General features: G+C 38.3%; 1 long non-coding RNA gene across 1 annotated transcript; it reads right to left on the minus strand.

Annotated features, from left to right (window-relative positions):
* Nucleotides 1-24,974: 24,974 nt before the first annotated feature.
* LOC110219339 (uncharacterized) lies at nt 24,975-83,941 on the minus strand. The gene is made up of 4 exons (XR_002327589.2): nt 83,525-83,941; nt 40,080-40,231; nt 36,751-36,964; nt 24,975-35,262 (listed from the first exon to the last, which is right to left on the minus strand). It is a non-coding gene; the product is annotated as an uncharacterized LOC110219339 (long non-coding RNA).
* Nucleotides 83,942-144,179: the final 60,238 nt, after the last annotated feature.

The raw sequence follows: 144,179 nt of genomic DNA on the forward strand, positions 1-144,179 counted from the left end.
CATCTGCAAATTGGGAGAAACAATGTTTGTCATCAATATCTACCTCATAGGATTATTATGGAGGTCATAATGAATATAAAGTACTGGGAAAACCCTAAAGTATTATTCTAATGTCAGCAATTTCTTCCTAAGTAGGGAAAAATAAAGAGAAAAGCCTGAAAGATTCACCTATTGTATAATCAGACCCCAGAGAGAGCTGCTTTGCTATTGTCTGAACCCCTTGACTCATTACAAAAATGAAGCATGTAGAAAATCACAAATACCAGCTCAGGAAACCCACCTGAGGGTGATGTGACTGGCACTTTTAACTTTATAAGGTCAAGACCTTAAGTTCACATCTCCCTTAGTTGCCATACCATCAGGATATGGTGGGCTAAGAACATTCACTACCTGCAAAGAATAGAAGGAAATACACTTCCAGTACCAAGCAACCAGCACTATTTGCATTTATGCAGGACATGGAGACACAATGAGGTGAACTAGAAACTCTGCCTGGTGACTTTTCTGATGATACGTTCCATGTACTTTGAGGGAAGTCCTTCAGAGGAGCATTATCTATGGTTATGAAACTGGGTTGCCAGCAATCAATTGCTAGAAGCAACAGACTCCAAATTGCTTCCAACATAGATGTGTTTAAGGTAACAGTCATATCTGTATCTTCTGGTTGCCAGGTTTTGGTTTTTTTCCCCCAGCTGCAAACACATGGCTTCTATTAGAACTCACAGATATTGACACACTGGAGGCTCCCCCAAACAGTCATGCTCCCTGAGGAGTGAAAATTTTGCATGCCCAATAAGGAAAAGATGGGGATCTGTGGGCATGAATGGGGTCTATGCCAGGAGAGGGAGGGGCACAGGAGGTGGTAAATTTAGGTAGGAAGGTAAATCTGGCTCTGGTTTTAATGATCACCCTATCCACACCTGAAAATAAACTAACCACACCTGGTAAAATTCCTAAATGCTTCTGGAACCTTCTTCTGATGTCAGTGTGAATATGTATCTCCCATTAATCAGAGTAAGTGTCATGTGGGTGTGTACTGAGCAGAGACCAGGGAATATTTAATAATTCTCACTGTGCACACACACAGTCTAGGCTGAATATTTTAGTCCTAGGCATAACCCAAGCTAAATGCTCTGTTACTTTTATTCCTGTTTGGTTGCCTTCTTAGAAATAGTGCTGAATTCTAATTTGTATAATGTTAAAGGATGCATAATGGTAACATCTCTCCTGGAACCTTTATCACTTGGTTCTCATCTTCAAACACAATCCACTGTTCACACCTCCTGAAAAACAGAGATGTTCCAGGCTTCTTTTATGTCTCATAATAACAAGTGTGCTTTGGTAAAGTTGGGGTGGGAGGTGGGGGGGGGATATTTTGACTTGATATGTTATGGGGATAACTCTTACCTTCAAATTTTGCTTCCAAAGGGAACTAGCATGGGGACCAGGTGCTGGTATCTGTGTGGTATCGGGATATAGCATTCTCTACTCCAACCTATGCCTACTTCTAATAATTTGGGCTTCCAGTGCCTCAACCTCTTCAATCCTCATGCATTTTTTCTCTAGTCTATCTCAACCATTAATAGGACTGGTCAAATCTTGTACTCTCCCCACAATCCCCAAAGGAATTTGCCCCAATTACCAGAATTCCTAGTTATGGCTCAGGAGAAAGGCAAAAAATAGTATTTGGAGATCAGAAATGAAGGAGAAAAATATAACAGAGATGTAAATGTAACAACTGTTGGAAAAGATTGGACTGAGGGTAGCCCACATATGTCATCATAGGATAATGACATCTTAAAGATGGAAGGCACCTAAGTTAAGACCCAAGTTGTCGTCCTGACTCTGTCAGGGACCAGAATTTAGAGAAGTGAGTAAGCCGCTTTCCTTCTTTGGCCTTCAGTTTCTTGTCAGAAAATTCAAGAATGGAAGTAATTTAATCTATTAATCATTAATATGTATTACTGTGTGCAGTTATGAAATTTGAAGAGAACATAAGGATGTGAGATGTCTGGGGAAAGTGGTAGAGAAGGGAAACAGGTTGGTGGATCTCTTGTGATGAACTGATGAGTGAAAATCATGCAATCTGTGCAAGCTCAGATGGGTTGTGATATATGTCACTGTAGGAGATACTTACATTGTTGAGATCATAAATCCACTGGCACATCACAGAATCACAAAATGGTAGAATTTGAGTTGAAAGGGACCCTAGCATACATGTGGTCTAACTCACACATTTAAGAAATTCTCATTCTAACTTGTCCTACAAATAGTGATCCACCCTCTGCTTGAAGACCTTCAACAATGGGGGTATGCAAAGTTCTACCTAGGGAGTGTCCTGCACCTAGCTCTAACTGGCTTTTGAGGTCTGGTTGTTTAATTTTCAGTGTCTCAGAAATCAGCAGTCATGGAACATACCTTTTCTCATTTGAGCCTCACAACATTCCTGGTTCTAGGCTATGTTCTGCTAAATAATTTCTGAGGCTCCTCTGGCATTAGGACTAGCATCTTTAAGTCAATTAACAAGAGAAAGTAACTGTTTAATTTGGTCCTTGTAGACTATACCATTGGGAAGCATCTGAAGATAACAGCCTCCCATCCCTACAACACTATCCCCTAAGTTATGACATGGAATCCCAGACTCCCATCACTTTTAGTGTCCTGTGCTTCATACTATCACCTGTGGTGCTCCAATAATATACTTGGCAATTTTTTTAAAATTTATTGTAGGACTGTCTACAGTTCTAGAATGGAATCACCAAAGCCATACCTAAGAATACTAGGAAAATTAATTTGTGTGTGTATATGTGTGTGTATTTCTACCTTCAGAGTCTATTCTCTACCTCTTTGAGAGATGAACGAATGAATAAAAAAGCATTTAAGGGCAAATTATATGCAAAGCACTATGCTAAGCATTGTAAACACAAATAGAAAAGCATTACAGTTCTAATAGGGAGAGATAACAGAAGGAAAGGCCTAGTCCTCCTTAGCTACAAAGTAGATATACGATAATGTATCTTCTTTAATGTCATTTCTGTAGATAATAATCATATCTCTTGAACCATTTGATGATGTGAAAAAATTAGTGTCAAAAACTTTCTTTTATGGCTACTGGGAGACTGGAGGTGGAGTGGATACTGCTTTGGTCTTTACCTGTCCATGGTAGCAGCTGTTGGTAGTGGTAGCTGGGATAAAAAGCAGGATACATCTCAGGGGTTGCTCTTCCTGAATGATGGGTACAGGGCCTAGTCAAGAAGCAAGACAGATTGTCTTCAAAGTTCTTGGGTACAGGGTGCTGGATTATCTCTACACAAGTCTCAAAGAAAGTGGTACTTAAGGTGGTTTGACCCAACTGGCATACTTCCTATCTCTCCCTCAGTAAGCCCTCCTTGTTGCTTCAGCTATGCTGGTTAACCTGCCCCATTGGTGGCAGGTGGTTGGCAAACAGCTTTAGTTTTATAACAGGAATGATGAGATCCTTCTTTAAAGGAGTTGCTTACCTAGATGATGGCAGGTATGTGGAGGGGGAGGGACCATGGTTGGAGCCTACTGGAAGTAAAGCTTGTAGTATGGTAGAGTATTGAATGAGGACACTAGGAGAGAGAGTCTAAAGTAAGGCATAGGCATTGAAGAGAAGGTGAAAGAGAACATAGCCTCTGCCACCAGAAACTTCAGTCCCTTGACATCTTCCAAAACTGTTTCCCCCCACCCCACCCCACCATTTGCAGGAACTTTGTCCAGTTGTCTGATGGATGACTCAAAAGTGTACAGCCTCTATCCCACAGCATAGGAGAAGAGCACCATCCCTCCTTCCCCCAGCATTGTGGTGGATTAGCTATCCCTTTGCCTCCAGTCATAGTTCTGGCAATTATTCACAAGAAAGATGTTCATGTACCCTAAATCTCAGAAGCATGCTTGGAGTATAATTGTTATTGTGGGGGTAATTGGTAAAACGTGACTTGCTGTCACTTACAAATTGAAAAAGCTTTTAAGGAGACTAGCAAAGATGGCAGAGTAGGAAGAAGCAGAACAGATCTACTCTTCTCCATAACTACTCCAACAAAGATCTAGAAAAAAAAAATCATACTAAGTAGTGATCAGGAAATCCAAAAGTAAACCACAGTTAGTCACTTTTCCAGCCAAGATTAGGAAAAGGAAACAGACAAGAGTCTATAGGCACTGGGGAAGAGAATCTAGCCAGGAAGGTCCCACATAGAGCTTTTAAGAGTGAAGAAGGCTGGGGCAGCTAGGTGGTGCAGTGGATAGAGCACTGGCCCTGGAGTCAGGAGGACCTGAGTTCAAATCCAGCCTCAGACACATAACACTCACTAGCTATGTGACTCTGGGCAAGTCACTTAACCCCAACTACCTCCCCAAAAGGAAAAAAAAAAGAATGAAGAAGGCTGAACTGGGTGCCTGTAGCCATGTTTTGGGGCAAGGAGTGGTCATGGATCAAGTTCATACTTCACATCAGTCTGTGTATTGAGCAAAGAGCAGGAACAAAAATGAGCACTAGCTGTCTAGCACCGACTCAGGAGTGAGGTCCTGGATTCAACCCACAGACCTATGCTCGTGCTTGCAGCTGAGTGATGAGGGCCAGCAGATCAGACCAAGGAGGATCCTGTAGGTCTTTTGCTCTGCATCTGCAGGGTAATATTAAAACAAAAGATATTTCCCATCCTTAAAATAGAGATTACTTCATTTGTTGCTATGTTCTTCATCTTTTACTCTATCCCTACCTTTACTGTCTCCCAGAGAACCAACCACTCTTCATAAGGATGTTTTTGTAAGTCTATTTATTTACACTCCTTATTAAAGTTATTAAAGCTTAACATTGCACTAAGACTTTTGGGCCACCTTGTATGACCGAACTTTTTCAAGAGTGACTTAGAAGAATCTAATTGATAAAAGGATCTTACCCCTTTTAAAAGGGAAATTCCTAATCAATACATTTTTAATTGAATTGAGATGCCTCAAAGGACCTGTGCTGCAATGTCATAGTAAACCCTCTTAAATTATGTCCTCTGGGTACAATTAGTCTGATATTTTCCAGCAATAACTTAAAGGAATTTCATCAGGAACCCATGATCACATTAATAAGATGAGCTGTGAACCAAACTAGGAGTTACTTGTTGAAACACACAAACCTCAAGGAGACATGAGTTTTCTGGATCTGGTTGTAGAAGAGTACCAGCTGGGTCTTTCTTTAGGCAGAATATGGTTACCCTTAGTCATTTTTCTATAGCTATGGCTTACTCTTTTCAAAAAAAATAAAGGAAAAAATCCCTAGGTGCTACATGATTAAAGTTTTAGATCTGGACATTTTAAAATTGGAAACATATTTGAAATAAATGATGTTGGCCGAAAGCCATCCTCTTTTGTGGGTATGTTTTTGGTAAGCTCTCTTTGTTGGGTTGTTTTATTGTGTGTGTGTGTGTGTGTGTGTGTGTGTGTGTGTGTGTGTGTGTGAGAGAGAGAGAGAGAGAGAGAGAGAGAGAGAGAGAGAGAGAAGAGAAGAGAGTAGGAGGGGTATAGAGGAGAAAAAAGAAAGGGGGAGTTCTAAGAACTATTATTTTAAAAGATTCTCTTGACTGAAATTGAGAGTGAGAGCTATAGAAGCCTCTTCTGATCTCCAGATAATCAAATACATTTCACTTCTGTGATTCTCTACTATATCTCCTACATATACTTTGGCTTAAGTCCATAGGATAAACTCACTTCTGATTTCTTAATGATCAGTTCTCTGTTTATCTGTGCCCAGGCTGAGAACAATCTGTGCCTTTACAGCCACTCTGACAAATGCAAGACTCCAAATTAATTATCAGCAAGCCTGAGACAGCAACTTCAATTCCCAACTTGTCTTGACAAGTTCCTAACTCTCTGTTCTTGGTGGTGAAACAAAGGTCCTACTCCAGGCTTGACACCCACTAATAAAGTGCTAATTTCATGATGGCTCATCACCATAATGTATTGCAAGAGGAGAGGATGGATAATAGTTTCAAATGCAACCAGCACTGAGTCAGAAAAATATCTAAAAATTCAGTTTAGAATTAATTTCTATTTATTTTCCTCACATTTTTACCTTCAAGTGTTAGCTGACTGCTAATTCTACAATGCTAAAATCTCAGATTTAGAAGGTACCTCAAAGGTCATCTAGTCCCAACTACCCCCAACTGAGAGTTCTCTCTATGACATACTGGACAAGTATCCATTAAAGCTTCCTTTGAAGAACTCTAGTAAGGGGAAACATACTATCTCTCAAGGCAGTTCATTACCCAATGCTTCTAAAGTTTGTGCTGACATATACTAAAATGTGCCTTTAGGTAACTCCTATCCAATGATACTGCTTTGTGGGATCAAATACATCCCTGATCTACATGACAGTCCTTCAAATATTTGAAAATAGTAGTCATGTCCCTTCTAAGACTTCTTTTCACATTAATCATCCTTAGTTCTTTCATCATATCCTAATTTGAAATTATCTTGTGTCTCTTCATCATCATGATCGGTCTCCTCTAAATAGCCTATTGATGTCATTCCTAAAATGTGGTGTGTGTCATAGAACACATACCCTGGATGTATTCTGACCAGGGGAAAGTATAGCAGGAACAATCCCTTCCCTCGATCTAAATACTATGCTTCTCTGGATACAGCACATGATTGATTGCATTGTTATCAAGTTTTGTTTGGGGGTTTGGGGTGGGGAGTGAGAAGGGTCCATATCACATTGTTTACTCATTTTGAGCTTGCAGCTGTAATATTCTTAGGTCTTTTTTCAGATGAGCTGCTGTCTAGACAAACCTTTCTCATTTTAAAAGTGGGAAGTTGATTTTTTGTACCTAAGTGTAAAATTTAACATTCCTCCCATTACATTTCATCTTATTGAATTCAATCTAGTATTCAAGCCTGCTGAGAAGATGACTCTGCCATCCAAAGAACTGGTCATCTCTATAAATTTTGTATCAATGACGACGTTGATGAAGATATCAACCATACCTTTATCTAAGACCTTAATAAAAATATTAAACAGTGTAAAGTTAGAACAAATTACTAGGATACTTCATCAGAGATCTGGCTCTAAGTTGACATCCAAGTTGGATTCATTGATAAGGTTAATCTTTAGGTAACGTTATTTCCTAGGATTATAGTTCTCAAGTTAGATGGAGACTCAAAGGCCATCTAGTCCAACCCATCCATTTTAGAGAGGAGTAAACAGGTCTACGAAGGTTAATTGCCTTGTCCAATGTCACAAAAGTAGTAAATATCAGAAGAGAAATTTGATTACTGGTACTTAAACTGTACAGTCAGTGTGCTCTCTACAGCATTGTCTCCTGAATATTAATTCAAATCTTTAATATTTTTAAAAAGCAGCTCCATGGAGAAAAGGCACCTGGGGGGGGTAAATATGGCAAAGGTGTCCATTTTCTTATCATTTGATTTGAATATGATTAACATGAGAACTTTGAAGGCAATAGTCAGGAAACCATGATTCCTGTAACATTTTCGTGATTCTGGCAAAAACACATATTGCCCAGTTCCAGAATAGTTAGGTGACAAGTGTATTTTGCTTAATTACCATGAAGTAGAGGTGAATCATCTCACCAAATAGACCCGTAGAGCTGAGAACTCAGGAAATCTTGGAAGAGCTCAGAGCTAATCACAAGAGAGACTTCTGGTTAGTTTTGGGAAGAGACTTCAAATCTTATTTGCCACCTGGTTCTGGGAAGATCTGATTATAAGAAGATAGGCTTTTGCATCTGTTCCTTGGAAGAGCTAAACTCAGCAGACTAGAGAAGTGGTTCCACCCAGAGAGAAAACCAAGCAGTCCAGAAGAGTGGAGCAGCTAAGAGAGAAGCATCTTTGAAAATTAGTGTATTGTTTTGTCAACTGTTCCTTAAGAAGACAGAGCTCATGGAGGCCCCAAATGCAGAGTTGTGAAGTGCCCCCAGGCACATGTATTACCTAACCAGGTGCCTCTCTGCTATGGTTCTGTAAGTTTGTGCCCACCTTCTCCTCTTCCCTTATGGAAAATATTATGTTATTCTTCTTCTTTTACCTTCTGTTTAGTAAACCATCTCTGACTAAAAGCTCCTGGTTTTCACCTGCCTAATTTATTAAATGGGAAGCATACTAGTAGGGGCTATTGAGCTATAGCATACATTGTAGGATTGTATTGTCCCCATCAGGGCTATCCCCTGGAAACATGAAAGACTGAATTATTGCTTGGGGAACATTCCCTCTGGGATCTGCCAACATGCTAGTACAGGTTTGGATGAGTGAGGCAACCTAGTGAGACAAGAGAGTATCAGTGACACTCCCAGTGCTGCAGATCAATAAATATATACAAAACCAATACAAGGTTGTGAAAGATAAGGTAGTTGGTGGGGGACGGGGGTAGTGAGGGCAGTAGCACTTGTGCAGGTCAAGAAAGATTGTGTGTAAAAGTTAGAACTTGAGCTACATCTTAAAGGAAGACAGGTGCAACTAAAAAGGGTTAGCATTGAAGACATAGAGGATAACCAGGGTGATGGTGGGAGATAGTTTACCATGTGTGATGAAGAGAAAGAAAATCAGTTAAATCTGGTTGGTGGTATGCAAGAAGGGGAGTAGTGTGTGAGTACATTGGAAAGAAAGATTGGGTCCAGATTGTTAAGTGCTTTTAAAAATCAAACAGAGGCATTTGTATCTTATCTTAGCAGCAGCAGGAAGCCACTGGAGTTAATTCAAATGGTCCAGTCAGGCAATTAGCATTTATTAAGTGCATTGCCGAGGACCATGCTAATAACCAGGAATACAAAGAGAGGTAAGCAAACAAATAAAAACAGTCCCTACAATCAAGGTGCTCCCCTCAAATGAGGAGACAACATGCTACCAACTATGGTAGCATACAAGATCCATAGAGGATAAATTGGGGCTAATGCCCTAGAGAAGGAAAGTCTTCTTGTAAAAGGTGAGGTTTTAGGTGGGACTTGAAAGAAGCCAGGAGGTACAGGTGAGGAGAGAGAGCATGCAATACACGGGGCAGTCAGTGAAAATTTTCAGAGTTGGGAGATGGGGTGTCTTGTTCTAGGAACCAAAAAGAGACCAGCATCACTGGATCACAGAGCGAGTGGTAGGGAGGAGAATGTGAGAAGACTGGAAAGTACACCCCATGTCCACTGTCCCGTTTGTTCCTCATATCATCCCCATTTTACAGATGAGGAAAGTGAGACTCAGATTTCTGGTCATGTAGTTAGTAGATTTCTAAGGATAAATATGAACCCTGGTGTTTTTTACTTTTTTTCTAACTCAAGCCTTTATCCACTATGCCATGTTACATCTCTCATGCTTAATAAATATTTGATGAATATGGATTTGAATCAAATCACAAAATCTCAAAATTATGGGGGAACTGAGAGCTCATCTAGTTCAATCTCCATATCGATGCATGAAGTCACTCTACAGTAGCTTCAGCAAGATACTGTTGACATATATCCAGCCATTGCTTGGATATTTCCAGTAATGGAGAACTCACTACCTTAAGTAATTCATTTTATTCTGAAGCAGTTCAAATTCTTTTATTTTTTTTTTGAGGCAATTGGGGTTAAGTGACTTGCCTAGGGTCACACACAGCTAGTGTTAAGTGTCTGAGGCCAGATTTGAACTCAGGTCTTCCTGACTTCAGAGCTGGTGCTCAATCCACTGCACCACCTAGCTACCCCAGCAATTCAAATTCTTTAAAAGTTTATTCATTACATTGAACAGAAATCTGTAATCATTGAACTACCACTGGATATTTTTTCAATACCACTTTCCCTGACAGAAAAATATAAAAGGCAAAGAAACAGTTGTTCAACTAGTCCTCTAGTTTCTTCCTGAGTTTAGTTAATTATATGGTGATTTTAAAGGGATTCTTCTTCATTATCAAGTTAATTACTTAATGTGTATGTGTGTGTGTGTGTGTGGCTCTTTGAACATAAACTGCAACATATAACTACTAAGTCTAATTATTTACCAATGAACTGATGATTACTTAGTGTTTCCTAAACAGCCCTTAAAGAAGCTTGCTGCTTCTGCTGCTGTGTTATAGAACTAACTGCCATTCCTTCAGCTAGAAATGGAAAGATAGGCATGGATTTTGTACTGAGCCTCTTAAAGTGGATGTGATGCTACTGTTTTTAGACTCAGATACTTTCTCTCTGAAATATCACCTTGAACTTCATGTGTCAAGCATCCAAATAGCAAAATAACACTGAAGAGATGGGGACAAGAGAAATCCCTACACAATTATATATCAACCTCAAAGAAAGGTCTGCTGCAAGATAGCAAGGATCTTTTGGGGAAGATACTAACTACCATTCCCTAGTAGGAAAAAGAAGAAGAAGGAATTGATGTCCACTGTGTTCCCTGGAGAGGAGAGCAGGTGTTCTGATTGCCCAGTCAAAACAAAACAAAAACTTAAGAATGGTGTGTAAGAGGGAAGAAAGAGGACAGGGAGTAAATTTGCCCATGAACCATTATTTTATTTTCCCCATTTTTATGCAAAAATTCATAGATTCTGAATTTTTATTAGAATGAATTAAATGCATGTAATAAATTTTCTTCTATTAAGCCATGGCTTTTCTTTCCCTAGAATAATTTCTAAAAACAATGTAATATGGAAGTTTTATGCAAAACTAATATCTAGAATCAAATTATTATGTTTTCTAAGAACAGATGGTATTCAGATAATGCTGAAATGCAAGACAAGTCAAGGGAATACATTCTGAGGGGAGACACTGCCACGTTCACAGAAAAGGAAGGCTCTATACCTTCTTTGCTTGTGGGATGCCTTACTGACTCTTGGTCTAAAAACTGGTGGATTTGCTTTTGGCTTCTTGACTAGGTCTTAAAGGATTGGGAGCAGAGTGACTCCATTTATTTCTATAGCAATAAGATAGGCATAGTTTATTGCCTGGATGGCTTAAAAGATCCAATAAAGTGGAATAAGAGCAAGTCTAAGGTTTAGAAGCTGGAAAGATGTTGGAACCTGATGCCTCCCAGGCCCTGTTGCCATGAGAGGCACAAAGGGAAGTATAAAAGTTTGCTTCCTTATTGAGTTGATAAAATAATCATAAATTGGAATATTAAACTCAATTTCAGAGGCATTAGCATATTTTGATAACCTGTGGAAATTATAATTGGATTTCTACTAATTCAGTGTTCTGGCAAAATTACCTGGTCATATTTTGCAAGGAGGTGACGCCTGCTGGGCTGCAAAATCATTTAGTTCTAATTCTGAAGAGACACTCTGACTACATGTGTGCCTTTTGGAACATAGTATTTCTCTGCCATCTAGCCACAATTCTATCTTTTCCCCTGTTAGCGAAATGGTGAGACCAATTTCTACCATATGGAAGCATTTCCACAGTGTAAGTGATTCTGGGAGCAGGGAATGGGTAGGGAGGGAACTGGTTTACAAACATAGCCACTTGCAATTTGCCTTTCAAGATAACCACTAGGATGACCAAATAAATCCTGAAGGGTAAGACATGTCCTACTAACATTTTACAATCTTTCCTGGCTGAAAACATGGAGGATTATGAAGAAAGGAACACAAATATGTGTTTCTGGCATTCACCTTCCTAAATCACTCTTTCTTCTGGATCTGCTGGGTCTAGAAGCTCAGCATTATTAAAATGGTGCTTTAAAATGGAGCACTAAAGGGCAGCTAGGTGGCGCAGTGGATAGAGCACTGGAGTCAGGAGGATCCCAAGTTCAAATCTGGCCTCAGACCAAACATTTGACACTTACTAGCTGTGTGACCCTGGGCAAGTCACTTAACCCCAATTGCCTAAAAAAAAAAAAAGAATCATAAAAAAATGGAACACTAAGCAGTGTCACATAGCTGTTCTGCCACAGAGTTATGATCTAAGTCAATTCTTCTGACTCCAAGTTATTTTTTATTATGTTACAGTGCCTTTCATATTCCCCCATAGAATATAAGCTTTATGAGGGCAGAGACCATAACTTAACCTAAATTTTGTATCTCTCTGAATACCAAGAACAGTGCTCCAAATGTAGTCCACATCTAATTCCTTAGTGAATTGAATTTTAATTAAGTTTTAAGATCATCATAGAAGTTATAAAACAGCAATACCTGATAAGGATTTTTTTTTACCCTAAATCCTATCCCACTAAAATGAAGGAAGGAGTAGTGACAGTGCAGAAGATGACCTGACCATGAATGCAGGCATTCCAGGAAAGGGAATGGTCCAGCCCTCTCATCCAAAGTGACTAAAAGGAAAACAGATCCTGAGAGGTGGGTACTACTATGTCAGGATATTGGAGATGACAGTTGTGTCATGGCAGGGTGAGCTGTATGAGACAACAGAATCGTAGTTGTTATAGGGAACAGCAAACCCCCACAGAGAGGAAGCATGCCACACTTATGGATGTTGGGCCCCTGGGGCAAAGCCCCATGCTAAAGAGTTCTGGCTGGCCAATATTCTTTTGGCAAGCCTCTCTGAGTGTCAAAGTATGCACAGGTAATAGTAGCCGTGAAGAACATACTCTTGCCATATTGAAGATAGACAAACATCTGCGATAAGGGATTTGAAACTATCCACATTGTAACTTGTTCTTTACAGAAGCACACTGAAATGGGGAGTGAACAGAGAGTGCCAAGTGTATCAGCTGCAAAGCATGAAAAGTTTGACTGAAAATAGGAGACGATTAAGTATTTGTTTTGCTGCCTGGGAGAGGAAGATCTAGCATGGATTGCAACAGGATGTACCTCCCAGGGCCTAAACTTGCTCTTTCATGACATCATGGAACTGGACAGTTTCCAAAAGAGCCGAAGAAGAGGGGAAAAAGTTATAGAACGTGTCAGAGCTGCTCATGATACAGCTGCTGTTTTCTAGAAGTAAGGTGAAAATAAGAAGCATAAAATATAGAAATGAAACAGTAGTAACATTCAATGTGACAGAATTTGGATGTCCATTCTGCTTTTATAAAAGGACAAAACTCAAGAAAGAGGGATAGATGGGCATCTCAAAGTACTCAGAAAATAAGAAACATTACACCTGATGAGGATTGGTTTTCTAGCACTCAGTTTTTTCCTCTGTACAATGAGGGAGTGAGGTTTGTGGTTTCTAAGTTACCACCTAATTCTAATCTTATGATCCTGTAATATCTTTTGGCTTCAACTATACAATTCCCTGATCATTATAAAGCCAATTTATTAAGTAATCATTGCATAGGAATCACACAATGTTCTTTCCAGGTATTCCTTATGAAATAGTTTAGATAAGAATCAACTCTTGAGAATTTTCATAAATTTTCAAGCTGAAAGAAATAAGTTAAAGTGAAAAAAATATCAAGAAAGGGGAAATTTCTCATTGCCAGACGTATATGGGCTATTATAAATGTCTTGGTTCTCTAACAAATTTAATTCAAGAAACTTTGAGGGTAGAGAAAAGATGATGAAGTAGAAACAGGAACTCACCTGAACTCTAACAAATTACCCTGCAAACAACTTTAAAATGACACCTTAACCTAAATTCTAGAGTGGCAAAAGCAACAAAAGGTTGGAGAGAAACAATTTTCCAGCCCAAGACAACTTAGAAGGTCAGCAGGAAAGGTTTGTCACACAGGGATGGTGGGTGGACACAGAACACAACAGTCAGGCTATAGCAACACTAGCAGCAGGTCTTGGAGGATGCTGGAACAGCAGTAATAACAGTTGCAGGAGCTCTCAGCAAACAGATAAGGGAGTCAGACAACTAGTCAGAAAGATATTACAGAGGACCTTTGACTAGCACTGGGTTCAGGACCCTGTTGCATTGCCCAGACCCAGGTCCAGGTCTCAGCTCAAGGGTGAAGAGGAGTAAGGGTCCTGATCACAATTCCAGGGTGAAGAGGAGTACCAGTACTTGCAGCTGCACAGAAACAAGGTCCTTTCCTGGGTAAAAACCACTGCAAAGTCCAGGAGAGTAGTGATCACACCTCTTCTTAGATCGTACCACCTTGGAAACACTGAAAATTTACAGAACCACAGATCTACCTCTGAAAACATCAGCAAAAGAAAAAAAAAAGCCAAAGCTTTCAACACTTTGCCCTCCACCAGGGGAGCAGAGTCTAACTTTAACATAAAGTTTAAAGTCAAGAAATAATCTGGAAAATGAGCAAACAACAAAAAAGAATCCAATTATAAAAAGTTAATATGATGACAAGGACAATCAAGACACAAACTCAGAAAGCAATAATAGCAAAACACCTCCAAGCAAAACCTCAAAGGAAGAAAAAAAATGTGACGAGCACAAGACCAATAAGAATTGCTAGACGGGTTCAAAAAGGATTTTCAAAACTGAATAAGAGAGGTAGAGGAAAAATTGGGAAAAGAAACAAGAGTGATGCAAGAAAATTATGAAAAGAGAATAAACAAATTGGTAAGAGAGACACAAAAATATTGGGGAAAAAATAGCACCTTATAAAACAGAATTGACTAAATGTCAAAATAGGCAGAAAAATCCATTGAAGACAAGAACCCTTACAGACAGAATTGACAAATGGAAGAAGAAGTATAAAAATTCACTGAAGGAAAAAAAAAACCTCCTTAAAAAGTAGAATTGGCCAGATAGAAAAAAAAAGGTACAAAAGCTAATTAAAACAATAATTCCTTAAAAATTAGAATTGGGACAGGCAGCTAGATGGCTCAGTGGATAGAGCTCCAGTCTTGGAGTCATGAGGACCTGAGTTCAAATCTGACCTCAGACACTTGACACTTACTAGCTGTGTGACCCTCTGCAAGTCACTTAGCCCCAATTGCCTCACCAAAAAAACAAAAAACAAATTAGAATTGGGCAAATGGAATCTAATGACTCTGTGAGACATCAGGAAATGATAAAACAAAGTCAAAAGAATAAAAAAAATGTGAACAATCCCATTGGAAAAAGAACAATTGACCTGAAAAATAGATTAAGAAGAGAAAATGTAAGAATTATTGATCTACCTGAAAGCCATGAAAAAAAATGAAATTAGATGTAATATTTCAATAAATTATTAAGGAATATTGCCCTAATATCCTGGAATCAAGGTTAAAATAGAGATTGAAAGAATCCACTAATTACTTCTTGAAAGAGTTCCCAAAATGAAAATTTCCAGGAATATTATAGCCAAATTCCAGATTTCCGAGATCAAGAAGAAAATATTGCAAGAAGCCAGAAAGAAACAGTTCAAATATAGTGGAGCCACAGTCAGGATCACACAAAATTTAGCACCTTCCACACTAAAGGACTGGAGAGCTTGGAATATGATACACAAAGGAGCTCAGATTACAACCAAGAATAGAATACTCAGCAAAATTGAGTATAATCCTTCAAGGGAAAGATGACTATTTAATGAAATAAAGGACTTTCAAGCATTCTTAATAAAAGGAGCAGAGCTGATCTTCGACTTTCAAATACAAAACTTAAGTATAAAAAGGTAAACAGGAAAGAGAAATCATAAGGGACTCAGTAAAGTTAAACTGTTTACATTCCTATATGTGAAAATGATGCTTTTAACTCCAAAGACCTTTATCATTAATTAGAAGTTTGTATAGACAGAAGGCATAGGTGTGAGTTGACTATGATGGGATGATTTTTTTTTAAATTAAGGAGAGAGAAAGAAGGATGCACTGGGGGTGGGGGGAAAGGAAAGGAGAGGGAGAATTGGAGGCATGCAAGGAAGAGCTTTCAGAGTGGAATGGAAAATGAAGGGATGTGGCAGGCAACACTAAAACTTTAATCTTCTCAGAATTATGTGGAAGGTTGGATAACATACATATTCAGTTGGGTATAGAATTATCTCACTCAACAGAGAAGTGGAAGGGGAAGAGGATAAAAGGGAGAGAGACCGAGAGAAGGAAGAAAGGAGTAAGTGAGGCAGTAGTCAGGAACAAAACAAAACAGACTTTTGAGGTGAGGTAGGAGAGGAGAGAGAGAGAGAGAGAGAAAGAGTGTGAGTGAGAGAGAGAGAGAGAGAGAAAGAGTGTGAGTGAGAGAGAGAGAGAGAGAGAGGATAAATGGTAAAAATAGGATGGAGGGAAATACATAGCTAGTAATCATAACTGTGAATGTGAATGAGATGAATTTTCCTCATGAAACAGAAGTGGGTAGCAGAACGAATTAGAAACCAGAATCCAACAGTATGTTGTTTATAAGAAACACACTTAAAACAGAGAGACAGAGTCAGAGTTAAAACAAAGTGCTAGAGAGGAATCTATGCTACTTCAGTCGAAGTTAAAAAAAAAAAGAGTAGCAATCATGATTTCAGACAAACCAAAAACAAAAATAGACCTGATTAAAAGAGATAAGGAGAAAAACTGCATTTCACTAAAAGGTACCATAAACAATGAAGTAATATCAATATTAAAAATGTTGTTGTTTGTTCTTCATTCTCAGTGAAGACCAATGACACCATAGAATTATGTCTTAACTTGTGTGTGAATTGTATTTAAGTGAGGTAGAGTTGCCTTACTCTCTTCCTGAGTCATTAAAGTCGAGTGGCAATACAAAAGCTAGGATAACTCACAATGGCCCAGGATGCAGTGGATGACCTTGGCATCTACAATGTCTGACCAAGCTCTAAGTACTCCACAGCACCCACTTCAGCCACTTTCATAGACACTGGAAGAAATTGTTCTCATTCATCCATTCCACCGGGGGAAGTCTTCACATGCTAGGAGCAGACATCCCTCTAACTCATCAATAGGTGTGAGACCTATTGGTTACCCTCAATCTGGTTTAGCTCATCTGCCAAGATGGTTTTACTAGGGTGAGGTTGCTACACATGCTACAGCGTCTTAGAGTCACAGGTGAGATTTGGGTAAAAGGTAGACACCAAAGATGGATGAGCAGCCCTGAAAAGGGTTTAGTAAGCACTCATACCAAAGGTACTAGTTCTCCCTGAACATGCCATATACTCCACTAAAGATATATGCACCCAGTGGCATAACATCTAAATTCTTAAAGAAAAAGTTAAATGAATTACAGTAGGAAATAGTAAAACTATACTACTGGGGGGACTCCAGCATTCCCCTTTCAGAACCAGATAAATCTAACAATAAAATAAATAAGAAAGAAAGCAATGAATAGAATTTTTGAAAAGTTAGATGTGACAAACCTCTGTAGAACACTGAATGGGAATAGAAAGGAGAATACCTTTTTCTCAGCTATACATGGCACCTTTACAAAAATTGACCATGTATTAGAGCATAAAAATCTCACAAACAAATGCAGAAAAGAAGAGATATTAAATGTATCTTTTTCAGACCATTATGTAAAAAAAAAATTACATTCCATAAAGGTCCATGAGAACATAGATTAAAAATTAATTGGAAACTAAATAATCTAATCCTAAAGAATGAGTGGGTCAAAGGAGAAATCATAGAAACTATCTATAATTTAACTAAAGAAAATGACAACAATGAGACAATTACCAAAATTTACAGGATGCAGCTAAAGCAGTGCTTAGGGGAAATTTTATATCTCTAAATGCTTACGTCAATAAAATAGAAAAAGAACAGATCAATGAATTGGACATGCAACTAAAAAAAAAACTTAAAAAAATAACAAATTAAAAATTCCCAATTAAACACCAAATTGGAAATCCTAAACCCAAAGAAGAAATTAATAAAATTGAAAATAAGAAAGCCATTTAACTAATAAATAAAATTTGGAGCTGGTATTATGGGGGGAAAAACCAATAAAATAGATAAATTATTGGTTAATTTGATTTAAAAAGAAAAAAAGAAAGGAGATTACCAGTATCAAAAATAAAAACAGTGAATGCACCACCAATGAAAATGAAATTAAAGCAATTAGTAGGAGCTATTTTGCTCAATTATAAGCCAAGGATGAATGTTTACAAAAAATATAAGCTGTCCAGATCAACAGAAGAGGAAATAATACTTAAATCACCCTATCTTTGAAAAAGAAATTGAACAAGCCATAAATGAGCTCCCATTTTACAGATGAGGACACTGAAGCAGACAGAGATTAACAGATTTTCCCAGGGTCACATAACTAGTAAGTGTCTGGGCCAAACTTGAATTCAGGTCTTCCTGAACCCAAACTCAGTGATCTATCCATTACCATTAGATTTGTCAAATGTAAAAAGTGGCTTATTCACACTCAAGAGTTCAATAAGTAACTTATGGACCTGTAGGGTCAAGAAGACCTGAGTTCAATACAGAGTGAAGTGGACAGAACCAAGAGAACATTGTATATAGTAATAGTAATATTGTAGGATGAACAATTTTGAATGATTTAGCTATTCTCAGCAATGCAATGATACAAGACAACTCCAAAGGACTCATGAAGAAAAATGTTATATGCTTCCAGAGAAAGAACTGATGGACTTTGAATACATACTGAAGCATACTTTTTTAATTTTTTCCTTCTTTCTTTCTTTCTTTTTGAGTTTTCTTCCACAAAATGGCTAATATGGAAATGTATTTTACATAATTCCACATGTATAATCTATGTTAGATTGCTTACCCTCTCAGTGAAGGAGGAAGGAAGAGAATTCGGAACATAATTTTTTAAATGTCAAAATTTTTTTTCATGTAATTAGGGGAAAATAAAATATTTTAAAAAGAAGACTTCATTTCAAACGTTACCTCAAAAATTTACTAGCTGTTTACCCTGGGAAAATCTTATGTGCTTTATCTTTCTCATCTGTAAACTGGGGATAATAATAGCACCTACTTCCCACTGTTGTTAAAGTTAAATGAGTAGGTAAATACTTAAAGCATTTACAAACTCTGAAGATGTATACAAAATGCTAGCCTTTATTATCATGAAATAACTAAGATTCCAGAATAGAATCAAAAGAAGAGTGAAACAAACAGCCAAGTCATCCAGATTCACTTGTGGGAATGAAGAAGTTTAAGACAGCAATTCCAAATCAGGTCATCATTACCAGACACTGCAGGAAGGTTATCTTAAAGGGATAACTTTAAAAACAGCCCAATTTAGTGTTTCATATTGACTTCCCCTTCCCCCAGACCAGTGGATGCAATCACAGAAATAAGGGGGCATCTAGATACCAGAAGTAATAAGGTAACAAGGTGTTCACGTGTTTTTCTGTTTTGTTTTGTTTTGTTTTGTTTTTTAATATTTGGCTAGGCAATGGGGTTAAGTGACTTGCCCAGAGTCACACAGCTAATAAGTGTTATGTGTCTGAGGCCAGATTTGTACTCAGGTCCTCCTGAATCCAGGGACGGTGCTTTATCCAATGCACCACCTAGCTGCCCCAAGGTGTTCATGTGTTAAACAAAGTTTAAAACAAGCAAAAAAAAAAAACCCAAAACATATGTGGACTTTAATGTCCCTTTACAAAGTGTGAAGAAAAAAAATTTAATGGAATCAGAAAGGCAGTTTGCCATTGGTGCTCTGATTCATGCCCCGGTGGCATTTAAAAAGCTAAGTTTGCCAGCCCTGGAAACAATCAACTGAGACTAGGCAAAAAACAGCAGGATGATCCCAGTTCCTCTATCAGAGGGGCAGAATTTCTCTCTCCTCCTTCACCATTCTCTTATCAGCTATAGAATCCTCTAGTGCAGTTTTTCTTCCAGCAGGGAGGAGAAAGACAGACACAGCGACAGAGGACGAGATACACAGGAGCAGAGACACAGACACAGACAGAGATGAAGAGAAAGAGATGGAGCCAAAGAGACGGAGAGAGAGATACAGAGTTATAAGGATGAGCAGGCTATAGGATCAAACATGAGTGATTTGCCCCACAGAGATGCTATTCCAGTGGAAAACTGTATGAGGATATCAAGATAAAAAAGGTCATCAGAGTACTGCAGTGACAGATGATGGGCTCATTGAGTCATTGATTCATAGCTGGAAGAGACCTTAAAGACCATTTAGTCCAACAACTTCATTTTACAGAGGTTCAATGACTTGTACAAGGACACAAGATGTGAGTTGCCTTGGCCACCTGTATTTCCTATGTTTGTGCCCCACCATCAGTGTACAATAAGTTTGTGAACACTCTTCCCACCAATGCTGTGAGTTTTTGTAGGAGAATACGTGCCATGCTTACATGGAGAATATTTTGTAGATGATGTACTTACTATGTCATCTTAGTGTAACAGAGATTTGAGAACTGACTGACATTCTGGGATTTGTTGTTCAGATATATAAACAGTCCCTCACAAATCTGGAATTAATTTGGATTATTGTGATCTGTAAACAAGAAGACGGTTTTGAGTCACCCCTGAAATTTTGAAGAGATGCACACAGCCTGAAATAGAGGAGATGAAAATAAAATTTAAAAAAATAAAGGAACAGGGAGATAATGGCACCCAAGCTTCCACCTGGAACTTAATGACTGAATCAGAAAAGCATTGACCACTAGTTGACAGAAGAAACCCCAAATGAGAAAATGAAAAAAGAGCAGAGATGCAGCAGAAAGAGGAGAGTTCAAGGTGGGTCACTGGACCTCCACAGGCATCTCAAAACAGAGGAAATCAGGCTTTTGTACTCACCTCTTCAAGGACTAAGGGGAGTTCCAAAAAAGATCTGCTCTCTACATAACTCCACCCACCCTATACCTATCCATTAACAACCACCATAATATACTCTGCGTGCTTATTTTACCTAAATGTTTCCCATATCCTCTTCTTGCTTCAACTCTTGAGGCCAGAAGTTAGTGGGAGATCCAAACTCAAAAATGTAAATTATGGCAGAACGTCATCTCTGTCTGAATGTTAAGAATTTTCCCAATGGGGAGCCCTGAGTTATCATGAATATGCTAATCACTTTTTTCATCTGATATTAACTCCATAAAACTGAAGAGGAGGGAACTGAATGGACTTGAGAGACAACATATTGCCCCTATGCTGAAAGGAAAGCTAATCATTCTAAGAGGGTGTGACTAGTCAATTCTCTAAAGAAAATAGAGTTAAGGGAAGGGAAAGAAGGAAAAGAATAGTGACCAAAGTAAGATCACATTCTCAACCATCAACACAAAACCCCTACCTTGGGAGAAAAGAAGAAAGGCTGAGAAAGATGACCCTTTGCCCTAGCCAGCATGGAGGAAGGGTCAGAATGTCAGCTAGCTAACTCTGCACTTTACATGACACCCAAAAGTATCACATTTTAAATGACTTTTCTTTGAAGTAATTGAGTCTACTGAGCAGCTATTAAAGATAAGCACATAATTGGGATATAGTGAATTGTAATTTTAGGAATGTAGTGCCAAAGAGTACCTTGAAAGTAATAGCTACTTTCTGAGGGATCCACTTAGTAAGTAAAAAATGTAAATGGGAAGGGAGTGAAGCTCCCAGGGAATCTACTATCATAGAATATGCAAGAAAAGACAAAGTTGAAACAGTTATAACCAACAGTATCATACTGCCCTCAGTCACCTGTTTACTCCCTCACCTCCAGGTCATTAAACAAAATATTGCCAGCCAGTGCAGGGCAATCATAAAAAAAAAAAAAAATCATTTCATCCCTAAACTTAGATTAGGTGAAATTGAGGAGTGGACAATGTTGAGATCAATATCTGGAGTACACTCTGATAAACAAAGAAGTTAAAAGGAAAAACTAATTTCGGGGGGGAAAGGTAATAAGTTCAGTGAGAGACATATTAGGTTTGAAATGTTGCTTTGGTTAGAGTTATCCTGTAGGTAGCTGAGATATGGGACAGTAGCTCTGAAAAGATGTGATAGCTGGAAATAAAGATCTGGCACTTTGTATAGAGCCAATGATTGAAACCATATTATTGCCAAAGAGAGAATGTAGAGCTAGTAGAAGACTGAGGACAGGACACTGAGCTGGAAAAAGAATGAGGAGTCTACGAGACAGAGAGGGAAAATAGATATGAATTGAACTAGGTGTCCTAGACCCAAAGGCAGAAATAGAAGTGTTGACAGCAGTGTTACTACATTTGACCAAATTGCAAAACAGGCTAAACTCTTGGGAATGGATAATAGAAAGGAACTTTCAGATAATGCTGAATACAGACTGTCTCAGATGTTTGACTGGATTTCTGCCGAGCACATTGTCCCGAAACATCATGTCCAAAGTCCTGGACTCTGAGTTCCTTCCTTCGGACTGCTCTGTCTTGTACACCGTGTATATGAAAGAAATCAGGCCATTTGAAAATGCTTACATCGAATCAGAAATAAATTAACACATAGAAGGGTCTCTGCCTGAGCAAAATGTCAGTTTTTAGAAGGATGTGAAGAGGATTTTAAGAAGCAAGTGTATGAAAACTCTATAGATGACACTGGCTAGTAAAAATCCCTTGGAGAAAGTCATATGCAATGATTTGGGTGTTTGGGGAGGTTTTCTTTCCATGTTTGTGGCCTTTTTCTCAGCTTTTATGAATGCAAATGTTTTCTGCTTGACACAGTAGAGCAGAATAAAAACAACATAAGTAGTTTTCTCTTACTAGACTGTGGATAATTCCTGGGTCTAGAGTCAGGAAGACATAAATTCAGAACCATCCTCAGACCCCAGGCAAGTCATCTCTGTCAGCCTCAGTTTCCTCAACTTTAAAAGAGGGATAATAGTATCTACCTAATCAAGTAGGTATGAGAAATATTTCTTAAGCTTTTAGCACAATGTCTGACACAAAGTAGGCAATAAATACGTCTTTTCCTCCCTTCCCTTTTTCAAAGTTTTGTCTGTCTCATAAAGCGGTAAAATTTAAAGAAAAATGCTGTATCACTTAGCTTAGGAACATCTTGTGCCTTTATTTGTAAGAAAAATGAAAAAATTTAAAAATAAAATTCGGTTAGTATATATCTAATTGTTGTCTGAGCAAATTATATTTTATTATACTAAATTTTGTGACATCAGAAGCAATATTTGCATCATTTTATGTGTGGTCCTTAAACACATATGTGTGTGCGTGCGTGTGCGTGTGTGTACATATATATACGCGTATATATATGTGTATATATATATATATATATATATATATATATATATATACACACACACACAACATAAATGTACCGTGTGTGCTTATATGTAAACTAAATGTTTTTTATTAAGTGAACCTTACAGGTACTTAAATAATAAGTATCAAAGATATTTCAACTTTCCCCCAAGATTTGTCATTTAAAATTGTTTACGAAAAAACTGTTTTTTTTCTCCAATGGTTTCAAAATTTCCAGAAATTTTCCATCTCTAAAAGGAAGTGCCTCACCAGTACAAAAAGAAAGTAAAGGTGAGGGTTGTTTACTCTGGACAGCATCACCTTTGAAGATAAATACTCCACGTTCTTTCTTTTCAAAGAAACTGAGACTAAAACTATGCAGCCAGTCTCTAGTGGATCTGATAAGTTACAGTTCCTGTTTACAGTGGAAAGAGTTCTGGATTTGGAGGCTGTGGGTTCAAATCCCATTTTTAGCACTTTTTATTTATGTGACTTATATTTATTTATTATATTTTATATTTATTATATAATGAATATTATATTTATTTATATGACATTTATATTATATGACTTTAGACAATTCAGCTCATCTCTCTGAGACTCATTTTTCCCACTTATTGGGTTAAATGATCTTGAAGGTTACTTTTAGAGCTAAATCACTTGACCTCTGTCAGCCTCAGTTTCCTCACCTGTAAAATTAGGATAATAATAGCACCTACCTCACAAGGTTGTTGTGAGGAACAAATGACATAATGTTCAGCAAGTATTTTACAAATAAATGAAGTGCCTATTACATAGTAGGTGCTTAATAAATGATTATCCCCTTCTCCTCCCTTTCAAAACTATTAGCTATAAGCTGAAGGCAATGCCCTGATATAACCACTACAGTTAGAATAACATGGAACCAAAATTTGGAAAGTATCTATGGTCAGACATTTAGTATCACTTGAGATTGTTTTAAGCAGTCTTTGTTCTGAGAATAATAATAGCAAGCATTATTTTTAATTAATAATTTAATAATTTTATGTAACATATAATTAATTTAATTATCAACATTAATCATAATGCTAATGATTAACATTATAAATAATAATTAGCATTGAAAAAGCACCTTTCTAAAGTTTTCCAAAACTTTCTAAATGTTTTCATATTTTGTCCTCACAACATCCCTATGAGACAGGTACTATTTTACCCATTTATAGATGAGGAAACTGAGGCTCACAGAAGTTAAATGACCTTACTATGGTGACACATTTATTAAATGTCTGAAGCAAGATTTGACTCCAAGTGCACTCTGCCATCTAACTGCTAAGAAGCCTGACTTTGATGATGTGTGACCAAGTTTTTTGGAAACTTTGTTTCCCTGCATTGATACACCTCTCATATCTTACTTTATTACCAAAAAAGAGTTCAGCCATTGTTTGTCGGAAGAACTCTGCTTATTGAACATGCCATCTCTTCCCATCAAAATTCTTAGCTAGGCATTCACAAGATTTTCTACACTGTGACTTCAAGTGATTTTTTGGGGCTTATCTCATACTTTTACCTTCTTCTATGTCCATCACATACCTTGGCTGGAGCAACTTACTTTTTGTTTATTGAAAAAAATCCCAAATCTCCTCTATTGTCTTTCTTTACTTTTACATTACTTTTACATTCTCTATAACTAGACTCACACCCTAGCAGTTGAAAATCTTCTCATCCTTCAAGATGCTGCTTAATTACCTTCTTAATGAAGCCATCTCTTATTCCTTGAGCCAGAAGTGCGAATGCTCATAACACATAGTTTGTATACTTTCACATACACTGGTATGGAGATTTCCTGACATAGAAACTATCTCCACAAATGTAGTTGGCAATTTTGTTTTAGTGAGCTGCTAAGGTATGGTCAGTGACATGCCCATGACCGTGTAGCTCATTTGTATCCCAAGCATCACTTAAATCTAAATCTCCTTGACTCTAAGGCCAGTTCTCAGTCCACTCTACCATGCTACTGCCTCTGTGGTATGGCGTTGGAAGGAAGGGTCCCAATGGCCTTGCTACATGAAATCAATGTGACTCAACAAATACTCATTTCATAAAATATTTATTAAGCACTGACTCGATGCAGAGACCTGTGTAAAGAAAGTACTAGAGGAGATATAAAGTTTTGATAGGGCATTCGGAGCTTATTTTTTATGAATCTTGCATTTTCAGGGGTAAATAAGACATTTGCAGACATCTATAGCACAGATGATACACATGAGGTACAAGACAAGAACATTAGACAAGAGCCAAGCAATTTTACGTGAGATTTGAGGGGGGTAGATTTTTCCTGTTGGGGAATCAGGGAAGGCTTTCTAGGAGAGGTGACATTTGAATCCCACTTCACAGGATAATAAGCATTTGCCATACTAAGAACATTCTCAGCAGTCTGATCTCATAAGTTACATATGCGTTCTTGTAGACTTACATCAAATGCCATTAATGCTAAACATGCAACATTGGCTTCTATTTCCTTTATGAATTGTGAATTTAAATAAAAGAGGTCACATTTTAGATGTAACATTTTAAGAAGCAAGAAGGAGATCTGGTGAATTATAGCTTTGACCAGGGCAGGTATGTATAGAGACTTACCATAAGTAGCATTTAAAATGTTAAAATTCGGGGTCCTGTGCTAGGAAAGGTGGGCAGAGAGGAGAGCATCGATCAAAAAAGGGAGGTAGGAATAACCATAATTATCCCCCTAGTAAATATAGAAAGATAAATACTCCTAAAGGTTATCTTTTAACAAACCAGTATACTCTCAATCTCACTGAGAAGGAATAACAAAAAGGAAAGAGAGAGAAAAAAAAAGAAAAATTTGAGTTCTTTTTTGGGGAAAGGACAGGATAGAAGGGAAGAAGGGAAGAAATGAGGAAAGAAAAGAAGGAAGGAAGGAAGAAAGAAAAAAGGAAGGATAAAAGAAGAGGAGAAGAAAGGAAAGGGAAAAGGAAAGGAAAAAGGAAAAGAAAGACAAGACAAGACCTAAAAGAGCCTAATTATGTGCAAAATTGCAGCAGTAAACTAATCAATAAGCATTTACTAAATGTTTATATATGCCATATATTGTTCAAAGGGCTGTGTCAGTGAGGCATATTTAAGGGAAACAGAAAGTTAAAATATTGGGTATGAAATGTTAGGGCTTAGAAGAACTACAAAGATCATCTAACTCATTATCTTTATTTTACATAGAAGGGAGACACAACTCAGTGAGTCACCTAAAGTCTCATGGCTAGTTACAGTAAGGATGAAAAACTCCAGATCTGGGATCCTTTCTATGATGCTGCACCCTTTCTTTACATTGTTCTGCCTTCCAGGACTGATATGTTTAACATTGGCCACAAGATCATCTTGACCTATGAAGATCAAAGATGAGTTAATTTTTCTGGGAAAGTAACCTACTCATCTGTACACAGGGAATAATCAAAGTCAAAATGTCAAAAAGCTTTTAGCAAATTATTATTTCCCCTTCCCTAAATAGTGCTCTATATGGACCAAGCCTATGATATATAGTATGAGAAATGAGAAATCCCTTGTCTTCGTTTTATTGAGCTTCTTCTTGACAGTTCCACTACTAATTTTCTATGTGACCTTTGGAACCTCTCTGCACCTTTTTTGTCACTTGCAAAATATAAATCAAAGTGCCTACTTTGTCTATTTTGTTGTGAGGTTGTTGTGAGGATGAAAACAAGCTATATATGTTGAATCAATTTGGCAAGAGTTGGGTATAACAAGTTACCAACCAAACTCCGGAGATAGTTTAGAAGTCCTTAGATAATACTAAAATAATTAAAAACCAAAAATATTTGGGCCAATGGTCAGGAACCATGGTTTTGATCACTATACTTCCTTTTCAGGAAAAAAAAAAACTAACAAATTTTGCTTGGGTTATGGGAGTTAGGAATGGATTTTAAAATATTGAGGGAAATGCCAAAACCTATGGCAACCTAAGTTTTTATTGATTTACTAATTTGTTTTTATTTATGTATTTGTTATTTACATGTTCAATTCAAATAATCATTTAAAAATAGAGATAACAGAATATATTACATAGTCTTGATCTAAGGGAAAAAATAGTATTGCCTAGAAGTGAAAATCTGAGCTTGTTTTTTTTTCCTAAAGAACAGTAAGATCAGTTCTTTCAACAGTCAAGAGTCCTAAGTAAAATTGGGTTTGCCTTCAGATTTTATGAAAGAAGCAAGCCTGAACCAATACTCTATCAGTGGGTGATGGGATTGATGTGAGAGAGGATAAGGCAGAATATTGATCATGTATACAGGTCTCTCAGGTCACTCAAAATCGAAACTCTGCCTACAGAGATTATTTATGAGTACTTTAGTGAAATTTGAAATTTAATTTTTTTCTTCAACATCCTTTTTTTTTTAAAGTTTCAAAGCTTTACCAAAAGGCTCTTAGCATTTCTTGGACACTAAATCTCTGTTACAAGACAAATCTAACTGTAAATGAATCACAAACATACAGTTTAAGTTTCCTTTTAAACAAATTAGTTTTAAAAATTAACTGAAAAAGTGCTCAGAGTTACAACATGCTTTGGGTTTTCTCAAACCCAAATGCTTGAGAAAAGAGTGGAAGCCATTTGACAGGTTATTCTTTCCATATAAACTGGAACCACAGTAACAATCAAGAGAATAGCATTTCAGAATGATTACTGGCCTTTGCAGCTTGCTGTTTGCATCATTTGACTTAAATTCTTACGTCTCAACATTAGCAAAAGTGCAAGTTGAAGATCCAGAGATGTCCCTACTTGTATATGCTAAGTGATGAGACTAAGCACCTTAAAACCAAAACAAAATCTTTAGGGCAAGGAAAAACAAATAACAGAAGACTTAAATAAATGATAAATCTATATTTTTAGGCAGGAAGCTGACCTTGAAAACAGAGCCCAAATCATTGCTGCCTGTAATGGTAGTTCTGCATTCTCTATTTCTCAAACTTCAAAATGCTTCCCATCAAGAAGGGACTCTTTCTTGGAAATAAATGGCCAACTCAGAATGAAGTTACCATGACCTAGGATGCTAATGCAATGGCATGCTGGTAAATGTTTAACAATCAGCTCTCAAAAATAAAAATTCCCACAGCACACATTTAAGTTCAATCTGTACCATTTGTCTCTTGGTCCTCATTTTCTTAAATCCAGACAATCGACAAAATAATGAATCAAGCCCTGATTTGTAGCCTTTGCTAATTTCCAAAGGGGGAAATATTTATACTGAAAATTTAACAATCAAATCTTGAAAGCTGGCTCCAGCACAACATTAGTTGGTGTGAAGAACTGCATTAAAATATGGCAGTTTGGGAGATTGAAAGGAAGAAATAGTTTGCCATGCCTATCTGTCTGCATCAGCCCACAATTTCTTCCTTAAGCACCACAAGAGATGTAAACCACCCCCATAGATACGCTTCAATCTTATATCACCATTGTCATAACTCTGAAGAACAGCACCCCCAGACTTACTCAGCCAGGTTAGTCATTCCCACTTTCCCTCTCACCTTTAGTATGATTCAAGTCTTACTCAGGGATGTGCTGATTTAAGTGACAGAGAGGACACTTACAGGAGCAGGAGCCATTGAAAGTCCTGTATTCAGAACCTGGATCTATGATTAATCCAATTATACTAAGCAGACATTTATTACATGCCTGCTATGTGATTTTGGCTGGGAGTGTGCAAAAACAAAAGGAAAAATACTCCTTGCCTTCAGGGAGCTAACTATTCTACTTAGGCAATCAATAATAATTTATTGAGCATCTGCTATGTGCCAGATTCTATGCTGGGCCCTGGGGATACAAAGGTAAAAGATGTCTTTTGTTCTAAGGGAGCTCACAATCAACTGGATGGCCTAACATTTCTAAAATTGTTAGGAGAAGAATATGCTGAGAAAATGGAATTCAGCATTGTGATCCAATACAAATCAAAACAAGGTATACCCAACATATTTAATAGTAAGCATAATTGTTACAGCACTGTATTGACATTGGGCATTTAAAAAAAGATAAGCAATCCATTCATTGTAATTAGTAGTACTTCCCCATAAACAGAACAAGAGTTTCATGGTCTACTGAAGTGAGAGGCTAAGACAATTGAGGCCTCTCTGAAAAGTGCTAACTCTATACTCCAGGGAGACCCAATCAATCAATCAATCAACCATTTACTAAACACCTACTATGTGAGGCACTATACTAAGTGCTTGAGATACAAAAAGAAGCCAAAAACCAAAAACACACGCAAAAATCCCAGTCCCTGCCCTCAAGGAGCTTGCAGTCTAATAGGAGAGACAACATGCAAACAAATATATATACAACAAGCTATTTTCAGGACAAATAGGAAATAATTAACAGAGGAAAGGCACTGGAATTAAGAGGTGTTAAGGAAGGCTTCCTGTAGAAGGTGGGATTTTAATTGGGACTTAATGGAAGCCAGGGAGGTCAGTAGCCATCAGAATGGAGGAGGGAGAGTGTTTCTGGCATGGGGGACAGCCAGAGAGAATGCTTGGAACCCGAAAAATGGGGCGAATTGTGTTTCTCCAACAGAAGCAGGTGGCAGAGAGCTTGCTCTGGGGAGAATAAAGGAGAGTTTGGGGCTATCAACTTCCTTCCTTGCCAGAGGAACAAGCTGGGAGGAGTTTAGCACTGCTTTAGTACTTTCAAATCAATTTCCTGTCTGGAACCTGAAGCCCAGATTGCACCTTAAAATCTTTAGCCTGTGATGATGGGGTGGTGGGGTGGGGAGGAGTGGGAAAATTTCTCCCTTTAAGTCATGTTGTCCCTATGTTCCAAACAGCCATTCTGTTCTGGTTTTTACAACCTGCTATTGCATATACCTATCAGTTAGGGTCCCAGAATACCTAAGCCAAGATATTCAGTATTCACAAAGTGTAGGGAAGCTTAATCACTTGGGTCCTGCCAAGTTACAGATCCAGGAGTCTTTGACAAATCCTTAGAACCATTTTTTTACTCTACCTAATTTCCTCTCTTCTTATCTCAGTTGGAAGAAAGAATTAAGGTCCACAAATGATCCTTTCTTATCCTCCCTTACTTAAACCTCGCCTTACCTTACCTTCAACCTCAACCTTACTTAAAGATGAAGTACAGCAATAAATGTTAGGAAAAGTTCATTTGTCCCAAAATATCTTTCCCATATTGGTTGATCCTTCACCAATTAGACATTTATTTGTTTGAACAAGCAAATACCTCTAATCATCTATACCTTATTAATATTGAGACACTGAAGGTTTTAATTAGAGAGGAAGAAGGACTAAGGGGTTATTTGGGAGTTTGGCACATTTTGGGTGAGGGCAGATTGTGATAGAATGCCAAAGGGTGGGATCTGGACAGTTCCTATGACTACTCAACAATGCCTAAAGACAGAGTTAAAATAAGCTTAGAAATGGACACCTATCAGCTAGTCAACCTCACTGACCTATAAGCTCTCTTGACCATGACTTGATTCAATTAAACAATCAGTCAGTCAAAAAGCATTTATTAGGTACCTACTATGTTTTAGGCAGTGTGTTAGGCACTGGTGGGTATAAATTTAAAAAAAAATGATCCCTACTCTCAATGAGCTAATATTCTATTCAGGGAAGGCAACATTTGCATATGTGAGCATATAAAGAATAAAAATAAACAGAATTAGTACAAAATGACTACATTTTGATTTCCAAATAATGTGAGACCTGGTGTTTGTTTATTGGCTTTAATGTTGAATTAACCTTCATACTGCTCTCACTCTCATCTTCAAGATCTTAGACCAATGGACTTTTCCAAAAACTTCCTTGCCAAGCAGGACTGCCTTGGATTGGGATGTAGTGGAAAAATACTAGTAATAGAGTTAGAGGAACACTCAAGCCTCCTCATCCTTGGTGTCTTTATCTGAGTGGGGTGAACTAGCTGATCTATAAGGTCCCCCCAAAGTGCTCGCTAAACATATGTTCCTCTGACTATCGAATTGGAGAAACATTGCAATCAAGATAGCGCTATACTCCTTAGGGGTAGAGTAAAGAAAGCACGGAAGAGGAGACAGGGTCACAAAGGAAGACAGGAGGGAGGCTTTTTAACTTTGCCCCACCTAAAGTAGCATAATTAGAAAGAAGAGGAATGTATAAACCACAGTGATCTAGCTCCATGATAATATATGTAGTTGGGGAGGGAGGGCACTAACTGCTGGAACAAACAGGAAAGACTTCATGAAGAAGAAAATGCTTGAAGTGAATCTTAAAGGAAGAGACTCTATGAGGTGGAGGTAAGGAGGGAGGGAATGCATTCCACTGCAAAGATGTGGAGATAGTAGATCGGGTATCATGTAAAGAACAGAGAGAAGGCCATTGTGGCTGAATCCAAAAGTGCAAGAGGGGAAGTAATATACAATGAGCTTGAAAGGATAAGATGGGGCTAGGCTATGTAAGGCTTTAAATGCTAACCAGGAGAGTTTTTTTTTACCCTAGAGGTCACTGGAGTAGGTTGAATGGGGGAATCACATGGGGAGATCTATACCTTTGTCAGCAGTGTGTCAGATGGACTGGAATGGAGAGAGATTTGAGATAGAAGACTAACGAGGAGGTTACTACAATAGCCTAGGGGAGAGGTGATGACCCTCTCAGATTTGTGGGCAGAAAGGAGTTGTATACAAGAGATGTTGTGAAGCTCATTTTTAAAGAGTTATCCACATTTCGTATTTAATTTCCAATTTGTCTTTTGGGCTCTGGGTTTTGTTTTCGGTTTTTGTTTTCTGTTTGTTTTTTGTTTTTTGTTTTTTGTTTTTGCTTTGGATTTGACTGAGGATGGGACTGAAAATCCTGATGCACAGACATAAAGTGTTGTAAATGGAATTAAACCTTTGTGAGCACATTTAATAAGAATAGGATATATTTCTCCAAAGATACAACAAAAATTTGTAACTTCATTGATTTGAAATAAATCTGGAATTACATCTTTCACTGAATTATTGTTACTCTTTTTTCTAGTTTTATATGAAGTGTTTTGTATCTAAATCTCATTCACTTTTTTTGATCAGTAGGAATTATTCCTTCAGCTACCTCCTTTGTTTTTTTAGGATCCCTTTCCCACTCTGCCACTGTCTCCTCACCATTATTTCTCCAATCCATACATTTTTTCAGTTAATACTCTTATGATATTTTAAAAATACATTATGATTATTTATCAAATATTCCCCATACCCTTTTGACAAGTTTCTTATATCCCCTGAGAATAATATATACTGAAGGTTAGGTATTTGTGAAGATGATAGATATGCTGAACTTGGTGTGACAAAGACCTGGATTTGAATCCTGCCTCAAAATTATTAGCTGTGACACCATGGGCATGTCACTGAATTTCTCTGAACAATTTCCTCATCTGCAAAATGGGAGTAGAGTAATAATGCCTGTAGCACTTACCTTCCAGGGTCATTGAGGTTCCAATAAAATAGCGCCTATAAATTACTCTGCTCAACTTTTATTATTATGTACACCTCATCTTTACACTATTCAGAGGAATTCTAAGCCCCCTCCTTGATCCAGTCTGTCTTCTTACATTTTCTACCCACTTTGGACTCCAGGAATTCTACCTTATTATCAACTCATGATAAATATACTTAGGAAAAGAATGCTGATATATGTGACGCATTCTGACGCCAAAAAGATGTGTTTTGTGGATTGTGGGCTGATTCAGCCCTTCACTGATCAAGAGAAGATTGAACGTCCACTTGAATCACAGGTCATCTATGAGAAAGTGAGTCTGATTTAAAAGTTCTGCTGATGCTCTGCTGGTTTCTTTAATGGTATGTTCTGTCCCTCTACATCCTTCCCCTGTCTCCACTACCAGACGGTGAGGTGAATTGCTGCAAAGCTGATTCTATTTTTTCTTTGAAATGCAACTTGTGTCCACAGTAGGCTACTAAAGAAAACAAGCCCATTGGATTCTGATTTCCCCCTTGCTTATGGCTGTTAATCAGCAACACAAGGCAGCCACCTAATCTCGTGCAGGTCTGAGTTCTGCATGGTAGGGGTGAATGGCAGGGGTTCTTTATTCTTTCTGTTTGATACATCCTTCCTTCCACTTCTCAAAATCCACCACTGGGAGAAGGAAAGGGCGGGCAGGAGGGAGAGGGGGAGACTTGCAGAAAAGTCTTTTCCGTTCTAACCTTTCATAGGCTGTGCGGTCATGACCCTGGAGACATCAACTTGCAGCCTCATGATGGGATTGGTTATTCTCCCAGAATCCTCATGGGCAACAGCCCTTTCCTTTCCTCAGGTCCTCTCTCCTCCTGTCTCCTGTGGCTTCACAGCAGAGTTCAGTATCTCAGGAAGAGAAACATAAGGTTCACAAACTGTTGAGATTTCAGCCCTTCTCTGCATGTTCCCCATTCTCCTCAGCCAAATAACCAAAAAGGGGTTTTTTAATTTTGTTTCTGGTATCATTTTTTAGGCCAAAAATACAAGAATGGCTTTTGTCAGTCAACAAGTCATTACTACGTGCCAGGCATTTTGTGCTATGCTCTGGGAATACAAAGAAAGGCTGAAAAACAGTCTTTGCCCTGAACAATTATACATTCTCATGGCAGAATCAACACATAATAATTATATTCAAGTAAGAAATATACACAATAAATGGAAGGTAATCTGAAAGAGGAAGGCATTCTAAGAAAGGCCACCTATAGAAGATGAGACTTGAGCTGCTTTTTTTAAAAGAAAATATTATTATTTTTAACATTCTTTTCTCTGAGTTCCAAATTCTCTCCCTCCCTTCTGCCCTTCCCCCACACACTGAAAAGGCAAGCAATAAATCAATTATACATGTGAAATCATGTAAAACATGTCCATATTAGCCATATTACAAAAAAGCAAGAAAAATAAAATGAGAAAATTATACTTCAATTTGCACTCAGAGTTCATCAATTCCCACCATGAATCCTTTGCAATTGTCTTGGATCATTATATTGATCAGAGTAACTAAGTCTTTATCTCGAAGTGCCACAAAATGTATCCTATTTTTTCTTTGAAATGCAACTTGTATCCACAGTGTACTAAAGAAAACAAGCCCACTGGATTCTGATCTCTTGATCATTAATTACAATATTACTGATGCTGTGTACAATGACCTGGTTCTGCTCACTTGACTTTGCATCAGTTCATATATATCCTTCTAGGTTTGTTTTGTTTTTCCTGCAACCATCCACCTCATCATTTCTTATAGCACAATAATATTCCATCACAATCAATTACCACAACTTGTTCAGCCATTCCCCAATTGATAAGGAACCTCTCCAATTTCCATTTCTTTGTCACCACAAAAAGAGCTACTTTAAATAGTTTTGGACATATAGGTCCTTCTCCTTTTTCTTTGATCTCTTTGGTATACAGACCTAATAGGGATATTGCTGGGTCAAAGGTATGCAGTTTTTTAGCCCTTTAGGCATAGTTCCGAATTGTTCTCCAGAATGATTGCACCAGTTCACAACTCCATCAACAATTCATTAGTGTACCTATTTTCCCTCATCCCCTCTAGCATTTGTCATTTCTGATAGGTGTGAGGTGGTACCTCAGAACTGTTTTAATTTGCATTTCTCTAATCAATAGTGATTTAGAACATTTTTCATATGACTATAGATAGCTTTGATTTCTTCCTCTAACTACTGCTTGTTTGCATCTTTTGACCATCTATTAATTGAGGAATGCCTCCTATTTTTATAAATTTGATCCAGTTCCCTATATATTTGAGGAATACGGCCTTTATCAGAGAAACTTGCTGAAAAACTCTTTGATATTACTTCATTGTCTATGGTATCTTTTATCAAAATGTAGTTTCCCTAATTATTTCTTTTAATTAGGTCTATTTTTGATTTTACTTTGCAAGATCATGATTGTTGGGGCAGCTAGGTGGCACAATGGATACAGCACCCGCCCTGGAGCCAGGAGTACCTGAGTTCAAATCCGGCCTCAGACACATAACACTTACTAGCTGTGTAACCCTGGGCAAGTCACTTAACCCCATTGCCTAACCTCCCCCCCAAAAAAAAGTTTAAAAAAAAGATCATGATTGTCTTTTTTACTTCTACTGAAGCATAATAGATTCTACTCCAGCTCCTATGCGTGTATCTTTCTGTTTCAAGTGTGTTTCTTGCAAACAACATATTGTTGGACTCGTTTCTAATCCATTCAATCCAATCCATGAGAGACTTGAGCCGACTTGATGATGAAGATGATGGGATGATAACGATAACTTCATAGTTGACAAAAACTTTGCATTTGTTATCCCATTGTGTACTTATTCCTTTTTCTCTTAATCATGATTCAATATTCCTGTAGTTCACAGGATCTCTGTGGGGAAAATAACTTTTTTTATTTAAATGTGGGTTCCTTTTTTATCCCTCTGGGACTATATCTTAACCTTGTTGCTTCTACTCTTTTGGTAGAGCCCCTAACCCTCTCCACTCCCCATCCCCCCACTTACGTGCTAATGTCTAGCATCATATACCCACCTATCCATCCCACCCCCCCACCCCCCTATATACACACAGAACTACTCTTTAAAAATACTTCCTCTACCAGCAGCAAGAAATTCAGTTAGTTTTTTGCCGTCTGGACCTTTATAGACCTAGACAGGTAGGTAAATAATCTATTTCTTTAACTAGCACACATATCTCTCCTTGACAAGTAGCTATTTGATAAGACCCCAATCAATCAATCAGAGAGTCAGAGCTTGAAGTAACCTTAGAAGTCATCAAGTCCAACTCCTTTATTTTACAAATGAGGAAACTAAGGCCCAGAGAAGTTATGACTTGCCTAGGATCATATAGCTAGTTAGTACCTCAGTCAACAAGTATTTATTAAGTATGTCTACTATATCCCACTAAGTACTGGAGATTTAAAGACAAAATGGAAATATTCCCTGCCCTCATAGAACCTCTATTCTAATGTCACAATCACTGGGGTCCCTCTCTTTCCTTTTTTTCCATTTATTGGGTAGATTTTCATGACCAATGAAGAGTAGGTGTGCACAAGTTCCAATTCGCATCATATGTTTGGATGGACAGCCTGTTAGATGACTTGGTGTTGGTCTGAAGTCATGTCCAAGTTTACTACTTAGCTTCACTGTTCTACATCCATAGATTGAGCCTTTTATACAGGCCAGTCATCTCAGATGTTTCACTAGTCATGGGTGATAATGTAGAATACAAATGTAACCCATCCCCAACATTGGGACAAGCACATGTAGAATGAGAAAACCTTTAATGTTGTGCCCATGAGCAGGTCCTTTGGGGCTTTAGCTAGGTACTGTATGCAGGGTGTGGGATACTTAGACCACAAATACTACTACTGTTGGCTCTTTGCCCATTGGGTATTTATTGGGAGGTATGATTTTAATGTTCCTATCAAGAGAAATTTTCTCACTTCAATCTTTCTTTGCCCCCACCCAGGAGGAGCTGGGAAATCTTTCCTTCTTTGGCTCTGACCTCCACACTCATATCCCTAAATGTGGACATATTTGCATGGAAAGAAATCATAGCTGATGGTCACATGGTCTGAAAATAAAATAGCTTAAAGAAGTAAATAAGCATTAAAAGGATGCTTGAAAGGACAGAGTGGGAAGTTAGACAGGTGAGGGAATTAGAGGCTGTGGTTTTGAATCCTGGTTCTGCTGTTTACCATCTGTGTGACCTCAGCAAGTCTCTTAATTTCTTTGTACCTTAGTTCCTTATCACCAAAATGAGAGGGCTTAACTAAATGTCCTCTGTGCTCCCTTCTAACTCAAACTCGTGATTCTGTGGTGATCCTAGGGACTGTAGCATGGATTCCAGGCCATACCTGTTGGCTCTGTATTAGCTCTTCTCCTCTCTGGAGAGGAGGCTCCTCTCTGGCTCTTTACTCTGGTCCATCCATCTGTACCATCCTCTTTTCCACAAGCCATGCCCCATCCTCTTTTCCTGCAGAAAACCAAGACCTGGAGGGCAGACCTTCCTTCTCCAGCTTGGCCATGTTTCTCCTAGTATTACCAAAACAGTGAAGGTACAGGATTACACTAGAGGGAAAGAATCAGAATACACATTTTATATACCAATAGTCCATGATCAATTCTCATTATAATAAGAAGAAACAAACTGACTGAATTATCATAGTTATCATGTGCATCAAAACCCAGGGCCCAATTTAAGCCAGTTCTAACAGAAGGCTTAGTCTATTAGCATGCCACTTGTGTCATCATAAGTGGAAAATGTGACCCTTCCTTTTCTAACCCTAGTCCGTCTTTGAGTGACAAACGATTGTGGACATCAGACATTCTAAGCAGTGAGCAAGGATGGATGAATGATTTAAGGTCATTTTTTGGGAAGAATTTATTTATATTTTGTACAAATATATAAAATGTATTATATAAGATATACATTATTTATATACAATTTATTTATTAATTATTTATATATTGTTTATTTATGTATAATTAATATTTATATATTATGTATATATTATATAATATATTTTATATATTTGTGTGTATATATATTTACAAACACACACATACATACACACATACACACATATTTATTTCCCTGAAGGGAACTAGAATGGGTATGGCTTTCTGTGGAAAACAGGAAGGATAGGTAAGTAGATAGATAAATAGATAGATATCTCAGAGGATATACACATACATGTATAAATATTTGTGTACATATACATGTATATACATATATATGCAGTGCATGTACTTATACTCATATAGCTTACAAATGTATGTATATGTGTGCATTTATATTTGCATGTGTATATGTTTATACATTTATAAGTGTGTATATATTTACACAAATATATACCTCATCCTTAGGCTTAACATAGACAAGCCCTTCAGGCAAATGCAAGCTTGGGCAGGATCAGACTCAAGTAGAGAGTTTGCAATCCATGGGAAATATTCTTGAAGTATTTCTGCTGTACACACACACACACACACACACACACACACACACCCACTGTTATTGCTTGTGTTCTCCATCCAATACCCTTTCCAGAATCTTAAGCTAAAGTGAGACATGAGAAAACAGCATTTCTGCAGATTGCTAAAGAACAGATGAATCACAGATTGCCAAAGAGCAAAACTCCTCGGGGAGAGACAGACAGGAAACCATATGGTCCATGTAGGTCCAACCATTGCTAATGCTTCAGCCACTTCCTACTCTTAGGTCTAGATGGAGGCAAGAGTCCTTGGAATATCTGTGTTCCACCACCACCATCAACAAGCCCAAGGGTATGCTGGAGCCAGCTCTAACTGGCTAGGAGAGCTGGTTGTTAAATTTTCAGTGTGAGTCTCAGAAATTAGCAAATGCTACAAATCAGGGCTTGATTTATTATTTTGTTTATTGTCTATGTAAGAAAATGATGGGTAAAGAATTAATAATTCAGATTAAACTGTTTTTGGAGGTAATTGGGGTTAAGTGACTTGCCCAGGATCACAGAGCTAGTAAGTATCTAAGGCTGGATTTGAACTCAGATCTTCCTGATTCCAGGGCCAGGGCTCTATCCACTGTACTACCTAGCTGCCCTGATTCAGGTTAAACTAAAAAGTGTGTCCTGTGTACATTTCATTTTTGGTAAACTAGTTGTTAAACATTTACCTGCACACCACTGACCAATCCCACTTCCAGCCTGACACTAAAGCCATCATCTGTTATCTGAAGAGCATCATGGTAATGCAATGGTGCTAGGAAGACCTGAGTTCAAGTCTTGCCTCAGACACACTTATTAGTTATGTGACACTTGGAAGTCACTTAACCACTCACTTTTCTCATCTGTAAAATGGGGTAGTAGTGCCACTTACCTCCTTGAGCTGTTGTAGGAACTAAATAAGTTAGTATTTTTAAAGTACTTTGCAAATCTAGAAGCCACACTTCTAGCCTAGCCATGGCCCAGCAAAGGAACCCAACTTTATGGGAAAATGACGGGGAGATTAGTGGTGCAGTTACTGCAGCCACAGCTACTGAAGACCCGGAAAAGAAGGATCTTGCAATGAAAGTCCACGTCTCTAGCACTGTAGAAAGGCTCAACATTAGGAACAAATGTATTTTATCAATGGGAATGGTATGAAAGCAGAGGCACCACCATCTGCTTAGCTGCTGCAACCTAAGGATCTTTCCATCAACTTGCTATTGAAATCTCTTCTCTGTGTTGTGTTCTCCAATTAGAATAGAAGCTCCTTGAGAGAAGGGAATATCTTACTTTTCTATTTGTTTCTCCAACATTTCACACAATTCTTTGCACATGGTGAGTATTTAATAGATGCCTTTTCCATTCACTCATCAAATCATATTACAATGAATGCCACAAATATGTTGGTCAGCTAATAAGTGTTTAGTATCATCATCTTCATCATCATCACCATCATTATCACTGTTGTTGTTGTTATTGTTGTTATTATTAGCATTATTATCAAGCATGTCCAAATTCTTTGGTTGTACTGAAATATCTCCACAGCAAAAATCATAATATGAGATAAATTAATTCAGTTGAACACATTATTATTTGACCATTGCCTGGGGCTTGGTAATTATTTTGGTTATCCAGAAAGAATTATTCCTATACGGAAATCATGGCATTTGGTACACCAATGTTACCAAACTGGACCAAATATCTCTATCAATGTGAGCATTATTAAAGATATAGGCCTATAAGGCATTTTAGTAAAAGTGTCACCCTGTTCTATGTAAAACCATTCTATCTGGTTAGCGGTTAATTTACTGTTCTCAACTGAAAATGTCTTTAAAATAGATATGGTAGAAAATTCTCAGTCCTTGTCATGATCCCTCACAAATAAACTGAAAATCGTTAGGAATCAAAGGCTGGTTGGGCTGAATCAAAGCCAGTGGCTTCAAATAATGAGGCTCTGCTACTTTGTTTTATACTAGAAAAATGGTAGAGGTGAAAAAGTCTGCATCCCATGTCCTCTGGCCCACGTATAAATATGGTACCTGGACTTCTCCCAAATGAACAAACTCCTTGCTGATAATTCTCAAACAAGAAAAGATCAACAGATCTAAGCACGTGTACTTAGGCAAAGAGGAGGGGAAGGATGCAGACCTCTGTGTGTATGCATGTATGCACATGCAACATGCACAAGTAAACTAGAAAGAAAAGACCTATATCATACATACCCTTTTGTGCAGAATTACAGAAGCAGTAGTACACATTTTTATGTTAAGTATGTGTGTGCACGAAAGGGACAACTCTGGATTCAATGCATACTGATGAGCAATGTGGAAATTCAGTCTTCATTTTTCTTCAAGAACTGCAATTCACTCATTACCTATTAAAAAATAGAAGAGTCCCTGTTGAAGATTTTTTAAAAAGATTCATCTTGTATATTTTTCCTATACGAACCCTGGATTTTTCATGTGCATAGTTTTAGACATGTTGACACCATTACAACATAGACCCCTTGAAGGCAGAGCCTGTTTTCGCCTCCTTTTGAAGCCCCAATGCTTAGCATAGGAGCTGGCACGTAGTAAGTGCTTAATAGAGGCTTGTCAGCTGACTGACACACCTGAGGTAAGCACAACTTGCATTCTTCTGATGGCAACATTTCCTTTTGACTTCATGGATTTTACATACATCATTCTTACTTCTCCCACGCATGGGTTTTTCAGTCTGGCCAACTGATCAGATCCACAAGGAGGCAAATGGTGATTGGGAGATAGAATTCACCCAGGCACTTAGCTATTTCAGGCCTTTTCCATGTGCCCTCACTGCCCTCCCCCATTGGCCTCCCCTTTTCAGAGTGCCTTTCACCTACTCTGTAGTTGTTTACATACTCTCTCTCCTATTAGATTGTAAATTTCTTGAGGGCAGGAACTAGTTTTTGCCTTTCTTTGTATCCTTGGTCTTAGCACAGTGCTTGGCCCTTAATAAATGTTTTTTGCTTTGTTTTGTTTTTTCACTTTTTTCCTCCTCCATTTTATGGCATTCAGATAGCTTGAGGACTATAGTTTGTAACATTCACCAAGGAGGAAACAGAAAGTGGTGGGATCCTTGAAATTCAGTGCCTGATTTTAGGATCCACTAAGTCTCAATGTTACTGGAAGAGAAGCTGCTATTTATTTTATGTAAATGTCTCCCCTGGAACAGCAGGTGTCCCACAATGAACAAGCCCTCTATGGAAGTTAATGTTCCCATTTGATTTCTCTGTTAAAAAAGAACTATGGAATCACCTCTTTTGATGACTAGAATTGAAGGTGAAAAGAAAAGAAAACGTCAATAGACAAAGAGAGGACACAGGTTCTCTCCCCTTCCTCTATCCACCTTCTCTCCCCCCCAACCTAATAAAGATGATTAAATTACAAGTCTTTTCTTCCTGGTGAAATCACTGCACATTATTCAAATATTGGAACTCAGGAAATAAGGCAGGACAACATCCCTCATGAAACCTTAGAAGGCAAAGCAGGGGTCCAAGGCTGGAGGCCTGCCTGGCTAGGCTGCTCTAATTAAGAAATAACCCTGCTGAGCAGAATTTAATCTAAATAAAATAGAAAAGGAACTTGGTGGAAACCACTGCCGCCCCAACCCCACCCCCTTCCCTCCTCACCCTCTTACCCCTCACCCCCTCACTCCCTCACACACTTATCTCTGCCTCTGGTCAACTCAGTCTTGGCTGAGTTCTCAACAGGTGCATCTCAACCAAAGCTAGGACAAAATCTTTCTGCCTCTAGACAAGGTTTTAATATGATGTCCCTGCATCTTTTATTTAATTCAAGTGAACAGACATTTATTAAGTTTATGCTACGCGTAAGGTACTGTGATACTGTGTAGTACTGTTCTCCAGAGGCTTTGAGGGTTAACTTTAGCATAGGTTTTCTTTCTTTTTACACTATGAATTTAGCAAAAATCTCAGAGCATAATCATTTCAGTATGCAATGAACAGAGAGTATTGAAAATGAAACTGTGAACTTTTATTACATACTTTGTTCTTTTAAAGTATACATTAAATTTAGCACACTAATACTCAAACTGCCCTGCTTTTCTGTATCCCCTTCTGAACTTTTTTTGTTCATTTCTGAGTATTGTTAATATGCTTTTTCGTTCCTCTCATCATTTTCCCCTTTTTTAATGTTATGGATATAACAAACATTAACAGCCATTACATTCTCATATGCATAGACCGCTGGGTGATATAATGGATTGAGGGATGAACATGGGGTCAGAAAGACTTGGACCCAGGCCTTCTTGCCACTCAGAGCCAGTCCTCTATCTCCTAACTCCACACTGACTCAGCTTTGAATTGTGTCAGAGATAAGCAGATGGTACAATGGATGGAAAACTGGAGCTGAAGTTAGAAAGAACTAAGTTCAAATCCAACATCAGATGCTTAATCCTAGTTACTTGTGGAGCTTGTTATTTATAAATGTTAAGTTTAACCACCATGTGTCTTGGAGTTTGCAGTATTGTTGTGTTGTTGTTGTTGTTTTTCCTTTTTGGAGGCAATCTATGAATTCTTTCATTTGATATTTCATTTTCTGTTTTCAGAAGTTCTGGGCAGTTTTCTTGTAGCATTTCTTTTCTCTTTTTTTGGCTAGGCAGTGGGGTTAAGTGATTTGCCCAGGGTCACACAGCTAGTAAGTGTCAAGTGTCTGAGGCTGCATTTGAACTCAGGTCCTCCTGACTCCAGGACCCAGACATTATCCACCGCACCACCTAGATACCCCATTCTTGTAGTATTTCTTGCATTGTGGTGTTCAAGTTTTTTGACTTGTCATGTTCTTCTGAGAGATGTATAATCCTTAGGTTGTCTCTATACATTCTGTCTTTGAGATCAGTATGTTTTGCTTTTATAATGAGCACATTTTCTTCTAATGTTATCATTTTTCATTTCTCTTCTTCTAGACCAAGAGTGTGGAATCTGTGTCCCTCTAGGTCTTCAAGTACAGCTCTTTGACTTTGTTTTATGAAGTTTGAATTCAGTCAAAGGGCTGTACTTGAGGACTTAGAGGGCCACATGTGGCCTTGAGGCCACAGGTTCCCCATCCCTGTTCTAGACTGTCCTTTACTTCAGTATATTTGCATTCCTAATTAATTGTTCTCTCTTTTGTTTCTTTGGTGAGGCATGCCATTGCAGGTTACAATTTTTCTACTCTACTAATTATTTTTTTTTGTGTAGGCCATAAATTCTTCTCTCACAATTCCCATTTCTCTTTTAAACCACTCTGGAACATCACGTTGTGGTTCCATGTTCTCCTCAATTTCCACAGGATCCTCTGTCTTATCAAATATTGGATCATTTCCCCTTGTTTTGCAGCGTTTATTCATAGATGCCTGAACTCATTTACTAGATCTAGAGGCAATATCTCCTTATACTATGTGCTTAAGGTCTTTGAGTTTTCTTCTTCCTGAGATTTTTGGTAATTTCAGTCTTTTTTTTCCCCTTATTTTCTCCTATTGCTCACTTCCTGACTCCCTCCTCTCTGGTGGTGGTTTCCCTGGGAATTGGATTCCAAAGCTTATCAGCCTCTTCCCATGCTGGGCAGCTCACAGTTCACCAGCCTAGGTCTCTGTTCCAAATAACTTTTGGAGGGGACAAAACAAGATCCAGATGGGTGATGGATTTTCCTTTAGGTTTAGTGGAGTATCACACAGCCCCTGTCCCACCATAATGTCATCTACTGTTCCCTCTGTTCCTCAGCTGTCTGGTCCAGCAGTCCAGAAAACTACCACACTGGTACTACTGCAGCTAGGGTTGATCTGTACTTTGAAGCTTGGCTCCAGGGCTAGGTAGAGGTGGGAGAGGGTGTTAGCATATGAAGTTGAGCTTCATTTCAAGCCCAGACATGTGTGCTGCCTCATTCCCTCTGTTCTTCCACTCTCCTGAAGAAATATTTTGCAGCCTGGAGTGCTGCTACAACACTGGCCACCAAGACCCCAGCAAAATTCTGCAGTTTGGAGCACAGGTCTCCAACGCATTGGAAAGAGAGAGAGGTGACTGGTACATGTGGGTGTGCTTTGTTGACCCACGGGGTGGTGTGTTGGGTTGATAAATTGGGTTCTTATGCTGACTAGCGCAGCCTCTCTACTGGTGATAGTGTGAGCAAGGGCAAGGGAAGAAGTGCTAAGTAAATACAAGGTAGGGTCAGTTCATGTTTATTTGTTTGTTTTAGTTTTCTTTTAGATTCCATGTATCCTAGACCATGGAGACAGCTGAAGTTGCTTTTTTTTTTTTCATTTTCACATTAGTCATGTTGTGGGGAAGAATTGGAACCAATAGGAGGAACCACAAGAAAGAGAAAACAAAACAAAACGTAAGGAAAAAAATGGCAAAAAGTATGTTTCGATCTGCATTCAAACTCCATAGTTATTTCTTTGGATGTGGACAGCATTTTCCATCATGAGACTTTTGGAGATATCTTAGATCTTTGCATTGCTGAGAAGGGCTAAGGCTATCAATATTAGTCATTGTACAACATGGCTGTTACTGTGTACAATGTTCTCCTGGCTCTGCTCACTTCACTTACCATCAGTCCATACAAGTCTTTCCAGGTTTTTCTGAAGTCCGCTTGCTCATCATTTCTTATAGCACAGTAGTATTCCATTACATTCATATACCACAACTTGTTCAGCCATTCCCCAATTGATGGGCATCCCCTCAATTTCCAATTTTTGGCCACCACAAAAAGAGTTGCTATAAATATTTTTGTAATGTGGGTCCTTTTACCATTTTTATGATCTCTTTGGGATACAGCCCTAGAAGTGCTATTGCTGGCTCAAAGAATATGCACATTTTTATAGCCCTTTGGGCATAGCTCCAAATTGACCTCCAAAATGGTTGGATCATTTCACAACTCCACTAACAATGCATTAGTGTTCCAATTTCCCACATCTTCTCAAACATTTGTCATTTACTTGTTTTGTCATGTTGGCCAATCTGATAGATGTGATGTGGTACCTCAAAATTGTTTTGATTTGCATTACTCTAATCAATAGTGATTTAGAGCATTTTTTCATGTAACTGTAGATGGCTTGAAGTTGCTTTAACTTATGCACATAATTTCTGTGTTGGAGAGGTTTTAGAGGTCATGAGAGTCAGAGAAAATGTCTAGTCCTTCATTTTATTGGTTCAGTCCCAGATACTTAACAGCTATGTGACCATGGGCAACTTACTAAACCCTCTCAGCCTCAGTTTTCTTATCTTTAAAATGGAGATAATAATGTCACATCACAGGGGTCATTGTGAGGATCTTATGAAATAACATACATAAAGTGCTTTATAAACTTTAAAGTACTATGTAATGCTAGCTCTTATTCTACAGAAAAAAAGAGGATTGTATATTAAACTCTTAATCTCTATTATATGAAGCTTATTTTTAAAATTATATGTTAAATTTTAGAAGATAGTACCAGCACTGTTCTGGGTCAAGGGGTGTGTATAGTTTCATAACTATTTGGAAATAGTTTCAAATTGTTTTCCCAAATGGTTGGACTAAATCACAGCTCCACCAGTCTTCCCACAAACCCTCCAAAATGTCCTACTTTTGCTATTTTTTTCCAATCTGATGAGTATAAGGCAGAACCTCAGAACTGTTTTAATTTGTATTTCTCTTATTAGTGGCAAACTTTTTTGTGTAGTTGTTATGGCTTTAGTTTCTTCTTTTGAAAACTGATTATTCCTATCCCATGATAATTTACCTACTGGATAATGGGTGTCATTCTTATGTTTTGTTTTTGTTGTTGTTGGTTAGTCATTCAATCATGTCCGACTCTTCATGACCCCATGGACCATAGCACACACAACCCTTCTATCCTCCACTGTCTCCCAAAGTCTATCCAAGTTTATGGTCTTTGTTTTCATGACACTGGTCTATCCATCTCACTTTCGTGCCACTCCTTTTTCCTTTTACCTTCAATCTTTCCTAACATCAGGATCTCTTCTAATGAGTCCCATCTTTTCATGATGTGGCCAAAATAATTGAACTGCAGCTTCAGTATTTGACCTTTTAGTGAATAACCTGAATTAATTTCTTTAAGTATTCACTTATTTGACCTCCTTGCTGTCCAAGGGACTCTCAGAAGTCTTCTCCAGAACAATTTGAAAGCATCAGTTCTGTGGCCCTCGGCTTTCCTTATAGTTCAACTCTCACAGCCATATACTGCTACTGGAAAATAAGTCATAGCTTTGACTATATCAACCTTTGTCAGAAAGGTGAGGTCTCTGCTTTTTCAGTATGTTATCCAGATTTGTCATAGCTTTCCTTCCAAGGAGCAAGCATCTTTTAATTTCATGTCTGTAGTCACCATCTGCAGTAATCTTTAAGTCCAAGAATATAAAATCTGATACTACTTCCATTTCTTTTCCTTCTATTTGGTAGAAAGTGATGGGACTAGTAGCAAAGATCTTAGTCTTCTAGATGTTAAGCTTCAAGCCAGCTTTTACATTCTCCTCTTTCACCCTCATCAAGAGGTTTCTTAATTCCTCTTTGCTTTCTGCCATCAGAATGATATCATCTGCTTATCTGAGATTGTTGACATTTTTCTCAGCAGCCTTAATTCTGGCTTTTGATTCAGCCAGCCTGGCATTTCACGTGATGTACTTTGCATATAATATGCTTATATTCAGCATATGTTCTTATATATTACTATCAATTTCCAAAATATTTTGTATATCAGATTTTTATAAAATAAATCTGCTATAAAGATTTGTTACAGTTAATGGCTTCCTTTATCATTTAAACTGCAGTAAAGTTCTTTGTTTGAAATCTTTTCAATCTTATATAATCAAAATTACCCATTTTTCTTTTGTCATCATCTGTGTCCCTTATTTAGTCAAGAACTCATACTATATCCATAATGGTGAAATGCATCTCCTCTGTTGCTCTAATTTGTTTATTATTGACCTTTTACATCTAGGTCATGTACGCATTTGATAATTATTTTGATATAGTGTGAGATGTTGGTCTGTATGTAATTTCTGGCAAATTGCTTTCCAGTTTTCTCAGCAATTTTATTTAGAAATAAGGCCAGTAAGTAGGATCATTGGCTTTATCAAACACTATGTTATTCTGCTCAATTGCTTCCAGGTCTTACTTACCCAATCTGATTTACATTTCTATTTTTTAACAACCATTAAGTAGTTTTCATTATTTCTGCTTTGTAGAGCAGTTTGAGATCTGTTATTTTTGGTCCTCTTCCTCACCACTTTTTTTTTCATTATTTCCCTTCAGATTTTCAACATTTTGTACTTCCATATGGGTTTTATTATTAATTTTCTAGTTTCATAAAGTGACTTTTTGGTAGTTTGTTTGGTAGATCACTAAATCTGTAAGTTAATTTGAGCAATGCTATTTTTTTTATATTAACGAGGCCCAACTATGAGTAATTAATATCTCTTGAATTACTGACATATACTTTATATTTTTATAAACACTGTTTTGTAGTTGTATTCATATAATTCCTGTGCATGTCTTAGAAGATGAATTCCCATATATTTGATATATCCTATAGTTACAAATCCTGTACTTACATTTCTCTTTGTATCTTTTTCCAGAATTTTATTAATGAAATTGAAAAAGGCCAAAGATTCTGTGGGATTATTAAATATCTTGCTATTATGCTTGTTATTGCTACAATGAATTTTTAGTTGACTCTTTTAATAAACCATTACATCACTGGCAAAAAGTGCTAATGTTGATTTTTCTTTGCCTATGTTTATTCCCTCAATTTCTTTATTTCATCTTAGTATAATAAATGGCATTTCTAGAATCATATTAAATAATAATAGTGATAACCATCTTTACCTTTGTCCCTATTAGAAAGATCTCTAGTGTTTCACCTAAGACAATTCTAGATGTTCACTTTAGACAGATATTGCTTAACATATTAAGGAAAAGATGATTAATTAAACCAACCCAAACTTTGTTAGAGCAGCTAATCTTTTAAATATGTTGCTGCAGCCCCACTGCTGAAGCTTTATTTGATATTTTATTTCAAAACTAATTAGAAATATTTGTCTATAGTTTTCTTTCTCTGCTTATCTCTTTCTGGCTTAAATATGAGGGCCATGTTTGTTCCATAATAGCATCCCTCTCCCACCCCCATTTTTACACACAGTTATGCAATATTGGAATTAGTCTTTAAATATTTAATGGAATTCATTTGAAAATTCATCTGGTCATGTACTTTTTTATCCTTTGAAAGTTTATTTATGATTTGCTTGATTTATTTTTCTGAGATTATGTTACTTAGATTACCTATTTCTTGTCCTGTTTCTCTGAGTACACTATATTTTTATAAATATTATTTCAATTACTTTCATTTATCCAGTTGGTTGGTATATAATTGGGCAAAATGTTCCTAATATTTCCTCTTCATCTGCTATGAATTCTGTTTTATTTTGGTTGTTTGGTCTTTCCTTTTTATAATCAAATTGTCTTTGACTATTTTATTTATTTAAAAACACCTCCATTTTTCATTTTTCAATTCCATAGCTTTATTTGTTTACAATATTGTTTTTCTCTCTTTTGTTTATTGTGTGTGTGTGTGTGTGTGTGTGTGTGTGTGTTTTGTTGAGGATTTATTTATTCCTTTTCCAGTTTTTTTCATTCCCAATTTATTGATCTGTTCTGTCTTTTACATGTTGATAAATAAGTTTGGAGATGTAAATAAAATGTCAGTTTTGGTTGAATCAAAAAGTTTCAGTATATTGTGATTATTTTCTTAGATTAAATTTTCTCTTGTTTCTATAAATTCTTTATTTCTATGAGTTCATATTCTTTAGGATTACATTATTTAATCTTCATTTAAGTTTGAATCCTTCAAATCACCCTTATTGATTTTCATTTTATTGCATTATGTATGTCCAATAATAAGATAAGTTTAATATACTTGCATTTCTGCATTTGTTAATGAGCATTTTTGTATCCTCCACATAGTCAATTTTAATAAAAATGTGGCGCAAAAATGAGGAATTCAGTAATTCCCAATTAAGTAATTCACAAAAATTTAATTTTTATTTTTAGTTGAATTGTCTAGGTCTGATATAGGAATATTAAGGTACCTGAATTATAATTTAGCTTTTTTTTTCTGCCTCTAATTTGATTAGTTTTCCCTTTAATATTTAGATTCCATATGATTTGGTGCATATATATCAAGTTTTGGTATTATTTAATTCCCCTGTTTGTCTATTTTCACTCTTCCCTTGTATGAGATTGTGATTTTCATCATTTTTTTAAAAAAATTGCCTGAAACATAATAAATTCTGCTCCAGATACTCATTTTAACTGCATGTTAATAATTCTATTCCTTATAAGCAATATATTGTTGCATTCTGCTTTCTAATCCATTTTGTTGTTCTCCTCAGTTATAACTGAGTTTATCCCATTCCAATTCATAGTTATGATTGTTAATTGTGCTTTGATTTCCATCATAGCCTCTCTTTTTCCTCTCTTTTCTCCACATCACACTGTTCACAAGGAACAAGGTCAAAAAAGAAAACGAACATGAGTAGTCAGTCAACAAGCATTTATTAAGTTCACTATGAATCCAGCACAATGCTAAGCATTGTGAATACACATACAAATAAAAATAAATACAATCCCTGCCTCAAGGAATTTATGCTCTAATGGGGGAAGATAATACATTAAAAAGGAAATGAAAAGTGGGTGTGGGGTGAGGGAGGGAGAAGGTACCAATGCAGGGGCATGATAGTGATGTGCAAAGGGTCAGGAACGGGGTGGCCAGAAAAAGGACAGGTGAAGGATGGGTGACCTGAGCTATCTGGAGGATCTGAAAAGAACTCACCATTGTGAGGAAAGAGTCTCAAGGGCAGAGGAATCTGGTTAGGGTGAGTAGGCTACAAAAGAAGAGGGACTTTCCAGGGCGAGAAAACAAGTGAGGCATGATGGTGAGGTTTAAAGAGTGAGGAGGGCATCTCAGAAAAAAGTGAAGGACTGATATTAATAGCTCAAGACCGAAGTAATCGTTTTCCCTTCCTTTGCCCCTCCTCTCTTTGCCTAGCTCAGAATCCTAACCTGAAGGTTCTAAACTTTAAAAAAATGAGTATGTTTCATCAAATATTTTAGAGATGAACCTCTCCAAATTTGATTGCATTGGTCTTTAATATCAGATATACAGTAGGTCCATTGCCTATATGTTGAAAAGTTTTCCAACTTTTACTTCTGGCTTTCAAAAAGGATTTATGTGTGACTTAAAGGCAGTGAGGGTTAGTGGACAGAAAGTTGGCCTAAGATCCAGGAAGACATGGATTGAAGACCTGGCTTTGAAACTAACTGACTGTGTGACCCTGGATAAGTCATATTAACCACTTAGTGGTCTAGTGACCTCACAATATAATTTTCAGTGAAGGTGTATTGGCATAGGGAACTTCTCCATCTAATAGTTTCCTGGAACAATAATAGGTATAGTTTCTATGCATGTTAAGTCATTTCATTCATGTCTGACTCTTATGACCCCATTTGGGATTTTCTTGGTAAAGATACTGGAGAGGTTTGACATTTCCTTCTCCAGTTCATTTTACAGATGAGGAAACTGAGGCAAACAAGTTAAATGACTTGCCCAAGGTCATATAGCTAGTGTCTGAGGCCAGATTTGAACTCAGGTCTTTCTGACACCAGGCCTGGTGCTCTATCCACTGTACCACCCAGCCACTCCTATGCATGGCTTATTATTTAAAATAATAATAACAATAATAATAATAATAATAATAATAATAATAATGTGAATGTGTTGTTATCTATTTGTGAAATACTTTGAAGCTGAATAGTTACCATTACAGAGATAGCCTGTGTTTTCATCTGACCTACTTTAGTAGAATATCACCATAATTCAGGACCTCATCACCTCTTAACTAAATTACTGTGATAGCCTCCTAACTGTTCTTTCTACCTCAAGTTTTCCCCCACTCCAATCCATTACCTCATTGACAAAGCCACCACCTTAGTTCAGTCTCTCAATGCAATAGTCTCCCAACCTCAAATCCCTTTTCACACTAATTCATCTTCCATAAAGCTACCAAAGTGGTTTTCCTAAATTGAAGGTCTGACCATGTCAATCTCCTACTCAATTAACTCCAGTGTTTCTTTACCCCCTTTGGTATCAAACATAAACTCCTCTGTTTGACTTCCAAAGCTCTTCACAATTCGACCTCAATGACCTTCCCAACTTATTATATAGCAGTCCCCTTCATGCACTATATAGCTCCACCAACCTGGCCTTTTTATTGTTCCTCATACATGACATTCCACCTCCTATCTCTGTCTTTTCATAGGGAGTCTCTATGCTTGATCTTCCCTCCATTGTCACCTCTTCACCTTACTATCTGTAGTTTCCTTCAAGGCACAGTTTTGGGCACACACTATCACCTTTAAACATGAGGCCTTTCCTGATTCCCCCAACTTCGAGTACTTTCCTCTCCCTAAAAAAAAAATCATGTGCAGGCGTTTCTTATCTATATTGTACATACCTGTATGTGGGTAGTTAAGTGGAACAGTAAATATAGTGCCAGGCCTAAAGTCAGGAAGACTCATCTTCCTGAATTCAAATCTGGCCTCAGACACTTACTAGCTATGTGACTCTGGGCAAGTCACTCAACCCTATTTGCCTCAGTTTCCTCATATGTAAAGCAAACTGGAGAAGAAAATGGCAAACCACTCCAGTATCTCTGCCAAGAAAACACTAAATGGGGCCACAAAGAGTTGAACACAACTGGAAGGACTGAACAACAACAAAATTACACAGAGTAGGAGACTAGAAGACCAGCCACCTCACTTTCTTGGGCCCTCATGATAGCTGGGCCTGGGACTACTATTTCTTTGCCTCAGCAATGAGTCCATTGTCAAGAAATGTGACCATCCTAATGACAAAATTCTGGATGTATTGCTGGGGAGAACATATTGGGAGCAAAATCTTTGTAAGCCTTCATTCTTGGGAAATCATTGATTTTATTTTTGTAAGCTACCTTGTAGACTCTAGTTTTCTGCCCTGGAGTTTAAGCAGCAGTTTATTCTGGTGGCAATGGATATAACCCTCAGGAGAGCAAACAAGAGTTGGGTCAGGCAGGGCTCTGGAAAGCAGCTGAGAAGCATTTGCCGAGGCCTTAGCCACAAGAGGACAGGAGATGAGAGGACAGGATGAAGAGTGAGAACAGAAGTGCTGGCTAAAAAACTAGTCTTGAGGTTTCTGTCATGAGTACAGAGACCAACAAGATTAAGAGAAGTCAGTCAGTCAACATGCATGTATTAAGTGCTTACTCCGTGCCAAGCACTGTGCTAAGCTCTGGCTATGCAAAGAAAGGCAAAAACACAGTTCCTATGGCTCAAGGTTATCCTTCACATTTTAATGGGGAAGAAACCATATATAGAGATAGATATAGTAAAAATATATTAAAATATATACATATACAAATATACACACACACACATATATATATGTATATATGTATGTATATATACGTATATATATACACACACATTATATATATGCATATATACGTATATATACACACACACACACACACACACACACACACACACATATATATATATATATATATATATATATATATATATATATATATATATATATATATATATATATATATATATATATATATATAGCAGTAGGGGAGTCAGAGAGAGGGGTTGGACCAATAAAAGAGTCTTATAAAACATAGGATTTGAGCTTATTATTGAAGGAAACCAGGGAAACCAGAAAAGTGCTCTGTATGTACACTAAAATAACTCAGCCATGCAGCAAGTGGTAGACCCTCCAACCCAAGAAACTTCCTGAAATAGATGTTGCTGGAATATCTGATTGCAAAGGAATGGATTGTCACCAGAGAGACAGACTGTGCCAGATTCTTCAATCTGCCCTGAAGCCAGGACAAGAACGTTTACCCAATGACTTCTACTCTCTTTCCACTTTGACCTGTCCAGATTTCATCTAGCTCTAGGTGACTTCTCAGTTAACATTAATTGAACACCCCAATCTATACTCAGCTATGATAGCTTTCCTGAATTCAATCCCACATTGCTAACAGCCTATTGAAAAATCTACATGTAAAGGTATTGTTATCATTTTAAACTCTGCGTGTCCGAAAAGAATTATCTTTCCCACTAAGCCAGCTTCTCCTCCAAACTTTCCTATTACTTTTAAAGGCATCATCATCTTGCAGTTTACTAAGGTTTGCAAACTTGGAACTGTCCTTAATTTTTCCCTCACCTCTTTGGCTATTCAGATGGCAAATTTTGTTGATTCAAATTCTACAATATCTCTATCATCTGTCCCATTTTCTTTACTTGATCAATTTGGCTTGCCCCTTACTTCAGGCACTTAGTACCTCGGTCTAAAGAGCAAGAATAAGGGAAGGGAAGAGAGGGGAAGGGAAGGGAGAAAAAACAAAGGAAGGGAAAGGAAGGGAAGAAGTAAGGGAATGGAAGGGGACCAAAAATGAGGAAAGGAGAGATGGAAAGGATAAGACTGTAAACAAGTTGGAACATAGGGGATAATTTAACATATGGGATAATTTGAGGCAGAAGCAAGCACTAACAACTAGGGGCATCAGGAAAGACTTTTTTTTTTTTAGTAGGAAGTGATACCTGAGCTGATCCTTGAAGGAAGATTATTTTGGCAGCCGTAGCAAGGAAGGATTGGAAAGGGGAAAGACTGGCAACAGGGATACCAATTAGCAAGCTATTGCAATAGTTCAGGCTAAAGGTGACAAGGGAGGGGACTGGGGTTGTAGCCATGTGAGTGGAATACATATAGGAAGGATGTTAAGGACTTAGAATCAACAATACTTAAAACTGATTGGATATGTGGATGGGGAGTGGTGAGGAAGAGGAAAGCATCCAGAATGACTCTGTGGTTGGGAAATGGGGTGACTGAAAGGATGTTTGTGTTTCATCAGTCTTAACCTTTCACTACCAGGAACCTTCTTTGTGTCCATCCTTCACAAGTTAAGTATCAACAGGACACTAATGAGTAAACCTGCTAATTCATCATTTTGAACATTAGTTGACACTCAGGTATTTATAAATATATAGGGGCTTTTTTACTATATTTTTTATTATATTTTATATGATATACATCATATGTATATCAAATATATATAAATATATATGTATATATATTTAATGATTCATACAAGTTGAAGAATGGCAGAGTTGGGAAGCGTGTTAAAAATACAATATAGAATATGAGAAAATCGTTTCCTCCAAGATGGCACCAAAGGTGAAGAAGGAAATGGTTGTCCCTTCTTCCCACCCAAGACAAAAGTCAAGTCAAGGGCCCTGAAGGCCACAAAGGCAGTGTTGCACCATGCAAACATCCGTCATAGGAAAAAAGAAAATATTAACATCCCCCACCTTCTACAGACCCAAGACAGTGACTCCAAAGACAGCCCAGATACTTTGGGGAAAGTACCCCTAGAAAAAACAAATTTGATCACTATGCCATTGTCTTGTTTCCCTTGACCACTGAATCTGCTAGAAAAAAGATTAAGGACAACAATATCCCAGTATTTGTTGTGAAATGCTTGTCACAGTGCTTATTACATAGGTACTTAACAAATGTTGATTGATTGATTGATAGATTGGATGTCAGGGCCAACAAAGAGGCTAAAAAGAAGCTATATGATGTGGCCAAAGTTAAAAGCCTTATCTGGCCTGATGAAAAGAAGATTTCTGATTATATCTGATTTGTCCCAGACTATGCTTTGGATGTGGCCAAAAAAAAAAATGGAATCATCTAAACCACAAGTGTCAAACAAGTGCCTGGAAGCCACATATAACCCACAACACTCTCCAGTGAAGCCTGAAGCAGATTAAAATGTAATTAGGAAGTATTTAGCAAAATAAATAAAAATACAATAAAGCATCAGTATCATTAAACTTTAAAACTAAGTCAATATGTAGCCTGCAGTGATAATTATGTATAGATTAGTGGTTCCCATTTCTGTTTGAGTTTGACATCACCGATCTAAACTATGTCTAAATAGACTGCTTCACATAGAATAAAGTTTTTTCTAGAGACAAACAAAAAACTAAAAAAAAAAAACATAAAATGTCAGAGCTAGTTGAGCTATTAAATATCATAGTCCAACTCCAACTTATAGGTGAGGAAACTGAGCTAGAGATGGGAAGGGATTTGATCATCATCACAAAAATGATAACTGGCAGACAGGATTCAAATGGAGATCTCTTCAAATTTACTCTTTCTCCTCGACCAGAGGTTCTTAACCTTTTCTGTAGCCTATGGACCCACTTCTCAGAAGAAGGATTTTAAATGCATAAAGTAAACTACATAGAATTATTAAGGAAATCAACTATATTAAAACACAATAATCAAAATATTTTTACAAAATTCTGTTCAGTGACTATCACTACATATATTCCATATATATGAAGAGGAAATAGTTATAGTCACTCTGCAGAAGTTCATAATCTAGAGTGTGTATGCATTATATAAATTTTGACTCCTCATCAAGACTAGAAAGGGGCAGCATGGCACAGTGGATAGAGGCCTGGAGTCAAGAAGACCTGAGTGCAAATCTGGTCTCAGACACTAGCTGTATGACCCTGGGCAAGTCACTTAACTGTGTGTGCCTCAGTTTCCTCATCCATAAAATGAACTGGAGAAGGAAATGGCAAACTACTCCGATATCTTTGCCAAGAAAACCCTAAATGGAGTCACAAAAAGTCAGACATGATTGACACAACTCAACAACAACAGTGAGACTGTAGGAATACACAACGTATCCTTTAAGGATATGCATTGTGTCTCCCACTTCTTTTATACCCTTTATAGCACCTATTATAGATTCTGTACACAGTAGGTACTCAATAAATACTACTAAATGAATCATTTACATATCACTGACATACATTTTCAGGTCCTATTGTGTTTGGCTATAGCATTCAATCTCCTCCCTAAACTCCTAGATGACAAGATTGTCCCTAATTACCCTGGGCATAGTAACTTCCTTTTTGGAAACATGCTACCTCCTGTTCATGGCTGCTGAAAGGAGGGCTTCCAGGTGGCCTCTTCGGACACAGCACCAGGTCAGGTTGGGAAGCTGAGAGCTATGCAGAAACCTAGAGGATTGACCTTGAACCTTCTAATCACATGCTTTCATCAGTGGACCTCACTGTTCCTCTGCCTACACTCCTTCCTCCCAGGTTAGCATACTCCCACTCCCTCTTACTCAGTGCAGTCCTTGCACTGCCAAAGAATGACCCTCACTTCTTCGCTGTTCACTCCCTCATTCTGAACCCTCTCCACCATACAAACCACCACTCCCTTACCTCCAATTTCCCACTCCAGATATGCCTGGCACCTTCTACTGCTTGATAATTTTTTTAAAAAACCAAAACTTTTATCACTTCCTCTTTTGTTTCTTCCATCTTCTTGCAATCACCCAGACCAGGCTCCTTGCACCATGACACTATCCGTGGCCATCTTTCTAGTTCTGACTTCATTCTTATGCCTCTGATTCATTGATCAAGGTGGAATCTAAATAATTCTTGCTTCCCTTATCTATTTCCAGACTGTCCTTGTACTTTGATTATTCAGCAATCTCTCATCCTTTAAGGTTCACTCTATCCAAATTTGTCACCCAGTTTAAATTCTGGTGGCCATTAACTACTGCTATTCAGGATATTCTCTTTCCTTACTCATTGAGTTCATTACTAGTTCACAGTTTTTTTTTTTCTCCACCTCAACTCTGACCTTCATTCCAGGGGATTTCATCATATATGTTGATGATCCTTCAAATGCTTAGCTACATAGAAGGATGTTCATACCCTTCAACATTTTCCATCATTTTCCAGTGGTGTCTGCCTCTCTATAACCCTATTTGAGATTTTTTTGGCAAAGATACCAGAATGGTCTGCCATTTCCTTCTCCAGTTCATTTTACAGATGAGGAAACTGGGTCAAAAGGGGGTCAAGTGACTTGGCCAAGGTCACAGAGCTACTAGGCATCTGAGGCTGGATTTGAACTCAGGAAATGAGTCTTCCTGACTCTATCTATTGCACCACCTGGCTGCCCCTTGAACATACCTACGTCCATACAAGTATGTTCATACCCTTGCCATAACCCTCAGATGTTCCACTTCTATTTCCAATAACTCCCAATTTCCTTTATATAATCATGTTTTATCTTTCTATCTCTCCCTATGTCTTACTACTCCCACTAAATCTTCTGTTTGTCCTCATAGTGACCTTCAGTCACTCTGACAGTATTCATCCTCACCTCTGCTCTAACTACACTCTTCTTCCTTCCCATTATGCATCCATTAGTGAATCAATTCAACTCTATGTTACCCTTTACCCTTTAATCACCTGTTCCCTTGCTCTATTAATAATTATGCCTTATCAGAACTCTGGATTGCTCCCACCATTTACTTCATTCCTCCTCATATACTGCTGAATGGGATTAAAACAAATCATGAAACTATGCTAATTGGGTCCACAACAAATTTATGCAAGCTAATCTTAATAGGGCCCTCAATGCATCAATATAATCCTTATCCTCCCTAACTGATTCCTTCAAACTTCATGAAAATATTGAAGCCATGGACCAAGAGCTCCCTCTTCTCCTCCCTTCTTCATCTCAAATCCATCTGACATCATATTCTTCATTCCAGTCTCTGAAGATGAGATAGCACTTCTGCTTACTGGGGACAACTCTAAATGGACCCTTGATCCCAGCTTCTCCCTTCTTCAACAGATCGTCTTCACTATGATCCCCATTTTCTCTATAATCTTAAATCTTTCCCCATTTATTGATTCTTTCCCTAATATCTACAAGCACAACTAAGTTTTCTATGTGCTTAAAAACCTCACTAGATCCTACTATCAGTGACATCTCATCAGGCATGATACATCCTATGGCTCTCCTCCCTTTGTCAGACAAACATCTGAAAAAAGGTATCTATACTTACTGTTTCCATTTAAAATTACCTATTACCTCTTAATTACGAAATCTAATGGCCTTTTCTCAGTCTTCACTCTTCTTGACCTCTCTACAGCATTTAGGATTGTTGGTGAATCTCCTATATACTTTCTCTTCTGAGTTTTGATGATTTTCTCTCTCTCTCTCTCTCTCTCTCTCTCTCTCTCTCTCTCTCTCTCTCTCTCTCTCTCTTTCATTCTGTCTGTCTATCCCCTTTCTTCTTCCCTCTTCCTTCTCCTCCTTCTCCTCATCCTCTTTCTCCATCTCCTCCTCCTTCTACTTCATTATTTGATCTCAGTATCCTTTCCTGGCTTCTCATCTATGTCAAGCAATCAAAATAATCAATGAACATTTACTGAGGATCTACTATGTTCCAGGCACTGTGCCAAGTGATGCGGGCACAAAAATGGTAAAAGACAGTCCCTGTCTTCAAGGATCTTATAATCTAGTGAGGGAGAAAAAATTTAAAGAAATATATGCAGTGTGTGTGTGTGTGTGTGTGTGTGTGTGTGTGTGTGTGTGTGTGTAAAATTAACAGCAGGAAGACTACAGAATTAAGAAGAGTTGGGTAGGGCTTCTAGTAAAAGATAATATTTTAGTTGGGACTTAAAGGAAAATTGTGAGTATCCTTCAAGGTCTTATCCTATCTCTTTTTTCTCTACATTCTCTCATTTGACAATCTCATCAATTCCTATGAGTTCAGTTATCATTCTATGGATATAATTTCAAAATCTATATATTCAGTCTTAGTCACTATCTTTAGTTCCAGGCCTCCATCACCAACTACCTGTTGGATATTCCAAACTAGATGTCTTATAGGCATCTCAAACTCAGCATGTCTAAAACAGAGCTTATTATCTTTCTTCAAGAATGTACCCCACTTCCAAACTTCCTTACATTGTCAATGTTACCGTTATCCTCCCAGTCACCCATGTTAGAAACTTCAACTGCAGGTTCATATTATTCTTGATTGTCACTCACCCTCATACATCTCCTTGCCAAATCTTATCATTTGTACCTTCACAATATCTCTCCCATATGTTCCTTTTTCTCTATTCACAAAGCTACATTCCTGGTTCAGGGTCCTATCACCTCTCACCAGGATTACTGCAATAGACTTCCAAATGTTCTGCCTACCTCAGATCTTTCCCCTGTCTAGTCCATCCTTCATACAACTGCCAATGTGGTTTCCTTCAAACATGTGTCTGACCATGTCTCCCACATATTCAATAAACCACAGTAATCCTCAATTGCCTCTAGGATAAAATATAAACTATCCATTTGGCATTTAAAGCTCTTTTTAAAGGCCCCAACTTATCTTTCCAGCCTTAGAATATGTTATTCCTCTTTTCAATAAACTCCAGTTTCTCCTTATGGCTTCCAAGATCAAATATAAAACCCTCTCTTTGGCTTTTAAAGCCCTTCATAACCTGGCTTTTCTTTCTGGGGTTTTTATATCTTACTTTCCTCCATGTATTCTTTGATCCTGTGATGCTGACCACCTTGCTATAAGACCCTCCATCTCCTGACTTTGTGCCATCCCTTCCATACTTGGAATTCTCCCTCCACTCTCCCATCTCCTGGCTTCCTTGACTTCCTTCAGTTCCTACCTAAAATTCCGTCTTCTATAAAAGGCCTTTCTCAAGCTTCCTTAATTTTAGTGGCTTCTTTCTGAGATGACGTCCAATTTATATTTCCTATATCATATTTGTACATAATTATTTGCATGTTGTCTTCCCCATTAGATCATGAGGCCTCCTTGAAGCCTGTGAGGTCTGTGTTTGCCTTTTTTGGCCTTTAGCACATGGTAGGAGCTTAATAAATATTTTTGGATGTTCCTTGGTGTGATTCCATGAGTGTTGCTTCTCACACATATATGATCCGTTTCCTGCCTCCATGACTTTGCACTCACTGTACTTCATGCATGAAATGTTGTCCCTCCTAATCTCTGCTTTTCTTTAAGATTCAACTCAAGTGTCACCTACAAAAGGCCTTAGCTCAGGGCAGCTAGGTGGCGCAGTGGATACAGCAGCAGCCCTGGATTCAGGAGGACGTGAGTTCAAATCTGGCCTCAGACATATACTACTTACTAGCTGTGTGACCCTGGACAAGTCACTTAACCCCATTGCCTAGCCAAAAAATTTTTAAAAAAGGGTCTTACCTCCTGGATGCTAGTGTCTTTTTCTCTAAGGCTACCCTGTATTTATGTGATGTACTAATTTATATATATATTATCCATTAAAATGTCAACTACTTGAGGGCAGGGACTGTTTTTCCCATTTTTTTAATCCCTAGCACTTAGCACAATGCCTGGCACAAAGTAAATATATCTAATAAATGCTTGTTGATTTATTAATTATCTTATTTTGTCCTTAAAAAACCCTTGAAGGTCAGTAATGCAATTATTATCACTTCCATTTTACAGATAAGGAAACTGAGACTTATAGAAGTTAAGTGACTTCACCGAGGTTACAATAAAGGGCAGACTCAGCACTTGAATCCAGGTCTTCTGTCTTCGAGGATAATACTCTTTCTGCTACCCAACATTTCTTCCTAGGATGGTTTTGAGAGAATAGATGTTCATCATTTTCTTTGCTATTCAAACAGTAAAAAAGCACAGCAAACTGAGAGAAAGAGCAGTTAGAGAAATTTTTCATACACAGTCCTCTACAATTAATTCATAAAGTTGTTTTAAATTATCAAACATAGGAAGAATCTCAGTGTAGTAAAGGAACATGGACTGATCTGACAGTGAGAAGAAACAGTAGATAGTGTGATGGACCTGGAATCAGGAAGACCTAGGTTCTAATCCAACCTCAGACATTTACCAGCTGTATAAACTCCTTTGCAAGTCACTTAACCTTTGTCTGCCTCAGTTTCTTCATCTATAAAATGGGTATAATAATAACATCTACCTCCCAGGGTTATTGTGAGGCTAAAATGACAGAATTGTTGTTAAGTGATTTGCAAATCTCAAAGCTTTATATAAATGGCAACTATTACTATCATCTAGAAATCAGAACACCAAAGTTCAAATTGTAGCCTTGTCCCTGATTCATTAGAGCACCACAGCCAAATCACTGGACAATGCAATGTTTCAGCACTCTTAGTTATGTATAAATTGAATGATACACTAGTTCTTATCCCCAGCTACCTTCTCATCTAACTGTAATAGACCTGGGGCACCAATTTCTATGTAGTATTGACTTCCTTCTGAGATAAACTTCAATAAACACCACATATATCTTGCATATTTATAATTTTTGCATATTGTCTTCCATTTTGAAATGTAAGCTTCTTTAAGGAAGGGACCATGTTTTAGCCTTTCTTTGTATCCCCAGCACTTAGCATAGTGTGTGGCACGTAGTATGCGTTTGAAAAATTGTGTTGAATTACTGATTCCTCCTAATTCTGATCTAGGAGGAATATCTGCTCCTTACAAGGAGACTATAGCCTGCCTTCTGCACTGTGAAAATATTAATTTGAAAACAGCAGACTACATTGTTATTGTTGTTGTTGTTAATGAAAATGTTCTTTAACCACTGACTGTGGGGCTTCTCTCTTAGAGGTGATAGTCTATCAGATCATTTAAAAGGAAGACAAGCAACTTCAAGGTGATGTGACCAGCAAGATTGAGGACTAGACATTTTTCCAGGGTTTATTAATTCTCGAAAAGTACTCCAAAAGAAGAATTCACCAGAGGTAGATCGATTATAACTGAACCCACAGGTTAGGAAAGCAAGAAGTCCAATAAAATAATGGCCTTATGAAACAGCAATGAAGAACTGAGCCATCACAGGCTCACTCAGCACCGATCCCATACCAGCCTCCATATTAACAGGGTTAACAAACCAAACTACAGGCTTGTGCTTTGGGACAAACTCTGGGATTTCCCTACTGCTGCAGAGTCTCTGCCAGCACCCTCCACCCCATTGTTCTATTATAGCAGGCATCAGGCAACAACTCTGCCTAGCCACGTGGGCTTGGGTGGAAAGACATCAGAGAAGAAGAATTTTACTCCTTTCTGTCTAGGAAATCCTAAAGCTTCACAGATTTTTCCCAGAATACAGACCCTCCTCTAATTCTCAAAAAACTGAAAATGCTATTTCAGTCCAACCAGGTAAGGGAGTGAACTAGGGCAGAGGACCAACACGCATGGCTGTACTAATCTAAAGGAAAAGGGGGGGAATGGAATCCATATGGAGTCAGTCCAGTCCTCCTAGAATTTACTTGGGGAAGGGACTGTGGTTAATAAAAAGCAAATTCTCCATTATGGGAGGGGATTGAGACAACTTTGTGGTCCAGCCTCAGGGGTAAATCCACTATCAAAGAAGGAAGAGTCAGAAAGCGAGTAACAAAGGAGCATAAGGAAAAATGCTAAAAATGAAGATTTCAAGAGAAAGAAAATTCAATTAAAAGCACAAGCTAAAGCACAAACAGATAAATCAACAAAGAAGATGCTAAAATTAGAAGAGAGGACTAGTACCAAGATATCTAAAAGATTACATACTTCTCTAAATAAACATTGCATGACAAAGTGAATCAATAAGTGATGAAACACAGAACTCTAGGTAGATTCCCAAGAGAGCCTAGAATTTCAACAGGATATGCTAGAATGGTTCAAGAGAGAAATAAGAATCTTGAGAAAAGTTAGAAGGTAAATAGATTGCAGCATTTATAATCTACTCAGTAGAAGTAATTAGCAGAATAAAAATAAAAAATAAAAAAACTTGAATTCACAGTGGCAAGTCTTTCCAAAGAAGTTAAAGAGAGAACCACAGACTGCAAATACAAATATACTGAAGTGAAGGACAACCTGGAAGAAAAAAAAATAAGAAAGTAATGTTAAAAGAATGCATGAATTTTATTCAGGCAAAATGAAGAGAAAAAGGTCACAACTAAGGAAGAGAAAAAAAGTTAAGTTAAATCCTAAATATGAGAGACTCTTGTGACAGCCTTTGCCAATTTAGGAGAGGGAATTGTGGGGTTTGGAGACTGATAATGACCTGGCAATCCATACAAATCTAACTATCTATCTATCTACCTATCTATGTCCTTGAAATCAGTTGGAATAAGAATTATCTATTAGTTCTGTAGTACTCAAAAGTAGCAAAGTAGGGAGCAGGTCTTTGAATCTGCATACATAAAATGTATTTAGAATGAAACTTCAGTTGGAACCAAGAATAGTAGATCTTCTTGTCATTCTTTGATCCCTAAAAGTTCCACGTTATTTGCACATGCTCACTCATTATTTCATTCAAGTTCACTAGTGATCAGCTGTGGGACTTAACTTCTGAACCATGTGGGTGTGCTAATTCTTTATGCCCAACCCTATTCTGGGGAGGTAGCAATTAGATTGGAGGTGTGGGGCTTTCGTCACTTTATTCCAAATACTGATTCAGTATCAGGAACCCCCTGCAGCTAGAAAAGAATTGACTTCCAGAGAAGGGGGATGTATCTCTGTATGAAGACAAAAATATCCTACCCCTAGAAGTACAACCTTAAGAGAAAGTGCCCTATTTCCAAAGCTTAATGTAAAGAAAGTCTTGAAGGTTTGAAGAAGAAATCAGTGCCCAATTCAAGAAGAGCTCTTGTGAAATAGTGTATATTCTGACTGTGCAGTGTGGTGGATCCCACAAAGCAAGATTAAGATTTCATGAATCCAGGAAGTAGGCATGAGTTTTGAAAATGGGGACCACATCCATGACCTATGGAAAGATCCAGAATGAGGCACAGGGGCAATAACTTCTACCAGCATAAGGAAAGTGATGGGTGAATCCACTCTACCAAAAAGAATTCCTACCAGCAGACAGTAACACAATGAGTAAAGCAAAAAGAATCAAGAAAAACGTTTACCAATGACCACAATGATATAAAGGAAAAAGACATTGGAGATATCAAAACTCCTATCAATTCAGTGACCGATCTTGACCTCAGAGCTCTGTGGTGAAACAGCAGAAGGCAAATTGGATTTGGAGTCCAAGGGCCTACGTTTGAATTCAGACTCTCCTATTTACTGTTTGTGTGACCTTGGTCAATTAATTTAACTTTCTCTGGACCTCAGTTTCTCTCTATAAAATTAGAGGATTGGAGTAGACGGTCTCTAAGATCTCTTTCAGCCCTAAATCTATGGCTCAGTCATGTATTCATTCAATGAATATTTGTTAGGTAGCACTGTGTCCCAGACCCTGTTCTAAGTTCTGGAACACAATGACAAAAATTAAACATTTCTTGATCTCAAGAAGCTTATATGCTATTGAGGGGAACATGTGCACTCATTAGTTTCACCTTCTGAGCTCCTACTTACTTCTCAGTACCTTGCATTCTGGCTTCCAACTTGATTATTCAACAGAAACTGAAATTTAATAAAATTAAAAATAAAAATGTTTAAAATAGTTTCTTTGCAGAGAGTATTGGATACTAGGGGATCAAGATAACATTCTTGTAGGAGTTAGCATTTAAGTTGAGCTTTGTAGGAAGCCAGGTATTCAGCAAGACAAAGGTGAGGAGATAGAGCACTTCAGACACAAGAGACAGAGACAGGAACAGAATGTCATGTATAGGAAATAATGAACAACCAATTTGACTGAATGCTAGTGTTCATGAAAGAGATTAATAGATAATAAGTTTGGGAAGCCAGGATAGAGCCAGATAGTGAAGGACCTTAAAAGCCAGTCATATGTATTTTATCATAGAGGCAAGAGAATCTCTTAAGTAGGGAAGCTCCATTAGCAAAGAATTCATATGGGCAGGCCTATGTCTTTGGAATATTGATTTGATTAGAGATGCATTGGCCTAAGGGACCAATTAAGAGTCTGTTGCAATAATGTGAAAGGTCATAAGTGCCTGAACTCATGAGGTAGCTGTGTGAGTGAAGAGAAGGCACACAATACATTATGGAAGGTAGACTGTTGAGATTTGGCAAATGATTGGATATAAGGTGCAAGACAAAGAAAAGAGTCAAGAATGGCTCTGAGGTGATAGAACAGGGTGGCTGGGAGAATGGTGGTGCTTTCAAGAGAAATAGAGATGTTTGGAAGAGGGAAGTTTTCAGTGTGTGGATGAAAATAAGTTCTGTTTTGGACATGCTGGGTTTGAGATGCCTATATGGGACATCTAGTAGGCATGAGATAGCCAATAGACAGTAGGAGATATGGGTCTGGAGTTCAGAAGAGACTCTGAGGCAGCTAAATATATAAATTTAATATTTGTCTACATAGAGGTGATAGGTAAAGTACTGGGAGCTTATGAGATCACCAAGAGAGTACAGAGAGATGAGAAAAGGCCACTGGACACAACCTTGGGACATCCCCTCACTTAGGAGATAGGACTGATAATGAGCGGCCAGAAAGATTGAAAGAGAAACAAGAGAAAGCAGTGTCACAAAAACCTAAGAAGGAAAGAATGTTTAGAAGGATAGAGTGGTAACTAGCTGTGATTTAAGAAGGCTAAGGACTGGAAAAGGCATCTGTTTTGTCAGTTAAGAGATTGGTGGTAACCTTTGAAAGAGGAGTTTCAGTTCAATAATCAAGTTGGAGGCCAGAATGCAAGGCACCGAAAAGTGAGCATGAGATGAGAAAGTGGAGACAATGAATATAGATAGCTTTGTCTGTCAGTTTTGTTGTGAAAGAAAGGAAAAATTTTGGAGAGTCATTTAGGACGTGATAAAATCAAGTGCCATTTACACTCATTGACTCCTTCTGGAGATAAACCACTTTTGGTTAATTTGCCAATTACTTTTTTTTTTTGCAAGGCAATTGGAGTTAAATGACTTGTCCAGAGTCACACAGCTAATAAGTGTTATGTGTCTGAGGCCGGATTTGAACTCTGGTCCTCCTGATTCCAAGGCCGGTACCCTATCCACTGCCAATTACTTTTGTGATTGTTGGATCTAGAGCTAGAAGGTATCCAGAAGTCCTTATTTTACAGATAAGGAAACTGAGGTTCAGAGTAGTTGAGGGATTTTTCCAAGGTCACACAGGAAACAAGTAGCAGAAGCAGATTTCAAACCCAGGTCTTCTGACCCCAAAGCCCAGTCCTTCTTCCATTGCATCACATTGCTTCTTCCTTGTCTCTAATTCTTAATCTTCACCTACAGATTAGCATGGGACAACTTCCCCAGAGTCATCTAGGCAAATTGTTAGCATGCAAGGTCAACAGACAGAACTACAAAATGGTAGAATTTTACCTGCCTTCTGCTTACTTAGATTCTGGAACTTCATTTAAGATGCTCATTGTTATTTATATATATTTCATTTCATACTCACAATAATATGATCTAAATACCACAGATAGATATTATTATTATTATTATTATAATTTTCCAAATGAGGAAAATGAAACTAGTAAGTGACTTGTCCATGGTCATTCAGCTACAGTGTCAGAATCAATAAGTGGACTGATTGTCAGAGTCTACCAATCAATAGATCAACAAACATTTATTAAGCACCTACTATATTCCAGCCACTATAATTGGTACTAGGGATATGAAAACAAAACATTCTATAGGGGGAAACTACATAAAAGTGTAAGCCATGGTTCAAGGTCCCCAATGACTCTAGGCTCACATGGTTCCATACCAATCTGGGGTTGGGACTCTGAAGTGACAGTTTCATTCTCTTCCCTCTTCCTTCCTACCAAATCTCTAATATAAAATTTAGATGTGATTCGTGTACAGGTTTCTCCAAAGGTGGGCAATGAAATACCCACCTTCCACATGAACATGTAATGGATGATTACAGTAATGGAAATGAGACAGACTCACTACAGAAAGCATATGATGAGAACTTACAGAGATCCATGAACAAATCCAGAAAGATAACAGATTTGAACACGTCTTTGGACCTTTGGACAACTGTGATTGGCCTGCTACATAAAACCTCGCAATTTGTGGCTGCCTGTCATCTTTTAGTAGGACTTCAGTATATTTGTAACCATTATGCTTGTAAATGGAAGGTTAGTTTGGGCCCCTTGGGCTATCCAACAGAGAGATTTTCCCAGGTTTTTTGGCGGGGTGGGGTGGTGGAAGGAGAGGGGGGAAGATAGCATTTAAGCCAATGCCAGGACGATAGCCCTACTAGGTAACCTGGGTCCTTCATAAATAGATGTCTCTGACACATGCGTTCCGTAGAATAAAATGTTAGTCTCACTCGCTGAACGAAGATAAAAGGACATTCACACTGGGCAAAGCTATTCCAAGAGAGAGGGTGGAGTTGGGGCTACAGGGCAGACCCAGGACAACTTTGGCAGCCAATTTTCTTTTTTCCACTGTCTCTGGAATGAAACTAATGCCAAGACAGCTAACAACCTCAGGAGACACCCCAGAGACACAGATAGTGTGTTCCCCCCTCCAAAAAAAAGTAGCACCCACCCAACAGCTTTTCCATGGAACTTAGCAGTAGCAACTGGGGCGTCATGAAGCATTAATTTTTTCCCTTGCGTGGTTTCCCACATTCTGTGACCACCTGAGAACATGCCAGGGAAAATACTGGAAACCTAGGTAAATGGAGGGGAGGCTGACATACGCCACCCTGGCCTTAAAAGTAAAGGAGTAACTCCCCCATCCCTGAGAGTACACAGGCATTTGATTACAAACTGGTGGTTTCAGAGTTTTTGTTCCCTTCCTCTCCTCTCTTCTTATTTTCCCCAAATAAAAATAAATTTCTATTTAAACTTATCATGAAGGAGTAAAAAGAAAGACTGGCTTGATTTACTGTCCATTTCCCTTTAAGCCCCGGTCACTCGTCCAGTGCTATTTTGTAGAAAATGTTGGATTTCAGTACAGTCAATGTAAGCCATGGAGTAAACCAGGTGCGTTGTTTTGTTGGGTTTTGGATTTGGGGCTTGGGGGGGGTTGTTTATTTTTTGTCCCAATTGTTTAAAGCAATGGTGGAAGAAGGAAAAGTGGGGGAACAATGACTAAGACCGTCCATCCTGGAAGAAATATCAGAGCTGAGGTTAAACTAGGGTGCATAGAGTACCCCACTGAGAAGTTTCTCTGCTTTGGTTGCCCAACACTGCTTTTCTACAACTCCTGTGCTTCCTTGGTGGTAAAAAAAAAAAAAGCAGAAAGGAAGATTCTAATGACTAGCCCCATAAATGAGGGGCATGGAGATTCAGCCATGCACTGGGAAAAGTGTGATGTATAAGCTCTCTTGGACTAACAATATAGGCTAAAACAAAATCAAGTTAGATGGAGTCTAAATTGGTTGAGTGGTTAGATCTCCAAAGCAGTCATTAAATGATCCATTGAGCCTTTGAGGGAGGTCTCTACAGTGTTCTTAGAGATCTGTGCTTTACCCTGTGCTGGTCATCATTTTAATCACTGAGTTGAATAATGGCACAGAAGATCTATTTATCATGTTTGCAGATGACAGGAAGTTAGGTGAGATAATTAATAGATTGGACAACATTTAAAATCCAAAAATACTTCAACAAGCTAGAACAATAGGCAGAATCTAATAAGGTGACACTTAAGAGAGATAAAATATAATAGTCTATATGGGTTCAAAAACTCATCTTCACACATAAAATGGCAGCTAGACAATTAGGTAGTACAGTAAGGGATGTGAATCCCGGGAGATCTGAGTTCAAATCCTGATTCATATACTTACTCGCTGTGTGATCCTGAGCAAGTCGTATAACCTCTGTTTTCTCATCTGTAAAATAGGAATAATAATAGCATCTAGCTCCCAAGGTTGTTATGAAGATAAAATGAGATAATATCTGCAAAGTGCTTAGCAAGCCTTAAAGTACTATATAAATAAGAGCTAAGGTATAACTGGATAGCAGTTTCTGTAAAATATATATAAATTAATAAATTATATTAATATATTGTTATGAATTGACATTATATTAGAAGTATAAATTAATATATTGTTATAATATATGATAAAATTAATATATGTATGCAATGTTGAGTTGTGTTGATTGTTACACATAGAGCATCCATACCTTCAATAGGAATAGGGAAGCAAACCCAGTAATGCTGAAAGGGACTTTGGGTCCCTGAATGGGATTTGGATGGTGCCCCAATGCTAGCCTGGAGAACTATAAAGAGCCTCCGTCTATCTTTTTGTACTATTCCAATATCTTTCTTCTACTTATTAGAGTATGACCTCCCCATTAGATTGCAAACTCCTTGTGGGTAGAATTTATAAACGCGTTGCCTCTTTTTATATCCCTAGCACTTAGCATGGTGCCTAACACATAGTAGGTACCTAACAAATGCTTATTGACTGAGATTTTCTCAGTTGTCATTTGGTGATTCTATTCACGTTGGGTCAGCTTCCTTTTGCCCATTAGTTAGTCAGTGATATGTACAGGATCTGGTTGTTCTTATCAGTGGGAAATAGGAATGGGAAATTAAAAGGCAGAGTCTAGCAATACCTAAAAGGCCTTGACACAAGAAGTGTCAACAACCATATAATAGTGATTGCTAGTAAAGTCCCATTAATGATGGGTTTCATAATAAGTGAGAGTAGAATTTATAGGATAAAATTATGAGGTATTCTCCTTAGGGCCCATGACTATGAACCATTGGAAGAAGGGAAAGTTTTCCCTTTCCTTAATAAGAGCAGTGTTTGCAGCAGAAATCCAACCTTGGCCTTGGATATTTAGGGCAATGAGGATATAGGAATCCTTTTTTTTTTTTTAATATGCTCATTGCTTGGCAGTGGTAAATAACATGAAGGAGTGGAAAGAGCAGGGGCTCCGAAGTCAAAAGACTTAAGTTATTCTGTTGATCTTTTTTTTTTTTTGAGGCAATCAGGATTAACTGACTTGCCCAGGGGCACATAACTAGTAAGTGTCTAAGGGCAGATTTGAACTTAGGTCCTCCTGACTCCAGGGCTGGTGCTTTATCCACTGTGCCACCTACCTGTCCTGACCTAGGTTATTCTGAAAAGACCATTTTGGAATAGTAAGGTTAGGGATAAATTCTTAGCACAATGATTTTCTCTTTGACAGGTAGTTTTAGCAGCAAGAAGGTAGAAAAGAAGAAAATAAACATTAAGTGCCTACTATGTTCCAGGCACTGTACTAAATGTTTTACAAATATCATCTCATTTGAGCCTTGCAACAACCCTGTGAAGTAGGTGTTATTATTAGCCCCATTTTATAGCTGAGGAAATTGAAGCAGACAGAGAGGTTAAGTGACTTGCCCAGCACATGGCTAGGAAGTGTCTGTGGCCAGATTTCAACTCAGGTTTTCCTTACTCAAGGCCTAGCACTCTACCCACTCTACCTACATTATTGCTTCTAAAAGGTAGAGACCCAGCAGTGGGAAGGGACCAGATAAGCACATTGTCTGAGCCCCTATAGTCTTTAGATGCCTTGACCTAGAGTCTTTGGGGGAATAAAAAAAAATAACAATAACAACAACAAAAATAGCTCAAATCTGTATACAAACTGTTTTTTTAAACAACATTAGCTTGTAAGTGCCTTGGTAGTATGTTTATTAAGAGTACAGTAAGTGCTTAGTAGGGGAAGCTAGATGGCACAGTGGATAGGGTGCCTGGTGTGGAGTCAGGAAGAGTCATCTTCCTGAGTTCAAATCTGGCCTCAGATACTAGCTATGTTACCCCTGGCAAATCACTGAACCCTATTTGCCTCAGCTTTCTCATCTATAAAATGTCCTGGAGAAGGAAATGCCAATCCACTCCAATATCTTTGCCAAGAAAATCCCAAATAAGGTCACGAAGAGTTAGACAGGACTGAAAAGGACTGAATAACAACAAGGTGCTTATTAAATGCTGATTGAATTGAATTAAACAATCCTGTGAGATGGGTGCTATCCGTGTTTAACTGATGAGATTCTTTGAGGCAACCTGACTTATCAAAGGTCACAACACCTGTAAGAGGAAGAGTCTAGACTTTTTTTACTCCAAATCTAGTGTTTTTTCCAATACCAAAAGGAGCCCTCTAGCCCCACAGAGCTTACCACCTAGCTTAAAGAGATAAAACATCCTTACCCATGACAATGTCCAAGAAGAGAAGTAACCAAGTTCCACATGTATACAAGACTCCAGTGAGGTTAGTCGAGGAAGGTTTCCTAGAAGCAGGTGTGTGTTAAGCAGAGTTGTGAATTTTAGGAATGGTGCAGATTGCTGAGACAGGAAGAAGTAGGAAGAATGATAGATGCCAAGTTACAGAGGTTATAGACAAGAGAGGGTGACGAGGTAGTGCCAGTCCTCCACAGGACAAAGAAATCCACAGATATAGACAGAACAAGAAACAAACAAGGAGGCAGTGCTAGATACCTCTATTCCTGAGGTCAGCTCTATAAGTAGGCAACTTCCTTTAGATGTGATTTGAGGGACTGATAAAAAGTGGTTAAGAAGGCTTCTCCTGTTTAAGAACAATTAGTACCTTAATTCTCATATTGAGGTCACTTTGGGATTAGAAATTCTGTCTCTGGAAGGTCCTTGTTAAACTTGAAATATATTACTTGGAAGGGATAAAACATTAAGCCACTAGCAGCCTACTAGGTTCATGTAGCAAAGACAATAGGTAATACATGGGACCTATAACTTAGAGGTGGATCCATATCAGATGATGTAATAGGGCAAGCTGATTTGATGACTTATGTTCAAGACTGAAACAAAAGAGGCATCTGTAGGATATCTACAAATTTAACAAAGTGGGAGGGAGGGGTTTACTTAGCCAAGGATACTTGGAGTAGGGAAAGGATCTTCGACAAGTAGAACTTCCCTGAGTGTGCATTGTCCTTAGTGGTCTGAAGTCAGATATCTGAGGGAGGAGCCAGGGCGTCTACACATGTCCTGGCATTTGTACCAAGGAAACTATATCAACATAGCCAGAAACATAGCCTGATATACCCAGGAAGCCATATCAACAGCCTTTAGTACCAAGAGTCAATTTTCTAGAATGTTTTAAATACTTTTTTTTAAAAAAAAATTAGCATAACCTTTAATGAGCAGAACCTTAGATCAGTAATTCAAAAAATCCCAGTGGGCATCAATTGTTCTATTGTTGAACAGTGATGAAAATATCAGAGCTCAAGATTGCAATTCCAGTACTGAGTAAATATAACCTTCTATTGTATTAAAAAATGATTGATCTCAGAGAATGGATGTCTGAATGAAACCAAAACTCCAATGAACTGGTTCGAATTGATCAGTTCATCAAATTAGTTCCTTGAGTCATCTAGAAAATGAGAGTAAGAAACATGAAATAGTTCAATTTGGGTGCAGAGAAGAATATCAGAAAGAATCTGAACGGCGTGGCACTGCCCATGGAGAGAAGGCCCCCACAATGGAATCCTAAGCAGCCAGATACATGAGGGCATTTGGAGGTGTGTTAGAAGAGGAAATCAGGCATGTCTAAAGAGAAAGTGTTTGGTTATTGAAGACTAATTCTTCCTTTATAATTTGAATCAGTTAGTTCCTCCTACCTACAGTTGCATCATATTTCCGTATGTACCTCATTGTAAACCCCTAAAAAGCTACTGAGTATGTTTTCCATCTCTCCCTCCTCATTCAACAGCATGTAGTATAAATCACCTGAAAGAAAAGCTTAGTTTCAAATCAGAAGTTATTTTTGTATCACTTTTGCCAACAATATGCTACTCCCCCAGCCTCACCACCATCACACACAAACTTTCAAGGAAAGTCTGACAAAAAGGTGGTCACCCAATTAATTCCAATTTGATTCCATATCTGAAGTAGGGCTCTTTGAGCAGAGGAAAAAGCCAATCAAAATGGACATTATGTTAACTGGGTCACACAGAAAAAAAAATCCAGAAGGACACCCACCAACAAAAGTAGAGAAACAGTTAATAATTCAAGGTGACAAATTAAATCAACTCCTTGGTGGTTCTACTTGGCTGTTCATTAAGTCAAAATATGACTGTCGGAAACTAGGAAGGCTCTGTCACTTTTACTGTATTTTCCACACATCATTAAAAAAAAATTGGAACTCTTAATGGGGAACTGGAAAACCTATAGAGCTCTTGGGGGCCCTGAGGGAGAAACAAACCTTCTCCTGGGTCTGAACCCCAAGCCTGAGGTGACCCAAAGTATTGGACAGTGGGTGGTATTTTGGTGGGGTCCCTCCACTGAATCATTCTCACCCTAGGTATAGACCACTATGAGTATAAAGGCTGGAGCACTTTGCCAAGTTGCATTGAGGGAATGTTTCATCCACCAACCATGCCAAACTCTTGTGGATGAAGTCAGCAGTGCTTCACAAGGAGCAGATAGAGAGAGAAAAACAAAACTCACCAAGAATGAGAACTTGGGGAATTTCATGAGGGTATAGAGGCCAATTAAAATTTCAGAAAGCTGGCTTTATCTCATTTGGCATTTAGGAAGAACTCTATATTTAAGGCACTTCAGATTTGAACCAGCCCATACAAATTTAGTAACAAAGGAAATGGTGATTTCTGGACGTCCAGCCTTTGTGGGAACCATGCTTCTATGTGGCTTAAAAATACAACACTGGATATTATACATAGATCAGAATGTCTCTCACTCCAAGATTTTCCATATTTCATTATTTCAGGCTCATGATTCTGGTCTTCTGATCATCAGCAAAAATTAGGGATTTGGGTGAGGGGAAGGATGGGTAAGGATAGGCTATGAGGATCCATACTATATGTTTCAAACTGAGAGAAGAGCAATTAAGAGGAAATGGTCTTGGGCTAATGTGGATTAGAATAATGATGGAGATGGTGATGATGATGGAAGAGAAAGACAGGGGAGTCAGAAGTTTAAGAGGCTACTTTTGAGAGAAAAGGGAAAACACAAAGCAGCAAATGGAGAGGCAGGGTGGTATAGCAGGAAAAAAAAAACTCTAGATTTAGAGTTAGAGGACATGGGTTTGATTCCTGACTCTGCTAGTTCCCACCTGTTGAATGTGTGATAAATCACTTCCTTTCTCTGGGCCTTAGTTTTCTCATCCGAAAAATGAAGAAGTTGCACTAGATGACCTCTGAGGTCCTTTTCAGCTTGATGATGTTTTTAACAAGATGATTCTATGGGTTCATCTTACTGAGTGCCAACTTTAGACCAGGTACCATAGTAATCTATAATGAAATATCACTTTGTGTGTTGAAGGATGTGTTGTTATTCTATCTCTGTAGCCAGATATTAGCTCCCTACAATGGAGCCTACAGGGCAGCCTAACAACCACAGGGATAGGGAAGGACTTTAACACAGGTTCTCTAGGCTTCGAGCCCAGCTCTCTTATCATCCTTCCATGCTGCCTCTCAACAATCATTTGTGTTGTTGTTGATTCATTTTTCAGTCCTGTCTGGCTCTTTGTGACCCCTTTTGAGGTTTTCTTGGCAGAGATACTGTAGCAGTTTGTCATTTCCTTCTGCAGCTCGTTTTACAGAGGAGGGACTGACTTGCCCAGGATCACACAGCTAATAAGTATCTGAGGCCGGATTTGAACTTAATGAAGATGAGTCTTCCTTATTCCAAGCCCGGTGCTCTATCCATTGTGCCATCTAGCTACCTCTCAACAATAATAACTTACATTTACATAGCATTTTAAGGTTTACTAAAGCACTTTACATACATTTCTCCTTTGAGACTCATAACAACAGCCCTATGTGGTAGGTGCTGTTATTACCTCCATTTTCCACATGAGGAAACAGGCTAAAAGAGTTTAAATGTCTTCCCAGGGCCACATAGCTAGAAAGTGCCTGAAGTGTGATGCAGAGCCAAGTCTTTCTGCCTCTAAGCTAAGCACTCTCACCGTTGTGTTGCCATACCTCCTTAAATGAGCAGAAATACTGAGATAAACTACAGGAAGCTGGTTCCAGAGGACTTCCTATGACCAGACCGTATTTCTTAGAGTTCAAGAGCTCAGAGAACTCTAAAATCAGCTATTAGGTAGTGAAATTCTCCCTCTCTTTATTCCACAAGATGAAAATATGCCCTCCTCTCTAATGTTCATCTACAATTTCTGTTTCAATCATAAAATAATAGAGCTAGAAAGGACCTCAAAGGACATCTAGATTAACCCCTAAATTTTATAGTTAAGTAGACTAAGGACAAAGGAAAATAAATAATTTGTCCATAGTCACACAACTAGTAAAATTCTGAGGTGGATTTGAACTCACGACTCCAGAACAACTATTCTTTCTTTCCACTGTACTAGTCTCAAATACAGATTTATTCTGTGAATTTGTCATACTAGAAATAGCTCGCTCGCTCTCTCTCTCTCTCTCTCTCTCTCTCTGTCATACACACACACGCGCACGCGCACACACACACACACACACACACACACACACACACACTCATATATACAGAGAGAAAACCTTCCCTCCTGCTCCTGAAATCAGTTTCCTCTCTGCCATGTTCCTCAGAAAAGGTATTGCTTCAATATCACTGGGACATAAAACTTCTTGGACAGTAAATTGTTTCAGTATAATTTGGCTAAAACTTTAATGCTAAGGTCTCAGGTTCCTTATTGATAGCTTCAGTCTAATACCCAGTGGGTCTAACTGGAGACCTTATCCACCCAGCTGCAGTTTCTTGACCTATCTTATGGAAGAGTCCAGAAACACAATTCCCCTACTGTTCTCAGATGGGGGAAAGAGGGAGGGAGGGAGAAACATATCCACACAAAGCCTCACTAGCAAAGATTAGTGCAATTATTAGCCAACAGTAAATGGCTATAAGCCAATCTGTTCTGAAATCCTCCTGAGCACCTCAAGTCACCACAGAGTCTCTTAAAGCCAAACACACAAGACTGTATATTCTCTAAAGCGTGGCAATGCCATTCCTCAAAGACTCCTGGACTAGCGGTTAATGCCGCCCTTACCCACAAGACTAATAGAGAAAGTAACAGTGAATAATGCATGTGTCTGAGTTCCGGGTCCCCATACCCCCATAAATCTGTAAAAGGCAAATGTCCAGGCTGAACATCATTGGCCATGGCCTGCCCAGTCATCACATAGGCAAAATGCCTACTTATTAGAACTTGGTAGCAATAGACTGTGCCTTGTCTTGGTGTTAATTATAGCATTCACAGGCAATGATGTATTTTATAACTCTTTGGTTTTATTTAAATAACAATTTTGACTCCATTATGCAGTACTCTACACTGTTGACCATGCGGGTCTCCCATTTGGAGTCACTGAAGTGGGTAAGGAAAAGAAATTAAATGCATCCACTCTGTGACTTTAGATACATCCATTGTACATCACACATGTGTTTTGATGCATAGCTCAATGTACTAAATTTGAAGTTAGAAGACCTGGGTCCAGATTGTGCTTTTAAATTAATGAACAAATGTGCCAAGTACCATGCAAAGTGCTGGACATACAAAATTGGGAGAGAAAAAAATGAGATAGTTCCTGCTTTCAAGGAGCTCACACTATAATTTGGGGAAAGAACACATAAATCTGCCATTTACTACTTGTATAGTAAATCTCTTAACCTCTTTGGGTTTCAATTTCCTCAACTGTAAAATGAGGGGATTGGACTAGATGACTTTTATAGTCCCTTCCCAGCTCTAAAATCTACCTTCCCAGGGAGAATTCACTCCCCTCTCCAATACTATGCAAAATTCATAGATTAAATGAATCTGCATTAGGAGTAAAGAAAGCGGAGCATGAGAGAGGGTACAAAAAGTCATGAAAATATTAACATTAGGTCTATATGCCACCAAAATTACCTTTTGATTGAATCAGTTCAATCAGATATCTGGTTAGTTCAATGGGAAAAAAACTCCACAATTGTAAGCCATCATAGAGAGGAACTTATCCCTAGACTTAAAGATGTCATATTGAAAACTCTGTTATTTTCATAGTAAGTAGAGTGACTTGGAAAAACCAGAGCAGATGTACTTATACATCACAACGATATCAAGCGCAAAAACAAAAGTCTCCAGTATATAACAAAATGATCAAAGAAGAGCTCTTTGTCAGCTAACAGTAGGAACAAAGTGGGGTCACATTGAATGGGAAATGGTTGAATAAATAGCTGAATATAATGTAATATTATTGCAGTGTAAAAATGGTGAATATAAGGAATTCATAGAGACTTGGGATAAACGTTCTGAACTGATGCATAGTAAAGAAAAAACAGAATCAGGAGAACTATGCACAAAGGATACATGTAAATAAAAGGAACACTAAGATGCAACAGAATTCTAATTAATTATAATGATCAGTTAGGTCTTGGAGAACAGATGAGGAAATACATCTTCCTCTTCTCATTAAAGAGTTGGTGGGGAGAGGACTGTGGATGTGGCAATTGCTATATTCTTTCAGGCACCCTACTTGTACACTTTGGATATGTCTAAGTTCTTTTCTTTGTTAGGAAGGGAGGAACAATTGTGGTCAGGTCAGAGGGCACGTTGGGGAAAAATGATTATGGTGTAAAATCAAAGTTAATAAAACTTTAAAAAGAGAAATAAATTGTCTAAAAAAGAAAACAGGAGCAGAGAAAGGTTCAACAAATAAATGAAGATTAGACAATTACACTGTCATGGAATATTGAGACAGCTATGGTAGAACTTTTGTTTCCTTTTGGAAATATACATATCGCAACTCCCACTAATATGAGATACTAAGTTAAAGGATTTGTAGTTGCTGATATGGAATGGCATAAAAAGTTTCCTTACCAAGCCTTCCTTACACGGATGAACTCCCAAATTCATACCAAAAGAGAAAAAAATATCTATAGCTCAAACTTGTACCTATATACAGATTTATGAATAGCATATTCACTCACCTCGGTATACATAGAAACACAGAGTATATGCTTCATTCCATTGTGAATATATATAACTATTTTCACAGTGTGTATACTAATCTAGTGTGTGTGCTCTATGTACACATACACAGATATGCACAAATAGACACATAAATCACTGTAAATCTATAGAGTAATGCTTCTTTTCTAGGAAGTCTAAAGTTTTCTGGTTGGAACTCTGAATGGCTTCCTTTGTAGCCCTGGGCAGGTAACTGAAACTCTGGGTGCTTCGATTTTGTTTGTTGTTGTTTTTTTCTAACTGAGAAACTGAGAGATTTTTTTAAAAAATTATTTGAAAGATGGTACTTGGGAGATTGTCAGACCGAAAATGTAGTATGGATATAAAATATTCTAGTGTTACTTGTAAGCAAAAATCTATACATGCATATGTGTCTCATAAGCATATATTAATGTGTTCTTCTTCATATATACATCATATGTGTTCATATATACACATAGAGTGTATATATATGTAATACATATGTGTGTATTTATATTTATCTATACAGGGTGTCAAAAAAAAATCTTGGTGCCGTTTTAAGCTTCAGTAGTTTAAAATAGATTTTTAGGATTACATGTATATACAAACATGCATATACACATACTATATATATATATATATATATATATATAATTTTTTTTAAATTAGATGGTCTCTAAGGATCCTTCTAATATTTGCATTTTGTGATATACATGTGTATTACTTCAACAAAGACAATTTGGTTCATTACATAGAGAGCTGGCCTCTGAGGAAGGAAAATTAAGGTTCCTGTCCCATCTCTGACACTGGTTGTTATTTGACTTCTTAGTGTCCCAGGCAGCTCTTGAAAACTTAGAGTCTCAGAAATCTGATTTCAAAGAAAGTGCTGATCTGCTTTGGTAGAGGAACTATCACATCAAGTGTGCCCTACACAAATAAGGTTAATAGGCCCAGTAAAAATGGGGGGGAAAAACACTAAAGATATAAGAACTATTCATATACCTTCTATTTTAATATGCATGGCCATGATGTAGAATACCTTTCATTTTGCATCTTATTGTGTAGATTTTGAATGTTTTTGTATGAGTGACTTAATTTATGTGCACAAGTCATAGAATTATAGCTTTCTAGTTAGGAGAGACCTCAGAGATCATCTATTTGAATCCCTTCTTTTGATAGATGAAGAAACCGAGGCCCAGGGAGGTTCAGTGACTTGCCTATGGTCACATAGTTAGTAAGCATCAGATGCAATTTTTGAACACAAGTCCACTGAGTCCAGAGTTCATGCTCTTCCCACTCAATAACACTGCCTCCTCATCTCATAAGGGTGTTTTGTGTATATTTCAAAGATACTTTCTGACCTTTTGTAGGTTCCATGAACATGAACAACCTGTAAGAGTGAGAATGATTGTTGATTATGAGAAATTAGAGTGGTCTAGTAAAAAAAAATGGTGGAATTGGAGTAAAAGTCCCAGTGCTAACTGTGGTACATACAACTGGGATTTCTCTCTTCATCTTCAAATTATTACTCTGAGTTCTTATCTTTAAAAAGGGTGCTGATAAAATAGGTCCTACCTACCTCATAGGGATATCAGGAAGAAATAGACATCTTAGTTGTTGTTGTTGTTATTATCATCCTACCTTAACTATAGAGAAAGGCCAAGTGGTAATCAATCAATAAATATTTATTAAGCACCTACTATATGCCAGATACTATCCATATCAGACAACTTTTCCATAACAATAAAATAGTAATGAGGAGAAAGAGGAATGGAATTGATAGACACTCTCAAAGTATATGGTATATAGGTCAAATATATATATGTGACAGGAAGACAAGGTGTAAAATGATGCATGACGAGTGCCAGCTACATAAGGTAGCACGAGCTCCAGGGTAGGAATTCCAGAGCTGAAATGGTTAAGTCTCCAGTATACAAGCTCTGTTCTAGGAGGTACTAACGCAAGGAGCACCACCGATTTTGTCCATCGAAGGACAAAACAGTTCCATCAAGGAAGAGGACCACAGCTCTAGCTTCTTTGAAAAGTGGAAAGTAGCATAGCTGAATGAGATTCATAATTATTGGCTCAAATGCTTCACATTGGTGGCTAAATTACTAGCAAAGTGTTTTCCTTTTTTTTTTTAAAGATTGGTTCTCCCCATTTCATCCGGTTGAACGTACAGGAGCTATTCACAGGACTGATCCCACTTTTGATCAATGTGGAAGTTCTGACCTGCTCAGTTTCCATGCTACTCCCTGCCCCCACTACCACCCCCGGTTTACCATATTAGTGCTAAACTTAGTGCAGACAGCTAATTTACCATATGGGTGCCAAACTTAGTGCAGATACCAGATCAGCATAGCCCACTACACCTCAAAATTTCAAAGCTCAAGAGATTCAAGAGCCTTGGACTCACAGATATCTGAGATTAAAGGAATGTGCCGCCACAAGGGGCTACCAAAGCATTTTCTCAGCTCCCTCTCAGACCTCAACTTGATTCTACTTTCTTAACAGAAGATATGACATATCTATCACTAAAGAATCAGAACACTAGCAACACTTCTAAATAAAGGCCAAGAAGGTATTTATGGACTTTCTATAGTGCATTCACAGCTTGTGTCACTTTTTAAAAGAAATCTATAAATATTTAAATGAAAAATATATTGGTTGAAGAGCAAAGAAGTTATGCCAGAAAGTCCCAGATGCATAAGTGCATAAAGATAAACATACTTATCAGTTTCTTAGTTCTTTATTGAACAAGTTGCCCAAAAGTTCCATGATATTTATATTGCCCTTTTTTATCATAACAAAATATTTGACTCAGTTCCCACTCAAGGTTTATTTATATACTGCAAATATGTAAATAGTCCCAAGCATAATGAGAACATTATTACATAAAGCTCTGTACAAGTGCTAGTTATTGTTACTATTATTGTTGTTATTAATTATTTACACGTTCTACCAAAAATATAAAACATGAGAGACAATTTGATCCCATTATGGTTCTGCACAGTCCATTATCATCTCTCCTAAATAAAAATAAATATGACTCCAAATTAAAAGAGTCAAACCAAAACCTCATATTAATCACGTAATGTGCATGGAAAACATTAAGCAATATGGTACCTCCAAAACAAATTAAAAAGCCCTTTTATCCCATGCAATCTTTCTCCAGTGATATCAAAATGCCAATACATTTAAATGTGCACCATGAAAGGCTAGAATGTGCACCTTAATGTACATCATGAAATGCTAGAAACTGAAAACTTTGGGTTAGAATCCTGAGGTCACATGAAATCAATGGATAAAGGTGATACCTAAAAATAAGCTGTTCTCTCCTCTAGGCAGCAACACACCACCGTAAAGTTAACAAGGAAAGGCTGAGGCTGAATACATGATACTTACTGGTATCCTAAACTCTAAACTCAAAGGGAAGAAACAGTTTAAAGCAACTGACTTATACAATAGCCATTTTGATGTATTCCTTCAGAACTGCAAAATGCACCAGAATTGAGCTAAAGGAAAAAAAAGCTAATAAAAACCTGCACAATATTAAACAAAACATAAGAATCATCATCCTAAAGCAAGTACAGAAAAATGAATGCATCCTTGACAAACGTCAGAATTGACTGACATTCTTATACTATGTATGCAGGTCAAAAATCTATAGAGATCTTTTGGGAACAAGTAGATATCACTTCACCAAGAAATAGTATTGTCTGATAACAGGCACACACCTTTAGATTTGTTGAATGAAACCAAAAATGGTTTATCTCCAGATAGAGCCCATGAAATAGCTAAGATACAAGAATGGAATCGAAAGGCCCTCCATGCATGACATTAACATGAATTTAGGCAACCATAAGTTTAAAAAAGAAAAAAGAAGGGGTTCAACAAAAGTCTGAGTCAAACATATTTGTCTTGTAAGAAAAATGGGAGACTTTTTGATAGCTATTCATGACCAGGCCATTGCCACCAGAATTTATAGAAGGATATCTTTAACAAGACTAGACAGTGATTGGTTTAGGTTACCTAAGAAAAGAGCAGCTAGGTGGCACAGTGGATAGAGTGCCCAGCCTGGAGTCAAGAAGATTCATTGAGTTCAAATCTGGACCCAGACATTGTATGACCCTGGGCAAGTAACTTAACTCTATTTGCCTCAGTTTCCTCATTTGTATAATGAGCTGGAGAAGGAAACGACAAAGCACTCCAGTATCTTTGCCAAGAAAATCCAAAAGTTAGGTCATTAAGAGTCAGACACAACTGAAACAACTGAACAACAACAACATGAAAACTAAAGAACACTGTTCTAAATAGAGGTCATCATACCAAACACTATCTCCAAACTGCAGCAAATAAAAATCTTCCAAAATATAGAGAGATCTAGCACGGAGATCAAAACTATATGGGGAAAGGATACTGTCATTACTACTGTCTCCTGCTAGAGTCGTCCCAAGAATGCTTACAGTGAGCCTACAAAAAAGATGAGCTTATATCCTACTATTTTATTCAACTGCAAAAAGCAATGATTTATATCAACTTGTGCAGCAATCCATAGCATGTTAAATATAAAAGAATAATAAGAGTCTAGTGACTTGTTCCAGGACTGCATCTCTCTGAAATCCATTGAAAAAGATGAGAATGAGATGATGGTGATGATGATGATGATGATGGTGATGGTGATGGTGATGATGACAGTCATTAGCTTTATACAGTGCTTTACAATTTACAAAGCACTTCACTTATATCATCTTGTTTGAGCCTCACAACAACCCTAAGAGATAATAATATCATAGGTATTATGTCCATTTTATGGATGAGGAAATTGAGGCTCCAACAGATCAAGTGACTTTTCCACAGTCACACAGCTAACATCAGAGGGTTTGAACACACTTGTGACGCCATTAATTTTTCTGCTAAACCACATTGTCTCTATGATATGATGTCTTTTGAACGATGCCAATTATAACTTGAGAGAGAAAATTATTACATTGTTGCTATTAAGCCCTTCTCTAAAAAAGAGATAGAACCAAATACTAAATACCAATATCCACTCTTAAGCATATGAACTTTCACGCATCAATGAAATAAGGACACAGGAAATAAATAAAGTCTGTGTATTTATGAGGCCTTATAAAGTACCTTTAAAATATATGTGTTAGGCATATGCTTGTCCATAAACCTCACACAGACATATTCACACATCACCCTGTTCCCTGAAAAGCCAATGTGTTACTTCACTCTATTCCTCATTATATTCTGCTCCAGGCTATGATTGCCAAGACTCAAGGCATGCACAAGGCCCAGGGAAGGGAAGAATAATGCCCAGAAAGCCCCAAAGCCTGGGCTCACACAGAGAACTCTCCACTTATCAGCTCCAAGTCCTAGCCTATGGGAGACTGACTTTCAGCAGCTCTGTTTGGATGAATTACTTTAGCAGAGGACACTGAATACTGACATGCTGTAAGAAACTAGGTCCTCTCCGGTTGCCTGCTACTCATTTGCTTTTTCTTCCAGCCCTCTTCCACCAGGGCCCTCCCTCCAAAGCAGTCAGCAGAGAGCCACAGTTTGATTGTATTGAATCATCCAGGGAACAATGGGAAGGTTAAGCCAGGAACCCGGCAGCTGGGACATCAGTGCAGACGAAAGAGAATCACTTATACCTCTCTCCATCCGTTGCAAAAATGGCCCAGCAACTAACTGGACAGCATCCTGGTCTTTCAAACCCGATTTGAAGAGGTCTGCATTCTTGATCTCTCAGGGTCCCCCCAGCAGAAACTAACAGGAACCATCCTCCTGAATCTGCATCCAGGTCACCCAAGAATTCCTACGCCAAGGCAGACAAGTCTCACAGTAAAGGCACATGGCGGCAACCTTTCCTAGGGAAGCAAAGCTAGAGGGTGTACAAATACTTGTTTTGACCCAGGCAGCAACTTACCTGGATCTGACACATGGCTTGAAACTGAGGAACTAATGTCAAATCCAAAATCCAAATGAGCACATCCAAGGGTCCCCGTCTGTCCCCTGACATCCTTTCCTCTGACACTGGTTGTTGTCTGGTGTGGATCAGATGACCAAGAGGACTTCCCAGAGCCCCTTCCAAATAATGTGGCCTTGGGGGAGGGAAGAGAGGGGTATAGTGACACCCTCCCACCTCACCCTCTAGCCCCAGCACTGAAGGCGAGGCATCTGCTGTGGTGGTGGTGGTAGTGGTGAGCAGAATGCCTTGCTCCTACAATGAAATGAGCCCACGGTATACCACAATCTGATCTTTTATAGTGCTTTGTTTATTACCTGTGTGCCCTTATTTCATAAGGCAACTTAGAGAGAGAGAGAGAGCAAGAGAGAGAGAGAGAGAGAGAGAGAGAGAGAGAGAGAGAGAGAGAGAGAGAGCAGGAATGATGAAGATGACTATTACTAGGAGTCCAAAGACACCTTTTCTTAAGCCTCATTCATAGCTGCGAATGTGCCCAAACAACCTAGCAATTGTTCTCTCAAATGTCACCTTTCTCTATGGGCCACTGTGCTGACAAAACGAGCCTCTCTCTTTTTGGCCCCTTCCCCCCTTGAAAAAAAATTGCCGTGCTATCCTCCAAATATCTCTAGAGAAACTGAAACTACAAGGAACGTTTTTCTTCTCTCCGCCTCCCCCACCCCTTTTTTTCTTTCCTTCTTCAGGAGGCTTGAACAATTTGTCTCTGTTCTAGGTACATTCCTGTGGCCCATTCTCTTTTGGTCCCCTGCGCAAGCCTGAGGATGGCAGCCTGGGAGAACACAAGGCCCACATTCAGACCCAGGGAAGGGGAGGGGGAAAGGGAACCAAATGCACCTCTGATTGTTGTGCCATCAACTTAATACCTGGGCAGGGAAACAAAAGCTCTTTAGAGAGAGCCTAGGCTGTGCTGTAACCCACTCGGTCTCCAATCCCCATTCCTTCTCTCTTCCCCCCACCCCTGCAGAAGTTCACAAGATAACAGGAGCTGAAAGAAAAGGCACAAACGTAATTAAAGTTTTCCAAGTCATTTGAGGAGATATTATATAGGATGACAGAGAATGAACCAGTTACCCTGAGGCCCATTTTGATGAATTCTCCCAGCTCATGCCCTGAGAGAATTTTCCTTTCTTTCTTTCCTTTGTTCTTTCTTTCTCTCTTTCTTTCTTCCTCTTTCTTTTTTCTTTCTTTCTCTTTCCCTCTTTCTTCCTCTTCCTCTTTCTTTTTTCTTTCTTTCTTCTTTCTTTCTTTCTTTTTTCTTTCTTTCTTTTTTCTTTCTTTCTTTTCTTCTTTTTTCTTTCTTTCTTTTCTTTCTTTCTTTCTTTCTTTCTTTCTTTCTTTCTTTCTTTCTTTCTTTCCTTCTCTGTCCAAATATAATCGCTCTATTGCAGACCTCAAATCTTTTTATATAGGTATAACTGGAACTGCTTACCTGTATAGCCCCTAAACATTAGGGTTACTCAAAAAGGCAAAAGGAAGCCTCTCTGTTTAAGATCTGTTTTGCATTTAAGGGGTCATAAAATTATAGATTTAAAGCTTGAAGTGACTTTAGACAATCATCCTGGGACAATCCAAGCAACATCGATGTTACAAATCATTGCAAGTCATTCCCATGAACTGCATGACTTCTTGATCAGAAGGCCAACAAAAGGATACAAGGTGCAGGGGTGGAGGAGGAGGAAGAAAGCAAGTTGTTTTTTTTATTAATAATCCTTTAAATCCGGATAAACATTTGACAGTTTTCAAAATGTTTTCACGTATGCTATGTCACCTGATCGTGATAACAACTCTATGAAGTAGGTAAGAAAGCGAAACAAGTTTGAGTGAAAAGAATTTGAAATTTGTGGTCAAAAGAGACCTAGATTCTATCTCACATCAATTAGTTGTATTACCAGAATTTAATTTAATTTAATATCTTTTCTTTGTAAAAGGGGGTAACACCTATAATAGTTACTAGTGCAGATTAGATTGTTGTGCTCAACTAAGATAATGTATGAAAGTATCTGCAAACCAGTCATTCAATAAACATTCACCAAGTGCCTAACTTTGTGACTGGGGCTGGAAATACAAGCACAATGAAACAATCTCTACTCACGAGGAGTTTACATTATAATGAGGAGGGAGGGGAAGAAAATGAGTAGATATGAAAATGTATGTAGCATAAATGTAAAGAAAATAAATACAAATGCATACTAAGTGGTTAGATACAGTGCATCTTGGATAGAGCACTTAGCTGGAGTCAGAAGACCTGAGTTTAAATTTGGCCTCAGTCACTTGCTAACTGTGAGACCCTGCACAAGTCACTTAACTCTGCCTCAGTTTCCTCATCTGTAAAATGGGCTGGAAAAGGAAATGGCAAATCACTGTAACATAGTTGCCAAGAAAACCCCAAATGGGTCACAAGGAGTCGGACACAACTGAAACAACTGAACAAAAACAACAAGTTAAATATAAAGTAGTTTAGGATGGAGGGAGGGAATAGCAGCTGGGGAAATAAGGAAAGAAAATGAAGAGCTTTATCTAAAAGGAAGAAAGGAACTCTGTGAGGCTGAGTCAGACACAACTGAAACAACTGAATAACAACAAAAAAAACTTCTGAAAAAGATCAGGGAGGAGCAGGGAAGTGTTTAGTGATTACAAGCTCAGTATGAGTCTACTACATTGTGATGGGGCATCCAAATAAACTAATATGATCTTGAGGTGGGCAGCTAGGTAGCACAGTGGATAGAGTGCAGGGCCTGGAGTCAGGAAGACCTGAGTTCAAATCTACCCTCAGACACTTACCAGCTGTGTGACCCTGGGCAAGTCACTTAATCCTGTTTGCTTCAGTTTCTTCATCTGTAAAATGAGATGGAGAAGGAAATGGCAAACCACTCCAGTATCTTTGCCAAGAAAACCCTATATGCAGTCTCAAGGAGTCAGACATGACTGAAACTGAACAACAAGTTAGATACAAAGTAGTTTAGGATGGAGGGAGGGGACTAGGGGATGTTTGAGCTTTATCTGAAAGGAAGAGAGATGCTCCGTGAATTGGAGGTAAGGAGGAGGTGCAATCCAGAATAGAAACCAGCCAATGCACTGTCCCAGAGGTGGGAGATGGGATGTCATGTATGAGGAGAGAAAGCTAGCTCGTCAGGCTCCCCTGTCAGGGAAAGCAAAATTCAGAGAGGCAAAAGAGCACGGTGGGGCTAGTTTCTTCAGGACCTTCAAACTAAGCAGAGTTTTTTTGGTGTCTTACAGTCCATAGGAAACTGCTCAAGTTTGTTTGTGTAAGGTCAGGTCTGAGTTTTAGGAAAATTGCTTTAGCAGAGGGCGGACAAAAGTGTTGAGGGACTTGAGGCAGGGAGAACAAACAGGAGATGTTTGCAATAATCCAGGCAAGAGATGATGAGGGCCTAAACAAAGGAAGGAGCTGGGGTGAGTGAAAAGAAGGAGCCAGACTGAGAGATGCCGTGGATGTAGTAAAAATGGCAAGATGTGGAATGAAGGAGAGTGAGGAGGCCAGGATAACACAGAGATTATGAACCAGGGAGACTGGAAGTTTGGAGGAACCTTCAACAGAGATATTTAAGTTCAGAAACCAGGAGAGTTTGGGATGTAAGACAGTTTGAGAAACTCTGAGCCGAAGATGTCTCTGGGGTGTCCAGTCTGAAATGTCCAACAGGCATTTGGTAGTGTACGACTGAAGCTCATGGGAAAGACTGGAGCTTTTCCCAGTTATAATCATCATTTCTCTTATTAAGACACCAATCATTATTCCCATTTTACAGATGTCAAAACTGTAAATCAAAGAGACTTCTCCAAACTTATCCAACCAATAGGTGACTGAGGCATGTTCATTCTCTAGCTCTTAGTCAACTCTCTCCTAACTGAATCAAACTGCATTATTCTCAGGAAAAGGACAATATGGACATTATAGGGGATATGAGAACTCTAGCCCCTTTCAGTCTAACAGAAGTACTTATCTACACAGAAGCCCAATCTGATCTGTTCTCTGTGGAGTTTATTTCTAAGAACACCCAAATGCAGATACTGAGTGAGACAAACAGAAAAAGACTAAAACAAAGTATAGCTTAATGAATTCAAGCATTGTGTGCATGAGGCCAGCATATAGGCTTATAAACTCCAGATCTATCCTTATGGCACTATAGAAAAATTAGCATTATTATAGATTAAGACTCAGCCCCTTGGCTCCAGAATATATTTACTCCTAAGTGAATTGCTCTCCATAGTCAAAAAAAAAAAAAAAGGCAGGCATTGGCTTTGAAAAGGGTAAGGAGAGAGGATAACTAGTTCAATAGAGACCTTCTTAACTACCACATGTGTCTCAGAATAACAAGTCAATAACAGTGTTTTCAAGCAATGGATCATATTTTGTTATCAAAACGTACTCCAATTTGAATATCCCCTTGAGCCAGAGACCATGAAAAAAGAGTTAGAAATAATGATAATAATATGAAGGCCAAGAAAAGTCATACAGCTAGTTAATGTAACAGGGACTAAAATTCGGCTCTTCCAAATTCTAATCATAAAGTCATGGAAGGGACTCCAGATTTTTAAGAGAGCTCAGAGGTCATCTAATCCAACTTCAAAACTTCCAAGGCATTTTCACATACATTATCTAAGTTGATTGACGTAACAACTTTATGAAGTAGATAAGGTGACATGGCATAGTGGAATAATATGGATAATACTGTAATTAAAATCCTGACCTTTCCACTGCCCTTCTTGGGTTGTCCTGAAGAAGGTGCTTTATAAAGCTTTTTGTGCCATAGAAATGTGAGATATCATCAAGTCCAAGAAGATTTGAGAACTTCAGGCTACTTCTTGATCACTTTGAACCATCTATAAATCTGCTTGTTTTCCATCTTAACTCTCTTTGGAGGAGTTGGTGATGTAATGATCCACAAATATATTGAAAAAAGGGCAATTTGCCCTTTTAACTTTTTCTTGCTTTCTATCTCTGCTCCTCTTCTGTAGAAAAGAAAGTGATGAACATGAAAAAGACGACTTTTATCTTCTCCTGGCCTGACAGCTAAGCTGTCCAATGGCCCATCTGTGTGAATGCTGACCTGGTAAAGGAGATCAAGCATCCTGTGGAAAATCCAGGTAATGGATTTGGCAGCACAAAGAAAAGATGGTTTGAATCAGGAAAGAGCCAGCCCCCTGGCTATTGAGGGTCAAGTTCAGAGGCTGTCCTCAATGTCTTGCCAAAATGGCTAAAGAACCTTGGATAGAGAGCCTCCATTCAGAAGAAGACATGCCCTGCCTGTGGTGGAGGTGGGACCAAGCCAGGCCTCTGGTTTGAATTCAGCTCATTGGAGGGTCCAGAATGCTAATTGAGAAAGTTGCTGGTGTTTTGTTTTTTTTCCTGCCTGATAACATTTGTTTCTGGACCTTATTAGGTGGGAATGTGATATGATTTCTCTGGAGAGAGGTCTGGTCCAGAAAGTTAATCTCTCACAAGTGTTTGGCTTTGTTATAGAACCAAGGGGCTCTAGCATTTTGCTGAGGAGAATGGTAGGATAGATGCATGTAACTGCAATAGAAGCTGAGGGTTGATAAAAATCTACCTTTATGGAAGTTCATTTCTAAAAGGGGGCGAGGGAACTTTGATCTTATAGACTGAAGTCCCAGAGAAGGGAAGTACAAGGTCATACAACTAATTTCTGATGTCACTGGAATCAAAACCCAGCTCTCCCAATGTCTAGTCACAGATTCATGGGTCCTCAGATTTGGAGAGGATCTCAGAGGTCTAAACCAACTCTTAAAAGAATCCTCTCTACAAAGTCAGATGTATGAAAGATTAGATACATAATTTCTTTATCAATAAGGGGTTCTTAGCCTGGGGTCTATAGATAGATTTCAGACGTCCTTCAACTTGGATGAGAAAAAAATACATCTTTATTTTCACTAACTTTTAGTTTCTTGTGTAATCCAGTATATTTTATTTTATGCTCTTACAAACTTTTTATTGAGAAGAGGTCCATAAGCTTCACCAGACTACCCAAGAGATCAATGATACAAAAAAGATTAAGTACCCTGTTTTAGATAGTTATTTCTCAAGGATAACTATTTTTGTCATTTTGTACAGTATGATGTACACATAATATGCGTGGTAACTGAAATTTTGGGTCATAGGTCCTAATCTTTTCAGACATTGACACCAATATCAGGAAACCAGAGGCTGGAAGAATGTGACACAGAGTTAGAAGGGAAGAAGGATAGCCATATAATAGGTCTGAAGCCCTTCCCATGGCAGGTGAAACTGGTTGCTTCAAGGAAAAAACAGCATTCTTCATGGAATTATGAGAAGAATACAGAGGTTCCACCAGGCATAAAGATATCCATATGTGGCCACAGGGATCAAGTAATCAATAAGCACTTATTAAGTACCTACTATATGTCAGTCACTGTACTAGATGCTGGGAAAGAAAAAGAAATCCCACAATGCCCAAAGGCATCTAGAGCCAGGACCTCCATGGAACAGACATATGAGATAGGAAATATGGTCTAGCCTAGATACTTGGATCATAGAGATCATGGAGAGTAATGACAAAGACAAAAAGATAAAAGGGACCAGAATATGAAGAGTTTTAAATGACAAACAAAAAGTGCTAATGGTAATAGGAAGTAACTGAGTAGGAGTGTGTCATGGTCAGACCTACGTTTTAGGAAAATCACTATGGCAGCCATGTGATGATGGGTTGGAATGGAGGGTGACATGCAGAAAATCAAACAAAGCTGTATCTGCAAAGGTCATAAATCTATGTCCCTGTCCTCACACAGCACTATACCTAACCTACTCTAAGTATTAGATTCTTAAATAACTTTGGGAAAGGTCACTGTGGGATTTAAACAGTCCTGTCCAGGATTTCTTCCTTATATTTCACTTGCCTTTCCTACTGTCAAGTCAATCCATTTGCTCTTGTTCTATCCCATATGTGTGTGTTGGGGGTAGGGTTATTTAAGCCAGTTATTTATGCTACAATGACCATGTTCCCTAATGATTGAGATATACTAACTTTCCCCATTGCACTCTAGAACCATACTGTGGTACCTACAGCAGAAGAAATCAATGAAATATAGAAAAGTCTTTGAAGGGATGACTGATAATGAGAGATCTCTTTGGGATCTTGTAGGCTACCCTACAGTCTGGTGACTTCTGTCTTTTTTCCACTTCTGACCAAATGAGTGGCAAGGCACAGTATGGACAGTGTTTGTTTCTTCTTCAGTCTCTAATTCTTCCTACTCTAGTTTGCTCAATAGCCTCTCATGGCTCTAGTGTATGGACATGCCTCTCTGATCATAAACACAAGTCAGAGGCAAATCAAATGGCAATATAAGATATTTTGAGTCTTGATGATTCATGGTGGGAGTAGGAGGGAGAAGAAAGAAAGTAAAGGGTACTAAAAGCTGAAAGTGAGATGCCTTTGATGTTCTTTAACTTCTTCCTATATTCAGTTGCCTACAAGGATTCCAAAATAGTCATTTGACTAAGCTAGGGAAAAGTTTAGTGTTCAGGAAGAGAAACTGAAAAGTCTTTGCTCCTTCCCTGACCCTGATCAGGTAATGGAAGCTTATCTTTACAGTATCACCTTAGAGCCAAAAGGCTTAGAAAGATCAGGTTTCAAGTTTTCTGCTGGAGAAATAATGCTACTGGAAAAGGATGTTGGTGTAACATCATGATCGCTTTCATTCCATAGGCTCATAGGTTTTAGAGTTAAGAGGGACCTAGAAATTGTCTAGTTATATTATCATAAACTTATAACTGGAAGGAAACTTGGAAGTCTTCAGTTCTATTCTCATTTGATAGATGAGGAAATGAAGGTCCAGATGGGTGAACTGAGGTCACACAAGTGGTAAACAGCAGAGCTCGGAATCTAACCCAGAACTCCAATTGAAATCCAGTAGTCTTTCCACTATACCATTTGGGAAAGTCATTATCCACTTTAAACTACTGACTATTTTTAAACCCAGAGAGACTTAACAAGGAAATAAGCCAGTAGCAGTGGAAGGTAAAAACTGTTGGGGGGGGGGTTTCTTTTTGATTATGAATTTTGTTATCATCAAATATCAAACATATCAATACACAAAGAGCAGTTAGAAGAATAAGAAAAGATAGATACTTTATCTGAAACTGTGACCTTCTATTATATACAAGTTTTTAAAAGTTAATATGTTTAACTTGATAGTAACAAAATTTCCTGACTTGTTAGTCTGTCCTTTGGAATTTCTTTCTGCTTTTTGCTTTCTATGTTTTTTAAATGTTTCATTGGCACCCTTCCCTATTTTTTCTTTTCTTTAAATGTGGAGCATCACAAAAGTCAGCTACGTAGAGTAGTGAATAGAGTGCTGAACTTGGAGTCATGCGCCCTTTGCCTCCTCCTTCATGTTTGTATTTTTTTTTTGCGAGTGCAAAGCAATTAGAAGTAATAAGTTCCTTCCCTTTTCTCCTCATTTCTTCCCTAGTGTATTTCTTTTTCCCTCTTTTCTTTCTTTTCTTAAAACCAACAAATAACAAAAATCATACATACATAGGCCTGCATTTGCCTTATTTTACTTCTTCTGTGTACAGGGGTAGCTAGGGGGTGCAATGGATATGGTCCTGGAGTCTAGAAAACCTGAGTTCAAAAGCAGCCTTATATACTTACTAGCTGTGTGACCCTAGGCAAGTTACTTAACCTCTGTTTGCCTCAGTTTCCTCATCTATAAAGTAGGGATATCCGTAGCACCTACCCTCAGGGCTGTTGTGAGGATTAAATGAAACAATTGTAAAGTGCTTAGAACAGTGGCTGGTGCTACATAAATGTTAGTTGTGATGATGATGTAACCCCTAGAGACAGTAGAATTCTGAATGGACAGTTGTTTCTTCTCTACAAGAATGTGTGCAGTTGGTCATAATTTAGCCCATCCTAATTGCTCAAATGTATTCATCTTTCTAAGTTTGTCTATTGCCCTTATTTGTGCTTCAAAAATTCTATGTAGTTCCGGTCTTTCCATCATCAATGCTTGCAAGTCTCCTACTTTATTGAAGGTCCATTTTCCCTCAAAAGGTTTATATTCAGTTTTGCAGAGTTACTCTTGGTTGCAAATCTTTATCATTTGCTTTTAGAGTATTTCCAAGATTGTTTATCTCTATATTACTAGTCTTAAGTTTTGTATGATCTTATGTTTCCTTGGTACTTAAACTTGGACCCTTTTTTTTTCTTTGTTGCTTACTCTGTTTTTCCTTTGACACAGAAGCTCTGCATTTGACCTATGACAGTGCTGAAGGTTTTCACCTTTTAGGAGGTGACTGGTGGGTTCTCTCCATTTTTCTTAATTCCTTACCAGCTACATTACTTGGATTTAACCTCACCATCAACACTTCTACTACCAACTCTTTCCCCACCTCCACAGGAAAAGCTCATCACCAAGGAAACTTATCATCCCAGAAATTGTTTTAGTTTTGGTACTCACGCCTCATCGGTATCCTGGGCAGCCCTTGGCTCTCTTACTGGAGGGCTGAAGGGCAGAGCAAAACATTCCTTCTGAAGCTTTGGCATAAAGCTGGCTCAGAAGCTCAGTCAGCTTTTCATTTCTCCCAGCAGCACACATTCCTTGAATTCAACTACATTACATCATCATGCCCCCTATACCTGGTATCTTCTCCTCTCCCCTCCTTTTGTGCTTCCTTTTGTGTGTTGTTTTCCAGGTTGTAAGTTACTTCAAGATAGCAACTATCTTTTGCTTGTTAGTATCTTCAGTGCTTACCATGTAGTAGGCACTTAATAAGTATTCATTGTATTGTGTATTTTCTTGTGTCCCATTGTGCGGTTTTGCATTGCATAGTATTATAATTGCATTTTAACTTTATCTCTGGTTCTTATGGATCTGGGTAATTTCATTTACAATTTCCTGAAGTATGGTTTTCAGATTTTTGTATGGCCATGGTTTTTAAGACCCTGATGATTCCTTAATTATCTCTACTCAACCTGTTTTTCAAGTGAGTTATTTTTAAGTGAAGTAAATATTTCTTCCTTCAATTTAATCCAACTTTGTTCTTTTTTTACACCTATTTTTGAGTTCAAAATTCTGTCTCTCCCTCTAGCCCCTCCCCCCACTCATAGAAGAGACAAGCAATGTGATATCCATTATATATATGAAATCATGCAAAACATTTCCATATTACCCATGTTGCCAAAAAAAATGTCAAGAAAAATAAAGTAGAAAAATATGCTTCAATCTGCAGAGTTCATCACTTCTCTCTCTGGAGATGAATAGCATTTTTTCATTATGTTTTTTTGGAAGATATAGCTCCAAATTTTTCTCCAGAATGGTTAGACCAGTTCACAACTTCACCAACAGTGTATTAGTTTCCTAATTTTTCCATACCCCTTCCAGCACTTGTCATTTTTCTTTTCTGTCATATTTATCAATCTGGTGGGTGTGAGGTGGTACATCAAAGCTGTTTTAATATGGATTTCTCTAAATAATAGTGATATAGAGCATTTTTTCATATTACTATAGATAGCTTTGATTTCTTCTTCTGAAAACTGCCTATTCATATTCTTTGACAATTTATCAATTGGGGAATAGCTCTTATTTTTATAAATTTGACTCTATTCTCTATATATTTGAGAAATAAAGCCTTTATCAGAGAAACTTTCTATAAAAACATTTTCCTAGTTTCCTGCTTTGTTTCTCATTTTGACTGCATTGATTTTGTTTGTGCAAACCTTTTTAATTTCATTCAATGGAACAAATAATTCATGTGTTCTAATTTTTCAGATTTTTTACTTTGTTCTAATCTTTTATCTCACCAAGTCATTATGTTTGCTCCATTCTGTTTTTCAAGGAGTCCACTACATGTTTTCTACCTGCTATCCTGAGCCACACTCCTTCTATTTTTTTCCTTTAAGGACTCAGTTCATATTTTAATCACTTCATTTCTTCCGCCAGCTCTTATATTCTTTATGGAAAGGTCGTTCTTTTTTTTTCTGAAACTCTACTTGTACTTGTACAGCCATTCTCTTCTTCTGGATTTACCCGTTAGTCTTCTCTTAACCCATAATTTCTTCATTGTATTCAGAGGTTTTGGGTTTTTTTCAATGTATTTATATTTCCAATCCCAATTCCTAGATTGGGATTTTGTGCCAGAACTAGCTGCTACCCTCTTCCATACTCTTGGATAGGACAGACAGCTTCTGGCTGGTCCTAGGTCTTTATATATCCCAGCACAACTTTGGATAAGGTTGGGTTCTCCTCATCTCTTTTTCTCCCTTCTTCTACATCTTTGGTCTGAGATGGAGGGTAGGCCTGGAGCTTCAAATAAGCTCTGCCCTCTGCCACAATCACTGGGTTTTGCCTCCAATGCAAGCTCTGAACTCCATCCTGTCTTATTCTTCAATTTGTACAATAATAAACCAGGAATAGGTTTTGTTTGTTTTGTTTTGTTTTGTTTTTGCCTGCTAAATCCATGATATTCCCCCAAGTAGAAGTCGCCCACTGGCTTTTGGCTTGTTGGAGGACCCTGAAATACCTCTGCCTTATCCTTTCTGTGACACCCAGGCACAACTATTAAATATCATCTAGCTTCAGGCTTCCTGGAGGGGACCCACGCGGGCCTGTGCTCATTTCCCTAGGTAGTGCTCTACCTGGAGCTGGTTTAGGCCCATTTGTGATTCCAACAGGAAATCAGAGATTATGTTGGCTTTAGGCATCTGCCTAGGGCAGAACAGTCTCAAATGTCATTGTAGACATTGCTTGCCAGGGACCATCTTTTATCCCTAGCTACAGATGACAGACCAGGGCTGAAACCTCTCAGGCTTCAGGCCCCATTTTACTAGAGATCCCCATGACTAAAGGTATGGAAGGCTTCTGTCCATCTTCCCATGTAGTTCTGGAACAGATGAGAAGAACTTATGAATGTTTCCCTTTGGTTTTATTAATAACTGCTTCATCTGACAATCTTCTAAATCTTTGTTGGGGAATGTTTTAGAGGACAAAAACATAACTATAACCTTTTATATCTTCATCCTTACCAAAAGTCCTACTTTATTATTTGTTACTGTTGAGTCCTTTCAGTTGTGTCTGATTCTTCATGACCCCATTTGGGGTTTTCTTGGCAAAGATACCTGAATGGTTTGCCATTTCCTTCTCCAGCTCATTTTTGCAGATGAAGAAACTGAAACAAACAGGGTTAAATGACTTGACCAGGATCACACAGCTAGTAAATGTCAGAAGCTGAATTTGAACTCAGTTCCTCCTGACTCTAGTGTGGGCGCTCTATCCATTGAGCAACCCAGCTGCAAGTACTTTGAATATGGTACTATGCCAATGCCCAATCTACCTATAAATAGGTGATAGAATGACAATGATTAAAGTATTTAACCCAGAGATAGGAAGTCTACAATTTGAATCTTGCCTGTGTCACTTTCTATCCGTGAGACAATAAACAAGTTATCTGACAAGTCTGGACTTCGGTGTCCTCATCTATAAAATGAGGAAATTGAACCATCTATAAAATGAGGAAATCTATATCTGAGATCCTGAGATCTTGATCTTACCTCTGAAACTTAAAATAGTTGGGTGTACAAGGGTATCCAGGCAGGTAGGGGGCAAAGTAGACAGAGCACTGGGCTTGGATCAGGAAGAGTTATCTTCTTGAGTTCAAATCCAGCCTCAGACACTTACAAAGCTGTGTGACCTTGGGCAAGTCACTTAATCCTGTTTGTCTCATTTTCCTCATCTGTAAAATGAACTGGAGAAGGAAATGGCAAACTATCCAGTATCTCTGCCACAAAAACCCCAAATGGGGTCACAGAGAGTCAGGCATAACCAAAAACAACACAACACAAGGGCAACCCATTTCATCACTCTGAGCCTCAGAGGACTCTGATATTCATCTGTTAAGTGGGTTTCAATATGATGGAGAGCATTCCCACATTGACATTGACATGTGAAGGTTAAGAGCAAAGGACGATTAGGTGAAAATAAAATGGATTCATATTAAGCTATTCGCCCTAAAATCCACCAAATTCTCTGGAAACTTAGCCATATTTTATTCAGCACTATTGAATCCCCTAAGAGTCAATCTCTAAGCTGATATCCAAATCCTAGAACTCATACTCATACAATAAAATCTCTACACTTTTGTTTCTAGTTCAGTCCTTCCAGAGGTCCTCTGTCAGCATTTTGGGCATAGATTACAATCAATCACTTCCCAAACTTTGTACTGATCTAACCTACTCAAGGCAACCCCAAGAGTTTCTGTAATTGATTTTATTCCACATTATAAAATGAGATATTGCCCACTATCAGGTCTCTTTTGTAAGAGGTAACAAACAAGACACGTAATAAACAGCACAACTTTGCAGGAAGAGATAAATTGCTGATCTCTGGTTGGCATGCCACAGACTAGTTTTCATCGTAGCCCTGGGCAACACTGAACTTTGAGGTCCTATAATTATATTCCATTGCACTTTTATTGGCACCTATAAAAACAAAAACATAAAATGTAATTGTGGTAATACCAAGGTCCATGTTAATGCTGATCTCCAGGCTTTAATGCAAGGTGGAAGAGGACAGCTCTATAAGGGAAAATGATTCTTTTCCACCTCCCTAGGACCTAGAGATAGGTCATAATCTTGTTATTCAGGTGCTTCAGTCATGTCTGATTCCTTATGATACCATTTGGGGTTTTCTTGGCAAAGATACAGAAATGGTTTGCCATTTCCTTCTCCAGCTCATTTGACAGCTGAGAAAACTGAGGCAAACAGGCTTAAGTAATTTGCCCAGGGTCACACAGCTAGTAGGTGTCTGATATTAGATTTGAACTCAGGTCTTCCTGACTCTTGGCCAGACAATCTATCCACTGTGCCACCCACCTGCCCCCCAGGGATAAGACACAAAGAAGCCTGTATTTAGAAGCAGCTAGGTGGCGCAGTGAACAGACGGCGTGGGCCTGGGGTCAGGAAGACTTCAGTTGAAATCCAGACCAGGTGCTTACTACCTGTGTGACCCTGGGCAGGTCACTTCATTTCTGTGTATCTCAGTTTCCTGTATGGTAAAATGGGGGCAATAATAGCCCCTACTTCCTAGGGTTGTTGTGAGGATTAAATGTGTTTAGCACACAGTAGGTGCCTGTTTCCTTCCTCTAACTTATCTTTATTAGCTCCTCCTCCAAATGACTTTGTACATCTTAACAAGGTTTTTGTCCCTAACAGAAGAAGTGACTAGGACTTGGAAGGATTAAGGGGCAGGGTCTACTCAAATCCACAAGGTAAAGTGGGAGGTGATGAATTAATATGATGGGTTGGGTGATGGGAGAAATTTGCAAATATCCAGTAAATGAATGCTATGGTCTTCGAGAATCAGAAAAACATGGTGTATGCATTGCTTCCACCTCCAGCTATCACATTTTACACAAAGCATTGGCAATTTTGAATTTATTCAAGGAGAGTGACCAGGATCATGAAGATTCATATCCTGTGAGGGAAAGTTAAAGAAAACAGGATCATTCACCATGGAGAAAACATGAAGGCAGTTATTTTTACATTTGTATATCTAGTGTTTAACATGGTGTTTCTTCAGTCTTTTTCAGTCTGACTCTTCATGACTCTACTTGGGGTTTTCTTGGCAAAGATACTGAAGTAGTTTGCCATTTCCTTCTCCAGATCATTTTACAGATGAGGAAACTGAGTCAAACAAGGTTAAGTGATTTGGGTGACACAACTAGTAAGTGTCTGAGGCTGGATTTGAACTCAAGAAGACGAGTCTTCCTGACTTCAGGCCCAGCACTCTATCATCCACTGCATCATCTAACGCAGTATAGAAATCACATCATAGTTACTTGAAAAATGTTTGTTGAATTAAATCCAAATCACTTGACAGCTGTTTATGTATTCAAAAATTTAAAGGCACGTGATGTGGGAAAGAAGGCTTTTTTGTTCTGTGTGGCTCCAGCACAAAGAACTATGACTGATGATAGAAGTTATAGAAGCAGATTCTGATTTAAAATAAGGAAGAACTCTCTACCGAGTAAAGCTGTTCAACTGTAGAATGAATTGCATTATGAAGTGGTGAGCTCCCTATCACTGGAAATGCTTAGGTAGAGTCCAAATTAGAAATGCTAGGAAGGAGGATTCCTGCATGGAATGGAAGGTTGAACTAGATGAACTCAATGGTCCTTTTCAGTTCCAAGATTAGGCATGATTAGATAATGAATAACAGTTGCAGAGACAGAACTTCCTAACAATAGAGCTATCCAAAATGGAACAGACTGCCTCCATGGATAGTGACATTGGAGACCTTTAAGCAGAGCCTGGATGACCACTTGTGAGGGATGTTCTAGAGAATCTTCTTGTTCATGTGCAAATTGGATTACATGGCCTTTAAAATCCCTTCCAACTTTGAGATTCTATGATTGTGTAATCCCAAGAGTCCTGTAAACAGCAGTGTCACCCCAGATCATGGACCTTGCCTTCAGCCCAGCCCTGGCAGCTCTTGTCCAAGGAAGTAACTCCTGTAATGAAAGGGCCAGCCACCACCAGTGCCAACTGTCAACCAACAGCCACCAAAGGAGAAGGCAAGCCAGCAGCAAAGTCTCCCAAGGGAGAAAGAGAAGGTAGCATGTATCTAATGCAGCAGTCAACTAGAATTTATTAGACACCTACTATATGTCAAGCACTGTGCTTAAGTGTACAGTCACCACAGCCATCACTTTCCCTCACATCCTGATGGAGTTAATAAAAGACCCTGAGCCCAAGATACATTGGAATAACAGTGCCTCTTCCACATCCCACCCAGAAAACTCTGACACAACCTTGCAATCATCATTAAAGGGAGTAATCCTCACAAAAAAAGGATACACCATGCCTGCCACCACCAACACTGACCTTTGGTCAATTGCCAGCAAGTAAGCCTAAGAGTAATGGGTATAGCAGCATCCCCCAGACCACTGGCCCTTCTTAGTCACTGCCATGATAATCTAGGAAGTCAACTGGTGTGACTATGTGGCCTGGCAAACTCTCTCACTGGTGATGCATCTCCACTTCTTACTAAAGACCCAGAAAAGAAAGTCCTCACCACCAAAGTCCTTGGCACTGTCAAATGGTTCCACGTGAGAAACTTACATGATCCTATTAGTGGAAATGAATGGAAACTCCCTGAGAACAAGAACGTATCTCACTTTTCTTATTGGTATCCCCAGCTCTTAACTCAGTTCATTGTACAGTTCCTTGCACATAGTAAGCACTTAGTAAATTATTTTCATTCATTCATTCATTCACTCATTCACTCATTCATTCATTCATTCATAATTCTAGAACTTCTAGAAATAACAGTTGATGAATTTGAGTGTATGAGCATCAGGCTTTGAGTCAATTATCTGTACATTTAGAAGGAAAATCAGAGAGAACACTTAGTCTTAGGGACCTCTAGTCCTGTAATGCCATTCCTTCCCAAAATGGTTGGTTTCTGCCTATTGAAAAGGAGTGATTATTTCAATCTGTTCTGGGAATAAAATTTAAGATTATGGCTTTAAGACCCTGGAGAGAAGTCTCATATTGTAATTCCCAAAGCCAGCATGGCATGGTCAATAAAGAGTTGCCCTCAAAGCCACAAGTACCCAATTTCAAGTCTTGTTTCTGAAGGCTATTGACTATGTGATGCCGGCCAAATTACTTAACTTCTTATTGTTCTAATAGCTAACATTTTTATTGTGCTTACTATGTGCCAGGCACTGTACTGAGTGTTTTTCAATTATTACATCATATAATCCTCACAACAACCCTGGGAGGTAGGTGCTGTTATTATCCTCACTTTAAAGATGAGAAAACTGGAGGCAACTTTTTTGGGAAGACACTGGGTCTCCCTATCTCATCTAGGCTGATAATGCAGCAGCCACTCATGGAGTTTAACTCCACTCTTACTCAGCACAGAGTTTTAACATACACATTTAGGATGTGGATAAGTTCACTCTTCCTTATGCAGCCAAGTGGCCCCATGCAACTCCAAGACTATAGATTACAGAAAAAGATGGCAACCTGCATTAGTAGAAGAAGCTGCCTTACCTGGGAGTTCCCTGTACCAATGAAATATTGATCCCCATCCCAAGATCTGTTGGCATCAGCCCTATTTCACTTGTTTTTACTTTTCTGTTTGTCACTCTCAGTTCTCATAGGAGAAAAAAGATAAAAAGCAGGAGGTGGCAAAGAAGGGAGCCATTAAGGCCACATAATCTTCCAAAGGTGACAGACTTCTGATAAACCATGTTTAAACTTTACCCAGAGTAAAATATCGATTATCAACAGAAATTCCCTCTGAACCTTCTGAACAGGCCAGGTAAATAACTAATCAAGTGCAAACATCAATCAAATCTGAAGAGGGCTTAGAGACGTAAAAACCCTCACATTCTCATCCACAAGCTGGTTCTTTGTCAGTGTAGTTCTGCTATAACTGAAAACAGGGACCAGAAACCAGGAGATAAATATTACAAACAATGACAAAGCCTATCCCAGCTAGAGAGTCTGCTCTAAACCTCTTCCAAACTCCTCTTTTATTATCAAGGACACCATTATCCTTCCAGTTACAAACTCTTGCTACTGCAGCATCGTCCTTTACTTCTCACTCTCCACACCCCCCCCAATTCTGTGGCCAAATATTGTTTTTCTTCCTTCACGACCTCTCACATTCATTTCATTCTCTCCCCTCACACAGATACTATCTGACTTTGGGAAGTCATGACCTCTTGCGTGGACTACTGTTTGCTGTTTAGTCATTTTGCAGTCATGTCTGACTCTTCATGACTTCATTTGGGGTTTTCTTGGCAAAGATACTGAAGTGGTTTGCCATTTCCTTCTCCAGCTCATTTGACACAATGGGGAAACTGAGGCAAATAGGGTTAAGGGACTTGCTCAGGATAATCTCCAATCTGTTCTCCCTGTATCAAATCTCTCCCCCCACACACATGCCCCTCACCCAATAAACTTCAGTGACAGCCTGTTAGGTCTCTGGAATTAGTACTTAGTAATTACTTAATAAATACTTATTGATTGATTGATTGATTGATTGATAGGATTGAATTTTTATTCCTCTTTTCAGCAGTTAAAGCTCTTCACCTGATTTGCTTCCTGCCTTCCCAGTTTTATTACACTTTATTCCCTTCCTTGGTTGCCATGGTCCACTCACGCTGGCCAGCTCGCTATTCCTCACACCCAACACCCTCCTCTTATCTCTCCGACTTTGTACCAGCTCTCCCTCATACCATGAGCATTCTCCTTCCTCACCGCTCACTCTTGTAATTCCGAAGTTTCCTTCAAGATTCAGCTCAGGTACCACTTTATAAGAAAGGCCCTCCCTGTCTTCCCAGTACTACAGTCTTCCTTCCAAGACTATCTTGTATCTGATTCGCAATATACCTATATATGTTCAAGATGTCGCTTCCTTTGGCATGTAAGATCCATGAGGGCGGAGACTTTTACTTTTAAATGTATATTCCCTTCATGCTTAATCAATGCTTGTTGATTAAGTCAAAGCACTTCCTTTTCTCTTGGGTCCTGTTTCAAAAAAACACTGGATGATACCGCACTTTGTTACTAAATATTTAGGGTGAATTAGCTTATCAGATCATTTTCTTCCTTATCAAGAGATACCTGAATCAAAATAAAAGTCATGGATATGGAAAAGTGTGTGTGTGTGTGTGTGTGTGTGTGTGTGTGTGTGTGTGTGTGTGTGAGAGAGAGAGAGAGAGAGAGAGAGAGAGAGAGAGAGAGAGAGAGAGAAGGGGGAGAAGGATTGGGGAACATGAAGACTTCAACTAAATTAGCTTGCAAAATGCAAATTTGCCCAACTTTTCATTTTTCCTGTGGCTGAGTGACCTTATACAAAATTATCTGCCTGCTACATAGAGGTGTGTGGAGGCAGGGGAACAGTCTAGATGACCTTTCCAAGCTCATTTGTGCCTTAGGATTCTTTAGTCTTCTTTGCCTTCTCACAGTCCTTGAAGGCTTCCTTTGTGGTCTCTTTGTGATTTCCTGTACTTTAGAACAGACACAGTTATCCCCATCTCCTCATTGTCTGGTACAGGGAAAAATAACAGGCCAGGGCAGACTCCTTTTCCCAAACTCAAGATGTAATGTTAGGGATCGAGGCAATATGAGACCCCTTGGAGCTACTAATGAGTTTATTGAACTCATTATGACTTTTTATTATTCAGCCAGTAATTCTCAACCTTGGTTTCATTAACACCCTCTCAGGGTGTCTATATTTATCTAAGGAAATGTAGTAAGATGTGTGGGGACCTGGTTAATAGGTGATGAAAGAATTTTTCTATTAACTATAAAAAGGATGCTTGTTCTGAGGTGGTTAGACATAATATAGAGAATACTGTGCTCTGCTCTGGAAGCCACATATTAAAAGGGACATTGACAAGTGAGTTTGCCGCCCAAGGAGGACATACAGGGTGGTGGAGAATGTCATGAAAAACAGTTTAAAAAACTATGGATCTTTAGCCTAGAAAAGAGAAAACTTGAGAATTAGGGGCATTCCCACTTTACCACTAGAAAAATAAAAATTATTTTCTTTTGGGGAGAAGTAAATGACACAGAGTACTTGGGGACCAAAAGGGCTGATGTGGAGGTACGGTAGAGGAAGATAGACATATTTCACATAATTTTGAAAGAATTGGGAGCTACTGCCCTAACCTTCTGCCCTTGCTCACTGTAAATGCACCAGGCAGGTTGAAGAAAATGTGGCTGGTGGTTTGATTTTATTTTTTAAGCCAATCAGCTACCTCCACTTCCCCCTCTCCTTCTTCCCTACTCCATCCCCTGCTGTCATTTATCAAAGCTGGCAGGGCCCTGTGGAATTCCATTCATTCTTCACCAGAGTTTTTACCCCCCTCAAATCAAATGAGCAAGATACATTCTAGGTGAGAGTGCTAATGTGAGAGGGAGAGGGGTATCAGGAGAAGGAAACAATCAATTCCCTAGGACTTTCCCACACTTAGGGGAACCCACTTTATCAGCATTTGTACACTGGGTGTCAAGGCTGGTCAGACAGGATTCAAAGGTGCTTGGGATTGGGGGAGGAGGAGGAGGGAAGCTGATGGGAAGCCGCATCTGTCAATTATAAATGGGACAATTTTTAAGCATCTGACACAGAGTGGTCTAAATCCTTCAGAAGCACCTGGAAAACAAACTGTAGAAACTCAGTTGTCCCAGAACCGATATTCTGAAAATACAGAAAAATATTGGGATCACTGTGGTGGAAAGGAAATGACACCCTGATTTGGAATCTAATCCCTATTCTATCACTCACTGTGTGACCTTGGGCAGGTTATTTAAATTCTCTGAGCCTCAGTTTCCTCCTCTGTTAAATGAGAAGCTTGGATCAGATATGTCTGTAGTTGCATGAAGGTTTTTAACTGGCTTTCTCTGAATCTGCCTGCTCCCACAATCCCTCAGGATCCTTGAGTTTTCCTATCTATAAGGTAGGGATGCATCTGAATAGTAAAAAAAAAAAAAAGATTAAACTACAAGGAGAATGGAAAGGTCCTAGTAAAAGGGAGGGGTCTGGGTTATTCAATCTATTAGCAACTGCTTGAAATCCTTGGATTCTTTCTCCAGTAACAACCATCTCTCAATTAGTCATTCATTGGCCAATTATCCAGGCCCTTTAGGTAGCATTCTCTCTCTCTTTTTTTTCTTGGCTAGGCAATAGGGTTAAGTGACTTGCCCAGGTCACACAGCTAGTATTATGCCTCTGAGGCCAGATTTGAACTCAGGTCCTCCTGAATCCAGGGCCGGTGCTCTATCTACTGCTCCATCTAGCTGCCCCTAGGTAGCCTTCTCTTGTCAGCCTTTTGATGGGGCTCACCAAAGAGGGAGCAAAAGCACAAAAAATAGTGAAACCCAAGCCAGTCAAAAGCTATGATTTGGTAGTAGCTTGTTCAGACAAAAAGGTGAAGCTTTTAGCTAAAATGATGGAAAAAAGATGTCAGAGGACCTGGTTCAGCTCTGGCCTCTGACACCACCTATGCTACTTTATGCAAATCATTTAACCTGCCTGAGCCTGATGGCCTCCCTTCCAGGGATAGTTCTATTTTTCTATAATAATATTTGGGGATTATCTCTGGAGTTATTATCCATTTCTCTGAATATTTCTCCATGATCCCAGTTAATGAAGTACTCTCTCCAGTAGAAAATCAATTCCTCTGTCTGCCATATCCCAGTTGCTCAATGGGGAAATGAAATTGACTTTGTCACTAATGGTGGGAGGAGAAAGAAATGCTGCTTGTCTACCCTCAAGCAATCTCCATTCAAATACCCTACCTTACTCTCTTTCCTTGTTGTTCAGTCTTTGGACTCTTTGTGACTCCATGGATCGTAGCACGCTAGATCCTTCCATCTTCCACTATCTTTTGTAATCTGTCCAAGTTCATGTTCATTGTTTCCACTATTCTATCCATCTCATCCCTCCGCCTTCCTCCCCCCCCTTTTTTTTGACCTTCAATTTTTCCCGACATCAGGGTCTTTTCCAATGACTTCTGTCTTCTCATTATGCAGCCAAAGTATTTAAGCTTCAGCTGAATTAACTAATTAATTCAACCTGAATTAATTTCTTTAAGTGTTGACTGATTTGATCTCCTCACTGTCCAAGTCTCTCAAAAGTCTTCTCCAGCATCACAACTAGAAAGTGTTGGTTCTTCAGCGCTCAGCTTTCCTTATAGTCCAGTTCACAGCCATACACTACTACTGGAAAAGACATAGCTTTGACTATATGGACCTTGGTCAGCAAGGTGATTTCTCTGCTTTTTAGTATGCTGTCCAGCTTTGTCATAGTTTTCCTTCCAAGGACCAACAGTCTTTTAATTTCATGGCTGCAGTCACACAGTAAAATAACCTCCTTACAATCACCGCTGCTCCTAGGGCCTGGAGTCTATATCCCCACTCACTTGATGCAGAGCAAAAAAAACGCACGATGCAAAAAGAACAGTTTCCTCACCCAAAATCTTTAAGAACCGGTGATCCTCAGACCAGCACAAGAACAAACCCACATAAATATGTAGCATGTTGTAAAGCAATAGTGCTAAATTCAAATAGAAACAGCACCACCACTCTGTACAAAAAGATCCCTGTGGGCAGCATATTGACTCAGTATCTATGTTTTATTGTATTTTTATTTCTCTTGTTAAATATTTCCTAAATGAGTTTTAGTCTGGTTTGGGCTTCACTAGGAGTATAGCCACACATTTGACACTTCTGGTGTTGAGAAAACATATGGCATAGCAGAAAGAATACAGGCTCTGAAAACATAGGACCCTGTTTTCAAATCTCATCTCCAGTGCTTAATATCACATGACCTTGGGCAAGTCACAGTTTCCCTGGCCTTCATTTTCCTCATATGAAGAAATGAAGGTGTTGGACTAAATTACCTCAGATGTCCTTCCATGTTCTAGCTCTGTGACCCTGTAGCTAGAAGACCTGACTTCAAATCCCATCTCTGGCAATGATTATTTGTATGACTTCAGCCAAATCATTGGACCTCAACTTTATTCTTTGTAAAGTGAGAGGGGTTGGGCTACATGAGGGGATCCAAAGACACCATCCCCAAGGGATCTGTGGATGGATTTCAGGGGATCTGTAAACTTTCATAGAAAAAGAAATACACCTGTTTCAATACAATTGCTTTCCTTTCTAACCCAAAGTATTTTATTTTATAAATTTAAAAACATTCTTCTGAGAAAGGCTCCCACGGGCTCCATCAGACTGCCAAAGAGTTCCATAGCACAAAAAGGTTAACAACCCCTGATGATATACAATATGAAAACCCAATGATCTTATCAAATGGAGACTTTCAATTTATTCTGCTCTTCACACGATGCCATTACGGAATGACCAACACCATCCATATGAGTTCTATGACTCTCATGGTGCAAGATGAGGGACGTGCTTGAGCATCAAGGGTAAGTCACGCTCAATGCAAAGAGCTCAGCACCAAAAGTCGGAAGACCTGGGCTATAGTTCAAATCCGCCTGACTTGATGATATCAGGAAAGTCATCCAAACTGGGATTCTGGGACTCTGTCTCACCATCTATCAATTAGGGCAGATAATCCCTGCCCTTTGCTCTGTCACAGGCGTGTTGCAAGAACAAAGAAGATGATGGATTTTCTTAAAACGTGAAAATCTTGGCAAGGAAAACTTCAGAGAGAGCTAGAGCATTATGAACAATGGCACAGCATATCCCAACCAGAGTTACCGTGTCTGCGCGGGGACTGACCAGTTCTACTTTAACTTCCCTCCTTAGGACCACATAGGAAAGGAACCGAAAAGGAAGGAAACAAGAATTAAATGTCTGCTATACATCAGGCATAGGAGTAAGCACTTGACAAATAATATTTCATTTGATCCTCACAAAAGCCCTTGGAGAATGGTGCTATTATTATCCTTATTTTATAGTTGAAGAAACTAAGACAGATGGAGGTTAAATGACTTGCCCAGGGCCACACAACTAGGAATTGTCTTAGTCTCGATTTGAACTCTTGTCTGGAAGGATCCAGGCCCAGTGCTCTATCCACTGTACCACCTAGCTGCCTCTAGCTAAATGGAATCCATTGTCATTGTTCAATCTAAATAATAATAACAATAGTTAATATTTACATAGCATTTGCTATGTGCCAGGCAGTGTGCTAAGTGATTCAAAATGATCATCTTACTGGATCCTCAAAACCATCTTGGGAGATAAGTGCTCTTATTATCTTTATTTTACAAATGAGGAAACAGAAGTTAAGTGACTTGCACAGGGTCTCACAGCTAGTAAGTGTCTGAGGCTAGATTTGAACTCTTGTCTTCCAGACTCCAGGCTTAGTGCTCTAACCATCTCACCACCTGGATGCTTCTAAACAAACAGAAGCCACTACTATTTTTTAATCTACCTACTCCTTCAAAGACATGCAGCATATCACTCCTCCATTTAAGAAACCCTAGTGGCTGCCACTGGATGTTAGGATAAAAGACAAATTCCTCTGTTTGGCTTTTCAGAGCTCTCATGGTCTGGCTCCAGCCAGCCCTTCTAGGTTTAGGACACAGGTTTGTGCCTTCTTGCGCTCTCCTTCCTGATCAAATCGATCTCTTTTCTGTTCCTTGTATGTAACATTCAGTCTCCCATTTCTGTGGCTTTGAGAGGTTGCCTCCATGCTTTATCCACTTTATTTCTATCTCTTAGAATCCCTAACTTCTTTCAAAACTCAGCTCAAATGCCACTTCCTACAGGAAAGTTTCCCTGATTTTCCAATGCTAAAGCCTTCCTTACAGAAACAATTTCATGTATGTTCTATATTTAATTGTCTACATACTTGTTTCTCCTCCAGTGGAATGTAGGTTCATTGGGCAGGTTCAATCAAGACATCTCTGGCTCTGGGGTCAGAGGACCTAGTTTCAAATCCCACCTGAGATGTGTAGTAACTATGACCTTGGATAAATCATTTAACCTCTCTATGCCTCAAACACAAAATGAAGGGGTTGAATTAGGCATGCTCCAGGGTCCCAATTATCTCTAGACAATGTGGCTGAAGCTTAAATACCTTGGCCACATGATGAAAAGACAAGACTCACTGGGAAAGACTCTGAGGCTGGGAAAGATTAAAGGCAAAAGGGGAAACTGCAGAGGATGAGATGGATATTGTCATGAAAGCAGAGAACATGTACTTGGAGAAACTTAGGGAGATAGTGGAGGAAAAGAGTCTGGCATGCTATGTTCCATGGGACCATGAAGAGTCAAACACAATTGAACAACTGAACAACAATGAGATGGTACAATGGATAGAGTATAAGGCTTGGAGTCAGGTAGTTTTGAGTCATTTTGCAGTCACGTCTGACTTTTCATGACCCCATTGGGGTTTTCTTGGCAAAGATACTGGAGTGGTTTGCCATTTCCTTCTCCAGCTCATTGACAGATGAGGAAACTGAGGTAAATAGGGTTCAGTGACTTGCCCAGGGTCACACAGTAAGTGTCTGAGGCCCCATTTGAACTCAGAGTCATGAGGATTCCAGATTCCAAGCCTGGCTCTTTAACCACTGCACCACCTAGCTGCCCTAGAATTAGGTAGGTAGATGTGTGTTCAAATCCTGCCTCAGACATTGCCTAGCTGTGAACCTTGGACAAGTCACTTAACCTCTCTGAGTTTCCTCATCTGTAAAATCAGAATAGTAATGATAGCACCTACCTCACAGGGTTACAATGAGGATCAAGTGAATTAGCATGTGTAAAGCACTTTGCAAAACCTTAAAGCATATATCAGTGTTACTATTATTATAATTAGCACTATAATCAGAACTAAAATCCTGTAACAGCAAAGCTATATTTGGTTTTGTCTTTGTATCCCTAGTGCCTAGAACAGTGTCTAGAGAACACAGTAAATGCTTAATAAATGTTTATTGAGTTGAATCAAAATGAATTGAAAAGTTGAATTGATTCCACTTGCCATTCAGAGTGACTTCTCCAGATGTGACACCTCATAAAAGTCTTGTACTTTGGTTGGGAAAGGTTGAATTCTCCTACTCCTTTACTGATAGGAGAGTGATCACCTGCTTTCAGACCAGAGCTCATTCTCTGACTTGACAATCAAAATTTGGACTCCTCTCCTGGAAACAGGAGGAGGCAAAGGTGATCCTCATGTGGTATGAGCTGTGTGCCAGGGGTCATATTCTAGTCGTGAATGGCTAAACCTGGGTGAAACTTGAGGGATTAATGGAAAGGGGGTGGAGGAAAGGGGTGGTGCTTCAGTTGCCAAAAATTGGCCTGAAGACTTTTCCTTGTTGTTTTGCCAATAGCTGTTGCAATCATTTGGAGGAAATTTGGCCAGATAATCAACCAAGGCATGGACAGATTCTTGGGACCAAAACAAATAACTGGGAGGAAATTGGCACCTTTTCAGAGAGTACTTCAAGAGTAAAGTATGAGACACTAGGGTATGGATTACTATATGTTTATTCAGTGAAATTTAAAGTACAACCATGAATGATAGTCAACAAATAACTTGGTTTCTAAAATCTCAGGAATGGGTACTAAATATAAGATTCCCATGAGAAGACACCTGAGGAACTGAAAATCTAAAAAGTAAGAATGAAAAATTTAGAGACAGTTACCATTTTGCCAATATTCCAAAGGTAATAAAAGCAAACCACAGAAGATTTGGTTCAAGTATCCCAAAGATTGGAACCACTCAAGACTAAAGGATTGAGGTAATATATCCCCTAAGAGTATTTCTCAGTGTCTGATGACCATGTTATAATATATATCCCAGAGCTGGATTTCAAACACAGACTTTTAAAGAGCATAGAACCTTCAAGCTATATGGAACCTAGGGGGACAATCTATCTCTCTCTCTCTCTTTCTATCTCTTTCTATCTCTTTCTCTCTGTCATTACTATAACAGCAACCACATCTCAAAGAAACATCCAAATAATGCCCCAAAGAACATTTCCTGAAGGCAGTTAAGAAAAAAATGACTAATAGTGTGGTTTTGACAGATAACGTGTCATTTTCTACTTTTGTAGTTTGCTATTTGTTCATAACAAGGAGAGAAGAAAAGTGACATAATGGATAGAGTCTTGGGGCCAAAAAGACCTGGATTCAAGTCCTGCCTCCAATATATTACCTGTGTGACCCTGGGCAAAATCATTGACAGTCAGTGCCACAGATATTCTCTGAGTTGGTATTCTCTAAGTCTGTTTGTTAGAGATGACTTGCAGATCTGTATTGATGAAGAGAGTTCCCACACTGAGAGTTCCATAGATCAGTGCAATCACATATTCAGACAAAATGGAATACAAGGATTGTTATTTAACTTGAATAATTTAGTATCTACATTGGCCATTATATTTGTTCTAATTTTTGTTGTCTTTTGGTGGTGTTTTTATTTGTCATTGTAGTTATCATGTATATTATTCTTTGGGCTTTTTTTTCCCATACTCGTAACCTCTTTCTGCCATCCCTTGACTCCATACAACAGGTTTCAGTCTTGTCCTTCCCTCTACAATAATGAGAAAAGCTTCCAAACCCAGGCTCTTCATATTGTATTCCATAAAGAATACTGCAGAGAGTGCAGCCAATCTCTTACACAACATTTATAGTATGATAATTTCTGTATTTTTTGTCTTTGGCATAAATTAATCATTTGTTTAGGCCATTATCATGTCCCCACTCTGAATCTTCTCTTTTCCAATCTATCTCCAGGTTTTTGTTGTTGTTGTTGTTTTGTTTTGTTTTGTTTTGAACTAATCCTTTTATGAAATGCACTCAAAGTCTTTCACCATTTTGGTTATCTTCCTCTGGACACTCTCCAGATTATCAATATCTTTCCTAAACTATGGCACCCAGAATAGAACAGTCTCTAACATAGACTCAGGATGAAGCCTGACCAGGGCAGATTATAGTGAGACTATCACCTCTATCTTCCTGGAAGCTTTGCCCTGTCTTAATGCAGTTCAAGATGCTAGAAGCTGTTTTTGGCTGCAACATCACACTGTTGACATATATTGATCTTGCAGTCCCCTAAGACTTGGACAGGGGTGGGCAAACTGCAGCCTTGAAGCCTTCTAGGTCCTTGGGTGTAGTCTTTTGACTGAGTCTAAGTTTTACAGAACAAATCCTTTTGTTAAATCCCCTTTATTAAAATCAAGGACAAAAACATTACGCATGATATGGCCAAGCACAAATCCCTGGAGCCCTCCACTAAAGACCTTCTGCCAAAATTGGCATTGAATCATTAACACCTACCCTTGGAATCCAACCATTCAACCAGTTTTGAGTAACCATATTATCCACATCTTTCCATTTTTTCCACAAGAATAGTACATAATACTTTCATCAAATGCTATATACATATTAAAATCTACATAACTTTCATCTACAGAATTACTTTGATTTACCACTGTACTAGCCCTGTCCAGAAAAGAGATATAAGGTCAAGTTGGCATGATCTGTTACTGATGAGACTATACCTGCCCCTTGTAATTATTTCCTTTCCTAGATGTTCATTAATATTCTATTTAATTATCCCTTCTAAAATTTTTCCAGGAATTTAAGTTAAGCTCCTTGATTTACAATTTGCAGATGATATTCTTTTTCCTTTTGTGAAAATTGGGACAATATTTGCCCTTTTCCAACCTTGTAGTGCCTCTCCAATTTTTTTTTTTACTTTTAGAGGTAGTAAGGGTTAAGTGACTTGCCCAAGGTTGCACAACTACTATGAGGGCAGATTTGAACTCAGGTGCCCCTGACTCCAGGGCCAGTGCTCTATCCACTGCACCACCTAGCTGCCTTGCCTCTCCCATTTGCAATGATTTTTAAAATACCATTGTATCCACCAATTCTTTCAGGACCAGGACATTTTTCTGGGCCAGGTTACTTGAATTCATCATGCGTAGGCAGGTGTTCTCTTACAAATCACCTTACTTATCATGAAACTTAGCAAGCTCACATTAGTCATTTTTGTTTTGTCATTTCTAGCACAAAGGTCATTCACTTGGCAGAGAAAACAGAAGCAAAATAAACACTGAGAAGGTCATCCTGGAAACCTCATTTTGGGAAGGACATGAATAAGGTAGAGAGTGTTCACTCGAAGATAACCAGAATGGTAAAAGGCCGTAAGACTGGGTCATATAGAGAATCATTAAAAGAATGGTCAATATGTATATAAGATATATTTTTGTCTTTGAGTATTTGGAAGAAAAACAGAAGGGGCACCAAAGCATAGTGGATAACATTTTCTTTACTGGAAGCCTTCCCAACCTTTCTTAATTCTAGTGTCTTCCCTCTATTAATCACTTCTTATTTATCCTGTATATTGCTTGCTTTTGGGCAGCTGGTTGGTGCAGCAGATAGAGGGCTCGACCTGGGGTCAGGAAATTCCTGAGTTCAAATCTGGCCTCAGACATTTACTAGCTATGTGATCCTGGGCAAGTCACTTGATCCTGTTTGCCTCAGTTTCTTCATCTGTAAAATGAGCTGGAGAAAGAAAGGGCAAACCACTCCAGCATCTTTGCCAAGAAAACCGCAAATGGAGTCGTGAAGAGTTGGACACAACACTGCTTACTTTTTATCTATTTGTTTGCATATTGTCTCCCCCATTAGATTAGAAGCTTCTTGTGGGCAGGACTTATGTTTTGCCTCTTTTTGAATCCCCAGCACTAAGCACAGTTTCTGACATACAGAAAGTGCTTAATAAATGCTTGTTGACTTAACTGAGTGCTCCCCGGCAACTCTCCAACCTGATAAATGGCTCAACCTTCATGGGTAGAGGGAATCTTTTCATACTATACTGGTCTAGTCCGAAAGAAAAATCATATGAAGAGGAGTTAGGCCTGTTCAGCTTGGTCCCAAAGGGTAGAACTGGGAGCAATGGGCCGAAGCTGTCAATAGATAAGCTTTATTTTATTATTATTATTATTAATTATTATTATTATTATTATTATTATTATTATTTTTTAGACAATGGGGTTAAGTGACTTGCCCAGGGTCATACAGTTAGTAAATGTTATGTGTCTGAGGCTGGATTGAACTCAGGTCCTCCTGACTTCAGGGCCAGTACTCTATCCACTATGCCACCTAGCTGCCCCCAATAAATTTTATTCTTATGGGAGGAGACACTTGGTAACTGTTAGAGCTATCTCAGAGTCAGAGTGGCTGCCTTTGGCTATAAAAGGTTCCTTCTCACTAAAGGTCTTCAAGCAAAGTATGGATGACAACAGATCAGTTATGACGTAGAAAGGATTCTTGTGATGGTACTAGGTAGACAAGATGGCTTCTGGGGTCCCTTCTAATGCTGAGATTCTGTGAGTCCCAGAAAAGCTTAGTGCATGCCTAGGGTTGCACAAGTAATACGTATAGGTCAGTTAGTCAGTCAGCTGTGCGAAAGAACATGGACTATTTGTACCTGACTTGTGGTAGAGCCTTCCAAATTTGTATTAGTCTAATCAGCCATAATCTGACACACTGTACCTTGATCCCAACATAGTGATGTCATTTTGGTTCTGTTTGAGAATGAAAGACAACAATGAACCAACCAGTCAGCCAACCAGTGTTCCTTAAGGACCTACTATGTGTCTGACACTGTGCTTAAAAGCACTGGAGATACCAAAAAAAGACCCCTCCCCCCCAAAAAAAAACACTCACCAGTCCCTGTCCTCAAGGAACCCACATTCTAATAAGGGAGAAAACATGCTAACATCTAGGTGCAAAATACGATATATGACATAAATTGGAGGTAATCTCAGAGGGATAGGAACACAGGTCTTCTCACTCCTAGCTCAATACTTATTCAATTAAATCTAGCTGTCTTTAGTCAGAAGAGAATATTTCCTCCTTCTGTTGGTACAATCTCTTTTCTTTGGGTAATGTAAGTCCAAAGAACTAATTTACCAAATGTCCAACTAGAGACATGGAAATAGATCCCAGAAAAAGCTTCTGGCTTCATGTGAACTCAGAAGTCCCATGAAAAATGTCTTCCTTGAATCATCAGAAAACTTACCGACCCCACACGGAGAAGGAAGTATGGAGGTAACTATCGCAATGAAAATGAGATTGAAATGTAATTCCCACACATAATTTTATTTTTTTAGCACATCTTTATTAATTTATTTTGATTTATCAACAATCACTTCCATAAGCTTTAGAGTTTAAAATTTTTCTTCCCTTCCCTCCCCCCACCCTCCCCAAGATGGCACACTATCTGATATAGGCTATACATATACAGTCCTTACAACGTTAGTGATGTTGTATCCAAACTCCATAGTTCTTTCTTCTTTGTGGATTGCATTTTCCATCGTGAGACCTTTGGAGATGTCTTAGAACCTTGCATTGCTGAGAAGGGCTAAGTCTATCAACATTAGTCATTGCTATTACTGTGTACAAAGTTCTCCTCGTTCTTACTTCACTCAGCATCAGTCCATACAAGTCTTTTCAGGTTTTTCTGAAGTCAGCCTGTTCATCATTTCTTATAGCACAATAGTATTCCATTACATTAATATACCTCAACTTGTACAGCCATTCCTCAATTGATGGGCATCCCCTCAATTTCCAAGCATTGGATCTAGATTCTGGAAGACCTGAATTCAGATTTAGTCTCAGACACAAATTAGCTGTATGAGACTGGCAAGTCACTTAACTTCTGCCTGCTTCAGGTTCCTCATCTGTAAAATGGGAATAATAATTGCATCCATTTCCCAGAGCCATTATGAGGGTAAATGAGACATTTAAATAAAATGTATAAAATGTTTTGTAAACCTTAAAGTGCTATATAAATGTAGTTATTATTATTAATTATGAAATGGACACATTATTGTACATACACATAATGGAATATTACCATAAGACATGATGAATGTGAAGAATTCAGAAAAAAAACCTTTAGAAAACTTGTATAAGCTGATACAGAGCAAAGTAAGCATAATCAAGAGAAAAACCTACATAACAACCAAAACAAAATGGGGGGGGAGGGAGCGGGAATCATTACAAGACATCGGATGGCCTTGATGTCATTGAAGTTAAGGCTATGAATATGGAAATGACAAAATAATTCTGTCTAAGGCAGTTTCACTATGTTTATCAAGCTTGGGCAAAAATTTCCTCCATATGTAAACATCTCATAAATCACTCCAGGATACTTGGATGAAGAACATTAGAGTTACAAAGACAGAACACCAAATTTTCTGGTATTTTTCTAATATTATACCCAGACTTGGTGGGGCATAAGGTATTAATGTGATGTCAGCACTTGTTTTTTTCCTTTGCAAAAATAAATCCCTATTCTCCAGTTAACAGTATTTTGATTCGTGTATTCGGTCAAAACATGTATCGCATGGTCTATTGTTTGAGAATATTATTTAATGATACACTTATGGCACAGAAATTCCTGCCTATGAGATAGATGAATTGCCACCTTCTGAACTGATCCTTCCCCCATCCCCAATCACTGGTCTTGCATCACCCTGGACCCCACAGCCATCACACAGTGGGGTAGTCTCAACTGCTTGGAGGGGTCCCATGGCCCCACCTCCTTAGTAGCCACACCTATCGAATATTCAGAAAAGAAAATTTTGTCACCAGGAGGAGCAAATGGCCTCTCCTTCATCTGATCTCTGTGTTTCTCTTATGTACTTATCATACACAGTAGAAGAAAAAAATAGCAAATAGTATACTTCGATCTGCATTCAAACTCCATAGTTCGTTCTTCTTTGTGGATAGCATTTTCCATCATGAGGCCTGTGGATATGTCTCAGATCCTTGTATTACTGAGAAGGGTTAAGTCTATCAATATTAGTCATCTCACAATGCGGCTGTTGCTGTGTACAATGTTCTCCTGATTCTGCTCACTTCACTCAGCATCAGACCATTCAAGTCTTTCCAGGTTTTTCTGAAGTCAGACTACTCATCCTTTCTTATAGCACAATAGTATTCCGTTACGTTTATATACCACAACTTGTTCAGCCAATTGATAGGCATCCTCTCAATTTCCAATTCTTTGCCAAGATGGTTCATTTTTAGACGTAGACATGGTTTTATCCATGGAAATAGCATTAAAATGTATTACCATCTAATTTACTGATGTTCTGTAAAGATCATTGAGATTTTCCAACTCACAGCTGAAATATCTTATTTGACTCTGTTATTGTTTTTCAGTTATGTCTGACTCTTCATGACCACATTTGGGGTTTTCTTGGCAGCAATATTAGAATGGTTTGCCATTTCCTTCTCCAGATCATTTTACAGATAAGGAAACTGAGGCAAACAGGATTAAGTGACTTGCCCAGGGTTACACAGATAGGAAGTATCTGAGGCCACATTTGAACTTGGGTCTTCCTGACTCCAGGCCCAGCACTCTAACCACTGTGCCACTTAGCAACTGTTATATGTCTTGACTCCCCCTTAAGAACATAAGCTTCTTAAGAGCAAGTATTATCCTGCTTTTCTATTTGTACCCTCCGTGTTCAGAAGAGTGCTTTGCTTACAGTAAGTGGTTAACATTTTGTTAATTCATTCTTTCACGGGACATTTGCTTGGGGTAGGTGAAGTAATGAAGGAAGAGGTGCTCAGTACTCATTTTCTTTGCCAGGGTGAATGACCTTTACACTGGGAATGACAGAACAAAAATAACTAAGAGAGGCTTGATAACCAATATAAGTAAAAAGTCAGTAAGAGAACACCTGGCTCCCCTTGATGAATTCAAGTCACCTGACCCAGATGAACTCCAACCTCAGGCCCCACAAAAAGGGCAGATGTGATTTCTGAGACACTGTCAGTGATATCTGAATGAGTACAAAGAGGTGAGAGGCAACACAGGAGTGTCGAAGGGCAAATATTGTCCTATAAGAGAACAGAGTCCACAAACTATAATCCAGTGAGCTAGACTTTGATTCCTCAGAAAATTCTGCAATTTAATAGTGGTTGGTAAATGTCTAGAAAGGAAAGTAGTGAATATGATACACTTGTATGACTATATCAAGGATAGTTTGTGCTAAACTAACCTCATTTCTTTTTTTCTTTTTTTTTTTTTTTGTTATAGGATTACTAAACCAATCGGTGAGGGTAACACTGTAGGAATAGTTTTAGCAAAGTTTTTTGATAAAGGATTTCAAACTATTCTATGGAGAAGATGCAGAGATATGGATAAGACAGTAACACAATCAGAAATATTCAGCAAAGGTTGGATAGCCAAACTCAAAAAGTAGTTGTTAATGGAAAATTCCAACTTGGTTGAAGGTTTTTTTGATGAAGCACACAAGGGATTTTGTGCCTGGCCCCATATTATTTAACATTTTTATTAATGACTTGAATAAATACATAGAGAGTATGCTCATTAAATCTGTAGATGATACAAAATAGATACAGTCAAATTCTGAAAGAATTGGGGCAGCTAGGTGATGCAGTGGATAGAGCACCAGCCCTGGATTCAGAAGGACCTGAGTTCAAATCCCATTTCCGATACATAACACTTACTAGCTGTGTGACTCTGGGCAATTCACTTAACCTCATTGCCTAGCCAAAAAAAAAAAAAAAAACAAATTCCAAGAGTCTTGACAGGTTAGAGTATTAAGCTGAATCTCATAAAATGAAATTTAATAATTCTAATTTCTAAGTTTTGTATGTAGGTACAAAAAAAAAAAAGAAAATATAAGATGCAGAGTCATGTATATACATTTGGTCCAGAAAAATCTGAATGTTTTAGTGGACTGATAACTCAATATGTCAATAGTGTGAGGCAGCAGCCACAAAAGTTAATCCTGGGCTGCACTGAGGGGGCATAGCTTCCTGGAATAGGGAAGTGATAGTCCCACTGTACTCTGTCAGACCTCATCTGGAGCATTGTGTTCAATTCTGGGTGCCATAATTGAAGAAAGACAATAATAAACTGGAAACTGTTCAGAAAAGGGCAATCAAGATAGTGTACACCACATACAAGGAACTAGGGATTTTTAGAGTAGAAAAGATAAAACTCAGGAATATTCTAGCTGTCTTTAATGATTGCAAGGGCTGGCATGTGATGGGGAAATTAGTATTGTTCTGTTTTGCCCCCAGAGGGCAAAACAAGGATCAATAGGGGCATAAATTTAGGCTAACTGTTGGTGAAAGCTTCCTAACAATAGGAGCTGTCCAAAAGTGGGATAAACAGTCTCAAAAAGATGATAGGCTCCTTCTCTTTGGAAATCTTCAAGCAGAGGCTGGACCCATTGGTCCCATAACAATCAATTACTAAAGGGTATAAAGTTTTACTTCATAGAATTAGAAAAATAATCAAACTCATCTGGAGGAACAAAAAGTCAAGAACAAAAGGGAAATAATGAAAAAAATGTAGAAAAGGAAGGATGTGGTCTTAAGCTATACTACAATAATCAACTATACCATAGTAATCATCAAAACTATTTGTTATTCATTACAAATGGGAAGTTGATTAGTAGAGCAGATTATGTTCATAAGACTTAGAAGCAAATAAATGTAGTAGCATAATGATAAATATAAAGACTCCAATTACTATGGTAAAGACTCAGTATTTTTAAAAAATTGCTATCTTATCCTTTAGCGTTATTTTCAATAGCCGCTAACCTTGCCTGGTACAGTATGGAGTTTGTAAATTGGCATGGAAATTTAAAGCAGGCTCTTGTTGGTGCACAGCACAAATTAGTTATATATGGGGATGTAGTTAATTATCGTCTTCAGTTGTCTTTGATGCAGCAAATGAAATAACTGTTGCTCTGTTAACTAATACCACTCTGTAGCTGCCACAAAAAAAAAGTTGCATCTGTTTTCTTGACATCTGAATGCTTCTAAGTAAACAATTTTTTTTACTAAAAAATTGCTAGGAAATCTGGAAGGCAGTCTAGCAGAAAGAACATTTGACACCATACACCACAACAAATTTGAAATGGATACAAAATTTTATGTATATATGAATATATATATATAAATATATTGTATTATAGATATATTACATTATATGTGAGGATATATGTGTGTATAGAGAGAGTGAACAGAAAGGTATATATTTGTGTGTGCATGCATACATATATACACACATGTATGCAAATACGGGTGTGTGTGAAGTGGATATATATGTGTTTGTGTGTATGTAGATTATATAGGTAAATGTATATGTGTGTATATATATGCATATGTATATGTATATATAGGTATATGTGTGTGTACACACCTTTCTCTCCATTCACATAGCCACATCCTGGTAGAGTCCCTCATCACCTTGCTCTTGGACTACTATAATAGCTTTCTGGTTCATCTCCCTGTCGCAAGTCTCCACCCAATGCAGTTCATCCTCCACTTAGTTGCCAAAGCATTCTTCCTAAAGTACAGGTTTGCCTATGTCATATCCCCTCTCCACCACCCCTTTCTCAATAAACTGCAGTGGCTCCTTTCTACTTCTGGAATTAAATATAAAATGCTGTGTTTGACTTTCAAGGCCCTTCACAACCTGAATCCTTCCTACCTATGTAATCATCATACATTTTGCTCTCTTCAGTTTCCACAATCCAGCAACACTTGCTCCTCCTTACACATGACACTCCATCTCCTCACTTTGTGCTCTTCATTGCCTATCTTCCAGGCTTCTAGAGAAAGCCTGGATGCTCTTTCTTCTCACCTCCACCTCCTGGTTTCCCAAGGCTTCCTTCCGAACTCAGCTCAATCAAGTCAAAAGGACTTTCCTAGTCTCTCCCCACCCAATTGACTTCCCTCTAAGATTACCTCTCATTTACACTAACATATCTTATTTAATTACTAACAGGCTCAAACCTGTCAGTAAGTTAGGGGATATCTACACCAAGCAATGGGTGGATGAGAATAATCTGTTACAGCACCCTTATGAAGGTGACTGAAGCAGGCACTGTGGAGCACTTAGAGTTTGGTCACACATAGAAGACACCCCAGTCCTCCACTGCATCCTGGTTCATTGACAGTCGTCCTGACTTTTATCTTGCTTTGATAACTCTAAAAGAGAGAATAAGACTGACAACTTTGTGTAAGTGCCTCACTTAAATCCAATTTATGGACAAGTCAAGACATCACTGTGAGATGTCATTGTTCCTCTTAGAAATCAAGGATAAACAACAATTATATCTTGTATGTACAGAGTTGTCTACATGTTATGTACCCAGTAGAATGTGACCTCCTTAAGGAAAGAGACCATGTTTTTGCCTTTCTTTATATACCAGCACACAGCATAGTGCCAGGCACACAGTAAGTGTTTAATTAATGTTTGTTGACTGACTGACAAGGCCTAGTCATAAAAGGTCATACCATAAACAAATTGGAGGAAACAGGGAAACACATAGCTTTCACAGATTTACATAGAGGAAGAGTTCCCAGCAGAGCATAAATAGAGACAATTACTGGAAACAAAAAGGGAAATTTTGATTGCATAAAGTTTATGCACAAGCAAAATCAATGTTGTTAGCAACAGAATTGAAACAGTTAACTGGGGGGAAATGATTCTAGGAAATTTATCTCATAAATGCCTGATATCCAAGATATATAAGAAATCAATACAAATATATAAGAACAAAAGCCATTCCCCAATAGATAAATGGATAAAGGATACTAATAGATAGTTTTAAAAATAAAACTATCAATACCAATATTAAAACATGTTCCAAATCACTAATAATAAGAAAAATACAAATCAAGACAATTCTGTGCTTCTACTTAGGACAGCTATGTGGCACAGTAGAATAGTACTGGGCCTGGAGGCAGGAAAACTCATGTTCCCGAGTTCAAATCCATCCTCAGACACTTACTAGCTGTGTGACCATGGGCAATTCACTTAACCCTGTTAACCTCAGTTCCTCATTCGTAAAAATGAGCTGGAGAAGGAAATGGCAAACCATTCCAGTATTTTTGCCAAGAAAACCCCAAATGGGATCACAAAGAGTTGGACATGACTGAAACAACTAAATAACAACAACAAAAAAGGTTTCACTTCATATCCATCAAATTGACAAAGACACCCCAAAAAATAGTTTTTGGAGGCGCTGTGTTAGAAGTAGCAAATATTGCACTTTTCTACCAAGAGATAAGATTTTTTCCAACAAATCTGGAAAGTAATTTGATATATACCCAAAAAGCCAAGTAGCTGTTCACCATTTGAGCCAGTACTATCAGTATTAGGCTTCTATGCTAAAGAGATCAAGGGAAAAAGGAAAGGACATATATGTACAACAGTATTTACATCAGCACTATTCCTTGAAGGAAACAACTGGAGATAATATAAGCGCCCATCATTTGGGGAATAGGTGAATAAATTATGGCCTGTAAATGTTAACAGAACATGAGTACATGGTAAGAAATTATTAAAGTGACAGACTGAGAGAAACCTAGGAAGACATGAACTAATGTTAAAAGTGAAGAACCAGGACCACAATTTCTAAAATGACTGTAACATTGCAAAGAAAAACAACTGTGACTCAAGAAGTCTGATCAATGCAATAACCAACTGCAGTTCCAAAGATGAAATATGCTACCTACCTCCTAGCCGAAAGGTGATGAACTAAAGGTAAAGAATGAGACATGCATTTTTAGACACAGAAATATGTGTCTGTGTTTTATATGGCTATAATTTGTTACAAGAGAGAGATTTTCTTTTTCTTTTGCTTGTTTTTGGCAAACAGATTGGGATATAGTGATACTAAAATAAGGAGAAGAAAGAAAATACCATCAATGAATCATTAAAATATAAACAAAGTTCAGAAGGGGCCATAGACAAATCAGGGTAGTATTGGAACTGTTGTATTCAATATGAATTATGCCCCAAAAGAGCAACAAGCTTTGGATATCAGAAAAAGGAAAACAAACTATACATAATAGACATTCATAGTCACATACAATCCCCCACCCACTCTTTTCTTTTTTTTTAGCTTTTCTGTGAATATAATAATAATAGCTAGCATTTGCATAGGGCAGCTCGGTGGCACAGTGAATAGGATGCTAGGCCCTGAAGTCAGGATGACTCATCTGCCTGAGTTCAAATCTGGCCTCAGACACTTACTAGTTGTGTGACCCTGGAAAAGTCACTTAACCCTGTTTGCCTCAGTTTCCTCAGCTATTTAATGAGCTAGAGAAGGAAATGGCAAACCACTCCTGTATCTTTGCCAAGAAAACCCAAATGGAGTCAATAATAACTATGTGTCAAACACTTAAAAATTTACCTCCCTGGAAGGGAGGTGCCATTATTATCCTCATTTTGTAGATGAGGCAAACTGAGGTTAAGTGACTTGCCTGAGGTTATATAGCTCAGAAGTGTATGAAATCAAGTTTGAACTCAGGTCTTTCTAACTCAAGGCCCAGCACTCTATCCAATGAACCACGCAGCTACACAGGAATTATGGTTAATGTGTCAAGAAGCTTGTTAATGCAATGAAAGCAACAAAAAATTTATGTTTAAGTTTATGACAAAAAGAAAATTCATTCCAAAATATGTGATGCATGAATATTATGAAATATTACTGTGCCATAAGAAACAATAAACATGATGAATAGAGAGAAGAGAACACTTGCATGAACTAATTTGATATGAAGCAAACAGAGCCAAGAAAATAATATGCATAATGGCCACAACAACATAAATGGAAAGAACAACGATCCCAAAATAATTGAAACTAGATGTTGCAAATTTAGCTTCAGCACACTTGGTCCCAAAGAAGAGATATGAGAAGCAACTTCCTTTATGGTAGAGAATTCCATGTGATGCTGGACTTTTTCAATGTGTTGATTGCTCATTTTTTTCACTTCTTTCTCTTCTTATTTTTATCCCTTATTATAAGCAATGGTTCCAGGAGGGGGAGAGAAAGGATAAAAAGGAAAATATGGGTGATGGAGAAACAAGAGATGTCAATTAAAAAGACATTTAAGACAAATTAAGAGAATTGCATTAGATCGTCTGTGAGGTTCATTCTGGTTTTCAGTCTATGACCCAATGACAAGCCGCACTACTACCTCTGTGACCTTGCTTGTCTCATCTCCCCTCACTCTGGGAGTTGATTTCTTTGTTCTCTGTAAAATGAGTGGGTTCCACAGGATAAGCTTTAAGCTCTACATCCATGATGCCATGACTCTTTATAGAGTTGATGTTCTGGGGGCAGAACAAATACCAACACAAGAGACTCACCACATGAGTTATGTCAGAGTTTTACAGTAGGTGGTTGTGGTGGTTGAAGAGAAAGACAGGCTTTGACTTGTCCTCTAACCAATCTGTGCAATAATAAGCTCCCACCATAGGGACTGTCCTTGAAGGAAGCATAATTCCTTTGTTAGATAGTATCCGATAATTTTTTCCCAATTAGTCCAGGATTAGCTAGGCATTTGTGTATGTCACTGACTTCATTTTAAAAATTTGTTTAGCACCCCATTGTCTGTCCATTTCAATGTTTTCCCCAGATGACTGTCAAGGAGGCAGCAGTGGATAATAGAGTCTTGTATTTGAAGTCAAGAAGACCCGGGTTTGTATCCAGTCTCAGATACTTACTAGATATGTGATGCTGAGCACAATACCATCACCTACACTTGGCTTATGATGAGAATCAGATGATAAAATGTGTATAAAGCATTTAGCTGTCTTAAAACAATGTATAATTGTCACCTCTGACTATTAGATTATGAGTTCTGAGAGGGCAAGAACCACAACCATGACTCTGCTCATGCAGTATGTACTACAGCATGCAACACATGTTGTAAGGTTATATAGCCTATGACAGGAAGAATGCAAACAATACCCAATCAGTGGGTTTATTTTTTGAGGGGGGATTGTTGTTTTAATTAAGGGCTTTGATTAAATACCATCTTTTGTTAAATAATCTCTAGAAAGCCTTTCCTGACCCATTTCACCGTCCACTGGAGAAGAAAATCTCACTGACCAAAACAATAGACACAGGCATTTCCCCCCACTATTCAGGATAGACAGTAAGGATGCCCTGCCCCAGTAGGAACCTATTTGCATCTCAAGAACTAAATGGCTCTCTGGCAGGCTCAGAGGCCACTCCCTTCTCTATGGAGGAACCTTGAACCATTCATTAACTCTGTAGCACACCTGCCCAGGACTTCAAAGGAATCAGGCCCAGCCTCAAAGAAACAGATCTTAAAGAAACCAGAGATTTCTAGGTTGCCTTCCTAGTTTGCATTTTTTTCTTAGGTTTTCATGGGAATAAGCTGTTGTTGCGGGACAGATGCCCTGGGATATCTACACCAGTGCTGACTCTCTGTTCTTTTAGTTTAGTAAAGGATGGGGAAGCAGCTGTTTAGCAGCAGGATGGGAGAATAGCTGGGAATATCTGAGTAGGTGTGGATAAGGCCAATAACCTCAGAGAGCAAGAAACATTTTTGGGGGGTTCAGAAGTACAAGGAACCTGCTGGCAAGTTTGTAGTACAATGTCTGAGGTCCACTGTCACCCCAGTTCCTTGAATCCTTAGAATCTAAAGAGCTCAACCTAAAATGTATTCAGAGATTCTTAATCTGGAGTCCATGAATGTTTAAAAAATAAGTTTTAATAGCTGCATTGCAACATAATTGAGGTCCTTTGTAATCTTACATATTTTTTGCACTTAAAACATTATTCTGAGAAGTGGTACATAGGCATCACCAAATTACTAAAGGGGTGAATGACACAAAAAGGTTAAGAACATTTTGTACTATAGAATTTCATTACCAAATGCTCAGGGCTGCAGCTTTGCCTCTCAAAAGACACACACACACACACACACACACACACACACACACACACACATACACTCTAATCTTACAGAAACCACCATAGATAGCCCAAGGGTGGAGATTTAATGGTCAATTGATTCTGTAACATGCAGCCAGTTGGGCTATTTACACCAGACTTTGCTTTCTGGGGCTAACCACTGGACTGGGATTTGGGCTGGTGCCTGTCCCACTGGAAAATTCCCCTTTAAGCCTGGGTTTCAGAAATTACTTCCTTTTACCAAGCTCCCAATAAGCCAGGGTCCTTGACCTTCATTTTCTTTGTGCTTTCATTAAGATCCTAACTCTTTATTTTCATTAAAATTAGACAGAAAAAAATTCCTTCCAAAAATTGTCTAAAACTTATTTATACCATAATCCCAAATAGCTTTGAATGACTTTGTACATCTATAGGTATACTTTTCTATAAGCAGATGTTAAATGTATGTCTATTCCTTAATCTTAAATCAGATTAATAAAGTAAGCTCTTAATATATACTTGTTTACCAATTGATTAGTCAAATCTCCTGCCTATATCAAGCCAAGTTTTTGGGGTGTCCAATCCATTGAGCAAGGTCAAGTATTGTCATGTCTGTAACAGAGCTCTATAGCTAGAAAAAAAAAGGTGGAAAAAAAGGCTGCATAAGAGCACTCACAAATTGAGAAAAGGAATTAGTTCTAAATGCCAAAAAGTATAGGAGAAAGAATACTGAACTTGGGATCAGAACATTTGGGCACAAATCCTTTCTCTAAAATGTGCTAGTTTTTTGATTTAAGGATAATCATTTAACCTCTCCAAGCTTCAATTTTCCTATCTGCAGAAAGGAAAAAAATAATACTCCACCTACTTCATAAGGTTGTTGTACAGGGCATATTTTCTGAACTGTAAGTGTGAGTTATGACAAACAAATACTTGAGTGCATTGTAAGGGATACAAAGAAGTGCATTAAATGACCCCAAATTCTGAGAAGGCTACAGTATAATAATCCAGGTGAAACTTGACCAAAGTTAAGGGAAACAATTGAGAGAGACAGAAATCAAAATTTGATTCAGCATTGGATTAACACACAAGTCTTGCATACAGAGTCCTGGGAGATTCTAGCCTCCCAATTAACCAAATAATCTTTCTAATGCAAATTTCCCATAATTTTTTAGGCTATAATGAACCTAGAAAAACTATTTAATCTTCAGACTGTACTGCGCAAACCCAAAGCAATACCTCTTAGGAAGGGCCATTCTATCGCATCCCCAAGGGGTCTCCCTTGCTCCAGTATTGGACCCCTCCTGTCTACAGTTCGCACTATGCTGTGTTCACATAATTTGTCCCAATTAAACATTGGACAATATTAACAGTTGAGTGTAAGACCAGGACTATTATTATTCAAGACAACACAATGAAAGCAAGACCTGAGAATATCCTGCTATTGAAATGTTAATAGAAGCACAGTCTGGAGAAATTAACTGGAAAGCTAATTACTCCAGTCCCACTACACGGAGAGAGGGACCCAAACTAGACACAATGAGCAAGTGTTTTTCTTACTCTAGTTCATCTAATCCAGTGGAAATTGACCAGTTCCCTACCGTAACCATCACTGTCATCATCACTTTGCTTGGGCAGTTCAAAACAAAACCATTTACCTGAGGCTGTTCATCTCTTTCTCTTTCTTCCTATCTTCTATTCCCAAGCCAATTCTAAACTAACAAACTGAGAAGGATGTCTCTGAAACAAATTTCTAAACTCTTCCTTTCAAAGACTTTTTCAGTTAGGACATAAAGTTTCTACCTAATTTACTTGTTTCCTATTGCCATTGAGGATAGGACAGGATAGGATAGGATAGGATAGGATAGGATAGGATAGGATAGGATAGGATAGGATAGGATAGGATAGGATGGGATAGGATAGGATAGGATAGGAGGATAGGATAAGGTAGGATAGGATAGTATTTTATATTGAAAAGAAAGATAATGAATTCCATTTTGGACATGTTTGGCTATAACGAAAGCTGAGTGCTGAAGAATTGATACTTTTGAATTATAGTGCTGGAGAAGACTTTTGAGAGTCCCTTGGACAGCAAGGAGATCAAATCAGTCAATACTTAAAGAAATTAATTCAAGCTATTCACTGAAGGTCAAGTATTGAAGCTGAAGCTTAATACTTGGGCAGAAGACAAGACCCATTGGAAAAGGCCTTGATGTTGGGAAAGATTGAAGGCAAAAGGAAAAGGTAATGTCAGAGGATGAGATAGATAGATAGTATCATGGAAATAACGAGCATGAACATTGGGCAGACTTCAAGAGTTAGTGGAGGATATAAGTTTCTGGTGTGTTATGGTCCCTCGGGTCATGAAGAGTTGGACAAGATTGAACAACAATGACAAGTTTAAGATGTCTATGGAAATCCAGTTCAAGATGTCTGAAAGGTAGTTGGAAATGTGAGACTGGAGGTCAGCAGAGATGTTGGAGGAGGATGGGTTAAAAGATTTGAGAATCATCAACATACAAATAGTAATTAAATCTACGGGAGTTGGTGAGATCACCGTTTATAATTTTATAATATCCCCATTTTTAAATGCTCTAAAATTTACTATATGTTCTGTGGGACTTGCATTTTGAATTACCTGGGGGCAATCTTGTGGACCCCCAAGTCTTCTGGAAGCTAGGTTTTGAGGAGGAGATGAGTTCATGAAATTAAAAGGATAAATCATGTCAAATTAACCTGCAACAAAATGAGCTAATAAAATATACACTAGAGGTGTTATATATCAGAGCTTTGGAATAGCACTGGATACTAAACTTTACATTTAAAATCCAATGATACACAGAACCTAGCACAGTGCTTAAGTGCCTAGCACAGAGCTTTATAAGTATATTTTTTTAAATGTCAATTGTATGAACATTATCTACATAAATGGCTTGAATAGCTTGGCTTTTATATCAACCTAACATTTAAAGTAGTACAAACGCCATGAGAAAATATATCTATTACCTGTCATTATCTCCCTATAATACTTATTACATTGATGATTTCAAAGGGCTTAATTAAGACTCAAGATATTTTCAGGAACATGTAGCAGGAGAAACATGGTTGGTGGTCCTAATTCTTAGTATTTTAGTCAACAAACAAAATTGTAAGCAACATGCCATACTCTGTTCCATTCCCCCACCGCCTCCCACCACTCCTCATTCACTCTTCCTTTCTCATTTACCACCTTTGGGCAAAATGGGGTGATAGGTCAGCATTCTATGAGTTACCACTTCAAGAATGAATTTCAGATTTTCACATCCAGGTTCCAGATGTTCTGGTTAAACAGCTGGGAGTGGAATCTGACTCTGGCAGAAAGGATTTAAGACATGATTTAACAGTTTGCCGCTAATGTTTGCCCTGAATTCTTACAAAGGAGCTTGAAGTTGAACTGAGAAGTTTCCCAAGCCCCAACTCTGGGCACTGAGGTCTTACATGCAAAACCATCATCTCTTGCCTTATCTGAGAAACTCTGAAGGGGCATGAGAGGAATTTTCCAACACTCTTTTCTGGCACTGCCCTTAGCTATAGCTATGCATCTCAGTTGGCTGGTCTCAGCATCTGATTACTAAGGAAAATGTGCATAGTCATCAGAGCAAATAGGGCTATTAAATCAAAAAAACTAATAGGAACTTTCTTGCTATCAAAAACAAGTTTGAGTTGCCTTCTTTTGAGGGAAAAATTAGAGATGAAACTTATTCCAGCAAAAGGTAATACCATAGAGAAAGATCAGCAATCCTGGACTATTTCAAGTACCCATCATGCCCTAAAATAGCTTCTACAAAGATAGATCTTAATTTACTGAGCAAAGAAATGTGCATTCTAAAATACACTTTTCTGGGACAGTTGTGGAAGTTGTGCTTACCTATATGGAGGCCAAATGGTTTTTCCAAGGTCAAGTGAACCTAACCTGATGGAAGATTTCGGAGCTAGAGAGTGGGGAATAGGATGAGAGGAAACAGCAGCAAGAGGAGCAGAGGTTGATAATATTCCTGTCCATTTTGCCATTCAGCAAATAAATAAGGCACACATGAACAAACCACTCCTCTCTGATACATGAGATATCCTAAAGACATTTGTGGTCAAAGGAGAGAGTTCCTCGGTTCCAGCTTCTTTTCCTGTCCATGTGGTATTATCTAGGTGCCATTCAAAACGCATTCTAAACAATGTTCAACAGGAAGAAGGAGGTAAAAAAAAATGAGCTTCTCTTAATTAGAACCATTCAAAAGTAGAATGAATGAGATGCCTCACAGGGTAGTGAGTATCTGATCACCACTTTTGGGGAATGTTTTAGTGGGAATTTATGATTGAATAGGGGCTGTGAGTAACCCAGATCCAAGGTTCCATCCAATTTTAAAATTTAACACTTTGGAGGAAGGGGACCTTAGCACTAAAAACAAGGAAAGGAAAATAAACTGCAAATAGGCTCATGTGATTTATACGAGTGGTCAGAAATGTAAAGAAACTTACACAGGAGGAGCCTAGTGGCACACTCTGACTTCAAATAGAGCTTTGGCTTCAAAGTCAATTATTAAACAGGCCCTGTTTCTATTAGCTAGATATCTCACCTGTCCGTTAGAAATGGTCTATTATCAATGAGATTATTATGTGAATATTGTCTTCCTCAAACAATTTGCTGTTAATCCATGATTCTTATCATCTGAAGTCATTAGTAGTGATATTAATTGGATTAGATGATCTTGAGATGGGACAATATTCACAGGTTCATAAATTTTGAGCTGGAAGGATCCTTAAAGATCATTTTGTTTTACAGATAAAGAAAGTAGGATGCAGAGAAATAAAAGGACTTTTCCAAGCTCATAGGTGTAGTATATAATAGAGGCAAGATGCCAACCTAGGTTCTCTTACTACATATCTAGTATAATTTCATGACATCAGTCAGCAAAGTGATATTCCTGTTGTGGCTCTGACACTTTCTATGTGTGACCATGGGCAAGTCACTTCATCTTTCTTCAGTGAGCTCATCTGTAAAATGAGGGGGAGGACTACATTCCTTTCAGTCCAAAAACTATAATCCCACAGGGGAGTACACACACACACGCACACACACACACACACACACACACACACACACAAATACCCAGAAAGCCACACCCCAGGCTCCTCATACTAGCAGTGATCCACTATAACCCCTGTCTCTTACTCTAAGAACAGTAGTAGAGCTACTTGCTTCTATTATTCCAAACCTTCTTGATGGTTAATTAGCACATTAGCAATTAGAAGTTGTTACCAGAAACTAAGTTTATGAAACTGTGATGACAAATCTCCTCAAGCTATCTCAACAGTGGACTGATGGATGGTAATGGAATAGTTCAGCTACTGACCATCCTGATACCTTCTTTCAAATGTTTCCCTCCTGTCTGCCTCAGCCCCATTCCCACCCCCTTCCAGCTAATGACCTGATCATGGCCTTATGGCCTCAACAACTTGGGCTTGACTCCCACCTCTGTTTTGGAAACAATCCCTAACCCTGAAGCCTGTTTTATCTGCATTTTCAGGAGTCCAGGTGAGCCATAAATGTCAGTGGTAGAAAGATGTACAGCTCCAAAGGTCACTGAAAATGAGGGAGTCCTGATCAGAGAGTGAGTTTTCCTCTTGTAAAACATCAGCCTCTCCGTCATAGCACTATAACTGGATGCTTACATACCACATCAACTATATAACATGCCTCCCATATCTGCCAAGAAAGCACAGAGATAACTGAAACTAGTTTAGGACTTAGTAATAGAAAGAAAGAAAGAAAGAAAGAAAGAAAGAAAGAAAGAAAGAAAGAAAGAAAGAAAGAAAGAAAGAAAGAAAAGAGAGACAGAAGGAAGGAAGAAAGGAAGGAAGGAAGGAAAGAGGGAGGGAAATGTCAATGGCTGTATTCTGTGCAAGCGCTGACAATGATTGACAATGTCAGTCAACAAGATTGTACTAAGCACCTGAAATTCCAAACAGACAGTTCTAACCTAGATGAGGTCATAACCTTGTTCAGAAAGCAGAATACACGCATATGAATAGAATGCTTGACTTGGAGTCAGGAACACCTGAGACGTAATATGTCAAGTACTTTGTAAACCTTTAAATCCCATATAAGTTCTAGCTATTATTATTATAGAGAAATGATGGATCAGCAAGCATTTATTGAACACCTACTATATGCTAAGTATTTTGCTAGGCACTGGAGATATAAATATAAAGAAAGCATGTGAAAAAAGTACAAGGGAGACAGCAGAAACTATATACAGAAGTTACGTGAAAGCAAATTATGGCCAAAGTAGATAAAGATTAATTAAGGAAGACTTCCTAGAAGAAGCAGGTTTTGAGCTAGGTCATGAAGGCCGGGATTTGACCTGGACTGAGAAAAGAATCATGAAATGTGAGAGCTGAAAAGGCCTTAGAAATTAATTACTCTAACTCTTTCACTTTATTTTCTTTTTTAACAATTATTTTATCCTCACAATAACCCTGGGAATTAAATGTTATGATTATCCCTATTTTATAGATGAGAAAACCAAGGCAAATAGAAGATAAATGACTTTCCCAGGGTCACATAACTAGCAAGAGTCTGAGGCAGGATTTAAACTCAGGTCTTCCTGACTCCAGATCCAGCCTTCCATCCACTGAGCCACCTAAGTAGTACATTTTGTGGCAAAGAAAACTGAAGCCTAAAGAAAGAATGTGAGTTCACAAACATCATGCAGGCACAATTGTTACTAGAACTTAGGTTCATTATTTTTCCATTATATTACAGTGGGTCTTCTAGGCTATTGGTGGAGAATGGGCAATACGAGCCATGGCACAGAAATAAGAATAAACAAGATGGTGGGAGGGTAGCAAATGAATTGGCCAAACTTAGGATCATTGCTTTAAAGATGGAAGGGATGTCACAAGTCATCAAGTCCTATCTTCTTGCTCTACAAGACAACTAAGAAAGGCTAAGTAACACCCAAGATCACACTAGGAGTTGAATGTCAGAAGTGGAATTTGAACAATGGTTATTTGTCTCAAAAGCCAGTACTCTTTCCACTGTACCTCACTGCTTAAGCAAGTCTTAGAGTAAAGATATATGGCTGCAAAGATTTAGCAGATGGAGAATAAAGGTGAGTTGATGTGTTTCTCACGGAAGCTTCTCATTTTAGTCATTACTGTGTTGGTTTCCTAAGGGATACCTGAATCATCTTTCTGGTATTTACCAACCAAAACTCATCCTTCATTAGTATTACCTGACACATAGTAGGTGATTGTAAATCTCTGTTAAGTTGGGTTGATCTGACTACTTCATCTCTAAATATGAGAGGGGATAAGAGAGGGGATAAAAACATCACCTGAACAACTGTATGTTCCCTTGCGCTAATAATGTTCAGGAGACAAAACAGATCATCTCATTTATAGACATCAGGACATACTCATGGGGCTGGGAAGGGAGTAACCACTCATTAGCTTGGCAACAAAAAACGGCTAAGGCAAAAGAAAATGACAACACTGGACCGTCATTTTTCCAGTCCTTTGGCTGACTAATTATAGAAGATGCCAAAGGGGTGTCTTTACACTTTCAGTATCTGGAGGACACTTGAAATGTCAGAGTAGGAACAGACCAGTGAAAGGTTAGAGGTTACCTAAGAAACATGCAGAAGGAGCCCCAGAGGCTTCTCAGTCCTGGAGGATTTCAGTGATGGACAGAAGCCACTGAATCCATTCCTAAGGAACTTCAGTTTAAAAAGTCTTACTCTTTGCCTCAATCTCTGGCTTCTGCATAAGCCTTTTGGTGGTCCAGTGTAAGTGCTGACCTTGGTGTCTCTCTTTGCCTCTTTCTTTTTGAACAATCCTTCCTGTGGCTCTGGCTGGACCCAGTTGGATGTTATTCCTCTGTGGTTCTCTGACGATCTGGAAAGCTTAAGTCAAGTGTAACCAAGATCCACTAGAATTCAAGACATTAAAAAAGTCAGAGGCCCATATTTTATTTTCCAAAGAGATGAGTTCTACATGTTCATGGGAAAAATCAGGAGAGTAGTTAGAGGAAGAGGATTTGTACTTCAGAGGAAAAAATATTCCATCAGTAGTGTTCTGGAACCAGTTCTTGAAACTCTCAATTATTAAATTTACGGTTATGACCATTGGCACCTCAGAAATCAGCAAACACTACAAAATCAGGGCTTGGTTTTGTTGATTGTCTAGACTTAAGAAAGAGCTGGAGAAAATATTAACTGATACTCAAGAATTTCCTTTGACTACTCAGCATTGCTGACACATTACAGTGTATTTGTTTCTGATAATTCCTTTTAATTTCCTCTCTGTTTGAACTTCACCTTCTTAATTTTAAAAGTTTTGACAATCAAATTTTTCTCTCTTTTTTTTCTTGATCAAGTGGTTTAATGTTCATTTTTTGTTAGGCTTCTCTTAAAAAAAGGGTAGTTCTTAGCAGCAACTAGAGGTTATTTTCAAGTTTCTCTATTTCTCCTCTAATTTAAAAAATTATTCTCTTTTACTTGTGTTAGGGATTTGAATGTATTTATAATCTTTTAAATTGCATTTCATTGTTGTTCGGTCATTTTAGCCATGTCTAACTCTTTGTGACCCCATTTTGGGGTTTTCTTAGCAAAGTTACTGAAGTGGTTTGCCTTTCCTTCTCCAGTTCATTTTATAGATGAGGAAACTGAGGCAAACAGGGTAAAGTGACTTGCTCAGGGCCACACAGCTAGAAAGTGTCTGAGGCCAAGTTTGAACTCGGAAAAATGAGTCTTCCTGATTCCAAGCCCAATTCTCAATCCACTGCACCACCTACCTACCTTTTGATTGCATGCTTAGTGAATTAGTAATCTATTTTTTTATTTTATTAATATTAGCTCTCAAAAATTCAGATTTTCTTCTGGGCACTGCTTTAGCTGTGTCCCATCAATTTTGCTATATTATTTCATTGTTACTCTAATCTTTAGCATAATTATGTATTTTTTCTAGGATTCATACATTAACCCAATCATTATTCAGGCTGTCAGTACTTAGTCTATATTTAGTCTATATTTATGATCTTTTGCTCATATTTCATTTATTAATTACTAATTGGATGGCAAACTTCCCTATTACTGTCAAAGACACTTGATTCTTTCAGTTACTCAAGTTTGCAACTTCAGCATTATCCATGACTCCTCACTCCCTCACCCCACATATCCAACCGTTTGCCAGATTGTATTGGTATGGTCTCCCTATGTCCTGTTTCACCTGCACTTTTTCAATAGCCTCCTAATCAATCCTCTTGCCTCAGATCTCTCCCCTCTCCAATTCTTCATCCAAATAGCTGCCAAAGTGATTTTCTTAATGTAGTAGGTCTTACCATGTCACTCCCCAACTCAATAAACTTTAGTGCTTCCCTATTTCCTTTAAGAGCAAATATAAACTCCTCTGTTTATCTTTGAAAGCCCTTCGCAACCTAGCTATATCCTATCTTTCAATGTAATTATACATTATTCCCATTCCTGCACTCTGGCCTTTTTGCTGTATGTCACACATGACAGGATTAGAAGCCAAAGCAAGCTCTAGTAATCTGGGCTTGAAGCCAGAAGGATCTTAGCCCTAGACTGTCAGAACAGAAGTTGGGGAGTGGGAGGGATGAGGAGAGGAAAGAAAAGACAATCCCTATAGGTAACTGCGCAGGGAGACAGAATTCAGCTGTGTATCGGTCAGAGCAACAGTATTCTCAATGCCTGAGTACAAACGAGGAGGCCTTACAGGAGACCAGTGCAATTCAATAATATCCAACTGGGTCCAGCTAGGGCCACAGGAAGGATTGTTCAAAAAGAAAGAGGCAAAGAGAGACACCAAGGTCAGCACTTACGATGGACCACCAAAAGGCTTATGCAGAAGCCAGAGATTGAGGCAAAGAGTAAGACTTAGTGCTGGACCTCTCATTTAGAAGAACAACAGTATCTGTAGCCAGACTACAAAGGGGACAGAATCTAATGGGATCTACCCAACCAATCTAAAGGCAGTCAAGAAAAAGAAGCCTGTCCCTGGCTTATAGTCCCAACACAGGAACTGAGGCTTAAAATATAAATAAATAGAAGAAAATGCTGAATCCAATGAAGAAATGTTATTGGTTATGAGAACTCCAAAAAGTAAACACAGGGGAGGAGAACTCAACCATAAGTAGAAGCAGAGCCTTAATGAAACCATTGGCTTGATCACAAGAACAAGAACAGTGATTGGAAGAAATGAAATGAGATTACATATGTGTGTGTATACATACATACATACATACACATGCATGTATATATGTACACATACACATGTATACAAACATAACATATGTACACATATGCACACATGACATCCACAAATATATATTATATTTGCCATATATTTTATATGTGCATATGTGTGTATATATATATGTGCATACACAAACTATATATATACACATATATACATATATGTGTGTGTGTGTGTGTATATATATATGTATATATATATATGTATATATATATATATACAAGATCTGGAATAAATAAATGAATTAAAAGTATTTTTTAAGCACTTGTCTTGTGCCAAAACTATTCTAGGCATTTGGAATATAAATAAAATAGCAAGATAGTTCCTGCCCTCAAGGAACTTAAATTGAAATGGAGGAGAAAACACATACAGACCAGTAGGAGCCAGGAAAAATCCCAGAATCCATTTGCTAGAGCATTTCCTTATTAGGTTATCTTCCAGCTACTTAGTATATATCTTACATATACCTATTTATTTACATTATATCTCCTTGTCAGCTCCTTAATGGAAAGAGCCTTTCTTTTTATTATCAGCACTTAGCATGGTTGCTGGCACATATTAAGTTCTTAAGAAGTGGTGGGGGGGTTTTTTGATGGATTAATTGATTCATTAAAAAGAAATGTAAGTTGTCAACAGCCATATAAAAAGTGTTCTAATTCACTAATAAGAAGAGACGTGCTCATTAAACAATTCTGAAGTTTTACTTCATGCCCAATCAATTGGCAGAAATTAGGAAAACAACAATTGTTGAGTTGTAGGAGGACAGGAATGCTAGTATAGCATTGGTGGAGCTGTGAATTGATCCAATCAGTCTGAAAAGCAACTTGGAGCTGCACTCCAAATGCTATTAAACTGTGCATACCCTTTGATCTGATGATACCAATATTAAACATATAAACATTCTCTCATGATGAGAGAACAAAGAAAGATCAAAAAACTCATGTACAAAAGTTTCTATAGTTGCATATTCTACTGTAACAAAAAAACAAGAAACAAAATAAGTGGTCATCAATTGGGAATGGCTGAGCAAATTTTGGGATATGGCTGAAAAGGAATATTATTACGCTGTAGGAAATGGTGAAATGGATGATTCAGGAAACCTAGAAAGACTTATGTGAACTGATGCAGAGTAGAGTAAACAGACCCAGGAGAACAATGTGTAAAATGGAGTACAACATTATGAAAAAATGACTTGGAAAGTGTTAAGAGCTATGATCAATGTAATGACCAATTTAACTCCAGCAGACTGAAGATGAATTATGTTTCCCTGTTCTTGGCAAAAATTTGATAGACTAAAAATGAAGAATGAAACAATTTCAGACACAGTCAATATGAATATTTGTTTTTCTTTACTTGCTACATGAGAGGGCTTTTATTTTACATCTGTTTCTTAGTGGGGAAAAGAGAAGTAGATATCAGTGTCACAAAAAGAAAAAAGAAAGAAACAGTATCAACAAATTATTTTCAAAATGAATAAAGAATAGTAGAAGGAAGTTCAAAGGGGGACATAGACAAACAGGACAACAGTATAACCATCACCCTAAATTCAATATATGTATCAGTATAGTAGAGATTCATAATTTCATTTACAATCCTCCTTTTTTGTTCTTTGTATTTGGAAATATAAATGCTGGATGATGTTTGTCATGTTCATAATAAAAAAATTTTAAATGAATAGAACCTGAGCATATATACACATAACCATAATGCATACAAAATTAACAAAAGGTGGTTTTGGAAAGGAATGCACTAATGCTGGGAAGAACCAGAGCTAAAATAGACCTCAGATGTCATTATGTACAATACTTCAATTTTACATAAGATGAAACTAGGCTTAGGTAGGTTGAGTGATTTCCCCAAGGCCACAGGTAGTAAGTTGTCAGAGATGGAATTTGAACTAAGGACAGGTAGCCTAAGAGCTAAAATTCTTTCCACTATATCATGTTCCCTTAGAAGAGATTTAATATAGAAGGTAGTACTTGGGGTGAGTCTGGAAGAAACTGGGGATCTCAAGAAGCAAAGGTGAGGAGAGTGTCCATTCTAGGTATGGGCAAACATCCAGGCAAAGATACTAACAAAAGGGAGGAAGTATTGTGTGTGTAGAATAGCAGATAGGACATTTTGCAAATTAAGAGAGGCAGAGGGGCAGCTAGGTGGTGCAATAGGTAGAGCTCTGGCCTTGGAGTTAGGAGGACCTGAGTTCAAATGTAACCTCAGACACTTGAAATTTACTATCTGTGTGACCCTGGGCAAGTCACTTAACCCCAACTGCCTCACACACACACACACAAAAAGAAAAAACAAAATAAAAAGAGAGAGAGAGAGAGAGGAGAGAGAGAGAGAGAGAGAGAGAGAGAGAGAGAGAGAGAGAGAGATGCATAGAGTCTGGAAAGGTGGGAAAGAGGCAAAATATGAAGATGATTAAATGTGAAACTGAGGAGTTTACATTTGATCCTAGAGGCAATAGGAAGTGCATTGAGTATAGGAATGACATTCTCAGACCTGCAATTTAAGAACATCCCCTTATTGGCAGTATGTAATATGGATTGGAATGGAGAGATGTTTATTGAAGGGTTCATTAAAATATTCATTGTGATGTATTTCAATACTCCAAATAAGAGGTAAATAAGGGCCTACGCTAGGTTGGTAGATATTTGAAAGAAAAGGAAGGAAATACATGTGAAATATGTTGTAGAGATAGATTAGATTGTAAGCTTCTTAAGGACAAACTGTCTTTTGCCTCTTTTAAAATCTCTAGCATTTAGCACAGTGCCCAGTATATAGTAGGCACTTAATAAATGTTTATATTTGATCGATTGAAGATCTGACAAATGATTAGATATGGGGTGTTGTGGACAACACCATGGCTGTGAACCTGGGTGCCTAGAAGAATGAAAGAAATTACAAAGAGGAATGGGGTTTTTTTTTGAAGGAAAGATGAGTTCTGTTTTGAACCTGTTGAGTCTGAGATGTCTATAGAACATTAGACAGAAATATGTATATGTATGTGTATGTATGTATGTATGTATGTGTGTATATATATATATAAAATCACTCTAAAAATACTTCTATTTATCAGTTCTTTCTCTGGACGCAGATAGCATCTTCCTTCATAGGTTCTTTGTAGTCAATTTTGGTATACGGTAACAGTAATATAAGAAAAACTAAATTAAGAACAACTTTGACCAACAATCTCTTAAAGGCCAACTCTAATCACTCTCTTCTCTTCTGTACCCTCCTGGACCTCTCTGCTGTTATTGTCTCCTCTCTGATGCTACAGTGAGACTACTAGATGGTGCTGTGGATAGAGTGCTGTGCCTGGAGTCAGGAAGACCTGAGTTCAAATCCAGCCTTATTTGTTTCTTCTTTCACAACATGATTAATAAGGAAATATGTTTTACATGATTGCACATATATAATTTATATAAAATTGCTTACTGTTTTAGGGAGGGGGAGGAGAGGGAAAGAGGGAAGGAGAAAAATTTGGAACTCAAAAGTTTTTATGTGTCTAATGGTAACCATCTCCAGGGCACAGGGAGGGGAGGAAAAAAAGGGGGGCAGGGAAAAAGTTACATGATAACTTTAATATATATTTAGATGGAATTGCAAGTTGCACATAATAGATTTGCAGTTTCATGTACAATCAACTTTTTTCCATTCTACTATGTTATAGAAATGCTTGTTTTATTTCTTAAGTTCAGAACAAAACAATTTTTCTTTTTTAAAAAAGAGATTATCATTATCTTAATTAATCAACAAGCATGTATTAAGCTTTTACTACATGCCAAGCATTGTGAAGTCCTAGAGGGACGAAAATAAAAGTTAAACAGTCCCTCCCCTCAAGGAGCTTACATTCTAACAGGAGAGTCACTGTGTGCATATATACTTATGTATAGAATGTAAACAAAATGAATATAAAGTAGTTCGTGGAGGGAAGGCACCAGCATCGGGGATGAGGAGGGATAGGGGGTGGAGGGGGTGAAAGAAGTGATCAGGATTCATGTAGAGGATAACACTTGAGCTGTATCTTGAAGAAATCCAGTGATTCCAAGAGGCAGAGGTAAAGTAAAGAAAGAGAACACATTCCAGGCAAGGAGGAGAGCAAGTTTTTAAATATTAAATAAGTCATTATGTCTAGACTGCAGAGTGTTTGGAGGGAAAACATATATAAGTTGACTGGGAAGGTGAGAAAAGGCTAGGCCATGAAGAGCTTTAAATTCCAAACAGAGGGGTTTGTATTTGATCCAACCAAGACATGATAGGGATAGGGAGTCACTGGAGTTTATTGAGTTGAGGTTCAGGTCTTGACATGGTCAGACTTATCTATTAGGAAAATCAATTCTGTGGCTGTGTGGAGGATTGACAGAAATAAGGAGAGACTTGGAGAAGGAAAACCAAATAGGAAGCTATGGAAAGGTCCAGTTGAGAGAGGTGATGGGCCTTCATGAGGGTGGTAGATGTGTAAGTGGAGAGGACATATGTGACAAATGTGTGAGGATAGAAACAGCAAGAATTTATAATTGATTGGATACATGGAGAAAGAAGTAGATGACACAAAGACTGTAAATAGGAAGAGCAATGGTGCCTTTAATAGTAATATGGAATTTCAAAAAAAGGAACAGCTTGGGAAGGGGGGAGATTTGAAGATAATGAGTTCCATTTTAGACAATGTGAGTTTAAGGAGCAACCAGGAGTTACAATGGGTAGTGAGTCAGAAAGACTTGAGTTTAAATCTCATCTTACTAGTTCTCTTTCTGCCTCAGTTTTCTCATCTAAAAATGGGGGTAATAATAGCACCCATCTCACAAGATTGTTATGAGGATCAAATGAGAGATATGTAAAGCACCTTGAAAATTTTCAAACTCTATATCAATGCTAGCTGGCTATTATTATTATTATTATTATTATTATATTATCATTCCATTCATATAGGACATCCAGTTGAAAAATGTACAATAGTCAGTGGTGCAGTTTTGGAGTTTTGGAGGTAGTCTAAGACAAGAAATATAGATCTGGGAGGCATCTTCATAGAGATGATAATTGAACCTATGGTAGTTGCTAAAGTCATCAAGTCACCAAGTGAGAAAGTATAAAGAATGAATTGGCAAAGATGACACAAGATGAGAATAGTCAATGTTGGCAAAGTTGCGGAAAGCTAGGCACATTAATACACTATTAGTAGAGCTGTGAATTCATTAAAATACTCTGAAAAGGAATTTGAAATTGTGCCAAGAACATGACTGAAATGCCTATACCTTTGGACTCAAGGATTTTACTACTAGGCCTATACTTCAAAAATGTTAGAGATAGAAATAAATATCCCAAATATACCAAAATATGTATAGCAACCCTTTGTGGTAGCCAAGCTACCATCAAAGTAGATAGTCATCATCCCAAGTCACAAGCCTCAGTTTCCTCATCTATAAAATAGAGATAATAACAGCACCTATCTCCCAGGATGGTTGTGAGGATGAAATGAGATAATAATTGTAAAGTGTTTAGCACAGTGCTGGGCATATAGTAAGCGCTATATAAATGTAAGCAACTATCATCATCATTATTATAGTCTGAACAAATTGTGAAACATGAATATAATGAAATGTTACTACATAATAAGAAATTATAAATATGAAGAATCTAGAAAAGCATAGGAAGACATACTAACTGATACAAAGTGAAGTATTCAGAGCTCAGAAAAAAATATACATGACTACCAGAATGCAAATGGCAATTAACAACTATTTTGTTGTTTAGTCATTTTTTCAGTCCTGTTCAATTCTTCATGACCCCTTTTTGAGTTTTCTTGGCAAAGATACTGGAATGGTTTGCCATTTCCCTCTCCAGCTCATTCTACACATGAGGAAACCGAAACAAACAGGGTCAAATGACTTGTCGAGGCTCATATAGCTAGTAAGTGTCTGAGGTCAGATTTGAACTCAGAAAGAGAAATCTTCCTGATCCCAAGCCTAGCAACTTTATCTACTGTGCCACCTAGCTACCCAAAAAACATTCATAAATGAAACTAACCACTTAGAAATTATAAGGAACAAGCTTGGGACTGGTCTTATCCATGGTCCTCAACCCACAATAGTAGTGATCATCCTCGGGGACATTGCCACAGTGTTAATTTTTAAAATTAGCTATTTGTACTTGTCAGGCAAGCAGGAGCCATGAAGAACAGTATGCCCAGCAGGCTGTGGGAGAGATAGGGAGCCTAGATTAGGAACACTCAGAGCAACAAAGTGTCTACTTACTATGGCAGCTGGGACTCCTTGGGAGACTTCCAAGGTCTTCCTTAAGATTCTTACTTAAAATTGCCACCATCATTCTCAGCCAATGAGTGGGTTGTGGGAGTGGGCAGAAGTATCACAAGAAACATGAGAAGGGACAGACTGGTAAATTACTTGTGGCAGATTCTTTCACATTTTTCCTTCTGTGTTCTGCATCTGGGGGCTCTTAACTTGTATTATTCAGTGTGGTAAGAGAGAATTTCCTTCTTCCCCAGGATTCCTTTCATTCTGCTCTGTTACCAGGATTCTCTTTGAATTTGTTTTATTGAACTGAGTGGATAGAGTTCCAGTTCCTTTTTCCTTGAAAAGGACCAGGTGCTAGTCCTTTTTCAGTAATTTATGAATACAAAAGAAGGCAAAGATAGTAACTCTGAGATTAAGGTTAAATCCCCAAGAATTAGAAACTTGTGAGGACTGCATTTCTATTGAGTTTTTTAAAAGGAAGAAGAAGAAGAAGAAGAAGAAGAAGAAGAAGAAGAAGAAGAAGAAGAAGAAGAAGAAGAAGAAGAAGAAGAAAGAAGAAGAAGGAGGAGGAGGAGGAGGAGGAGGAGGAAGGAAAAAAGACAAGAAGAAAAAGAAAGAAAGAAACTAACACTTGTGAAGTAACTAGCACAAGAATTATTATGCTCACTTTATAGGTGAAAAAAATTAGGGCTCAGGAAATTCAAATGACTTACCTATGGTTATACAAATAATAAGTGTCAGAGCAAAAATTCAAATCCATATTTCCAAATGGTAGGCCCAATGCTCTCTCTCTTACACTATGCTGCTTTGACTGATGAGTCAAGACCAATAGCATTATGGGCCAAATACTAGTCTCTTAAAAAAAAAGTTCAAAGCCACTCTTCCACTGCCCCCACTTGCTATCACCCTTCTTCCAAATACATCCAGTCACAGATTAAACATGCTACTGGAATGAATGCACACACCATTTGTTGTTCGTGGGAATAATGAATACAGAATGTGTTGGGACCAAGTAAAAGAAAATTCATTACTCCACCTACTCAATGAGCAGAAGACTAGGAATGATGTGAAGGGTGAAGTCAGACCAATGGGGAGAGCAATTCACTTGAAACAAATACAAAATGGGTGTGATAAATGCAATACCAACCAAAGCCCTCTTTTTATTTAACCCCTTCTGTATCCCCATCTATGGGCAATCTGGTGGCCCAGTGGATAGAGCATGGGGCTTGGAGTCAGGAAGACCTGAGCTCAGATCTGGCCTCAGGTATTTACTAGCTGTGTGACCCTGTGCAAGTCATTTAATCCTATTTCCCTTAGTTTCCTCATCTGTAAAATGATCTAGAGAAGGAAATTGCAAACTACTCCAGTATCTTTGCCAAGAAAACCCAAACTGAAGTCATGAAGAGTCTGATACAACTGAAACAACTGAATTCTCATCTATAAAATTGGGCTGATAATCCCTACGTTGCCCTTGTCACAAGGCTGGTGTGAGGGAAGCTCTTTATAAACTCTGAAAGGAAGAAAGATAAGTGGGGGACAACTGATTTCTTTTGCTTAGGGAACTCCCAGGTAACAAAACTCCCGCTGCCAATGTACTTTCTTTGTAACTTATAGCTTTTAAGAATTCTTTAGAGCACTTACAAGTTAAGTGATGTGTCCAGAGACATAACCAGCCTGGTGTTTGTCAGAGGAAGAATTTGAACCCAGGTTTTCATGGTTTTAGGACCTGGTCTCTAATCACTCTACCAAGCCGTATTTTTGTTAAGTGCAAACAGTAAACAAGTATCATTCCATGTCCAAGCTTTCTGAGCTCATGCAATCCTGGGATAAAGAATTTCGGAGCACTGTTAAATTCCCTTCCACCTTTAGCTCTGCTTAGAGAAGGAAAATAAGAACATGAAAATTGCTTTTATGCTGGGATCTTCTGGCATTCCTTACCTATTAGTGATAGCAGATTGGTCACCCAAGGCAAACACTGATGAAGCAGTTGATCAGGTTCCCCAATCATATTTGCAAACAAGCTTTCATTTCCTGCTTATCAAGGCTCAGTAGGGGTATTTTGTCCCTTTAAATCATTGTCTTAGACCAGTGATGCAAACCACTGAGCAGTGCTTGCCATAACCAGAGCCTGGATGCTCAATGCCATTGAACTCAAGGGACGGATAATTAGTATTGAAAGGTGTGATTGCAGCCCAGCCGACCAGCTAATCAGCCACTGATTTCTCTCCAATGCCCTAGATCATTTAGAAATCTTAACCAAGGAGGAGGCTGGGGGAAATTATCCTGAAAGCAGAGTATTCCTTTTCAAATATAAACACTGGACAATTACCCCAGCAAGTTAGCCCTTCCTTCCTCATTCAGCAGGCTCTCGTAACAGTTTAGAGGCTGGAGGAACAAACCAGCTTCTCTCCCCATAAAGGCCAGCCTCCTAAGTCTGGCTCGCTGGTCCTATTCCATCATCCATCTCTGTCGTTTTCCAAGACTGTCGCAACCTTGGGTCTACTCAGCAGAACCTCTCAACCCCATGCTTGTTTTGCAAACACTGGCTGCTTCACAAAAACCTGCCTCAACCTGATGCCTCTGGTGTGTTGTGTTCCCTCTTGACTGGAGAGGTGAAACCCTCCCAAGAGGCATTGTACTCATTCCTCACCTAAGACCAGGGTCTTTGCACAGACAATTTCAAATATGATCTTTATCCCTTGCCTTCCAAGACCCCCTCAACCCTCCCCGCCCCCGCTCAAGTTCTCAGGAGTCAATTCTGCCAGCAAAGCCAAACTTGACATAAAACTTGGTTAAATATTTAAAGCAACATGCATAGGAAAAA

The sequence above is a fragment of the Phascolarctos cinereus genome, unplaced genomic scaffold, assembly GCF_003287225.1.
Source record: "Phascolarctos cinereus isolate Bilbo 61053 unplaced genomic scaffold, phaCin_HiC Scaffold_5;HRSCAF=322, whole genome shotgun sequence".
NCBI classification, from domain to species: domain Eukaryota; kingdom Metazoa; phylum Chordata; class Mammalia; order Diprotodontia; family Phascolarctidae; genus Phascolarctos; species Phascolarctos cinereus.